General features: G+C 36.3%; 3 protein-coding genes and 1 long non-coding RNA gene across 8 annotated transcripts; 3 read left to right on the forward strand and 1 right to left on the reverse strand.

Moving 5' to 3' along the window:
• Positions 1–13,419: 13,419 nt before the first annotated feature.
• Positions 13,420–60,466, forward strand: LOC127786656 (uncharacterized). 5 transcript variants are annotated; one of them, XM_052314190.1, is made up of 13 exons: positions 13,420–13,551; positions 14,806–14,931; positions 15,032–15,158; positions 15,837–15,964; positions 16,045–16,114; positions 16,212–16,314; positions 17,311–17,428; positions 39,198–39,279; positions 54,220–54,281; positions 56,987–57,059; positions 57,143–57,223; positions 59,784–59,864; positions 60,118–60,466. In XM_052314190.1, exons 1-13 carry the CDS (start codon positions 13,430–13,432, stop codon positions 60,289–60,291), a joined length of 1,347 nt encoding a protein of 448 aa, XP_052170150.1. In that variant the 5' UTR covers positions 13,420–13,429; the 3' UTR covers positions 60,292–60,466. The 5 variants fall into 5 exon arrangements, with proteins under 5 accessions (XP_052170150.1, XP_052170152.1, XP_052170151.1 ...); XM_052314192.1 differs by having other exon boundaries at positions 13,448–13,551; positions 14,693–14,931; XM_052314191.1 differs by having other exon boundaries at positions 13,491–13,551; positions 14,676–14,931.
• A 12,297-nt stretch (positions 60,467–72,763) lies between these two features.
• Positions 72,764–73,354, forward strand: LOC127813952 (photosystem II 5 kDa protein, chloroplastic-like). The gene has a single exon (XM_052355109.1). The coding sequence runs from the start codon at positions 72,846–72,848 to the stop codon at positions 73,170–73,172; it is 327 nt and encodes a 108-aa protein (XP_052211069.1). The 5' UTR covers positions 72,764–72,845; the 3' UTR covers positions 73,173–73,354.
• A 19,963-nt stretch (positions 73,355–93,317) lies between these two features.
• LOC127787608 (uncharacterized) lies at positions 93,318–94,644 on the forward strand. The gene is made up of 2 exons (XM_052315671.1): positions 93,318–93,899; positions 94,084–94,644. Exons 1-2 carry the CDS (start codon positions 93,318–93,320, stop codon positions 94,642–94,644), a joined length of 1,143 nt encoding a protein of 380 aa, XP_052171631.1.
• A 22,059-nt stretch (positions 94,645–116,703) lies between these two features.
• LOC127787104 (uncharacterized) lies at positions 116,704–119,677 on the reverse strand. The gene is made up of 2 exons (XR_008020104.1): positions 117,799–119,677; positions 116,704–117,722 (listed from the first exon to the last, which is right to left on the reverse strand). It is a non-coding gene; the product is annotated as an uncharacterized LOC127787104 (long non-coding RNA).
• Positions 119,678–144,179: the final 24,502 nt, after the last annotated feature.

Raw genomic sequence — 144,179 nt, forward strand, 5'->3', positions numbered from 1 at the left:
AAATATCGTATGACTCAAAAAGACTCCCTACACAAGAGCTTGAGCCCCAAGTTCCACCAAAAGAACACTTTTCTCAAACTAGTAAACTCTTACACAAAGGAAATAGAAACTTGTGAATAAGATACAAATGTGTTCCCAAAAAAGCTCTATTTTATTGGCTCTTGTGACCTCCAAGATTTAAGCTTACATGTAACCCACCAAATAAATGTGAGATATAATGCTTGTAACTACCAATTTTTAATGAATGCCATATATAATTCATATATAGGAGTTATATGTGAAATTTAAATATTTACATAACTCTAGATGAATACATGAATAAGTTACAGACATTTAAAATTAAAATGCATAATTACCAAAAGTCTTCTATGATACTACAACCAATTATGAGGTCATCTTTTAATTGATGAAGTCTTCCATAATGTTATCACTAATTTATTGGTCATCTTTGATCAATTAATGTTTTGTTCTAATCAATTCGAAGTTCTCGAGTGTATTATTTCCTAATTTTTTCCATTATCTTCGCCCACTTAGTCACTTAATTTTAAACACTTCACTAAATAGCCTTAATATATATTATATAGCCAATATAATACTTGATTTTTAAAAAAAAAAAACGAGAGAGACAAAGACATGTATATATATTTATGCATATATTAGGATAAATTAAGAAGAAGAATCTTGTAAACAACGATGAGAATTGATGTTGGAATATATATATATATATATAATGTTGAAAAATATGTATATTTATGTATAAAATGTGCAATATATGTATATAATGTAAACTAATATAATATATTGAATATATGAATGAATAAGATTAAACCAATTAAAATTAAATTGAAAATTGAGAGATAAGGTTATAGCATATATTAATATATACATATGTATGAAATAATATAATAATAAACATAAGGTTGAGATTAATTGGTGAAATTGATTGGAAAATTAAGGGATAATATCTTGGATAACAATAATTTGATATGATAAGATAATGATTAAGGGACCTTAGTGTAATTATATATATTTGAAAATATATTGAGGAGTTGGGGAGAAATTTCAAAATTAAAAAATTAAAAAAATGAAATTTTTTAAGGGACAAAATTTAATTTTTATAACTAATGGGGGTACAAATGTAATAAACAAAGAGCATTCAGGCCTAAGTATAATAAAAATGGGGTCAAAGTGTAATTTTTCAAATTTTGACCATGTGAACGCTGCATCAACATACAACAACCTTCGGCTACCATGGCACGACTTAGGCAATTGGAACATAGGTTCAATAATGGTCTCTAGCTGCCATGGCTTTTGATGGGTGGATTAGAGCTTGATTTTGGCCATTAATAAATGGCTTTGGTTGATAGTTTTCTTCACAAAGTTTATTCTAATTTTTGCTCAATTTAAGGGGTTTGAAGGATTATTTTGAGGTTTCAATAAGGGGTTTTTTTGGGGTCAAGAGGGTTTAATTGGGAAAAAATGGAATGTTTTAGTGTTATTTTGAGAAAGGATTAGTAGTTTGTCAAAACATCATGTTTTGCAGGAATCGAGACTTTACTAATGAAATCAACAACCTGCTAGTTGTTCTTTTGGGAAATTGACAGTAAATAAGAAGAAGATGGAGAGATTAAGCCAAAAACCAAGTAGTTTGGTGTAATTTGTCAGTGGTTAGGAGCTTTGTTAAAAAAATCAATCCAATGAGGCATGAACCAGTGAGAACAGTGGTTGTTTTGGCTAGAGAGAAAAGGAAAGTAAAAGGAGAATAAATTAGGGAAAAAAAGAAAAATAATAAATGAAAAAAAAGAAGAAGACGTATGCAATAGGTGGTGAAAAGAAATGCCAGAGAAAATGACGAGAGAATAAGAAGCCATTGGGTGCATGAACAACATGCGATGCACGTGGACGTGCATGTGGACTACATGTGCTAGCAAGAAAAAGAAAAGAAAAAATATATATATATATATATATTTTAAAGCCTGAGGAGGCACGTGCAAGACCAAGATTGAGGCTTGAAAGTCAAATGAGCGAGCTACACAAAAATCAAGGTGAATGGCTTCCCTTAACCCTTAAAAGACTTATGCACAATTTATTATTTGGATTGCAAAATTCATGTTTCATTGTTGTGAATGCTACTTAAATTGCAATTTTATCATCTTACTTCTATAAATTGCTTTGTAATGGGTATTAACCACATAAACACATGCATGGCAGTCATATTTGTTGAGATTAATGGCATAATACATGCATGGTGGTCACCTTTTATATTTTTATAGCTTTGTGTGTAACTGCAAGTTAAAATTAATTGATCATGGATGCATTTTGCATTTTATATCTCAATCCTAGGGTGCAAGATCATATTCTTGATAAATGATTCGACGAATTTTTCCCTTATAACACATGGGGATGTCGGGTCATATGTAGCCTCATACTTGCATATTTTGCATTCCATATTCATGAAAATAATGTGAACCTTCACTTAAATGTTCATCTCTCTTTTTGGTAATATTCACATATGTCAGGTAATGGAACCAAAGAAAGATAAAGTAGTGGAGGTTGAGATGTTGTTTATTTTAATTTTTTGTTTAATTGGAAGAAAAATTTGTAATATTGGAACCTTTTTGATTGATTTAATTATTTATTTAGGTTATTGTACTATTCTAGAATTTGAGATTTCTATTACATCAAAATGGATATCTAGACCTTTGTTTTAGAGGTTTATACTATTTTGAAGAATGTATTTCAACTTAGGTTCCATATAGACCACATTCCATATTAAACCCTAATAACATCTCTTAAAGCGTTAAAGCATTATTGTTAAAAAAAATTCAAAAATTCTTGAAGGCATGACATGCTTGGAAAAAATGAGGTGTTACGACCAATCTTCTACTTATAAATTAATCGTGTGTAATAGGGGATATTACACTTGGCTTCTACCTACCCTTTTGCTTCGGTAATAATTCACGCTTACCCTCGTAAAGCAAAAACTAGATGCTTTGATAAACTTATTTTAGTAATTATAACAAAAACAAAAATGATTTTTGGATATTCAATTATGACACTTTTGATGACATTGGGGCATTGATGAGTTATAATTTGTCACATTAATATAAATGTACAATACATCAATACACAAGTATCATCAAAATTGTCATAATTGAGTCTTTAATTATGCTAGGTATCCATAATGTTTTGAAACTAGAAAATAGCAACCTCACTAGGTTCATTGAAACTCACTTGGTTCATTGAAACTCCACAATAAGTTCTAATCATTCTATTCAACAAGTAACCCAACAAATGTTGAATTCATCATAAACCTAGCCACTTGCTTAGTTCTCTTTCATTTCTTTTCTTCTTTAATCTCTAACTAGTGGTAAACTTGTGCGATATATACATGAGAGAGTTTAATTTAAAAATAAAAGATTAAATTTGATATTTTAAATAATTTTAACAAAATTGATAGTTACAATTTTTTTTAATACTCAATCTTTTATCAAAATTTAAATTTAATTAATTATTCGTTATTCAATATACTAATGAAAAACACTTTTAATCCAATATACCACCATTCAATATGCTAAACAATAATTAACACATTAAGTAGATCACTTGGCAAAATACTTATAATTTTTTTATTTATTATATTATATTTATTTATAAATAAATATTATAAAATTTATAATATATCCACTCAAAGACGTTCGTTATTTTTTATTTATTATATTATAAATATAAATTAAAACTCTTAAATGTGAGTAAGAACAAGTTTTTCAATAATAACAAAATTTTAAAAATATGAATTTTAATTTCTTCCATAGTCTTAAAAATGTGATACCTTAAATATTAATTAGTATTGAAAAATCCAAATATTTGACGATCTTAAATAATTTTTTATGAATTTGTTAAGATATCACATTTTCAACACTATAATATAATTATTAAAATAAATTAATAATTAATTAATCATTACATTTGATTTAACGCAAGGTTTTTAGAGAAAAAATTCACCATTGATTGACACTTGGCAAAATACTTTGCCTGACTATCCTATTTTAATGTTATATATATATATATATAGAATAAAGATATAAAGATAAAATTTTAAATAAATAGATAATTTTCTATGACTTAATTAATAGTTCAAGTTGTCTATTAATATTTCTCAAAAAACCCATGCAAATTTAATACAAATTTTAGAGGCAAAAAACAGCTTGACAGATTTTTGGAGAGGAAAAAAAATTGTAAACTATTCTACTTTAATATTAATATATACTAGGGATAACCCGTGCTTGAAGGTACGGTGCAACTTTAAAAAATCAAAAATTGAAATTGAATGCGAAATAATCAAGCACTAAACTCATATTTACACCCCTCCACAGCAAAGAGCACTGCCATCTGCCACTGCCCCCATCGCCCCACCACCACCGCTCCCAATTCGCACCCCTCTGGCTGGTCTCCCCCACCCGTCGACCCCCCGCCATTTGCACTACCTGTTGTCGCCCCCCACTGCAGCATCACCGGACCAGATCCGCCATCGCCCCTGTCTCTTCATCTTCTCTGCCATCCCCCATTCTCTCTCTCTCTCTCTCCCTCTCTCTCTCTCTGTCTAAAACAACCCACCGCCCAAAGAGCACCATTCGCCGATCGTTGCCCCCCTCGCTTTGCCACTACCGTGAGCATCGTCCGTCGTCACCCCCTCCGCCGCTGCGAGCACCATGTTGTTTTTTGTTTCCCAATGAGACCCAAGGCTATGACAAATAGTCGAGTTTATCTTCATAGGTTTCGGCTCGGGATTGAAGTACCGTCCAAATATACCACCCATTGGTAGCCCATTAAAAAGTCGGGCCATAAGCCCTTAATTAAGCCCTTGGAAGATAAATGAGCTGAGCCCATTTGCTCAAGACTTAAGGAAGCCCAAGCCCAAGTCTAAGCCAAATGACCCTTTAGCCGTGCCCTAGCACCGTCATATATAAGGCCTCTTTTCTGTTTTCTTCACCCTCATTTGACGGCCGAACTCTCTCTCTCCTTCGCTCTTTGCTCTCCCGATTGTTTTCTTTGATGGCCGATCTTCGTGAGTTGGCTCTTCCCTTTTTGTGCCAAATCTTCTTTTCATAGCAAGGGTCTTCCTTTCCTTTGGAAGTTCTTGGTCGATCAGTGAGTAGCCCCTATTTAGTTGGTTCAACAGATCCTTTTAAGGTAAGCTTTCTGGTACTGTTCTTCATCCCATATCTTTGTGATCGTTCTTGTTCCTTGGTGGATCTTGTTGTGAACGTAACCTGTGTGGTTTTGGGAGAAGTTTTGGTGTTCTGGCCGAGAGGGTTTAGGGCTCCGATTTGGGGGTTTCCGTGGCTTGTTTCTTAAGTGCTTCCGTGAGTCTTGGTGTCTCTATTTTTGGAGTTATCTGGGTGGTACAATCTGGACAAATCCAGATATGAGCCTTGGAAAGCTATTATACAGGGAGTTTCTTTTACTATTACTCTTTTGTGTTCTTGGCTGGTTTCGATATCTCTTTGGTTTTGCTTATATTTTGTACTAACCCTCTGTTTTGGTAAGTGTTCTTCCGCAACACACCAACTCGTCGCCCCTCTCTCTGTGCTCGCACCCTCCCCTTTCTAAGTTTCTCAGCCTATTGTTCCCCTTCCCTCTCTCTCTCTCACATTACTCTCTTCCTCTTGACTATTTCTCCCATCTCCTTCCTTGCTCTCACAAACATCCCCCTATTTATCTCATTGATGAAACATATATAATTAAGTTTGGGGGTAAAAACAAATGTTAAGTTTTCAGTTGGGAGTTAAAAAAAAATGTTAATGAAAACTTAAATTTTATTTTTTTCAAATATGTAATTTATTTGCTCTAAAATAATAGAGTAAAACATAGCATCAAATGAAGATTGATCTATTTTTCAAAATATCTTTGATTTGTTTTTTTACTGCTTTCTTTAACAAAAAAGAGACATCCTTTGTTTTTTGAATAAAAATGAAATTTTCACCCTAATTAAAATCAAAACTAATTATATTTGTATTAATATTATTAACAAATATAATGTCACTTTTTTGTTAAAAAAATGTAAAAAAATCACTATATTATACATTTTTCATTAGCAAATCATTATATTAATATTAAAATCACTATATATACTATATTAATATTAAAATCACTATATTTACACTAACATATTCCACCATCTTTTTAATCTTAAGGCCTCAAACTAAAGGAAATATATACAGGGACTATATACACACAATGGATATACATTTTGTGAGATAAGCCTAAAACTAAAGGAACTATATACAGGGACTATATACACACATAGAATGACTTATACACGGACATTGGATATGCATTGGAACTATATACAGGAACTAAAATATTTATTCCACCATCATTTTAATCTTAAGGCCTCAAACTAAAGGAATTATATACAGGGATTATACAGTATTACATACAATATATACATATGCACAATGAGGAGAGAGAGAGAAGGGATGAGAGATACATACACACACAGTGAATCTTATTTATTATCTTTGCTCTCATTGTCTCTCATCCCTTATATTAAACACGGTGAATCTTAAGCAAATGGATACATACACACACCGTGAATCTTTAAAGATTTTTTGTACATACTTTGAGCAGAATCTGAAACTACTCTGACCCTGCAGATCAAATCACACACCCACTTTTTATATACACACCCATATTCACACACCCATTTTTACCGTCACACAGAACACACACATATACATAATATAAGCACACACATGGTAGAGAAACACACGCGCACACACACAGTTAACACATGCACACACAGTTAAATAATCACACACACAGTTAAAAAATATTATTAATCCAACCATAAATCAGCTTATGGGTAATTTTTTTACATATTTCTTAATAATAATTGTTAAAAAAGAAAAAATTATTTCACAATAATCAAACCCCATGGGCAGGCAGAAAAGGTAAATAAAATAAAATAAAGCCTATGTAATCTGCTTCACGGTTGCCTCTCTCTACTCTCTTCTATTTATATAATTATGCATATAATATATATGCATATGTGCAGTAAGGTCGTTTCTGTCAGTGCTGAGAGGCCTCAAATTTGCTGTTAAGGGCGCTATTATTCTCTCATTACGCAGTTTCAAATAATGCACAGAAGCAGCAGAGGCGCATAAAACACTTAGAGAAAGAGATAAGAAACATACAATTCGCGGGGGGTGGTGGAGGGGCGCAGGTCTTGTCGGAGCGCTGGCGATGTCAGGGGTGGCTGAGTTCCTCCTGATCTTGGCATTCTTTGAAGAGCCCAGACGCACAACGAGCCACGGAAGAAGCTCTGTTAAATACATAATCCCTGCCTTAAAGTTTATTCCCCTTGAGAGGGGCTGGAGAGGGGGATGGGTGGGTGGGAAGGACTAGGAAAGAGAGAGAAAGACAAAGGGAGATGGAGAAAGACAATGAGATGGCTGTTGTGGGCGGGAAAATTTTTAATTCTAGCCATCAAATGTATTAGAAATAATCTCAACCATTGAAATATCTATCTTTTGAGACATTTTCAAAAACCATCCTGTCTTATTATATAGATTTACAAATACAACAAATACTTTTACAACTACAGGAATATATATACATACACACAGTCGCAACTTAGAGTTTCATACTCAACAACCTTAGAGCAAAACAAACAGAATAACAAAAAAGCAAAGAACATAGCATAATGGAATGCACATATAAACAAAAAATCTAAAGCCGTGATATGATGTGGAAAATGGAACTAAAACTAAAGGAACTATATACACACAGTGACTATATATGTGAGTGTATATATAAATACACAGATATCTACCGTGCCTATGAATGAACCTCTCTGAAAACAATCAAATGGTTGCCATATATACACTCACATATATAAATATAGTCGCAAGAGATACATACACACAGATATCTACCGTGCCTATGAATGGGCAATTGTATACATACGGGTGTGTTTGTTTGGGTGTGGGTGTTTTGCTTTGCTTTGCCCATTCATATTCCCAGCAAAAAGTTATGTTTAATACACACAGTGACTATATACATACCGTGCCTTTGAGCAGTGATTTAGAGCTTCATGCGCGGCGACAGACAAAAAGGGATGAGATAAGGGATGAGAGAGATACACGGTGAAGAGATACACACTATGAATAGAGCTTCATGCGCGGTGGACAGAGGGAAAAAAAGAGAGGGAGGTAGTGAGTAAGAGAAAGAGAAAGGAGTAAAACGGCGAGTAGGTGGGTGGCAATGACTGAAGAAGTGGGAGAGAGAGAGAAAGAGAGAGGCACTTACGCATTGAGCTGCCCACATGTCCATTAATCAACCAGCCATTGAGCCGTCGCAAATTAGAGAAGGATTGTTGGGCAAGAAATGGTTTAATCTCAACCATCAAATATATCAAAACTGATCCCAGACATTCAAATGTCTACATTTTTAAAAACGATCTGTTTTATTATGTAGATATTATATATTATTATATTATATAAAGATAATATTTTATTTAATATACAATTTTTTTGTGACTTAATTAATATTTTAAGTGTCTATTCATATTCTTCATAAATAGTATTTATTTTTTATTGATTGACGAATTAATTAAATATTTAATATTCACATAATAATATGCTGTAAAACTCATGATTAGCATTGAAAAACTTATGTATTTAAAATTCATTATTAATTTTATAGTAATTAGTACTTATTATTTTAAAGCAATTGAAAAATTTTAAATTATTAATGCAAATTACAAAATACAAATTATTAATACAATAAGTACTAAATGTAAATTATTAATGCAAGTTTTGGGAGAATTTTTTTTTTTTAGACTATTATACTTTTATATATATAAAGATTTCATAAATGCTCTAACTATTGTCCCTAAGCAATGGAAAAACAATATAAGTAACTTTTCTTTCTCTATTTCTCTCTCTCTCTAAAACATATTGGTTCAAGAGCTTTTATAATTGTTCTTTCTAAAAGTTGATCACTTGTAAAAGAAAGAGAGAAGGAGTCAAATGGTCATCCAAATGTAGATAGATCTGCATGGCACCATTGAATAAGTAGGGAAAGACATTCATTGCTATATATTGTTGTTAATTGTTGAGGATGATTTCACCATCCATGACTATTTGTGCCACCACACAAAAGACTATATACATGGCCCAACATTGCCACAAAGCTAAAGCAAAAAGTTAAAGAAGACCATAGCAACTTCCATGTCATTCATGTGCACCCACCTCCCTCCATCCTAATAAAGAAATTTGCAAAAGTAAACAAGTAAGAACATGAGAAAGAAATCAAAACAATACTAGTGGGGAAAAATAAAAATCTCTCAACAATTTCAAAAGGAAATTACATAAAAGATAAATACATTTAAGAAAATCTTAGGATGTCTTGCTATAACAAAGTGAATTTAATAGAACATCCATTTGTCCTCTAGATCTTTTTGGCATAACAATCATATATTAACTTTCTTGTATGTCCCATAAGTAGCATATAATGTTTTCCCTTCAAGTTTGTTGCTCCTCATAAGTTAATTGGTTTTTGTTGATTCATTAGGTGTGTTGATTTAATGACAAAGAAAAATAATAAATTTGGTTCAATAATGATGACTAAAATAATTGGAAAACTCTTATGTTTATAAAAAATTAATCGAGTAATATATTCAATTTAATCGAGAATGTGAAAAATCATCAAAAGCTTTCAAGTATAAATCAATCGAGTAAGTTAGGAGAGTAATCGAGTAATGGTCAAAGTATTTAAAAAATAATCAATTACATATGTAAGAATAATCGAGTAAACATAGAAAGTACTTAACTAACAAAACCCTTGTACTCAAGTGAGCGATACAATTTTCTATCATCTTAAAATTAATTAAAGTATTTTTGTAATCGAATAATTATTTTTTGTACTCAAGTGAAATATTATTTGTAATCGAGTTATGTTTTTTTTATACTCAAATAGATATATTTTGTAATCTAGTAAAAATCTTGATATATATATAAAAGTAGGATAGTCATTGCTAAGAGTTGATTTGTCTAATTTCCCGCCTAAACTATGCTGATTTATTTATTTTTTTCCCAAGCTATTACTCTGCTCATATTAATTATTCAACAAGTTTCAATGTAGCAAATTTATTCAATATAGCAGGTTTCAATGTACCAAAAAAAAATTATTTAATAATATTTTATTCAATTTATCAAATACAACAAGTTTCAATGCACTAAACCAAAAAATTAATTATTCAATTTATTAAATATAACTTATTTAAATACACTAAAAAATAAATTATTCAATAATATTTTATTCAACTTATTAAATACAACAAGTTTCAATGCACCAAAAATTGAATTATTCAATTTATTGAATATAGCAATTTCAATGCATTAAAAAATAATTTATTTAAACTTATTAAATACAACAAATTTTAATGTATCACAAAATAAATTATTAAATAAAAAAATATATCTTACACATTAAACAGCATATAAAATTACCCCTCCAAACGAGTGGAACGTCTTTGGAACATGTTTGTCAAACAAAAAAAAATTCAAACTCCTTATGGCATCTGAATACAGCATATAGTAATTAAATAAAATATATAATTATTTAATTATGATTTATTTAATTTATTAAATACAACAATTTCAATACATCAAAAAATAAATTATTTAATTTATTGAATACAACAGATAAATATTTAGAAATCCAACAGATAAATATTTTTTGGTGCAGGTTCCAATGCACAAAAAAATAAATTATTCAATAATAATTTATTCAACTTATTAAATACAACAAGTTTCAATGCATCAAAAAATGAACTATTCAGTTTATTGCATATAGCAGTTTTAATGCATTAAAAACTAAATTATTCAATTTATTGAATACAACAAATAAATATTTAGTAATTAAAAAATAAAAAAATATATCTTACATATTAAACAACAGATAAAATTACCCCTCCAAACGAGTGGAATGTCTTTGACACCTGTTTGTCAAACAAAAAAACTTTCAAGCTCCTTCTGACATCTAAATACAACATATAAATATTTAGGAATTAAAAAATAAAAAAATATATCTTACACATTAAACAACAAATAAATATGATTGATAATGATTTCAATATTAATTCAATATCTTACATTCAATTTATTGAATACAGGTATCAAAAAATAAATTATTCAATTATGATTTATTTAATTTATTGAATACAACAGTTTTAATGCATCAAAAAATAAATTATTCAATTTATTGAATACAACAGATAAATATTTTTTGGTGCAAATTCCAACGCACCAAAAAATAAAGTATTTAATTATAATATATTAAACTTATTAAATACAACAAGTTTCAATGCACCAAAAAATGAATTATTCAATTTATTGAATATAACAGTTCCAATGCATAAAAAAACAAGTTATTCAATTTATTAAATACAATAGATAAATATTTAAGAATTAAGAAATAAAAAAACACATCTTACACATTAAACAGTAGATAAAATTACCCTTCCAAACGAGTGAAACATCTTTGGAACCTGTTTGTCAAACAAAAAAAATTATTTGCTCCCTAAATGGCATCTAAATATAGCATATAAATATTTAGGAATATAGCAGATAAATATTCTTCATTCAATCGATTTCTTTACAAACTAAAACTGAGACACAGTATTTGCCATAACTCAAATATTGCATATGCTGAGATATGTTGACAACACTCTGGCAAATTGGGTGTTCAAGATACGAGTCATCCAAAAGTGAAAAGTTTACAGTTATCATAACCAGAACGAGGTTAATAATATTGCTTTAGTATTGTCTGACAAATATGTAAGTTCGAAAAACGCTATTTTTTGTACCATGCACTTTTGTTGTTTTTGCCAATATATAATATGTGTAATGTGTTATTTATCATGTTATGTAGGGGACACGAATGCATGCAATAATCGCGAAAAACTTGATGCGTTACTTTGTAGATAAAATTGAAGAGCACAAGTTGTACATAATGAAAAATTTCGAAGTTGATCATAATACTATGATGTTCAAGACTACCACACATATGTACGTGTTAAGTTTCATGAGGACCACTCAAGTGACTGAGGTTGAAGATCAATCATTTCCTAATAATATATATAGGATCAAGCCTTTTGTCGAAATTATGTCCAGTCCACAGTCCAAGAAAACTTATCTATTTAGTGTGTGTTCGGCCCCTTTTTTAAGTTAATCTTTTTCTACCTCTTTTTTCGGTCAATTTTTTACTACATTGTTTTGTCTCTTTTCTCAGTTAATTTAAATCAATTTTTTAGTTTATTTTTTTAAAATTATTCTTCATTGTTTGCTTGCATCTCTTTTTGGTGAGACGCACTATTCCACAATTATAATACATTTTCATTTTTGTTTTTTCCATGTTTATCTCAGATTTAAAGATATGATAGGCGAAGTCGTCCAGAAAGACAAAGTTAGAACTCAATCATCTTCCGGATCCACTACAAAGTATATTGATATTGTTCTTGAAGATTTGGAGTATGATCTTTTAATTTTGTTTATCTGTCTTTAATATTTTTTTTTTTATCTTTTTTTTGTTGTAGAATGTATCTTTATATAACCGGATCCACTACAAAGGACAAATGTTGTATACAAATAAATCTTCCAAAATTTACTTTAATCATAATGAAATAAAATTATTGTTTCTTTACTAATTCATGTAGTATATTAAATTTACTGTAATGTGCATTTTATATTTTAAACTATTATTTTATATATATATATATATTTGTTGAATATTGTATCCCGTATATCGCACGGGTCGAGAACTAGTAAATTAAAAGTTTGTTGAGTCCCTAGACTTAATATTTAATCAAGTAATAATATTTGTACTTGAGTAATGATCATAATTAATTGAGTAAACGTTATTTTATAATCGAGTAAACAATGCAGTTTTCTATTACTTAAAATTAATCGAGTAATGGAATTCTCATACTCGAGTAAGTTTAAAATATAATCGATTACATAACTAACCTCCTATCTTTCTCCTTTATATGATGGTTCTATTAGTGATAGGGTTTAACAATTTTTTTTTTAATTTTAGTTTGCAAATATAAAACATATTTTGAAAAATATTATCTATATTTAGTTTATATAAGAATTTTAGGGAAAACTTGACATATTTATGTAATTAATTTTTTTTATTTTGTAATAAGGTAATTATACATTTTATGATATTGTGAATATATTTTTGTTACTGAAAAATATATTTTTAATAATTAAAAAATATTTAATTAAAAATATATTTTGTGAAATGAAAAAAAGAGGGGAAAAAAGAAACGATTTTGAAATTTTTAACAATAAGAATGGTATCTAAAATTTTTAAAACATAAAAAATAATTTATACAATTTATTCCAATAAAATTTGAATGAATGGTGATAAGAACCCGAATCAGAGGGATTCTTCCGCATTCGCCTGTTCCCTCACGCAAGAGAACGGTCAGGCAGTTGCGCCGAGTTCGCCGGCCGGGCGGCGACACTTCTCGTCCAAGTAAAAACCCTAATCCTGTTCCCCCATTTTCACTTCCCCCCCCTCTCTCTCTCTCTCTATATATATATATATGTATATATACCCCTTTGTTCGTTTATACACGTATATATGCACATTTGTAATTTCTATTCAATTTGCAATCTTCTTCTTTGCATCAACTTCTGTGGTACGTGCATTCATTTATATCTTATCAGTTTTCGGATTAAATTCCGTCTCAAGTATTTTCTCTTGTGGATTTTGTGATCTAGAAATCTTGTTTGTCTACCCTTTTAAGATTTTTTAACTGTGTTGGAGATTCTGTCGAGATACATGACCCGTTTATGGGAATTATTGCGGCTGAACCACTGTGTTTTGAGACCCATATGTTGTTGACTTTCTTGCTTGTGTTGCTCAATAGTGGAAAAAGTTGCTTCAGAAATTTTGCCCAAGAGGTGAAGTATATTTCGGAGTTGAGTTCAGATGTCAGTAGTAAAGATGTGATAGTACGGTCGGTTTCTGGTGAAATTTAAGTTCCTTGAGCTCTCTTTTTTTTTATATTGTGATTTTACTAGTTTCCAGTACAGCTGCTAAACTTAAAGGAATGGTTTTATTTATATATAGCGTTTAGAGGAATGAGATGTTTGGGTGTGGTCTACAAAGCTTAGCTCTCATTGTTTCTGTTAAGATTTTATCCAAAATTAAAGCTTTTGTTATAACACATTTCAATCTTTTAGCCTGCCAATTAACTGCAGGTATATGTATAGGATTCTAAATTCTTCAGTTGTTTGCTGAAATCAAGCAGTGATGGGTTGTTTATGATTTAATTTATATAATAGCAGTTCTTTACGATTGATTTTCTGTAACTTTTCAATTTAACTTGAGCTAATTTTATCTGGTAATATAAAACATAAATTAATTTAATTGGTAAAGTGCCAGTATCTGCTGGCTATTAATTTCTGTTTAACTTCGTTAAGGCTAAACATTTTTTATATGCTGAAAGAAAGCTTTGCATCACTTTGAATCGTTGATGCTTTTGGCTAAGTGGTGATAAATTGCTTGCATTTCATTTTTTTTTTCCAGTTCTAGACATGACATTGATTAGCCGTGTATGTCATGGTCAGTAGTGTTTCTCACTTGTAATGTAGTTTTATTTAATGGATAGGTACACAAAAGAGCAGGTTACCATCTAGTTAGGGGGATGATGAAGTCTGCTGGACATACTTTGTTTGCTTCTTTTTCTCCTATTCATGCTGTTACCCTAAAAAATCATCGCAGATTTGCATCAAATTCTTGCATACAAAGTTCTACTAAAGCCCCAATATTGTTTGCTTACAATAAGAAGCATCAACTGGATAGAAAACCTGAAATGGTTGCTGCCCGGTATTTTCCTCCTTGGTTCAGGTGACTGACTGATTTTTTTTCTCGGTTTCGATTTAGCTTTGATTACAATTAGGTGTTTTATTAAATTGAAGCTGAACTTGTTGCCATTATGTGTCTTCAGTGTTGCTCCGATGATGGATTGGACAGATAATCATTATAGGACACTTGCTAGGCTTATTTCCAAACATGCATGGCTCTACACAGAAATGCTTGCTGCTGAAACAATTGTTTATCAGAAAGGAAATTTGGTAAGTATTGCAAAATTTAAATTTTCATGGTCTGATGAATAGGGGATGGCGAGGTTGAAAGTTCATTGACCACTCCTTGTGGATTGCAAATGAGGGAATGGTGACTCAGACTATTCCCATGCTTTTTATGGCAGGATTGCAAATGAGGGAATGGTGACTCAGACTATTCCCATGCTTTTTATGGCATTCTTTTTCTACTTTTATTTCTGTAAAACCCACTTATATTGAACTTCCTTGCTGAGTTAAATTATATGGAACAATATTATGTTAAACCTAGAAATGATAGTTGTCATGCCCCCTAGAATTTTTTATTTCAGTTGTTGTATCATTATTTAGTTGTTATTTATAGTTACGTTCTAGGAACAGTTAAGTAACAGATATAGAGTAGTGGGGAGGTAGTGGAAGTGATTTAGGAGCAGTTACTGATAGTGGAAGAGTGGTAACTACCTTGTAGAATCTGTGAATAGCTTATGGTTACTGAAATTATAGAAACCTCAATGTGAATGTTTACCATATTTGGTTGTTCATGTTATTCTCAGCAATAAATTTAGGTGTTGATATCTCATATCTTGATTCTTATTTGTGTTGCTTAATCAGATTAAATTGAATTTCAGGTGTCTCTGATATTTCAGTTTCTGAATACTTCTGATTCTGTATAATTTCGTTGATATTGCTCAGGACAGGTTCTTGGCATATACGCCAGAACAACATCCTATTGTGCTGCAAATTGGGGGAAGTAATTTGGAAAACCTGGCAAAAGCAACTGAACTAGCGAATGCCTATGGCTATGATGAGATTAATTTTAAGTTCGTTCTATTGTCTTTTCCATCTCTTAAATTTCCTTGTTCTTTTCCTTCCGTAAACTGAGATCTTGTTCATTGTCCAGCTGTGGATGTCCTAGCCCAAAGGTAGCTGGACATGGGTGTTTTGGTGTGCGCCTTATGCTTGATCCAAAGGTTTGAATTATTGCGTTGATACATTGTTTTGCTATCATAGATGGTGGTTTGTTTCTCAATGTTCATTGATACGGAAATTACCTTTTTACAAGGAAAGTTTGTTGCCGAGGCTATGTCGGTGATTGCTGCCAACTCAGATGTTCCGGTCAGTGTTAAATGCAGGATTGGTGTTGATGATCATGATTCATATAATGAACTCTGTAAGTTTCATTTATTTACTTTATCTCAAAAAACTTTGAGGCAGTGACTTGCACAACTATTTTATTAGCATATCTTCATGAAAACAATTTATACAGATTCTTGAGGATCCTAGGATGTGAATGTGAAGCCTTTCTTTTTATATATTCACGTCCTTTCTTTTTATATTTCAAAGTTTTATACTTTTGTTGTAAGAAAAGAAAAAAGGGAATACAGTATAATATTGAGAGAAAATAGGTTTTAAAGATGAAAATAGGAAATGATGTTGGGCTTAGTGGAATTTTTTAAAGCTTTTGAATGATACATTATAATTTGGTTGAGAATAACAAAACTTTTTATGAACTAAAATTGTGCCTAGCCTGGCGGTCTTGATGGTTACATATAAAAACTACATGCCTGTTTGGACAAGCTTTCTTTCTTTTTTTTTTAATTCTCATTTTCACTATTTGACAATGAAAATGAAGAATGACATTTGGTTACTTATTTTTGTTTTTAAAAATTCTGAAAAATTATGATAAGTTTTCAAAATTTTGAAAACAAGAAAAAGGTGCTTTTATTTTCTTCCCTCTCCCCCAGCCCTCATTGCTAGCGACCAGATGTAGTTGAAAAGTAGCCCAAGGGTCACCATAGATCTCCAATGTTGCCACTCTCTAGCTACTCCTAGACACCTTTTGGTAGTTGCACAACTCCCAAAAGGCCTCTGAGTCATGCCATTGACCTTTGACAATTTCCGGTTGCCAAGGTGGATGGGTGGGGAGAAAAATGCAAAAATAAAGAGTGAAATAAAGAACTTAAAGCTAAATAAAGTTGTCAAACAGCATCATCATCTTGGAGCTAAATTTGTGGCTCATATAACATAATCAAGAATTGCAAGACAACAGTTGAAATCCAAGACTAAAGTATTTTTTCTTATAAATAATTATAAGAATAAGACTTGTCAAATGAAGAACAAGAGGACTGATATCTAAAATTTTTTCCTTTTCCTTTTCTTTTTGTAGGTGATTTTATATACAAGGTTTCTTCTCAATCACCAACTAGGCATTTCATTATACATTCACGAAAGGCACTGCTCAATGGCATTAGCCCAGCTGATAATAGAAGAATCCCTCCCCTGAAGTAAGTATTGTTGATATCTTAGTTGTTAATTGAGCATGCATTTTTTTTGGTTGAGTAATTGAGCATGCATTTAATTAAAGGTTAATTATCTTAGAATCCTTGTGGTTTGGGTCATTTGCATGGAGACCCTATGTGATTAAAAATATCTTTGGAAGTCCCTATGATTTATGCTTTTGCCCAAACAACTTTTCCTTTAGTTTTTGGCAATAGTGATGTTAACTAAAACTATATATGTATATATTTTAATTCTGAATCTCAATTCTAATCTCTCTTTTGCTTTAATTAAAAATAAAAAATAAAAAAATAAAAAAGGAAGGGCAACTTGAGTGGTTGATGGCAGTAGAAGAGATGAGGGCTCTCGCCATCTCCCTCTTCTCTTTCCTCTATGCTTGTCGTTGCATTTGCTGTATTGTGGAGAACCATCGCCATTGGGGCTTTTACAACACTAGGGTTGCAAAAAACAGTGGCCACAACAGTGGCAAAAAAAATGGCTTGGGTGGTGGCAAAGGATCTATGGATGGAGCCTCTGAGCACTAGAACTTAAATAGAGAGGGTGACGCAGTATAGGAAGTGATGTTAACTAGATTCATGTTGAAACTGAGGACAAAACCGAATTTATTAGAAGAAGAAATTTGATATTATTCAAAAGCTGCTCTCTAATACTTAGAACAAGAATATTTATAGGCTAAACCTAAACCTTAATGTTGGAAACTACACGAGACACGAGATATGCTTGATTGATATTGCTTTGTATAGTTGTGTGATACATCTTCTAGAAGGTTATGTTTGTTTTTTGGTTATATTCTAAATTGTATATATTTCCAAATCTAGATTAGGAAACTGCCTAATCTAGATTTGGAAGCTTCCTATTGTGATAGACTATCTGGTATATATATTCATTGGAACCCTTAAAGGGGAATAAGATTGAATATCTTTTTAAGCCATTTTTGACATGGTATTAGAGCCTTACGACGTTGATCATTGGTCTTTGTGATTTCCAACTGTCGTGGCCTTCATCGATATTCAATCTTCTTACATAACTGTCAAAATCTCACAATACCATGGCGGATTCAACTGATTCCAATAGTACAATAGAGGTCTCATTTGCTGGAAGTAATGGTGTAATCTCAGGAGGAGAGCTACAAAACATTCAAGCGGCCTACAGGTTGAATGGAAGGAATTACTTGTAATGATCTCAATTGATTCGAACGTTTTTAAAGGGGAAAGGAAAGCTAAGTCATTGTCATGAACCTAGGGTTTACGATAGGTTTAAGAGGTAATTGGGAGGAATTGAGAGAATTAGATCTGAAGGAATGGGAGAAAAATTAGGGAAGAACAGAACAAAGAGGGAGATTAGGAAGAATCGAGAGAAAGGGAAATTGAGAGAGGGATTAGAGCGAAATTGGAGGGAGATTGAGAGGATTCAAGAGAGGGAAATGAGAGTATTCAATTATCAATTCAACATGATTACCCTCCTACAGCAGTGGCTTATTTATAGTCTCAGCCCATGCACTCATGTGCTTTACAACTGTAATCCTAACAACTATTATATCCTATTACAATATTGCCCCTCTATTGCTCCTAGGGACATGACAATTCCCCCCGCATTGAAACATTTCTTGTCCCCAAGAAATGCCAAACCTCCACAGCTTCCAATATACTTTTTCCTTCTCGTTAAAAGGCATTTGTCTTAGATTAGGGTTTGTAATGTAAGAGAGATGTCAAGGTTTATTTTCTGTTTAAGCTCTTTTAAAAGGATATGTTTCTAGAAGGCTGACTGAATTTGTTTTAACTACTTTTTTAGGGGCAGTCAGTCAGGTTGTTACTCTTGCCTTTATAACTTATAAATAGGGATCGGGAGGTTGGCTTTAGAGAGAGATTTTCATTCTATCTTGTGCGAGTATGTGTTGTGTGTGAAAGAGGGCATATCTTTCGGTTCCAACTCTGTATAGCTTTTAGGTTTATGGGCTGTGAGAGAGTGGGGCATTTAGGGCACACGTAATCGTATATCATCATTCAAAGATAGTGGAGAAAGTTGAGGACAAAACCAATCTCGACATAGGTCTCATTTGAGACTGAACCAAGATAAGTTCTCTTATGTTCTTTTTTGTTCTTGGTTAAATTCTTGTATGTTTTCTGTTTTACTTTTGTGTTGCGAGAGTAAGAGATTGTTCGGGTGTGTTTTGAGGGTTGAGCAATCTTATTAAGAGGTGAGATCTAGGCTAACACTTCTCATCCACAGCTTGGATGGAGAAGTTTTGAAAAAAGCTCTGTATGCATAACAAATTTGCAGTGGTTCTCATTTCCATCTTGATTGGAACATGGCCAAAATTGATCACTCTCCATTGGTCAAAGAGAGCAGATGAAATTTGCTGGTTGCTGTCCTTACCAACCTTACCCACCATAGTTTCTTCAATGTGGGCTGGTGCATGTCTAGAAGATGGGCTAACTGTGACCCCGACGTCCCTTAATATTTCATCACCCTTTGCAACAATATTTGCAAACGCCTTTAAATGCAACAATTTAGAAATGTTAGGTTTAGGAGTTGCTACAACATCAATTCCCGTCATCGCTTCATCCCGCTTTGCAGTTGGCAAAAATCCTAATTGGTCGATTGTAGCAATAATGCATAAAGCAGCAACAACTTTGTTCTCCATGGCCAAACTTTTGACAGCAACACGGTGACACCATTTAGGATCAGCAAAACTTCCTCTTGGTGCTGTCTGCACCTTATCGTTAGCTAAGGAATCCTTACCATTGTTCGAAACCATAGGCAATGGAACAGTATCCTTAGGAACTCCATAAATTTCATTTCTTATAGAATTTTGATTCGAAACACCATCCAATCCTTCAGTCCCTGCACTAGTCACCAAAAGTAACGAATTGGCCTTAGCTTCCTCGATCACTTCATCAAATGCTGCCCAGTTTCCTCTTTTAGCCTTTCAGTAGTTGCATCTTGAGGTAGTACTTCTACTTTTAACTTCTCAATTACTGCAACAAAATTCCTCTTCCCTTCTAGAAATTCCTTGTTGCCTCTTGTTATTCCTGCCAACTGATTGACTACATTAATCATCCCTTGTTTTGGACCTCTACCATTATCACTCGAAACATCCTCATCAAGAACTTCTTTTCCATAGGAATTAGATTGTTCCTTCGTACTTATTGTCCCAACCTCTGGATCATTATAGCTTCCCTCTAGGTAATGCTATTCATTGTCAAAATTATTCCCAATTTTGCAGTCATCCTTCTTGTCATTGTTGCCTAAATCCGAATACTTCGTCTTCTGCCCAAAATCTAGAGTAGGTAGTGACTTGGCCTTCCACAATCTTGACTTCTCCTTAAGCGGCTTCATTTTCAGAAACTCATGAGGAGAATAAGGATTACTCATAGGATCTAACAACTTCTCTATAATAATTGGATAAGAGTATTATCTGGAAAGCAAATAAGCCGGTAGTTTAACCTGATTTCGTCTGGCGAACATTATCATGCATTGATCCCTCATCCAATTCTTGAATTTATCAATAATTTCATGCTTGTGATTGATCTCCTCTTGCAGCAAATTGACAACATTGTCTAGCTTCCTATCCACTGCCGATTCTACAGATCCAACACGGATTTGCCTCTCCGTTATCATTGCTCTTACTTGCTACAATTTAGATCCTCTTGGTTTCACCCTGATGTCATTTGCCATTAGAATTCAAATCACTGGTGGGATCACCGGTCGAGGAACAACTTTGGATGATTCTACTGAGGATCGAATGGTTGCTATTAATCATCGAAATTGAGAAGCAATCGCTGCAAACGCTTATAAACTCACTTCCAAAACTTCCTCCATTGGAATCAGTGAAATTGAATTCGCCTAAATTCAATTTGCTCCACCTGCAATTGATCGACTTAGTTGTTCGATCGATCCTACAGCTGCTTCCTAAAACTCATTTTGCAACTTGATCAGCCTCTTCTGATCTACAATTGATGTTTTCTCTGATCTGCAATTGATCGCTTATCAGGACTAAAAGCAGCTGCAACTCACAATTTCCTAATCCAAGTTGATCTTTGGAAATTACTGCAGCCGGTTACTACAGATCAACTATCGCTCAAGATCCGCTTCACTATGGATCAACAATCTTCAATTCCCCAGCAAGGTGAACTGCTAGGCAATAGGTTTGACTCCACTTCCTGGGTCGCCTGCTGCAAAAGTCTCCTATTCTCTTCTCAAACGCGTTTCAATTCGGAAATTAGCAGTCTAGGATGTCGGAACTCACAAGCGAACGAAGTCGGAGGAATCTGTCTCTTTGAACGGAATTCGCTTACAGCTTCGAGCCGAAACTACTTTGCAGCGATGAAATGGAGAATCAACAGCCTAAGAATTGTTGTGTCAGGTCCCAAGGGTCTGACTTGGGATTTAGAGAATGGGAAAGGGAAATCAGAAAGAAATGAGAGAGAGAAAGAAAGAATTGAGGGGGAATTCAGTAGATGAGTGATAATATTTCTCAATGATTATCGAGAGGGGGAGAGAGTATCCATATATAGCTGGGATTCTCTCCTCACGTGCTGTAACCGATTACAGCTATAAGGAATGTACAAGTTGTCATAGCAGCAACAAATTCTGTACTACTCCCTCAGCTGTTAACTAACTCTGCCTATATTCTTTCTTATTTAGTCCTTCTATTACATTTAATTGCAAAACTACCTTTATCCCCACGGTACAGGACAATTACCCCGCCCTTCAAAACTTTTCTTGTCCACAAGAAATGTGGAGGAGGCTAGCCACGCGAGGGAACTGGTTTAAGATGTCCGGGAGATACTCCCATGTGTTACCTTCCAAGTGTTAATCAGACCATTTAATGAGAACTTGAGTAATTGGAGTGCCTTGCCTGTAGATCACTTTTTTGTCCAGTATAGCTATAGGTTCTCGGAGAGGGTCTTCAACCTGGGGAAGAGTTGGTAGGATGGAACTTGCTGGTTGTGCCCCCACTGCTTTCTTGAGGAGTAAAACATGAAAAATTGGATGTATGCTAGAACCCTTCGGTAATTTTAATCATTATGCCACGGTTCCTAGCCTTGCAATAATTGGAAAGGGCCCATAGAACCTTGGATGCAATTTAGAGCCGGGGTGGGGAAGTAGTGTCCTCAGGTGTCCTGGTTTCAACTTTAGATATACGATGTCACCAACTTGAAATTCTCTTTCACTCCTCTTGTTTGCAAATTGCTTCATTCGATTTTGAGAATTAGCCAGCTCCTCCTTAATCCCCTGCAAAGCTTGTTGCCTCTACTGTAGGTATGCATCAAGGGAGGCCACAGTTGAATTATCTGCCAGGGCTGGTAGGAGGGGTGGTTTGTAACCGTAAAGGGCTTCAAAAGGGGACATTTTTATGGCTGAATGGTGGTTGGAATTGTACCACCATTGAGCCATCAAAAGCCATTTGTGCCATGTCTTTGGTTGAAGGAAACAAGTACACCTGAGATACATTTCCAAACACTGATTAACCCTTTCGGTTTGCCTGTTTGATTCAAGGTGGTATGCACTGGACATCTTCAATTTCACCCCAGCAATCCCATCAATTCCTTCCACAGCCGACCAGTAAAGATTTTATCTCTGTCAGAGATTATAGCCTTAGGTGTTCCATGTAGTTTAACCACTTGGTCTAGGAATATTTTGGCCACCTCTTGGGCAGTGTATGGATGAATCATTCCCATAAAATGCCCATACTTGGTAAAACGGTCCACGACTACCATAATGCAGTCTCTACCTTCTGATTTGGGCAGCCCCTCTATAAAGTTCATTGAGATATCTTCCCATGGACCCCTAGGAATATTCAGAGGTTGGAGTAGCCCAGGTGTTGCCACATTCTCTGGTTTGCACTGCCTGCAAGTATCACGCCTGATCACAAACTCCATAACATCCTTCTTGAGTCCTAGCTACCGGAAGAGTTGTTCGACCCGATGATAGGTGTTTACAATACCTGAGTGTCCCCCGATGGGAGAGGCGTGTAATGCCTCTATAATTTTCTTTTTCAGTGCTTCCTCCTCCCCAATCACCAGCTTTCCTCGGTGTTTAATCATCCCATTACTTAAAGTGTAGCCTGGTTTAGATGAGGGATCAATTACCAATTGCTGTAGGAGCTCCCAGGTCTTTTCACTTGAGGAATAACTAGCAGCAATCTCTTGGCACCAATCTGGGACAATAGTTGAGATTGCAACTACACTTCCCTCTTCAAGACATTTGGATAGAGCGTTTGTTGCTAGGTTTTCTTTACCTTTCCTATATTGAATCACATAGTTCAAACCCATTAATTTAGTCATACATTTCTGTTGTAATTGTGTGTGCAGCTTCTGTTGCAGTAAAAATTTGAGGCTTTCATGGTCAGTCTTGATCACAAAACTTCCCCCTTGAGATAATGGCGCCACTTTTCTACTGTCATTAGCATTGCCAGGAGTTCTTTCTTATAGATGCTCAACCCGAGGTGTCTTGGTGCAAGGGCTTGACTGAGGAAGGCTATGGGTCTGCCTTCCTGAACCAAGACTGCTCCAATCCCATTGTTGCTTGCATCGGTTTTTAGGATGAATTGTTTGTTAAAATTAGGTAAGCCTAAAGTTGGCACTTCACTCATAGCCTGTTTAAGTTTGCAGAAAGCTTCCTCAGCCTCAGAATCCCACTTGAACCCATCTTTCTTTGATAGGTTAGTAAGGGGCCGACTGATTATGCCATACCCTTTAACGAATCGGTGATAGTATTCGGTTAATCCTAAGAATACTCTCAATCCTTTCACATTGTGCGGCTTGGGCCAGGGCACCATTGCCACTACCTTACTTGGGTCAGTGCTTACCCCTGAACTGGAGATGATATGCCCAAGGTATTCAACCTGTTGCTTAGCAAAAATACACTTTTACTCCTTAACATACAATTTATTGATTCTAAGGACCTCAAAGGTAATTTTTAGGTGGTTTAGGTGCTGTGTAAAGGTAGGGCTGTAAATTAAGATGTCATCAAAGAATACTAGGATGAATTTACGCAAGTATGGTTAGAAAATTTTGTTCATTAACGCCTGAAAGGTTGTGGGGGCATTAGTTAGGCCAAAGGGCATTACAAGAAACTCATAATGCCTTTGATGAGTTGTAAAAGCTGTCTTAGGGATATCTTTAGGTCGCATCCTGATTTGATGGTAGCCTGATCGGAGATCTAACTTGGTAAAGACAGAGGCATTTTTAAGTTCATCAAGGAGATCTTCCACAATTGGAATGGGAAACTTGTTTTTGATGGTCATGGCATTAAGTTGATGGTAGTCAACACAAAACCTTTGTGACCCATCCTTTTTCTTAACAAGCAATACGGGTGATGCAAAGGGGCTATGCCTGGGTTGAATAATGGACCTTTTTAGCATATCTTTGATGAGTTTTTCTATCTCTGTTTTCTGTTTGGGAGGGTATCGATAGTCTCTTAGGTTAACAGGCTCTGCATTAGGCTTAAGGTTGATAGCATGGTCATAGGGTCTCTTGGGTGGTAGGGAACTTGGCTCGGAGAAAGAGGTGTAATACCCCATGTTCGTATGAGTTGCCACGTAATTTCGATGAGTTTAGGATACCGAAAAATTGATTTTATAGTAATTTTAGGTATCGAATCAACTGCAGGAAATATCTCGGAGTGAAATTGTCTAAGGAAAATTATATGGTCTCGACGAGTGTATCGAGATAGGATTTATGGTATCGAAAGAAAGTAGATCAGGAACAGTTTTCGATACAGCTAAAATACAGCTGCCATTTAGGCTGTAAAACCGAATTGTTGTAGGAGGCTCCTGAAAAATCAACGAAACCCTAGGGGAGCTCCGGTTTTGCGTAATGAGCAACCCTTTAGTGGTTTTGGGATGAATCAACAGCCCGGTATGGACACTGGGGCGAAATCGTCATTTTCAACTAAGATTTGGATTATTAATTGTGGATTTTTAGTATTGTAATACAAATTAATTTGGGGTTTAGGACCGTAGTTGCAATTAGGGAATTGCACAAGTGTAATAGAGATGAAATTTAAGATTTAGTGTGTAATTTTCTTAAATTAAAGTGTAATATATAATTTATATATGCATATTTATATATATATAAACATGGGGCATGTGTGCGGCCATTTATGGCCATGTCCTGCATATTTTCAACCCCATGCCCTGCAACCCACGCCTCTGCAACCCGAACCCATGCCCCTGCAAATTGATGGTTGTCAGTAATTGTGATCTTCACGCCAAGAGGGATGGGCAAGATGGATCGCTGGCAGTGGAAGCGCCTATAAATAGAGATGAGAGTTGAGAAGCAAAGGCAAGCCATGGCCGAGTTGAAGAGAGCATTCGGCCGAGAGAGAGAAAGAGAGAGAGAGAGAGAGATTGTAGGTAATGAGGAGGGTCATTGGCTGGTGGCCATTGCAGCTACAAGCTCCAGGCGGCCATGGCCGCAAGATGGAGCAAGGCGCGGGCAGCCAGCAAGCGGAGGAAGGCCGAACAGCAAGTTCCAGCAACGGGTAGGGGAGTAGCAACGAGCAAAGAAGCTCGGAGAAGGCCAGGAGGCGGTCTGGAGAAGCTGGCGCGGCCATGGAAGCCATGGCCGCAACCAGTTACAGCAAGGCTGCAACCAGCCGCGGCCATCAGCGGCCGTGAATGGCTGCCAGCCACAGCGCAGTGGCTGCATCAACGGCCGGGGAGGTTGGCGGAGGCGATCGCGGTGGCCAGCGGGCAGCAAGGGAGGCGATCGCGCGGCCAGCGTGGGCGGCGGCAAGGCCGACAGCCGCGGTGCTCTGTTCGCGCAGAAAGAAGAAGCAGAGGAGGAAGAGAAGGAAGGGAAGAAGAAGAAGAAGAAGAATAGAAGGAAGAAGAAGAAGAGAAGAAGAAGAAAGAAAGAAAAGAAAGGAGAAAAAAAAAAAAAAAAAAGAGAAGAAGAGAAGATGGAGTTGCAGGCCGGAGGAGGAAGAAGATGGTGGAGAAATAAAAGAAAAAAAGAAAAAGAAAGAAAAAGAAAAGAAAAGGAAAAAAAAAAGGGAAAAATGTCAAAAAAATTCCAGAAAAATTTTAGAAAATAGGGAATTATATTTTGATAATATCCCAGAGATTTTGGCGAGAAAATGGCCTGGGCACGCATTTCGAGGAAATGGCATGCATATCGAGAAAATCGGAGATGCTAAGTTAAGGTGAGTAAAATTTCCTAGAAAATTTCAGAAATTCAAGAATATTATTTTATGAATTGTCGTAGAAGAATATTTGAGAAAATATTTTAGAAATATTTAGTTTGGATTTATTGAGGAAAATTAGGAAGAAATAGAAAGAAAATGATAGAAAATGTCAGAAATTATGGAAAAATAGGTTTTAATATTTATTTAAATACCTATGATGATTAGGATGCTTTGAGGTTTAAGTTGAAGTGACTGGTGCAAATTTTGAGGTTGGCACGCAAATCGAGGCAATGCACGAGGCAATGCACGGATATCGAGGTAGCCTGATAAGCTCTAGAAGGTAAGTGGTACTTCCTCGAAAACATTTTCATCATATTGACATGCCCTGATATGTATCCATCACGTAGACTGCATACATGACTATGAAATGCATAAATACACGTTAATATCATCGATCACACGCATATGAGGCCGTAGGGAGTACGAACTGGCACCGCTACCTTACCAAGGGTGCACCCATACACCCCGGCTTCGAAAGAGGTGGCCGCTAAAATGGTAGGTAGCATGAGGGGTGCAGTTGATACCTACGATGAAAGACATTGCATACACTCATAACATAGCATTATGTACCCTTACTTAGATGGTTCATCATCTAACTTGGGTTCGCCCCTGGAACATTCAACGTTCCAGTCGGGACTTGCAGAGATGATTCCGAGAATGGTGATATGTAGTGACGTGAGACGTCAAGAAGCGAGTAAATGTATCATGTTATGTTGTAATATGAGTAGTTTAAGAATTATGTACATTGTATCGTCAGACGCTTATGAATTAACTTTGTAATGAATGTCATGTCTAGTTATTATTATATGAGCAGGTTCGATTCAGCTTTTGCTTTGTATTTATTTTCTAGTGTAGATATCTCGCACTAGATAAGGTCTTAGGGAATTTCGGGATAATGTAAAGAAAAAAAAAAAGAAAAGACCAAATTTCCTAAGGCATAACACGCCCTAAAGAAGTGGGCTGTTACAAGAGGTCTTTAAATTCAATTAACAATATGTTATGTGAGTCAAATTTGTGTACCTGCCATGGACTATGAGAGTTACTGCCCAGTGTCCTTGCCAGCTGATGCTCGGCTTCTTGCTCCTTGAGGGTAACTTCTACGGTATAGATAGAAAATCTTGCTCTTGAGTATCCTTTGTAACCTTTTACTTGAGATGATTTTGCACACTCCTACCTTTGGATTGCCCGTTAGAACCTTCTTGCTGCCATCTTTTTCAAAGGTCACCTCTATTTTATTGAAATCAAAACTGATTGGACTAACTCCCTTCATCCAATCTACTCCCAACACAACATCACAGCCTCCCAACTTTAGCAATCTCAGATCAGTTGAGAAATTTTCTCCATTCATCTCCCAACAGAAATCCTTACAGGATGATTGACTCAACACCTTGCTGCCGTTGGCAACCATTACTGATAAGGGAAGGGAAGGACAGACTTCACACCCTAATTTTCTTGCCACAGCTTCATCCAAGAAGCTATGGGTACTCCCACTATCAATGAGAACCATGATCGGGTTACTGTTTACCCTTCCTTCTACCTTGATAACCTTACTATGGTTAACCCCTTTCAAAGCATATAATGAAATCTCCCCTTTGTCCTCCCTCTCATTTTCCAATAGTTCCTCTCCTTCCTCATTGTCCTCATCTTCCCCTTCCAACAACAGTAGTTGTCTCTTACACTTGTGGCCCACAAAATACTTGTCTCCACATTTGTAGCATAAACCTGCTATTCGCCTCTGCTCCATCAGTTTACCTCCGCGGTGGAAGCAGGGTTGGTGGAAGGTAGGGCTAGGACACCTCTACCTTTGGAACCCACCTTCTCTGGGTGGCAATCTATTCCCAGCTTGCCAGCCTCCTTGATCACTCCTTTCGCCTGATTCCTCTGTTTCTTGGCCATCGCATCAACGATCATCTCTTGTAACCTCGCGCTCTCCACAGCCTGTTTCACCATGTGAGGCTGGATCATCTTCACCATGGGTTTGATCTCATCCCCTAGACCACTAATGAAGCTCGAAACGTAATACTCCTTGGACAATTGAGGATTATGTACCATCATCAATGACCTCAGCTCCTCGAATTTTTGCTGATAGACCTGGACCGTCCCCTCTTGTTTGAGTTTGTTAAATTCTTCGATTATGTCCCTCTGCATTTATCTCCGAACCTTACACACAAATCTTCTACAAACACACCCTAAGGGCTTCCCTCCTTGACCGTGAGCCACCCTTGATACCAAGCATCTCCCATATCATTCAGGTAGGCAGAAGCCATGGTGACCTTCTGCTGTTTCAGAATTTGATATAAGGAGAATACTCGTTCACATCTTCTCGACCACCACCTCGGGTTCTCTCCTTCAAACAATGGAATCTCGAGCTTCAGCGTGGGGTAGTTCGGGTGGTGTTGATTAGCTGAAGCTCCCGGACTCCTTTCCCTTACATTCTCCCCCACTGTGTCCGTATCAAACTCGAACTCCGACGTTCCCCCCGGCCGGGGTTCTACCCCTACTCCCTGAAAAATGGGCTCCGTTCTGTCTCTTGGAGGAAACTCGGGAGAGAGCCTTAATGGTTGTTGCTGGGTGAACATTTGCACGATCATTTGCATTTGTTCCAACATTTGCTCCCGAAGGAGAGTTCTCTGCTCGCGACTCTCCAGCCTCGAACGTTCCATTGCCTGGTCAATTCTGGAATCGACTCCTGCTCTAATAGATAGTTCGAGCATTCCCACTTGATTCTGCACCTCCGCTATTGCTGTTGTCACTTGTTGTAGCTGAGATTCCATTTGCTTTATTCTTGTCCCGTTGACCATGGTTGTCACAAGACGCCCAAGAATGCGGCTCTGATACCAGATTGTCAGGTCCCGTGGGTCTGACTTAGGATTTAGAGAATGGGAGAGGGAAATCAGAAAGAAATGAGAGAGAGAAAGAAAGAATTGAGGGGGAATTCAGTAGATGAGTGATAATATTTCTCAATGATTATCAAGAGGGAGAGAGAGTATCCATATATAGTTAGGATTCTCTCCTCATGTGCTGTAACCGATTGCAACTATAGGGAATGTACAAGCTACCATAGCAGCAACAAATTTTGTACTACTCTACTCCCTCAGCAGTTAACTAACTTTGCCTATATTCTTTCTTATTTAGTCCCTCTACCCTTATCCCCATGGTACATGACATGTTGCAATTGCCGCCACCAATCAAGACTTACAATGGCTGCGACCCACACTCACTCACCGTCCAATGGCTGAAGGACCCTGGCTCGGCTTCGGAATTCAAGCGACTTTGCCTGGATCACACACTGTAGCAACCGCCAACAACCAATCCGCCGAGAATCAACTTCCTGTGATTCCCTCGGTCCTTCAAAGTTGCCTTCAACAACCTAACTCGCCTCCGCAATTGATTATAGGAGTGGCGAATTGCAAGCGCTATTCCTCTTCAAGCCGAACCTACTGCAACAATTTCCTCCTCGGGCTACGGAGTCAAATTTCGAGATTCAACTAGAAATCGCCTAGTTACTTCAATCTCGAACACCGAAATTCACTAGCGAATCTCGATTTCGATCAATCCTCGTTTCCTTTTGACTGAGATCTGAAACGCGGAAAGAAAAACACTGCTTGAACTCATTTGCTACTACTGGTTTCCGTAATCGCCTCTACCTCGTCTTCACGTCTAGAATCGATTGAAATTATAGTCGAAAAGCGACTACTCTGATGCCAATTGTCGTGAACCTAGGGCTCATGACAAGTTTACGAGGTAATTGGGAGGAATTGAGAGAATTAGATCTGAAGGAATGGGAGGAAAATTAGGGAAGAACAGAACATAGAGGGAGATTAGGAAGAACTGAGAGAAAGAGAGGGAAATTGAGGGAGAGATCATAGGGAAATTGGAGGGAGATTGAGAGGATTCAAGAGAGGGAAATGAGAGTATTCAATTATCAATTCAACATGATTACCCTCCTACAACAGTGGCTTATTTATAGCCTCAGCCCATGCACCTATGTCATGGGCTGTACAACTATAATCCTAACAACTATTATATCCTATTACAATATTGCCCCTCTATTGCTCCTAGGGACATGACACATTCCTACCCAAACCTTCGTGACCAATCAAGGGGGAGAACAAGTTCCTGGGACATGGCCAATCAAATTCGGAGTCTAGTGAATGACAATGTGGAAGAGGTATTCGCAAAAATTGATGATTTGGACATACTAATAGCTCTTCGAAAAGGGGTAAGATCATATGCTACATATCTTATTTATAATCACTTGATATATTCAAAATTATCTCTAGAATTCAGGGCATTCATTGCTAGCATTGATGAGATCAAGGTTCCTAGAGATATATATTGTGCTCTACAGGACTCAAGGTTGAAGGAAGCAATTATGGATGAAATGCAGGCACTAGTAAAAAATAACACATGGGATATTGTGAATTACTTGAGAGTAAGAAGATAGTTGGCGGTAAGTGGATGTTTACGGTTAAATACAAGTCAAATGGAAACATTGATAGAGACAAGGCTAAACTAATAGCCTAATGCTTCATATAGACTTATGGAATAGACTATAAGGAGACTTTTGCTTCAATTGCTAAGTTAAATTTAATACGAGTCTAATTTGGATTGGGAATTGCACCAACTGGATATTAAGAATGTTTTTTAAAACGGTGAACTAGAAGAGGAAATCTGTATGAGAATACCTCCTGATTTTGAGACAGAGGATAAGAAAGGGAAGGTATGCAACTTAAAGAAATCCTTATATGGCCTTAGACAGTCCCCAAGAGCATGGTTCGAGAGGTTTAGTATCACTTTGAACCGACTTGGCTACTAATAAGGGCAAGCTGATCATACATTATTTACAAAACATGTAGTAGATGGAAAGGAGACAATTTTGATTGTATATGTAGATGACATTATTATGACAAGAGATAATAGTTAAGAAATAGAGAATCTCAAGAGGCAGTTGAGGATTGATTTTGAAGTTAAAGACCTAGGAAAGTTGAGATATTTCCTAGGAATGAAGGTGGTTAGAAGCTAAAAGGGTTTATTTATTTCTCAAAGAAAGTACACTCTAGATCTTCTAAAGGAGACATGCAAACATGTCTGTAAACCTACCAACACTTCATTAGAACAAAATTGGAGGTGTAAAGAAAAGACATTAGTGAACATTAATTGGACAAAGGGAGATATCAACGTTTAGTAGGGAAACTAATCTACTTATCCCTCACTCATCTTGATATTGCATATGTTGTGAGTGTGGTAAGTCAATTTATGCATTCTCTTACTAAAAGACGTCTTGATGCTGCTTGTTACATTCTCAAGTATCTTAAGGGAATGCTAGGAAAAAGGCTGTTATTTAAAAAAAAGTGAGGATAAAAGAATTGTGGGATTTGCAGATGCAGATTGGGATGGTTCTATTGAAGACAACAAGTTTACCTTTGGCTATCGTTCAAAAGTATGGGATAACTAAGTTACATGGAGAAGCAAGAAACAAACTGTGGTAACCCGTAGTAGTGCAGAAGCAGAACATCGAGTTATTTCTCAAAGTATATGTGAGATAATTTGGCTTGAACTAATGAAGGACCTAAACATATCTATATCTACTCCAATAAGACTATATAGTGATTGTAGGTCAGCAATTAGTATTGTGAATAATCTGGTGCAAGATGACCAAATGAAACATGTAAGGATTGATTGGCATTTTATCAAACAAGAAATTGAAAATGGAGGTATTAATCTTTCCTATATTCCTACTAAGTCTCAGGAAGCAGATATCCTTACAAAAGCTATGTTAAGACAAGGATTTGAATCAATTAGAAGCAACTAGGTGTCAAGCCTCGAGTATGAGGCTTGGGCAATTTTGGAAGAACTGGGAATTTGAGAAAGAGAGGAGAGGGAGAATTTGAATTAAGAAGAGGGAGAGAATCAGAGAGAGAAATTAGGGAGGGAAAGATCCGAATGTATTCATTGATAGATCCCATCCTCACATACAATGCCCATTTATAGGCTCACCCAACTAGTTGTTATCACAACTGATTCCTGCAAGTGGCCTAGGCGGAACCGCCCGCACATGCAATCTGTTATAGCCATTCTGTTATTACTACTTATAGCTATGCATCTCTAGTTTATTACACATAAGCCACTAGGTTTGTGACAGTCCCGGCCCCTTAAAAGCTTCCTTGTCCCCAAGGAAGGTGAGTAGCTGAGTAGTGCGTGGAAATTGACTCAGCAGCTGGGGAAGGTATTCCCAAGTGGTATACTCCGGGTGACGGTTGGACCATTGAACCAAAACTTGGATGAGAGGTACGGGGCCCTGATGGACTACTCGCCGGTCGATGATGGCTAATGGTTCCCCGTCGCTATCGGCCTCTTCGGTTGCAGGAGGTGGTTCGGAGCTCACAGTAGCGTTAGGCTCGATGAACTTCTTCAATAGGGAGACATGAAATACTGGGTGACATTCCACGTGGGGAGGTAATTGCAATCTGTAGGCGACTTGACCGACCCGCTCCAAGATGAGAAATGCTCCAAAGTACTTAGGACTGATCTTGGTGGGGGTGACCTTAGAAAAAGAGGACTGTAGGAACTGTCGAACCTTTAAGAAGACTCGATCGCCTACTTCGAAGTTTCGGTCACTTCGTTTGCGGTCTACGACTTGTTTCATCCTGTTGTTAGCGGTGGCCAACTCTTGCTTGAGGAGTGAGATCATCTCCTGCCGGTCTTGCAAATACTCAGCTGCATTAGTTCGCACCCTATTGGTACTCGTCATGGTAGGTATTATAGGTGTCTGATATCCGAATAGAGCCTCAAAGGGAGTTTTCTTGATAGTGCTGTAGTAAGTTGTATTATACCACCACTGAGCTAAAGAAAGCCACTTACCCCAACTCTTAGGCCGAGCAAAACACATACATCGTAAATAGGATTCCAAGCACTGGTTGACCCTTTCGGTCTGCCCATCAGACTTCGGATGGTATGCTGATGACATGTGTAGACTCACCCCTAAGTTCTTGAACAACTCCTGCCAGAAGTGGCTGGTAAATATTTTGTCTCGATCTGAGACGATGGATTTAGGTAGGCCATGCAGTTTGGCCACTGTATCAATGAACACTCGAGCAATCTCCTGGGCTGTGAATGGGTGAGTGAGGCCAATGAAGTGAGCAAATTTGGTCAGCCGATCGACCACAACTAGAATCGCGTTTCGGCCTTTTGATTTGGGCAAGCCCTCGATGAAATCCATGGATATCTCCTCCCATGCCCTATTTGGTATAGCCAGTGGCTGTAAAAATCCTGGATAAGCCACTTGTTCATGCTTGCATCGTTGGCACGTCATGCAAGCTGCCACATACTCCATAACTTCTTTCTTGAGGCCAGGCCAAAAGAACATCTGTCGAACCCGATAATAAGTAGCTCGAACCCCCGAGTGTCCCCCTAGTGGAGAGCTATGTACTGCCTGTAAGATCTTAGCTCGTAGTTCCCTGTCATTGCCCACAACCAATCTGCCTTTGAACCTGATCAACCCGTCGGCCATAGAATATCCCTGCTCATTGGTGTGCTGCACGGCTAATTGGGTTTGGAGGGATTTGGTCCAATCAGACTTCTCATAGCTTCCAGTAATGTCTTTGACCCAGTCAGGCACCACAGTGGTGATTGCCTCACATGCCCCTGCTTCTGATCTCCGTGACAGAGCATCTGCCACAATGTTTTCCTTTCCCCGCTTATACTGTATCACGTAATTCAGGCCCAACAATTTGGAGATTCCCTTCCTTTGCAAATGCGTATGCAGTTTCTGTTGGAGGAGGTGTTTTAGGCTATCATGGTCAGTACGTATTATGAAGGGGGCTCCTTCCAAATAATGTCTCCACTTGTCAACAGCTATAATCATGGCTAACAGTTCTTTTTCATACACACTTAGCCCTCGGTGTCGAGCAGCCAGTGCTTGACTGATGTAAGCGAGGGGTTTCCCTTCTTGTGTCAGCACTGCACCTACCCCGATGTCGCATGCATCAGTTTCCACCACAAAAGCCTTAGAGAAATCCGGCAGTGCCAGAACTGGGGCTTGTGTCATTGCCTTTTTTAGGGTGTTGAAAGCTTGCTCAGCCTGGAAATTCCATCCGAAGTTGTCCTTCTTGAGTAATTCAGTTATTGGCTTACTAATCACTCCATAATTCTGTATGAACCTTCTATAATATCCTGTTAAGCCAAGAAATCCCCTCAGCTCCCTTATTGTCAAAGGCTTGGGCCACTCCAACATTGCTTTAATTTTACTGGGGTCGGTACTGACCCCTCGGCCAGAAATGATATGCCCTAAATAATCCACCTCATTCTTTGCAAAGGAACACTTAGAGAGTTTAACAAACAATTGATTAAATTTCAGGATTTCAAATGTGATTTGCAAGTGGGCTAGATGTTGTTCGAGGTTGGGACTGTAAACTAAAATGTCATCGAAGAAGACTAAAATAAATTTCCGTAAGTATGGGGCGAAGAGGTGGTTCATAAGGGCCTAAAAAGTGGCTGGGGCATTGGTGAGCCCAAATGGCATCACCCGAAATTCATAGAGGCCTTGGTGTGTGCGGAAGGCTGTTTTATGGATGTCGGCAGGGTTCATTCTAATTTGATGATACCCTGCCCTCAGGTCTAGTTTCGTGAATATGGCAGCACCATTTAGCTCGTCTAATAGGTCTTCAATTAAGGGAATGGGAAATTTATTTTTCACGGTAAGGTTGTTTAACTGCCTATAGTCTATGCAAAAGCGCTAAGTACCATCCTTCTTTTTGACGAGAAGAACGGGTGAGGCGAAAGGGCTTTGACTTGGTTGGATAATGGCCGTTTGGAGCATATTTTTGACCTGTTTTTCAATCTCAGCCTTCTGATAAGGGGGATAACGGTAGGCTTGAACGTTTACTGGCTCAGAATTGGGTTTCAGAGGTATAATATGATTAAACAGACGGTTTGGAGGTAGGGTGCATGGTTCCACAAATAGTTCCTGAAATTTTATAAGTAATGGACCTAATTCAGTAGGGAAGGTTACCTTTGCAAAGAGGTCGGAAGTGGAAGGGCTCTCCTGCTCATATTTTCCTATCGTTTGAATGGAAAATAGCTGGGATATCTGCCCTTCTCCTTTCATTAGCAACTTCTGTAATTTTTTTCCTGTGATCATCTTGCATTCCCCTGCCTCGAGACACCCTTTTAACGTCAGCTTCCGGCCTTTCAAATCCAGTGTGACTTCCAATTTATTGAAGTCGAAAGTCAGAGGACTTACTGTCCTCATCCAATCCACCCCAAGGACAATGTCACAGCCTCCTAGTTCCAGAATTCTTAGATCCGTAGAGAACTCTTCCCCTTGCATCAGCCATTTAAACCCTACACTCTTATGATTGCTGTACATTTTGTTGCCGTTAGCTACCGTTACTGATAAGGGAGAAGTATTTACCAAGGCACACCCTAGTTCCACGGCAGTTGCCTCATTGAGGAAGCTGTGGGTGCTACCGCTATCAATCAACACCATCATTCTTCTCTTGCCCACTCTTCCTTCAACCTTAATGATTTGCCCTGCATGCTCCCCTTTGAGTGCATGAAATGAAATTTCCCCTCCTTCACCGATAGGATCACCTTGAGGAACTTCCGCCTCTATTTCTTCAAGGTCTTCTTGCCCCTTCTCTAATATTTGCTCCTCTCCACCCTCCATGTTTAGTAGCTGCCTTCTACATTGGTGGCCAGGACTATAAGGATCTCCACATTTGAAACAGAGCCGCAACTGTCTTCTCTGTTCCATAGTGGGATTTCTAATCGCCACGGTTTGCTGACTTCCTTTGGGTGGACCTGTACCTCCTGCCGCTCCTATCTCCCGTGCATGACCACTAGGAGGTAGACTGATTAACGGTCCTGTCGAGAGGATGTCCTGTTCCTTTTGTAGATAGCTTCTAACGTCAATTCTTGTAATATGGCCTTTTCTGCTGCTTGTCTAACCGTGAGTGGCATCATCATCTTTACCATGGATCTCAACTCATCCTTGAGCCCACTGATAAAGCTGGATACAAAATATTACTCAGTCAGTGATGGTTGAGCGTTCCACATTAGAGCTCCTAACTCCTCGAATTTCTCTAAATACTCCGTTACCGTCCCTTCTTGCTGAAGTTTGTTGAATTCTTTTATCACATCCGCCAAATTCTTTTCTCCAAAACGCCTACACAATTCTTCGGCAAAATCGATCCATCTCACCCCAATCCCTTGGTACCTATACCATCCTTGAAATCAGGAGTCAACCGTATCATTAAGATAGGCTGTGGCCAATGTAATTCGCTGAGTCTCCGCCACATTATAATACTGGAAGAAACGTTCACACCGGCGCACCCACCATCTTGGCCTTGTCCCATCAAATAATGGTATCTCCAGCCTTGGCATTGGCGTGTGAGTACCAGGTTGTAATTGAAATTCCCTTACCTGAGGATTCGTGTCCACTCCTTGCTTCCTTTCCGACTCCGTTTCTCCTGTCGGTCTCGGGAGTATTCCAGATCCGTTCGAATTTGGACCAGCTCCAGATCGCGGGGGAAATTCCGTTGGCAAACGGAATTGTGGTAGGGATGATAGCATATTAAACATGCTATTGATCCTTTGACCAAACTGATCCATCGTTTCTCTATGCCTTTCCATCTCTCGGTGCATGTCCTCGCGAGAAGTTGCCAGTTCCTCTCGCATTCCTTCTCGCATTGCAACCACATCTTCCCTGCTTTGGGTGATAGCCTCGTGTGTCTGCGTCATTCCGAACTCCAGTGCTTCCATTCTTGTTTCCATTTGTTTGAGTCTCGTTCCTTCCGCCATCGTCTACTTTGCACTTTCTTGCAAAAACCACTGCCGAGGCCGCTAGCTCTGATACCAATTGTCAAGCCTCGAGTATGAGGCTTGGGCAATTTTGGAAGAATCGGGAATTTGAGAAAGAGGAGAGGGAGAATTTGAATTAAAAAGAGGGAGAGAATCAGAGAGAGAAATTAGGGAGGGAAAGATCCAAATGTATTCATTGATAGATCCCATCCTCACATACAATGCCCATTTATAGGCTCGCCCAACTAGTTGTTATCACAACTGATTCCTGCAAGTGGCCTAGGCGGAACCGCCCGCACATGCAATCTGTTATAGCCATTCTGTTATTACTACTTATAGCTATGCATCTCTAGTTTATTACACATAAGCCACTAGGCTTGTGACACTAGGAAATGATAGATATCTATTTACCAGCTTGAAGGGGAGTGTTGAAAAAGTTAAAAGATAAATCCAGATTATCTCTATCATGGCCAAATAATCTAGTAATAAGGTTGTTGGGTGGTTACAAGAAGAAGTGATGAGAGACATACAAACTGAAGTGATAAGAGATAAAGAGATAAAATTATTCTAGATAAGAGATAAGGCTGTTTCCAAAAAACAGGAAGGATCAGTTTAGCAAATTTAAAATTTCTCTGATCATCCTTATCATCTAAGTCTAGTTTAAATTTGTTTTCTGTATTTATTCCTTTATTTTATGAGATATTTTTAGGAAATGTCATGTATATATATATCCCATCTTGAGTTCAATACAAGATGAGAAAACATTTACAATTAATCGAGTAAGTTTTCCTTTCTACTCGACTAAATTCTCCAAGTACTCAATTAATCCTTCTATTTACTCAAGTATACCTTCCACCCCTCAAACTTGTTTCAATTTTGTTCAAAAAGCTGCTCTTTAATACTTGGAACAAAAATATTTATAGGCTAATCCTAAACCTTAATTCACTAGGAAAAGGAAATCCTAGTTGAATCAGGAAGAGAAAAACAAAAAGTCAAATCCTAATTGAAGTAGGAAACATAGAAAATCCTAAAACTGAAAGGGCTCATTGGGCTTCTTTTGGACTCTTTCGAACTGGTTTTTGCCTGTCTATTTGGTCCAAATAGGCACTTGCAAGGTGTTCCTCATCCACTGGCGGGGGGTGGGGGCGTGATGTGGTGAAAGACTCACCACCATGTCACAATCTTCAGGTAAGCTTCCCCTTCTGTCCTATACGGGCAGGCAACCCCCTCCTTGCTGTCACTCAAAACCTCAACACCTTCAGCAATAGTTTCCACGGTACAGTGAACACCAGTGGTGACTGGAAAGGAGAGGAGAGGGGACAGATACAGTGGCTGTGTTCATCTCTCTTACTGTCAATGATTGTTCAAGCTGTCTTTTTTATTATTTATTTTTTAATTTAAGAAAGGGAGATTTGAATTGAGATTAAGAATGAAGTTTACATAATTTAATTTCAATTGATATCGCTACTGTCAAAAACTAACAGTGGGGTGTCTGGGCAAAAAAGATAAACCACAAGGGTCTCTAGAGACATTTTTAAACCACAAGGGGCCTTTGTGCAAAATGGCCCAAACCACAAGAGGTCTGAGGACAATTGACCCTTTAATTAAACTGCATTTACTGATTATGCTTTTTCATTACTTGTATAAATGGATTCAAGGTTATCGCATCAATTGCTCACAGTAAAATTGCTCAAAGTTCATATTATGATGTGGCTCTCATTTTTTTTTGTTGTGCGGTTGACACTTTCATCTATGCAGGTACGAGTACTACTATGCTCTCTTGCGTGATTTTCCAGACTTAAGATTTACAATTAATGGAGGCATAAATGGCGTTGATGAGGTAACTTTTGTTTTTGTATGGCAAAAGAGAAAATAGAATAGTCTCATGCAGCTTGTTTATAAGACCAATTTACTCAAATTGTTCTTTTGTTTTCATATGGCAAAAGAGAAAATAGAATAGTCTCATGCAGCTTGTTTATAAACCCAATTTACTCAAATTGTTTACATATGTGTCAAGAGGTCTTCTGACACTTATTTTATTAAGAACCTCTAATAAACTTTGTCATCATTGCACCATAAGTCTTTCCATATGAATTCATTTACTTGAAATCATGTTATGTTGAAGTTTAGATTCAAAGATAACTTCAGAGAAATTTATATCACAGGTAATTTGTCCCAGAAGAACGCCCTTTCATAGTTTGCAGTAGGTACATAATGTTATCAGCTCCACTTCCTCATCTCCCACAATAATTGATTCCAATGTAGTTGACATTCCTGGTGGAGCAAAGTTAGGATAATATTCTTTATGTTGGTGTCATATTCTTTACCCAGCCACTTGCTCCAAAGGTTTAATTTGTTCTAGAACAGGTAAGTACATCAAGCTTTCACACCTGCCTACCATGCAACACCTTCTCACGGTTGGAGAGGTAAATGGATGAAATCAGAGAAGAAACATACAGATAGAGTTCAGTTAGTTCACAATTCTTTACAGAGAGATTTGAGGCAAAGGCCACCTATCAATTTTTTCTTTTGATGAAATTAGCATGTTTATACTTTTAGAAACCACAATAAAGTTGTGGAATCTTGTGATAGAAATGATATGGAACTAGGAGTTCAGTCTATCCAAAACTAGGAACCAAAAGGTTATCTATGAACTAGTTGTACATGGGAGGGCAAACAAATGAGATAGTTACCTTCAGTCACAACTAGGAGAAGATATAATGCGTCCAGTCAAACTAAAATGGACGGAGTCTTCAAAAGATCTCCTATATACACCAAAATAGAAAAAGGAAAAGTTTTGCCAAATTATACACCGGCTAACATGTGGCAACTCTGCTTCCATGTACACAAAAAGTTCCATCACTGAGGCTGACATTACTCACTGTACAGTGTAAAATATATAAACAAAGCTCTATAAATCCCTAGCCACAGAAAGATGGACAAAAAGATGGTCCAGTGACTCACCATTGCTTTTACACATGAAACACTAGTCAAGGATTACCTACCTATGCTTCCTCAGGTTGTTAAAAGTAAGCATAGCATCAAATGTAGTTCTCCACACAAAGAAGGTAAATTAGGGAAGCACTTGATCTCCAAATCACTTCCTGCAGAAAGTCAAACATGGATTTGTTCCAAGGAGAACCAGAGAAAGAGTGGATTGTGAAGGTCTTCCTGTGTGTCACAGCCTAAGGGCTGGTATGTAATTAGAATGGTATAGCAGGATATTAAGAGGTTGGCGTAACTGTAATCAGCAACTTGGCATGTGGCCGCTTACTTGGCACATGGCCACTTGGAGCTTCTAGAAAGGTAGTTAGAGAAGTCTCTAGTGTAACCAACTCCTATAAATAAGAAACTAATCATTAGGATGGGGATATGTGAAGATTAATACACAAGTCCTTTCCCTCCCAATTCAATCTCCAATCTCTTTCTCAATTCTCTCTCTTTCTCTATCTTCCTAATTCCCTTATTCCCGCCAAATTTCTTCCAAAACTCGGAAGAACTTCTAGTTGGACCCAGAGGTCTGACATTTGGTATCAGAGCACATCAACTTGTTAGGTGGAGAATGGCTGAAGGAACGCGAGCAAAGCAGACCGAATCACGCTAGAGGCCGAGTTGTGCCAGAACCAGACATAAGTAGAAGATCGCCTGGAGATTCTGGAATTAGACATCAGGAATACTCAGGAGGAGATAAGCAGGAGTCGAGCGGAACACTCGGCCAATTTGGAGAGGGTCGCAGGTGAAATTAGATCTGAGTTTGCGGGGTATGCGACTAACTTCGATCGGGCCGCCAGTGGACTCAGGGAGGAATTCGCGGGAATGAGCCAATAGTTAAGCTAGCAAGTGAGTGCTGCCTTGAGCATCTTTGCTAGGCAACCCCAGGCCAGTTTGTCGACTGACTTTCCTCCGAGGGCTTCATCGGCGCCCATCCTGTCTACGCCGAGGGCAAGGCATGGGCCTAATGATCCAGCGGAGGATAGGGGAGAAGCAGAGGACGACCTTACGACATGAGGAGGAGGATATAATCACTCCAATTTGCAGGGACCGCGAATGGACATTCCCCTGTTCGAGCAAGACCGACCTCGGTGGTGGGTAAGACGTTGTGAGAGGGTCTTCTATCAGTATAGAGTGGTGGAGAGAGATAAGGTGAATATGGCGGCGGCTTACCTGGATGATATAGCAGATGCTTAGTTCCAGAATTGGAGTAGGAATAGAGAAGAATTGAGTTGGCCACAGTTTGTGACTGACATTTGTAATCAGTTTGGGGAGAAGACAAGAACCAACATAATAGAAGAGTTCAATAAGCTCAAGCAGAAGGGATCAGTAGAGGAGTTGATGCGGTCACCAATCAAGACCTGGCCCAAAGCTGTCCCGACCACGCCGGAACAATATTTTAATACTTTTAAGTTTTAGAATTCTACTTGGTTTAGGATTCTACTTTATGTTATTTTAATACTTCTTAAGTTTTTAGAATTCTACTTGATTTAGGATTCAATTTCATGTCTCTACTTGATTTAAGATTCTACTTCATGTTGGATTAGGATTTATTTCTATTAGGATTCTAGTTGGATTTTGTTTTTCAAATACTAGATGGATTTGGATTAGCCAAATACTATAAATATGCCTAGGATCTAGAGTTTGTAATCAAGTTTTTCTTAATCAAATTTCAGCAACCTATTTGGGTTTTCTTAGTAAATCAGTCATGTTTTTGCGTTTTCTTGAAAGCCAAGCTTCGGCCATTGAAGTTTGCTCTCTCAAGATTTTATTTTGGTGTGTTTTCTTCACACTTGCGCTATACGTTGCGTCAGGTGGTATTAGAGCGGTTAATCAACCAATCAGATGGCCAATCTTGAAGGTAACGGTAGCAACCAGCCTCGTGACGATGATCAGGGGTTGTCCGCAGTTTGGAGAGCAATCGAAGAACAGCGGGAAGTAACTCGTACTATCCAGCAACAATTGGAGCAACAATTGGGCACCTTACTACGAGTTGATGATGACAGGAACCTGAATGATGGGGTGAATCAAGTCGGAGCGGGAAGACCACCCATTAATCATGTCCTTGTTAATCCTAGAAGACCAGTGATTGAAGATAGCGATGAAGAGGATGATTTTGGTCGAGCAATAGCTAACCCTGGTGGTAGAGGGGTTAGGAGGAATGCGCATCAGCACAACCACTGGGGCAACGATGAGTATAAACTAAAAGTTGATATTCCCACCTTTAGTGGAGATCTTGATATTGAGGGGTTGCTGGATTGGATCACTGAGGTTGACCGTTTTTTCGAATACATGGAGATCCCAGATGAACGACAAGTAAAGTTAGTGGCTTACAGGTTGAAGGGCGGTGCATCTGTTTGGTGGGAGCGATTAAGAGAAACGAGATTGAGGGAAGGCCGACAGCCAGTTCAGACATGGAGACGAATGAAGCAACTGTTAAGAGGTAGGTTTTTGCCCCCTGACTATGAACAATATATGTTTGAAGCTTATCAAAGATGTGCACAGGGAATGAAGAGTGTGAATGAATATACCTCTGAGTTTTTACGATTAGCGGAGAGAAACCAATTGTCAGAAAGTGACAATCAACAAGCAGCTCGTTACTTGAATGGATTGAAGCTTGCTATTCGTGATAAAATTGGGGTTCAAATGGTTCTGAGTGTGCAAGAAGCAAGGAACTTAGCTTTAAAGGCTGAGTTAATGTTGAGTGAGAGATCTCGTAATGACAACTATCGTCGGTATAGTGAGAATGAAAATAAACAACCAGCTTTTGATAAAGGCAAGTCGGTTCAAGGAGCGCAACCCTCCAATCCACCCCATACAGTCAACCCTAATAAGGCTACAACGGGGGAAAACATTTGAGGTACTACTTCTAATCTTCCAAAATCCCCTAATCCTTATGCAAAGCCTATTCTTTTAAAATGTTTCAAGTGAAATGAGGTTGGGCATTGATCTAGTGATTGTCCAAGGAGGAAAACAGTTAACATTGTAGAAAAGGAAGAGGAAGATGTTGCTGAAGAGGAAGTCTATTGCGGGCCTGATGGGGAGGATGACGAAGAAGATTATGGACATGGGCAATATACCTATGTAGTGAGGAAGTTAATGCTATCTCAAAAGAATGAAGATACTACTCAACGGCATAACCTTTTTCGCACGAGGTGTACGGTGAAAGGAAAAATCTTTGAGTTGATTATTGATAGTGGAAGTCAGGAGAACATCATAGGAAGAGACGTGGTGGCAAAGATGCAGTTAACTCTTGAAAAACATCCAAGCCCTTACATGATTGGATGGATCAAAGAAGTTGGTGGCATACATGTGGATGAATGTTGCAGGGTGCCTTTCTCTATTGGTAAGTACTCCGACGAAGTCTATTGTGATATTGTTGATATGGATGCTTGTCATATTTTATTTGGGAGGCCTTGGCAATTTGATGTGGATGCTAAGCACTCGGGTAGGAAGAACACATATCAGCTTGAGAAAAAAGGTGTGCGTTATGCTTTGTTACTCATAGTGGAAAAGAATCAAACCAAAGTTTCTAAAGTGGAGAGGCGAAATTTTCTTACCATTACACATAAACACACTGAGTTTGTGAGGGAGTGTAAGGATACTCGAGAGGTTCACTTATTGGTTATCAAGGGAGAGAGTGTGAGTGAGCTACTGAAGGTGAATCAAATTCCAGTGGAGGTGCAGAGATTGTTAGAGGAATTTCATGATGTGGTTCCTGAGGAGTTGCCTAATGAGCTACCTCCTATGAGAGATATTCAACACCACATTGACTTGGTTCCTGGTGATAGCTTGCCTAACCTACCACACTACAGGATGAGTCCTAGGGAGAATGAGATTTTGCGTGAGCAGGTAGAGGAATTGTGGAGAAAAGGGCACATTCAGACTAGCATGAGTCCATGTGCAGTGCCAGCATTATTGACACCAAAAAAAGATGGGAGTTGGAGGATGTGTGTTGACAGTAGAGCCATCAACAAAATTACTATTGGGTACAAATTTCCAATTCCTAGGCTCAACGACATGCTTGATCAACTTGATGGGGCTGTGATTTTTATCAAAATTGATCTTAGAAGTGGTTATCATCAAATCAGAATTCGACCTGGAGATGAGTGGAAGACAGCTTTCAAGACGAGAGATGGGTTGTTTGAGTGGTTAGTCATGCCCTTTGGACTAACCAATGCACCAAGCACTTTCATGAGACTAATGAACCAAGTATTACGCCCTTTCATTGGTAAATTCGTTGTGGTGTATTTTGATGATATTTTGATATACAGTAAGTCTATTAATGAGCATGAGGGGCATATTCGAGAGGTGTTGAGTGTGTTGAGGGAAAACAAACTTTATGCTAATTTGAAGAAGTGTACTTTTATGAGTGAGAGCTTGTTGTTCTTGGGCTTTGTTATAAGTAAAGAGGGTGTAAAGGTAGATGAGGAAAAAGTGCGAGCTATTAGAGAGTGGCCAACTCCTAAAAATGTCAGTGATGTGCGAAGTTTCCATGGGTTAGCAACTTTCTATAGGCGGTTTATCAAACACTTTAGTAGTATTGTGGCTCCAATTACTGAGTGTTTAAAGAGAGGAAAGTTCCATTGGGGTGAAGGACAAGAGCAAAGTTTCACCTTGATAAAAGATAAATTATGTACCGCTCTTGTCTTAGTTTTGCCAAGCTTTGACAAATTGTTTGAGGTTGAGTGTGATGCGAGTGGAGTGGGTATAGGTGCTGTGTTGTCCCAAGAGAAGAGACCAATTGCATTTTTCAGTGAGAAGTTGTGTGAAGCCAGAAGAAAGTGGTCTACTTATGATAAGGAGTTTTATGCAGTAGTGAGGGCTCTTAAGATATGGGAACATTACTTGATTGCCAAAGAATTTGTTCTTTACACGGATCACCAAGCTCTTAAGTACTTGAGTAGCCAAAGGCAATTGAGGAGTGATATGCATGCTAGATGGTCTGCTTTTATTGATAAATTTCCATATAAAATTGTACATAAGTCGGGACAGTATAATCGAGTGGCAGATGCTTTGAGTAGGCGTGTGGATTTGATCAAGACCCTTAGTGTTGAGATTGTTGGGTTTGAGTTCTTGAAAGAATTATATGCGACAGACGAGGATTTCAAACATGTGTGGGAACAATGCATGTCTTAGCAACCATCAGGAGATTTTTATGTGCATGATGGGTTTCTCATGAAGGGAAATCAGTTGTGCATCCCTTACACATCTCTTCGTGAGAAAATTATTCGGGATTTGCATGGTGGTGGCTTAGCAGGGCATCTTGGCAGAGACAAGACTATTAAAGCTGTTATGGGAAGGTATTATTGGCTAAGAGTAAGGAGAGATGTTTCTATTATTGTGGCGAGGTGTTATATATGTCAAACAGCTAAGGGGCACTCTTCTAACGTCGGTCTCTACATGCCATTGCCTGTTCCCAATGCTATTTGGGAAGATTTGTCTATGCACTTTGTGTTGGGTCTACCGTGAACCCAACGAGGTATGGATTCTGTTTTTCTAGTGGTTGACAGGTTTTCCAAGATGGCGCACTTTCTCCCATGCAAGAAGACGGCAGATGCAGTAGCTACAACCAAACTGTTTTTCAAGGAGATTGTTAGACTACATAGAGTCCCTAAAACTATTACTTCGGATCGTGATACAAGGTTTTTGAGTCACTTCTAGATTACCTTGTGGAGAATGTTCGATTCATCTTTGAACTTCAGTAGCACAGCACATCCCCAGATTGATGGACAGACAGAGGTGGTGAATCGTACCTTAGGAAATCTGATTCGCAGTGTTTGCAAAGACAAGCCAAGACAATGGGACCTAGTCATAGCTCAAGCGGAATTTGCCTACAACAATGCCATGCATAGCTCAACAGGAAGATCACCATTCTCTATCGTATACATGAAAGTTCCTAATCATGCATTGGATTTGGTAAAATTACCAAAGGTACCAGGTTTCAGTGTTGCAGCTAGTGACTTAGCCGAACACGTTCAAGCAGGTCAGGAAGATGTCAAGCAAAAGTTGCACGAGGCGAATAAGAAGTACAAGACAGCAGCTGACAAGCATAGGAAGCACAAGGTATTTGCGGTTGGAGATGAAGTCATGATATTCTTGAAGAAGAAACGGATTCCTACAGGACAACAGAACAAGCTCAAGCCAAAGAAGTATGGTCCTTACAAGATTACAAAAAAGATCAATGATAATGCTTATGTTGTGGATTTGCCAAATCATATGGGTATTTCCAAAACATTCAATGTTGCTGATATTTCTTTGTATTTGCCGGACGTTGAGTTATCATACCCAGATCATAATTCGAGGACAAATTCTTCTCAAGTGGAGGTGAATGATGCGGTCACCAATCAAGACCCGGCCCAAAGCCGACCCGACCACGCCGGAACAATATTTTAATACTTCTTAAGTTTTAGAATTCTACTTGGTTTAGGATTCTACTTTATGTTATTTTAATACTTCTTAAGTTTTTAGAATTCTACTTGATTTAGGATTCAATTTCATGTTTCTACTTGATTTAGGATTCTACTTCATGTTGGATTAGGATTTATTTCTATTAGGATTCTAGTTGGATTTTGTTTTCCAAATACTAGATGGATTTGGATTAGCCAAATACTATAAATATGCCTAGGATCTAGAGTTTGTAATCAAGTTTTTCTTAATCAAATTTCAGCAACCTATTTGGGTTTTCTTAGCAAAACAGTCTTGTTTTTGCGTCTTCTTGAAAGCCAAGTTTCGGCCATTGAAGTTTGCTCTTTCAAGGTTTTATTTTGGTGTGTTTTCTTCACACTCGTGCTATACGCTGCGTCAGGAATACTTAGCGAAATTTGAGGAGCTGAGATCGCAATTATCCTTAGCACATCCCACCTTAGATGAGGCTTATTTTGTAGCTAGCTTCATCAGCGGATTGGATGAACAGATTCGCCCCACAGTCAAGATGCTCTATCTCGTATTCGTGGCGCAAGCCGCTGAACAAGCTTACCTGCATGAGATGGCATTGGATGCCTTCGCCAAGAGACTCCAATTGTGGCCTAAAGGAGGTAAGGAGGAGAACTTGACAGTCTCGATGAATAAGGGAAGCCACTCCACATGGCAGAGGAATAGGGTTACAGGCAGACCCCATATCACGCCTAATCAAACTAAGGACCTCACCCTCAATCAGAAGCGACAACTGAGGCTCTGTTTTTGTTGTGGAGAGAAGTTTGGTCCGGGACACCAGTGCAAACGAATGCTACTTACCATGGAAGGCCACCAAAAGTACGAGAAGGAAAATGAAGAAGGGGAGGAACCCAAAGAAGGGACAGAAGAAGACGAAGGGGGCTAAATATCCATGCATGCATTACAAGGCCATGCATCGGGCAGAGTATTGAAGGTGAGGGGAACAACGGGCAAAAGGAATTTGGTGGTGCTCATTGATAGTGGAGGCACCCATAGTGTCCTTGATGAGCAAACAACCTCCGTCTTCCAGTGTGAAATGCAGGAGACGACTCCCTTATCGGTAATGATCGCAAATGGAAGTAAGATGGTCAGCCACTATAAGTGCAGTGAATTTAAATGGAAAATGGGAGGTCACGACTTTGCAGTGGACCTAAGGATCCTCAGGCTGGGTGGATGCCACATCATGCTGGGCATGGACTGGATTAGGATGATAAGCCCTCTCATGTTTGACTTCAACACACTAGAAGTCACCTTTGAGAAGGGAGGCCAGAAAATTACTCTGAAGGGTTGCTAGGAGATAGGGGACTGCAAGGTAGTAACAGGCAAGAGACTGCAAAAATTATTGGATCAAGGGGGACCAACAGTAAGGCAATTGCATTCCTTATATGCCCTGGAGATGATTGACTACCGAAGAATGGGTAATGCCTCTGTCAAGCTAAGAAAGGAGGACCAACACACGGTCCCTTCCCTTGAGCTCGGCCACACTTAGGTACACTCTCCGGACCCTATTCGCTTATTGTTGATGGAATTTGAGGATTTGTTTACCATTCCTACTAGCCTACCCCCACATCGATTTCTTGATCATTCCATTCACCTCGAACCAAATGTTGAGCCAGTTAACCTAAGAGCCTATAGATATTCACCCATTAAAAAGGCTGAAATCGAAAAACTGATCAAAGACATAATGGATAAATCCCTAATCCAACCTAGCCAAAGTCCCTTTGCCTCTCCAGTTCTCCTAGTTAAAAAAAAAGATGGAACATGTAGATTTTGTGTGGATTATAGGCAACTAAACACCCTAACCATCAAAAACAAATTTCCCATTCCGATCATTGAGGATCTCCTAGATGAACTAACAGGTGCAGCCATCTTTTCAAAGCTGGACCTTACCTCCGGATACCATTAGATTAGAATGAACCCAAATGACTGCCACAAAACCGCTTTCAGAACCCACCAAGGACACTATGAATTCTTGGTAATGCCCTTCGGCCTTACTAACGCCCTCGCCATCTTCCAAGCTCTCATGAACCACATTTTTGCTCCCTATCTTAGGAAATTCGTGTTGGTCTTTTTTGACGACATATTAATATACAGCCCCAGCCTCAACCAGCATATAACCCACCTCCGAAAGGTATTTGAAATCCTCAAGTGCCATCAACTATTTGTGAAGAAGTTTAAGTGCACTTTTGCCGAGCCAAGAGTGGAGTATTTATGCCATATAATCACTGGTTAGGGAGTAAGTACAGACCCTCAGAAGGTAGAAGCTATGAAGAATTGGCCTAAACCAAAGACACTGAAAGAGTTGAGGGGATTCCTAGGTCTCATTGGTTACTACTGACGGTTCATCAAAAGCTATGGAATATTGAGTAAGCCCTTGACAACTCTACTAAAGAAGGATAACTTCCATTGGGGCAGCGAGGCAGATAAGGCTTTTGCAGAATTAAAAGAAGCAATGACGCAAACTCCAGTGTTGGCCCTTCCAGATTTTTCGAAAGAATTTGTGCTCAAAATTGACGCTTGTGATGTGGGAGTTGGGGCTATACTAAGTCAAGAAGGTAGACCAGTATCCTATTTGAGCCAAACCCTTTCCTCTCGGCACTTAGGCCTCAGTATAAATGATAAAGAATTGTTGGCTGTGTTGGTGGCAGTGGATAAGTGGAGGTATCATCTAGAAGGCAGGAGATTCACTATAAGAACAGATCAGGAAAGTTTAAAGTTCTTATCTCAACAAAGGGCACACAACTAGTTACAGTGGAAAGGGATCACTAAGTTGATAGGATATGACTATCTAATCCAATACTGAAAGGGTAAAGAGAACCTAGTGCCAGACGTACTCTCAAGGAAGGGGGGATCGGCCGATTGCCACGCCATCTTAGACCTGGTACCAGATTGGGTGCAGGAGATCACTAACAGTTATGAGCACATGCCATGGATTCAAGAGAAAATAACAAGGATGATAGTACAACCCCAAGGAGAGGTAGGATATTCCTTCCAAGGAGGCTTGCTAAAATACCACGGCAGGGTGGTTATTGGGGAAGATGATTAACTAAGGGGTAGGATCTTGCAAGCTCTACATGATTCGACCATAGGCACTCGAGGCTGAATGTAACCTATCGTCAAGTAAGATAACTATTCTATTAGCCAGGCCTAAAGAAGGATATTGCCAAATATGTCTTGCAATGTACCATCTGCCAATGGTGCAAACACGAGCAGGTTCCCTACCTTGGTCTCCTACAGCCACTAGAGATTCCCTCCCAAGCATGGGAACAGATCTCTATGGATTTCATTGAAGCTCTACCGAAATTTGAAGGATTTGACACTATTCTGGTGGTAGTGGACAGACTAACCAAGTACAACCACTTCCTTCTCCTTGCCCACCCTTTTATAGCTCTTGAAGTGGCTAGGAAATTGATGGATGGCGTCTTTAAGATACATGGTGTACCAAAGGCCATGGTTTCAGATCGTGATAAAATTTTTACAAGCCAATTCTGGAAGCCCTTGTGTCAAGGATTAGGCATCGGGCTGCAAATGTTATCTGCCTATCATCCAAAAACCGATGGTCATACAGAGCGTGTCAACCAATGCCTGGAGACATACCTCCGATGCCTTTGTTTTACAAAACCCAGAAGCTGGAGTCGCTGGTTACCATTAACTCAATGGTGGTACAACACCAACTTCCATACAGCTCATAAACGGACACCATTTGAGGCTTTATTTGGCTATCCTCCCCCTATAATTCCGGCTGTGTTACATTACACTCCCACCGAAATATTGGCTGACCACTACCTGCATGCATGGTAGGACGCACTACAAATAATAAAGAGAGAACTCGCCCTGGCCCAACAGAAGATGAAGCAAAGGGCCGACAGCCATCGCACAGACCGCACATTTGAGGTGGGCGATGACGTCTACTTGAAGGTAATATGATTCCAACAACACTTATTTCACAAGAGCCCTATCTCTAAAATTAGCCCCAAATACTATGGGCCTTTCAAGATTCTGGCCAAGATTGGGACAGTCGCATACAAGCTGCAACTTCCTCCTAGGGTGGGTTTACACTCGGTCTTTCATGTGTCTCTCTTCAAGCTAGCCAGAGGGATCATGATAGATACTAGCTCGAAAATTCCTGACTTACATGAGGATACAGCACTGGACATCGAGCCCCAGCTAGTGCTCGATCGGCGTATCAGCTACAAGGATTCTCTGCCCATTGCTCAGGTCCTAGTCCAATGGACGCACCTACATTTGGATAACACCACCTGAGAATATCTTCCAGAACTCCTCCAATGCTATCCTAGGGTGTCTAGCCTTCTCTAATTTCTTGGGGACAAGAAATATTTCAAGGGGTGGGGAGTGTCACAGCCCAAGGGTTGGTATGTAATTAGAATGGAATAGCAGGATATTAAGGGGTTGGCGTAACTGTAATCAGCAACTTGGCACGTGGCTGCTTACTTGGCACATGGCCACTTGGAGCTTCTAGAAAGGTAGTTAGAGAAGTCTCTAGTGTAACCAACTCCTATAAATAAGAAGTTGATCATGAGGATGGGGATATGTGAAGATTAATACACAAGTCCGTTCCCTCCCAATTCAATCTCTAATCTCTTTCTCAATTCTCTCTCTTTCTCTATCTTCCTAATTCCCTTTTTCCCGTCAAATTTCTTCCAAAACTCGGAAGAACTTCTAGTCAGACCCAGAGGTCTAACACTGTGTATTCACCTATTCGGTACCATCCCCATGTCTTTCTTTTGACCAGTCAAGGGGTAGTCATCAAGTAAGTGAAGCCATAATGGAGTCAATTTCTCAATCCTGAGCATTGTATCTAAACTGTGAGGACCACACAACACTCTTAGGGAGAGGGGGGGGGGGGGGGGGCATACACACTGGAGGGAGGGAGGGACAGACACTCAGTAATGCCTCTTTATGGAAATCTAAGGACTTATTCTGCACCACTTATCTTCCAAAAACCTCACCCTTGGCCCATCAGCCACATGATAGATAGGGAGGGAGGGGAAATCACTCACTAACGGGTAGTGTTCTGAAAGGTGTTAGGCGCTAGTCGGACGGCAGACTGGGGCCTAGCGCCTAGAAAATTTAATATTTTTTATTTTTTTCTTAATATATTCTCTATCACTCCCCCTCGGGCAAATTTTAGCGCGCTCTCTCTCTCTCTCACTCCCCCACCCCACCTCCCGTCCCCCAAATTTCAGCACTCTCTCTCTCTCAAACCTGCCTCCTTCGATTACAGCGATGGTCACTTGCCTCTTTCGATCACATCGCTGCCCCCTGTTCGCTGTGTTACCACAGGTAAGCTCGAAGGCTATTCCCGTCCCTGTCAAGCGGTGGTAGAGGCGACGACGACAACGAGATCTGATAGAGGCGAGGGCGAGGACGACTCTGCAATAGACAGTCGGTGGCGATGCGCGCGAGAGAGAAGGGGAAATCGACAAGAGAGAAGGGGTAACGGGTAAGGGGAAACAAAAACCCTAATAAATTTATACTAAATCGATTTACGCGGCCCAGGCGATTCATGCGGCCAAGGCGGCTGATTAGGCCATAATCGGCCAGGCAGTTCATGCGGCTAGGCTTTCGCCTTGGCCGCCTAGGCGCCGCCCGGTACCGATTAGTCGGGCCGGTGCCTAAGGGGGCCGATTTGGCCACAATCGCGGCGGCAGCCTAGCGCCTCGGTGCCGCCTAGGCCCCGTTTTAGTTCATTGCTAACAGGTGGAACCAGAAAAAATTGAAAGGGGGCGGCGGCGGCTAATTTACACTCATAAAATTTTGGACAACAAAATAATTAATAAAATATAAATAATTATTTTAAAAATATTAAATTATTTTCTTTAAATATACTTTACAGTCTTTTTGATAAGTAAAATCAACCATTATTTTTTAAGTCCAGGAGGATGATTTTATTAATTTATAGTTGATACAATTTGAAGAATAATCTAAATACAGAGATATCAAAGCACTCATCAACACTTTCCCAACACCGAACTCAAGACTAAATAATCAAACACAATCAAACGGATGCACCTTGACCAATTCATGAAAAGGAAAGAACTCCAATTTCTAGTAGGAAAAATTTAATGAGGTGAGGATTGGAGAACACATGGCACCCATATAACATGTATAAGGGCTATATTCCAAAAGGTGTTTCAAGTCCATTGACTTTATTCTATTCTTTCCAAAGGTAAGAATAGCTTAACAATTAAGTATTAACAAAGTAATCGAACATTTAAGCTGATATTTTAATAACATATGTATGTATAAGTGTATGTGTAGAACTTGGCCCATCAGCCTCATGAGATTGAATGCAATAGATGAAATCCCCCTGAACTTTCATGGTATCCCTCTAAGGACTACCACATACAAGTTTGGTGATCCTACAGGTGTACAAGCCCGCTCTAGCACACCTATACATGCACACCACCACTCTTTTCCACAAACCACTTCCATCATCATGATCATTTTAATTCCCCTGATCCAGCACTTTTGGAGTCTTTCTCTATTGCCGTCAACTGAGGCTCTGAAAAAGAGTACTTTTCATATTCTAGGAAGCAGCTTTAAAAGGCCTGTTGAAGAGCAACCTCCTCTGCTGATTGAATTCATATCCCCTAATCTTGAGAGGAATTCACCTCTGTTTTGATGAGGAATGCCTTTTAGCACCATGGGATTTTAAAGAGGATAAAACTTGCCGTACAGAGGGCATGCACCTTTTTCTTAAATGGTAACCATATTCTACTAGTTTTAGAAAGGAATTACCTCATACTACGATGATTAATTTCCCTTTAATGCCAAAGGGTTTGCTTAAGAGAGCACTACCACAAAAACTGAGTTTAGTGTCCTATTCACAGGTAGCTTTAAGTAGTCCTGTAGTACCTGGGAAGAAATCCTTCTGGCCCTATAGAATAAGACATAAGGTTACCTTCAATTTCTTTCAAAATCAAATATCGAAGGGAAGCTAACTGCCAAACAGACATTCTATCTATCGGTCACCACCTGATTCAGGGGTTAACAAAGGTGATTATGAGTTGGGCTGGAGCTCACTGGTTTTTGGAATCTCAAATATGGGTGATGATGAATCTGTGATTTCTTTAGAAGTGGAAATGTGAATTCTTATATTAGCAAACGATTTTTGAATTCTTGCATTGAGCAAACATAGGGCTAATTTTTTGGCTAATCAAGTTTTTTTTTTTTCTATTCCCCGAGCATACTCAGTGATTGATGTTGCTGATTTTTGTCTTGTATTTCCTGATTTGCAGTTTTCAGGCCTGTAGTTCTCATTTGTTTTTTTTTTTTTTTCAATAATTCTTCCATGTTTTCCAGTTCTTGTTTTTTGATGACTTTAATTCAGGTGAATGCGGCCCAAAGAGAAGGAGCTCATGGGGTTATGGTTGGACGTGCTGCTTACAACACGTAAGTAGAACATCAAGATAGATCTGTGTTATCTAGTGATTTTGGCCAGAGAAATAATTATTTGACTTTGTTAATGTAACTTTTGAACTGTTAAACAACTGTAGCATGGAATTAGGAGCATTGTTATCAAATTTAATTGTTGAGTCTGGCTGTTACTGCCCTCTTTTTTTTTTATTTTTTTTCCCAATTGACGCCAAGTATCATGAATGTAGTCATCACTGATATATGTTGTTACATCATGCCATTCAAACAAAGAGCATCCTTAGGACGTGAGGCTCCGTACTTTGTGAGGATTGGGGTAAGGTTGTCATTGTACACAGCCTTCCCCTTGCTTTTTTGGATACCCTGGTCCATCTAGTTTCATCCCCTGCATCAAGGATCCTCACCAAGTTTTACTCCCTCTGTCAAGGACCCAGACACCCAGAAACCTTCCTTTGCCAATAGTAGAGAGGGAGGTCCTCTGGCATGTTAAAGCATTGCAAATCTCCCAAAATAACACTCTGCTGAGATGAAGCTTCTGACATTTTCCTACACTACCATTGACAAATACCCTTTTTCAACTCCTCACCTCCTTACTAGGCTTCCCCGTTTCTATGAAAGCATCTTCTGTAACACTCGTCTCTTCAATCAGATAAAAGATTTTCTGACGTATCTGGATGGCACTCTGCTGTTATCCTGTTGTTGATTTCTGATAATTAAAAAATCAACTGTAGTTATCCCCTCAATTGAATAGTCCAAAACGCAAGACACATGAACAATGGACTATTTGAAATTTGAGAACAAGTTTTCTAGGATTTATAACATTTGTAGTCATGGATGGTGATTATCAGTTGCAATAACCATAAAGCTGAGGTTGATTTTGTTTATTGATAGATTATTCTTGTTGGTTTTTATTGGAATCCCGACCTTATCAGAAAATATGGATTGTTGAGTTATTGAATTTGGTCCATTGATGGACCTGCTTCATGCTATCTGTATGACATTTCTCCAAGCCGTTTTTCCATGTTTCATCTGGGAAGCAAAATATGCTTCTAACAATATGCAAAATCTGCATCAAATACAGATATATGTTGGATATGTTACAAATGTATATTGTCAATTATCATAATAGTTTCTAGGATATGGTAAATTTTCGATACTGGGGCATCCCTAGTGCATGAGGCCCTCCCCACTTTGCAAGGGTCTGGAGAGGGTTGTACTTGCACACAACCTTCCTCTTGCCTTTTCAAAGAGGCTATTTCTACAACTAGAACTTGGGACCTTCTTGTCACAAAGGACAAAATGCTATATGGCAGAGACAAAAAAGCATACATGACAGCAGTAGCAACAACAATTAAGCCATAATCCTACTAGGTGGGGTTGTTACATGGATCCTAGTTTGTTAATCATCTTTGTCCATGATCATATTTTCTATCAAGCCATTACATCGCATGCCATGCCTAAGCGTTTCCCCCAAAGGTATTTTTTTTTCTCATCTTTTTGTCTTAGAAGATAAAGAGTATAGATAAAAAAGAATGCAAAGCTAGAATTCATGTAGCCACATAGTAGACTAAAGGCTTAGGATGGTGCTTTTTTCTTTTTGGCTTGGTGGTATGTTGTTTTCGTTTATTTTTCTCTACCTATTTTGATACAAGCTTCTTCCATTCTATCCACTCTTCAAACACAAGTTTGACGAAAATAAATAAGGGCCAACCATTAATGTCAAAACAAATGCTACCTCCTTTGGGTTTAATTTAGGAACTCCAAAGTCTAATTTCCATATTTTTAGTGATTAGAGTTTCCTATACAGATAATTAGACTTGAGTATTCATATTTTCCAAATATATAACATTGGAGAAGATTTATCACTATTTTGATAGATGATAACAAATGTAAGTATTAGTAACATGAAAAAAGAAACAATTTTTGTATATTAATTTGGTCAAATCCTCATCATGTTTTGAAGCCTGTGCTCCAAGTAGCAAACCATATCCAACTCCAATTTATATCTGAAATCTCCCTAAATGTGGCCCCTGATAAGATATTTCCTGATCCTTTTGATCATGATAGGGAGGCCAAGGGTAACATTTGCCTCTTGAAAAGCTTTTTCCATCCTTCAAGAGACTATTTTCTTTGGATCTTCTAGCTCCCCGGTCACTTCTTAAACCACTCTTTAATGAAGGTCATGTAGTAGCTGGCACATTTGACACCTCACCACAGGGAAGATTGCCCCTTATGTGTCAATCTTTGTACATAGTCCAACAAAACTGGCAAGACTGATTCTACCACATAGAAGTGACTTGATTACTTCTTGGAAGATCGTGCAGAAGATAGAAAGGATGTTGGAGTGAAACTGTATAGAAGAAGAGGCAATAGCCTACAAACTTTAGGGGCCACGTGCTGTGTAGCAAGGCTCTTACTAGATTTTATGAACTGAAGGAGCTCATTGCTTGGAAAGAGTAGTTATCTGGTTTGTGATGACTGATTGGTTTGTAGAAGAGTTTTGGGATTTTCAAAGTGATCAAAAGTACTGCATGCTAGAAGAAGAAGAATCATTATTCATATGCATATTCCTAGAACTCTATGATTCACAGATATTAACATGTAGTGACTAGCTCTTATTTCACCCCACCTTCGCGTGCAACAAGAAAAAAACCCTCCCGATCTCTCTTATACTACTTGCAGCATTGTTTTTTAATTTGGAATATTTTCTGTGTTTCTGGCAGCCCATGGTACATCTTGGGACATGTTGATACTGCTGTCTATGGTGCACCTCAAACTAATGTTACCCGGCGTCAGGTTTTGCAGCAGACATGTTTTTTATGTGGGATGCATCCATTTGATATAACTGACAACTAAGTCTATTTAAGCTTATTTTGCAGGTCCTTGAAAAGTACCAAGTGTATGGGGATTCTGTTTTGAGAAAATATGGGCATAAACCAACTGTTCGGGATGTTGTTAAGGTTGGGTATAGTGTTGTTCTGTTTATACAATCTTTGGTTTACCCGTGTGTATTCCGGAAATAGCTCTGTTATGTATGAAAGAATGATATTTTGTCTAATATGTGATCGTTTTATGCCACTAATTTCTCAAATGTAGATATTGTGATGTATGGAAAATAACTCTTTCAGCAGTTAAAATGTATTGTTTCCATCATCTGCCCAATATCAACAATTAGGATCGATTTTTTGTTGTTCTGCAACGGTTCATGTGTCATGAACCTAGTTTTGACCTAGGGTTTTAAAAGTAAATTGGAAGAAACTGAGGGAGAGAGAACAGAAATGGAGGTAGAAATTAGAAGAACTGAGGGGGAAATCAAACAGAATAGAGAGAACAGGGAGAAATCAGAGAAGAAATCGAGAGAGAATTGTAGAAAGAAGACTGGAATTCTGATTATCATTCATCCATTCTATTCTCTAACTAATCTAGCCTATTTATAGGCTGTTCTATCCTTTCAGTTACAATACAATTGAAAGGTACAAACAACTACAGTAGCAAAGTACAACCAAAAGAAATACAACTAATATATAATTACTAATATATCCTTAGGGTCGTGATAAGCCCCCCTCCTTGATAGATTTCTTGTCCCCAAGAAATTACAGCACTGAATCACTAGTTAGTTATCCAATTCTTGCTTTCACTATTTGATTTAGACCATTCCTTCGCCTTTTCTTTTTCCTTGCTCTCTTCCTTTTTCTTCTTGACCTTTTCCTTTTATTTGTAGCTCTATCAAGTATATTCTCAAATAAATTTTCTGGTGTAGAACTAGATGTATTCGGTGCAACAACTTGATAAGGTGCAGAATCCTTGACCTTATGTAATAATCACACCAATGAGTTTTAGTAGTAAGTATTCTGGCAGCAACAAGCTCTTCCACCATCTTTCGAGACTCATCACGTTTCTTCCGTTCATCCCATTTCAATTTTTTCTTTTGTATCCTCCTCTGCTCTAGATCATGAAAATACTCCACAAATGTTTCTTGATGGGAGCATCTTTCATCATCCTTTAACCAATTTTTAACTTTCCTCCATTGGATGTTCACTTTGATTGAGCCACAGGTTTCCTGAAATTGTCTGAACTTTAATCTATTCTGCCTATGCTCCTCTTGAGCTTTTTCCTGCTTTTTCTGAAGATCCACCAACTAACCTTTGAATAGCATCTTCACACTCTCCAGATTGCTCGTCATTGATGATTACTGGCATTGCCTGACTGGATTCAACATTTACAGATTCTAGCACTTTTAAAGCATATTTTTCTTCCTATTTACTGGCGTACACCAGAGGTTCTCTTTCAACAGATTTCTCCTCCTATGATGTACCATTGATGTTTCCAGCAATTGCAATTCCTTTCTTGTCATCCTGAATTTCTGGATCCATTGCAGGTAATTCATCAACTTCTTGCAGATCGGAGGTCTTAGGTAGGATTCCAGCTCTTGCTAGAATCAGTTCTATAGTGGATCTTGAATAAAGATCTACTAGTATACTAACCTGAAGATCAGAAACAACTGCTAGTAATTGCCTTTCACAACCGAGAATCAACTGGCTCTTATACCAAATGTCATGAACCTCGGTTTGACCTAGAGTTGTAAAAGTAAATTGGAAGAAACCAAGGGAGAGAACAAAAATGGAGGGAGAAATCAGAAGAACTGAGGGGGAAATCAGACAGAACAGAAAGAACAGGGAGAAATCAAAGAAGAAATTGAGAGAGAATTGTAGAAAGAATTGAATTCTGATTATCATTCATCCATGCTATTCTCTAACTAATCTAGCCTATTAATAGGCTGTTCTATCCTTACAGTTACAATACAACTGAAAGGTACAAACAACTACAGCAGCAAAGTACAACCAAAAGAAATACATCTAATATATAATTACTAGTATATCCTTGGGGTTGTGACATCATGTTCTGTATTATCTTGTAGCATGTTATATGGCTTTCATAATCTTCATAGCTTCTGTTGGCTCTTACCTGTCCATGCATGGGAAGTGCAGTCTCTCAAATTCTGAAGAAACTCTAGTCTGTACCATTTTGTTGCTGTTGTTTCTGACTGTAGGCTAGATCAACTACTGGTATTATTGGCCTTTCCTCTCCAGTTTGAAAGTTAGTTGTAATCAAGCTTTTTGTTCTGATGAGGAAAGTTCGAGGCTAATCTTATAGGATTATCCTTTGCAACCATACCAAGTGTAGTCCACATGAGCAGAACCATGGTTAGGATTATCCTTTGCAACCATATCAAGTGTAGTCCACATGAGCAGAACCATGGTTGATGGGAACAGTCATACCTCTTAAAGAACTCCTGGTATATTGATTTGTCTCAAAGGGCAATATGTATTAGAAGTAATCCAGTTTATTAGTTTCCATACAAGTTAAAGATATCTGTCTATTAGCGTCGCCCCCCCCCCCCCCCCCCTCTCAGTATGTGCATGTTACTTTCTAGTCTTTTGCTAACAGTTTGGAGCATTTAATATACTTGTCTCCCCCTGAAACAATTACTTATGCTCATATTCTCCCGCACTATTTCAGCCCCTACTTGGTCTTTTCCATTCGGAGCCTGGAAATGGCTTGTGGAAGCGCAAAGCTGACACTGCTTTACAACATTGCACGGTAGGTTAATTACTTAATGCTGCAGATTCGTTGTTTGAGGTTTCTATCTTTGATTTTAACTCTATAGAAATTACCTAAAGATTGGATCTGGAACAGTTTTCCCAAATCATGCTTTTCTCAATCAAATTGAGCTTCCTTTTTCTTCTTCTATTAACATTTTCATGATAAGTTGCCAACTTGTAAATCTAATGAATAATGTTCTGCGCGCTACATGAGACACTTTCTCTCTATTTGTGATCCTTTATTCATGCAGACAATAAAATCCTTTTTTGATGAAACACTCGATGCTATTCCTGACTCTGTTTTGGATTCAACGGTTGGCGAGGCACCATCGGGTCATGTAGATAAGTTTGCACAATCAAAAGGTTTGCTACCTCATCCTTATGCAGCAAGAGAAGATGAAGCTTTATATGCCTCTGTTGTATGATGTATTCTAGTTCTGCAGCTTACCAAATTGTACATCTAATTTAGGGTATGTTCCATTCGCCCAATTCTTTTGGGATGATAGTCCCATGTAACAACCTATACATCCAAATAGTTGTTGGGTGTTTAGTAAATTCAATTTCAACAAGAATGTAATGGCAAGTACTCATATTCTGATACTTCCAGTTTATGCCAATGAGCTGTGTATGAGGGGATACTATTTCTATCAGAAGTCAAAAAACTTTTTATGATGATTGTGATCTAAATTCTGTTTATGCTTAAAGAAAAGAATCTTACCAACATCTTAGGGGGAAAATAAAAGAAAGAGAAAGAGGGGGGGAGGGGGAGGAATATGCAAACTAGAAGAAGAATAACTAAATCATCCATAATGTATAAATACTCATGTTTCTTTCTGCTGGATATAATAATACTTTTATATTTGCATATGCGTTGTGTTTTTGCATTCATTTATCCATAATCATATACTGCTAATTCTAGAGATTATGGTTTAACCATTTTTTTGTTCTAAACCTCTAGAGAATTTTCATTTTGTCAATTTCTAAACAGATAAAATTGATAGAGGATTGGGAATTCAGTCTTTAGGTGGATAAAAAAACAGTATGTTCTAACTTGCATCTATCTGGTTTAACTCCAAAAAATAGGTCAGTTGTTTGAATGAGGATTAGCATCAAGTTCCTTATGTGAACCACTCCAATTGAAGTTTGATGATGCTATGAGACTGCAATCTTTTTGTCAATGTGTGTTTATCTGCCGCAGGTGTTGTTCAGTGAGTTTCCCTTCTTTAGTGTTATTAGGGGTGTTAAAAAAAATCGGTGCACCGCGGAAATCGGTCAAACCGAACCAAACCAAACCGATCTGATCGATTTTTTTTTTTGGCGGTCGAAAACAGTTTGGATTCTGTCCAAACCGCGCGGTTTGCGGTTTGGACAGTTTGCGGTTCGGTTTTAAACCGAACCGCCTAAGAAAATAATAAAAAAAATTATAAAAAAATTATTATTATAAAAATCTAATAATTGGCGGCCCATCCTATTTATTTTTTACACTATTTTGTCTTTATTTTTTGCTCCTATTTATTTATATTTAACTGTCTTTATTTACCAATATTTGTGTCTTTATTTACCATTTTTAAATATCTTTTTTAGTGATTTTAAATAGCATTTCAAACCGCGGTAAATCGCACCAAACTAGACCGCAAATGCACTCTGGTTTGGTGCGGTTTGACCGAACCTAAACTTTGGTTGAAAAACCACACTAGCGGTTTGGCGTGTTGAAAATGATTCAGACCGGCCAAACCGCACCGCGAACACCCCTAGGTGTTATACATATTGTTAAAGAATTTTATGATTAAATACTAGTGATTTGAGCTTGGGAAAAACTTACGACAACAATCACATACCTTAATCCCACCAGGTGGGGTTAGTTAAATGAATTTCTAGATTGTCAATCATCTTTATCTATCTTTATTTATGGTCATATCCTTTGTAAGGCCATTATATTCTATGTATCTTTGTGTTTTGCACCAAGTTCGCTCTTTCTTTACCTCTTTTGCTACAAACTTCTTCCATTTCATGTACTTGCCTTACAAGTTCATCTACCAATCGTCTTCTCACATGTTCAAATCATCCTAATTGCATCTTCCGCATCTTATACTTGTGCCAATTATATTAAGGAAAAAGTTTTTTATGCTTGCCATAGCTGGAGGGCTTTTAGCTTTACTTTCTTGATTTATTGGGGATCAAAGTTTTAGATGAGTGACTTGAGATAAGATCCATCTAATTTTGGCATATACATGGAGATGACAGCCATAGTTAATATGAGAGATGAGATTTAGTATGATTGTGGTTGGGCCATCATCACTCACGGAAGATATGATTTATTTTCACAGTCGTTTAAATTGTCTTAAAGAAAATAGTTCAAGACAAAGCTGCTGCTGCCACTGCCTGTACTTTTTTCCGGTAAAGTATTATCCTAAAAAATCTTAACTGATTGTGGCATTCTCTTGGTAGTGATTTGATATTGCATGAACCTTCTATTTACCTGTTGAGCCTCCCAGGCGCAAGAATTCTTACTGCAAGATGCAGGTTATCCATTTTTAGTGTTGAATTGTTAACCTTTATCTCATGTAAAAGTTTAAATTGTTAGATAGAGGATTAACTTTTTATTTTATATGATCTTTTTTAACTCTCAACAGTTAGCTTAAAGGTTTGTACAAAGTTGGCAATGAGAAATGTTAAACTTTTCTTAGGATGCTGTTTTGAATTCAAATGGTGGTTCTACAAGAATAAAGACCTGTTTTTTTAGTCAAAAGGCATGAATTTCTGCGTCCGATCGATTACTGTTTGGTTAACTTGCGGTGTGTTTTCTGGCTGGTTGACATTCTCCCAGAGTATGGCTCATGAATTTTACACTCTTTGGTTCTTATTATCACTAAAAGCTCAGGTTTGCTGGCAACTGTACTCTATGAATAAGTCAGATCTTATGGAAGTATAAATAGCAGCTTGTCGATTCCTTTTTTATGCTATTCTTCTGTGTTAGGATTAGGAGCTCTTAGAAATTCTATTCAATACTCTTAGTTTGCCAATCTCTCAACACTCCTCACCCGATAAACATCCACAACAGAAAATATAAATTGGAATTGAAAAGAATAAAAAAAAATCATAGTAAGAGACAACCAAACCAAACAGTAGACACAGATTTATCTTAGTTCGAACTGATCAATGATCAATTCTACATCCAGCTTTCAATCCGAGAGCAAATTCCACTAGAAATCAAAGAAACCGATTACAAGAAATCCTCAACTCTCTATCACACAAGTTCATTTCCCTTACACAAGAGATTACAAAGATAAACTTTTTCTCTAAGCCTTTTCTCCCTCTTGACAATCTCACTTGTATTCAGAGACATAATGAATGATAGATTTGTTATGTCTGACTGCCTAGCCCTTGCCTCTAATTTATAAACCATAGAGACATTAATTACAAAACCTATCATTTAGCCTATACATTGACTAAAATATCTCTTATAATATAACACCTAAGTTATCTCTCTCAAACTTAGAAAAAATCCAGTCGCACTCATTCTTCTAACAGGTTCTACTCTTCATCTTCTAGACATAAATCTCCATGCAAAAAACCCAACAAATCTCCACCATTTTTGCATGATTATCTTTTAAAATTCGGCTCCATCATTTGTTCTTTTCTTGGATCTGTAAAACAAACTAATCATTCACAAATATAAATGTGTATTAGCCTCAAACAATGATGCAGTTTTAACATTGGTACTGCTTTAGTAAACATATATGTAGCATTATCTTCTCCTGCTACCTTTATCAAATCTATTTCCTTCATATCAAGGACTTCTATGATAAAGTGATACCTACTATCAATGTGCTTAGTTCTTTCATGATGTGCTTGATTTTTAGCCAAGCGAATAGTACTTTGGCTATCACAATTTAAGATTGCCTTAACCTTTCTCCCTAGGAGTTCACTTACTAAACCTCTTAACCATAGGCTCTCCTTCATAGCTTTTGTAACTGCTATGTACTCAGCCTCTGTGGTTGAGAGAGCCACTACCAATTATAAATTTGTTTTCCAGCTTATGGTAGCATTCCATAGCTTAAATACATAATCGGTAGACGACCTCCTTCTATCTAGGTCTGCTGCATAGTCAACATCAGTGAATCATAGTATATTAGGCTCATCTTTTTCACAAGCTCCACAATAAACTAATGCCATGCTTATTAATCCTTTAAGGTACCTAAATATCTATTTAATTGCAACCCAATGTTCCTTACCCGGATTAGCCACAAACTTGCTAGCAACACTCATAGCATGGGCTAAGTCTGGCCCAGTACACACCATACAATATATGAGGCTACCTACAACACTAGAGTAGGGTATCTTGCTCATTTCTCTTATGCTCTCCTTATCACTAGGTGATTGGTTGTGGGGTAGCTTAAAGTGTTGTGCAAAAGAAACATTTACCTCATTTGCATCATGCATTTGAAATCTCTTAATCAATTTCTTGTCATGTCCCTAGGAGGATTAGAAGGATAATATTGGATAGGGATATAATAAAAGGGGTAATATTGTAATAGGCTTATATTAGTTTGTTAGGAGATATTTGGTTATTTATTAGGAGCACATGGGTGCTGTTAGAAATTAGTCAAGAAGCTATCTATGCCTATAAAAATGCCCATTGTAGGAGGAGATAAATAGGCTTGAATGGAATGAATGAAAATCTAATTCTCTCTACAATTCTCCATCTCATTTTCTCTCTACTTCTTTTCCTCATTTCTCTCTATATCCTTCCCCCATTTCTGTTCAAATACCCTCTAAACTTTATGTTCTTAATCCTAAGCCTCTTGGATCCCTCCGAATGCCAATTTCAACCATTATGAACCCTAGGTTCATGACAAATGGTATCAGAGCCAAACGTTCATTGGTTGTAATTCCTGCAATTGGTAGCAGTTGATTCTGACGACTCTCGGCGGAATCGATAGAGCAAAGACTTCGGGTGGTTCCAACGAACTCTTGAGGAGCTGTAATAGAATTGATCGAACTCATAGGGAGCTCCAACATAGTCGATAGAATCCTCAGAGACGGCAACAGAGCTCGTCCTAAGATTTTGATTAGTTCGACTACAACTGAGCGGCAGTCCTCATCTGTTGAATTGGATCTGGACGATTCCGGAAGGTGGTTTCCAAAGTGAATGCAGGCAACTTCTCAAGCCATATCAGAGTCGCTAAAGTAGAGTTAGCGAATTCAGGCCGAGGCGAAGATGAGTGAATTCCGGAACCAATGACGGTGATTGGGTGAGTAGGAATATGCGATTCTCTGTGAAATCGATCGAGTAGAGGTTTAAGGTGAAGTTTGACAGTGATTGGGCGAGTAGGAAGATGAGACTCTGTGAAATCGACAGAGCAATGTTCGGTGAGTCCAACAAATTAAATAGTGCAAGGAATTGATTGCAGGGTGAAGAACGATTCAACCGAGAGAAAGAGCAAGGCGACTTGGCTCGGAACTGAAGGCGAATTAGACAGTGAGTGCGATTCCATAAGGCGATTCAGGTAACCTTCGGTGCAAACTTGGAAACGATGAGGAAGAGTGACTCTTGGTTGTGAATTTACTGAGTGTTGGTCAGGAATTCCAAACGAGCAGGCCAGGCGATTCCGAATTGAAAGGCGGCTTGGCCAGGCAGATCCGTTTGAGATTTCGACAAATCTTAACAGTTGGGCTCGTGTTCGGAAAGTGCAATTGAGAGGTTCGATTAGGCGAGTATTGGAGGAACAAGCGGAGTTGATCTAAGTTAGGCCACTGTAATCTAGTAACCCATACTTCCTAGTTGTGAATTCAACAACTTCCAACAACTAATTCCAACGAGTTCGATTGGTCTCAGCTGTTGAAATCGAGACCGATCGTAACCGAAAAGGAGTAGTAATTCTCGGCTAAGAAGCCCAGCAATTTTAGTATTTGATTCCAGTAAAGATCGGAGCAGCTGGGAGTGGATTTTTGAAGGCAAATTTGGATGGGTGATTATTGGCTGTGAATTTCGGCGCTCTTTTGTGGTAATTTCGATCCGACTTCATTAAGGTAGATCATAGTGGAGCAGTAATTTCAGGCGGTGGATTCCAATCGAAATTCTAGACTGAGCAAAGGGAAACAAAGGTTAATTTTGGTTAACTTGTTTGAAGGAGAGCGGTATGTATTGGTCTTCCAAGTGGCATGTCCGTGAGATATCGACCATGGGGAGCAGGGCACACATGAAACAAATGGAGTCTCAATTGCAACCGAAGGATGCTGCGTTTTCAGTGGGATGGCCTGCTCATGAAGCCTTGGGAAGCAGTGCGCACATGAGCCAATCGGAGCCTCAATTACAACAGAAGATTGCTTCATTTTCAGTTGAAATTGAGCCTTAATGGCAGCCAAAGAAGGCTGCATTTGCAGTTGGTAGCAACAGGGACAAAGGAACAAGCAATGGGATACAAGATACGAGTAAGGAATTTGGCCTTATGATACACGAGAAGCTGCAAGAGTTTGTGATGATACTTATTAAGAAGTATCGTTACAATTTTTCAGTGGAATATTTTGATGATTATCACAGAAGTTTTAACAAGGAGGAATTCTTTGGAGTGGAACAGTCGAAAGAGGAAAATAGGGAAGCATTTGATGAAGTAACCGAGGAAGCCAAGGCTAATTCGTTACTTCTATTGACTAGTGCAGGGACTGAAGGATTGGAGGGTGTCCAAGATCAGAATTCTATAAGAAAGGGAATGGGTGGTGGAGTTCCTAATGATAAGGTTCCATTGCCTATGATGTTGGATAATGCTGAGGATTCCTTAGCTAATGATAAGGCGAAGACAACACCAACATGAGGAAGTCTTGCTGATCCTAAATGGTGTCACCATGTTGTTGTCGAGAGTTTGGCTGGAAAGAACAAGTCTCATTCCATTATGTTCGTTGTTGCTACAGCTGGCCGATTAGAATTTTTGTCACCCTTGTTGAAGGAAGGATTGAAGACCAGAATTGATGTTGTAACCTAGGAGGTTGTAAGTAGTGCCATGCAAGGAATTAATGGTACAATGTTTGCTTATGGTGTTACTAGCACTGGGAAGACTCATACCATGCATGGAAAGCAAAAGTCACCTGAGATCCTTCCATTGGCAATGAAAGATATCTTCAAAATTTCTCCATCTAAGCTGTGGAAGAAAAGGAAAAAGGGAGCATAATGGAAGTTGTGAAGGTTTGGCATGTCTTGGGGACAAGACATGTTTCAAGGCGGGGAAATTGTCATGTCCCTAGAAGGATTAGAAAGATAATATTGGATAGGGATATAATAAAAGGGGTAATATTGTAATAAGCTTATATTAGTTTGTTAGGAGATATTTGGTTGTTTGTTAGGAGCACATGGATGTTGTTACAAATTAGTTAATGAGCTACCTATGCCTATAAAAAGGCCCATTGTAAGAGGAGATGAATAGGCTTGAATGGAATGGATGAAAATCTGATTCTTTCTACAATTCTCCCTCTCATTTTCTCTCTACTTCTTTTCCTCATTTCTCTCTATATCCTTCCCCCATTTCTGTTCAAATATCCCTCTAAACTTTATGTTCTTAATCTTAAGTCTCTCGGATCCCTCCGAATGCCAATTTCAGCCATTATGAACCCTAGGTTCATGATATTTCTCTAGGTATACTTTTTGAGATAACTTGATTAACCTTTTTTGTCTATTTCTTTCTATTTCAATCCCTAAAATCTTTCTTGCTTCCCCTAGCTCCTTCATCTCAAAGGCTGAATTTAATTGCAACTTTAACAAATGAATTTTCTCATCTGATTGACTAGCAATCAGCATGTCATCCACATAAAGAAGGAGATATATAGCAATTTTAGATGAAATATGCTTGAAATAGACACAATAATCAAAGGCACTTCTCTTGAAACCTTGGTTGATCATGAATGTATCAAATTTTCGATACCATTGTCTAGGAAATTGCTTAAGTCCATATAATGACTTCTTTAGCAAGCATACTTGCTCCTTCTTACCCCTAACCTCAAATCCCTTGGGCTGATCCATTAGAATGTCCTCTTCTAACTCACCATGAAAGAATGCAGTGGTCACATCTATTTGCTCTAAATTTAAGTTCAAATGGGCAGTCATTGCAAGTAAGATTCTAATAAGCATGTTTCACTACCGGTGAGAAAACCTCATTAAAATCCACCCTAGCCACTTGGGTGAATCCTCTTATTACTAACCTAGGTTTTTGCTCCTTAGTTGCCTATTCTTTAATCTTAAAGAGCCACTTACAGCCTATCACCCTTTTATTTAAGGGTCTATCAACCAAAACCCAAGTTTTATTCTTATTTAGAGAATCCATTTCCGATCTCATTACATCTAACCATAACTTGGAATCCTTTGATCTCATGTTCATACCAGCTGTCTCTTCTGCACTTAATAATGCATATGAGACTAAATCGGAGTATCCATACCTTATAGGAGGTCTAACCTCCCTCATTTGCCTATCCCTTGTAACATTGTACCTACCTACACTAGGGGAACTATCCGAACTTGAAGGTCCAGCACTACTAGAGGGTTGGAACCTCTCAGAACTTAAGGGATCATCACTGCCACTTTGCTGAAAGCTCTCTAAGGTAGGGGAATCAAGATCAGCATCATGCTGGTCCATTTGCATAGGATAATCAGCACTGCCAATGTGCTAATCAGCTACCAAATCCATGGGATTTTCCATGATAACTTCCTGGACTTGCTGTTCCATCTCAACAACCTTCCATTTCCTTATCCTATCCTTTTGAATACCTACCTTATCATCTTTTAAGAAAGAATCCTCATTGAAAGTCACATCCCTACTAACTAAAGTCCGTGGCAATCCTTCTTCTAAGGCCCATAACTTATATCCCTTTACCCCATTCGGATAACCTATGAACAGACACCTCTTGGCTCTAGACTCCAATTTCCCTTGCTTAACATGTGTATAAGCAATGCAACCAAATACTCTTAGATGCTCTAAGCTTGGCTTATGGCCATGCCACATTTCATAGGGTGTTTTAAACCTTATTGCAGCTGAAGATGACCTATTAATTACATAGGCAATTGTAATAGCTTCTCCCCAAAATGATTTGGACAACCTGGCATGGTTAACATGCATCTCTCTCTTTCTAAAAGTGTCCTGTTCATTCTCTCAGCTAAGCCATTTTGCTTGGGATTTTCGGGAACTATTAGGTGTTTAACAATGCCACTTTCTTTACACATTTAGGTAAATTCTTTGTTACAAAACTCAAGATCATTATCTGTTCTAATAACCTTGATTTTCATATCTTTTTGATTCTCTATTAAGGTTTTACAGGCTTTAAATGCTTCAAAAGTTCCATCTTTTGATTTAATTACATATACTCAAACCATCCCAGAGAAGTCATCTATGATAGACAAAAAATACCTTACCCTACCATGTGTTAAAGATTGACTAGGGCCCCATAAATTAGAATGAATATATTCTAAAGGGACTTTAGTAGTGTTCCAAAACGCGCTAGGCACTAGTCGGGCGTCAGGTGGGGGTTTGGTGCCTAGGGCGCCTAGGTGGGCTTAGAAAAACTGTTGATTTTTTTTTTTTTTCAATTTTGTGATGTAATTTGATGTAATTTGATGTTATATATATATCTAATATATATATATATATTAGATATATATCTAACATATAAATAGAAAAGAAAAAATAAATATCTAATATGTTTAACATAAAAATAAAATATATATATCTAACATATAAATAAAAAAATTAAATAACATAATAAACCCTAATACTAACACCTAACAGCGTGCGCGAGAAAGACTAAGAGGGGGGTCGGAAGTGGAAGCAAAAGCAGAGATGGAGCTTGACAGCGGCGGCGGCGTCATTGACGCAACGAGGACGCGACAACAAGGATTGAGCTTGACGGTGTAGAGGCGATGAGGAGGTCGCTATGGAGCTCGAGGCAGCGAGGAGGTACCAGCGACGATGTTGGGCTAAGAGGAGTATGACACGGCGACGACTGAGAGGAGTAAAAGAGGCTTCAAAATCGACGAAAGGTAAAATTTAAACACAAAAATTAGGCGTCCCAAGCAGCTAGGCGTCGCTTGGGCCGCCTAGGCCCGCCACCACCCTATTAATCGAGTCGGCGCCTAGAGCGGCCGCCTAGGCCATATTCACGGTGGCTACGGGCTGCCTAACACCTTACCGGTGCCTAGGCAGTCGCTTAGGCCAATTTTTAGAACACTAGGTTTTAAAGATGTGGTTTGCTTTCTTAGGGAATTTTACCTTGGAAGACTTACAAAAAATACATGTTTCACATTGGTCTAAATCTATTAAATTTTTAGCCCTTAGGATATCTTGTTTGGATAATTCTTTAAGTCCCTGCTCATTAATGTGAGCCATCCTATAGTGTCACAATTTAGTTTGATCATAGGTTTTATTTTCACCTATAATTGTCTCACCACTTAAAATGGTTGCTTACAACACATATATACCATTGTGAAGGACAACTTTCATGCATATAAGGGATCCCTTTGATATCCTTAAAACTCCACCATGCCCTTTATAGGAATAACCACTTTTATCCAATTCTCATAGGGATATTAAGTTTCTTTTTATATCTAGAACATATCTAACAAATTTTAAAAACCATTCTCTATGGGATGTCATGTGAAAAGAACAACCTAAGTCTAAAACCCAAAAATCTTTATCTTCTAGGCAAGATGCAACCAATGCATTTGCACTATCATAATCATACTCACATAGGGAGGATGAAATTTCAGAATTCGATTTCTCTTTAAATTCTTTCTTTCTTTCTTTTAGGGCAGAATTTCTTAATATGTCCTTCATGGCAATAATAACATTTTAACTATTTCTTTCCATTCTTAGAGTTGGACCTAGACTAACTCTCTCTTTTCAGTCCTACTTCTTGCAGTTAGGACATCTCTAGCAGTCTTTCCCTCTATTTTTTATTGTAACTCCTTAGAATTCAATGCTCCTATAACATCTTCTAAGGTCAGTGTATCCCTACCATGCTTAAGATATCCACAAAAGTTTCATATGACTTAGGTAAGGAGTATAATAACACGAGGGCTTTATCTTTATTATCATTGTTCACATCTATATTTTTTAGGTCAAGATACAACTTATTAAACTCATCTATGTGACTATGCAATTTTTGCCCTTCTAGCATCTTAAAGGTAAAAAATTTTCCTTGAACAACAACCTACTAGATAGGGATTTTGTCATATACAAACTCTCTAGCCTAAGCCATAACTCTGATACAATTTCCATTTTCAAAACTTCTCTAAGTACTTTGTCTCCTAAACTTAGAATTAGGGTATTGTATGCCTTTTTAATGATTTCTTTCTTCTTTTCTTTAGAATAATCATCCGACATCTTTGACTCTCCATCGAGAGCCTCTTCTAATCCTAAATTACCCAACAAAACTCTCATTTTCATTCTCCAAAGTCCGAAATCATTTGACCCATTAAACTTCTCAATGTCATAATGGGCAGCAAAGGCCGCAAAGCTATTTCAAGTAAGAATCCTATTGATTTATAGGGTTCTTGGCAATTCTTGAAAGAGTTGTTGGCTCTGATACCAATATGTTAGGATTATGAGCTCTTAGAAACTCAATTCAATACTCTTAGTTTGCCAATCTCTCAACACTCTTCACTCGAGAAACATCCATAATAGAAAATATAAACTGGAAATAAAAAGAATAGAAAAGAAATCAAAGTAAGAGACAACCAAACCAAGTAATAGGTGAAAATTTATCCTGGTTCGAACTGATCAATGATTAGTTTTACATTCGGCCTTCAATTTGAGAGCAAATTCCACTAGAAACCAGAGAAACAGATTACAAGAAACCCTCAACTCTCTATCACACAAGTTCACTGCCTCACACGAGATTACAAAGACAAACTTTCTCTCTAAGCTTTTTCTCCCTCTCGACAGTCTCACTTGTATTCAGAGACACAATGAATGATAGATTTGTTATATCCGACTGCCTAGCCCTCACCTCCTATTTATAAACCTTAGGGACATTAATTGCAAAGCCTATCATTTAGCCTATACAAAGACTACAATATCTTTTATAATATAACACCTAAGTTATCTCTAACTTAGAAAAAATCTAGTCGTACTTATTCTTCTAACAGGTTCTACTCTTCATCTTCTAGACAGAAATCTCGATGCAAAAAACCCAACATTATGTATTGATAATTTCATTGACATTGCTGTGATTTTCCTTGAATTCAAACTTAGATAATCCAATCCAAAGTATGGTAGAGATATGACTTCCCTACCCAATTTAAACCAAAGTGAGCTTAGGATTTTTTATATTTCTATTGTTCTCTATAAATAGCCTCTCAAATTTGATAATTCAGCGTGCAATTTAGAGTGTTAAAAGTTTAGTGAGATTCTTAGATTGGGTGTATTAAGATTCTAGGGGTTAAGAGTGAGATACTTTCTCTTTTATAACAAATTATTTACTTAAGAGAAATTTTGTTCCTTTTCTGTTGGTGTATGTAAGCAGATTACTGCGCTATGTTAAATTTGTTCTAATTGTTTAATTTATTTTTAGATTTTTGTTCTTTTTGCTGAGATTATATTTGAGTATGTTAATCAAACCCGCTAGACATGTGAATGGCCATTCATTGTGTGCCATATTTATTTCCACAAAGTTATTATCAGTAGCCAAGAAAGAGTGAAGGACAAAAGCCAAAGGCTCAAATCTTCATGGACTTGTCCTCAATTTCTGACCTAAGAATCCACGGGAAAGGTTTGGAAACCACTGATTCAACAAGGATATTGCAATGACACGTGGCTGCAACCCATTCCTTAGAACAATTGTTGTGATAAGATAATGAATCAGTGGCCCCATCACAACCTTACCTTTCATTACTTGAATCCCTGCCATATACTCGATCAACAAATACTATAGCCGACATAGAGAAAACCCATCAAGGGAAGGAGAAACAGTTGAGAGGATTTCAGTAGTGAGTGCAGAAATGGCCTCAGTCACCATGGCAGCCTCATTCATCGCCGGAGCCGCCCTCTCCGGTGGGACCCCGGCAGCAGCTCAGAGACGGCTTGTGATCACAAACAATGCCAAGGCCACCGGCAGCGGCGGAGAGAAAATGAAGGTGAGTCAGGAGAGCAAGAGTGAGGCCAACAGTGGGAGGAGGGACTTGGTGTTTGCGGCTGCCGCAGCCGCCGTCTGCTCTGTTGCCGGCGTGGCCATGGCCGGAGAACCAAAACCCGGAACCCCGGAAGCTAGGAAAATCTATGCTCCGATTTGTGTCACCATGCCCACAGCGAAGATCTGTCACAAGTGAGGATCCAGTGATTGAACAAATGGGGATTTGGAGAGACACTGTTGTTGGTGTTTCTCCCCAATTTGTACTGTAATTTAGCACCATCTTCTCATCTTAAACCTTCTCCTTCCCTTCTCTTCTAATGTCGAATTTGTTATGGCATTGTTTTTATTGGCTGAAACAATGATGATCTACTTTCTTAACTTCTCTTGCTAGCTATAAAATAGCTAGAATCTCACTCCTAGCATCCATATATCCATTGGGTAATATATTTGATTTGCCATCCTCGTTAAGAAATAGGTATTCATTGAATGCCTGTACATTTAATTTAAATTTAAAATTTAAAATTTAAAAAATAATTTATTGATTTATCATCCCAAATTCTCTATTGAAACTTGGGATTAGCATCGACTGAGTGTTAATTTTTTTGTTTGGCTATGCTAAATCTTAGATCCGACTTAATAGATAAGAATAGATGTGTGTTCAAGTAATATTCAACCACCAGATTTTAGGTAGATTATTTGGGTCTAGCCTTATATGCATATTAGCCGTTTTCCATAGCTTTTCATCTCTTCCAAATTATTCTTTCTTTCCGTTGTCATAAGAACATTCTTTGATTTAACAATCCACAGAAGCTCTGAAATCACAACAGCCACATCAATGGACAACCAAAAATTACAGAAAACCGACTAGAGATAACCAAAGGTGCAAACAATATTGTTAAGAGGCCTCTAGGAAGAAATGCCAGTCCAGTGTAACTAGAATTCAACTAAGACTCCAGAAATTTAGTTGGGGTACCCGATTCAGAAAAAACAGAGGCAACAGGCAGCAGGCAGCCTTTCTCTTGCGATTGCTAAAACACCTGTATATTACTTGGAACACAAAAAGGGACCCAATAGTTGGGGCCTAGGTTTCATGGAAACAAAAAAAAAAAAGAAAAAAAGAAAAAGATAAAATACAAAATAAAAATAGAGAATCATTTTTTAAAAAAATAAAAAGCAAAAGTGTGAAAAAATGGATCAATAAAAATAATAAAGGGTTTTTTTTATAAATATATTTTTTAATATAATTTTTTTAAAAATATTTATTCAATCTAAAAATAAATATAAATTCTATAATGCATTTAAATAAATTTTAAAAATAAATTAAAAATTAAAAATAAAAAATAAAAAATAAAAAAAAAAAGTATCTCTATCTACGGATGAAAACGCATTTTCAAATTATAAAACGTGAAAAGTTTATAAAATTACAAAAGTCACTCATAAAAATTTTAGAAACACCGAAACAATGCCCTTAAAATGTTTTCATGTAGGGTTTCGTGAAAACAGGTATAATAAACTCAATACAGATAAAAAAAAAACAAAAGATCTAATCAATTATGGAAACAGAGAAGAATGGATTGCCCAAAACAACCCCTAATTGCAGACAAATTATGTTCCTTAAAAAAACTCAATAAAGTAGCCAACAAGTAGGTCATCCCCAATTTCTGTACAAGAATCTGAAGAGAATCATGACAAATCCTTGAACTGATCAACCATCACTTTCTAGCATATCCACTTCCTTTTCTCAGTGATTCACATGAATTGATCAAGCTGTTTCAGCAATTTTGGCCTTCAACTGCTTGGAGAAAGCTTCATATGCACTGAATGATTTAGCATGGTCACTCCAAGAATGACCCAAGTGTGTGCTCCTCAGGGGCGGATCCAAACAAGTGAATTAAATTTGGGTTGAATTATTATTAAAAAATAAAAAAAATTATCTTATAAATTTAAATTTTATTGTGAGTTGTCCTGAGTTTCAACCTAAGGCAGTTCACTAATAAATCCGCCCCTAAGTTTTCTTCAACTATGCAACCATAATAAAAGAAAATAAATATATACCTTTACACTGACAATTCTTGATATCAATAGGGCCAGACCGTCCGTTAAGCGAGACAGGCGGCCGCCTAAGGCCCCTCACAGTAAGGGCCCAAAATCAAAAAATTATAAATTATATATGTATATTTTATTTTTTTAATAATAAATATTTTATTAAAGAATTAAAATACAATATATAATTATAATTTAAACTTTGGTCCAACTCCCCATTCTTGATTTTAGACGTTGCCAGTCAAATCAATAAGCTTTTTCTCCTCTGCTCTTCACTTCTTGTTCATCTCCTTCCCTTTCCCTCTCTCTCTCGCGCGCAGAGCTCGCTTCAGCTTCAATCTTTATCACTGTTTGCTTTATTTCAGTTTTCAGCAATACCATCTGTTGTGTTAATTAGAGTTACACTCTTAGTTTGTTGTTTGTTATTGCTGTGCTATGTATTGAGTCTATTTAGAGTATTGACTGTACTGTTCAACATTCGCGTTCGCCATTTGATCGACATCGACGGTCATTTTTCGGTGAATCAATGTTGCTGGGTGAGTTTTAACCCCCTCATCTCTCTCTTTCGCGCGCGCAGAGCTCGCTTCAGCTTCAATCTTCATCATTGTTTGCTTTATTTCTGTTTTCAGCAATAGCATCTGTTGTGTTAATTAGAGTTATACTCTTAGTTTGTTGTTTGTTATTGTTGTGCTATGTATTGAGTCTATTTAGAGTATTGACTGTACTGTTCAACGTTCGCGTTCCCCATTTGATTGACATCGACGGTCATTTTTCGATGAATCAATGTTGCTGGGTGAGTTTTAACCCCCCTCTCTCTCTGACTCTCTCTCTCGCGCGCGCGCAAAGCTCGTTTCAACTTCAATCTTCATCACTGTTTGCTTTATTTCAGTTTTCAGCAATAGCATCTGTTGTGTTAATTAGAGTTACACTCTTAGTTTGTTGTTTGTTATTGTTGTGCTATGTATTGAGTCTATTTAGAGTATTGATTGTACTGTTCAACGTTCGCGTTCGTCATTTGATCGACATCGACGGTCATTTTTCGGTGAATCAATGTTGCTAGGTGAGTTCTAACCCCCCCTTCTCTCTCTCTGACTCTCTCTCTCTCGCGCGCGCAGAGCTCGCTTCAGCTTCAATCTTCATCACTGTTTGCTTTATTTCAGTTTTCAGCAATAGCATTTGTTGTGTTAATTAGAGTTACACTCTTAGTTTGTTGTTTGTTATTGCTGTGCTATGTATTGAGTTTATTTAGAGTATTGACTATACTGTTCAACGTTCGCGTTCGCCATTTGATCGACATCGATGGTCATTTTTCGGTGAATCAATGTTGCTGGGTGAGTTCTAACCCCCCCCTCTCTCTCTCTCTCTTTCTCTTTGTCGCAAGTCAACCAGACTCGCACTCAGCCTGCCTGCCTCGCTTTCAGCCTTTAGATTTCAGCAACAACAATCGCCTCTTTGAAATCGGTAAGCACTTTGATTTCTTTTTAGTTTTAACTTTTATTTTTGGGTGTTGTTTTTTGGCTTTTTAGGTGCCGTGGTATCACTGGTATTGGTGTTTCTTTATTAAAATACATATTTTTGGGTGTTCTTTTATTTCTGGTTGTGTTCTTTTATTTTTTTGGCTTTAATTTGTTTGAAATTGAGTCCAATCCACGATTTAAGTTTAATTTCACAAAGATTATGTCTATTGTGGTTTAAAACTAAGATTTGATATTTGTCCAATTTGTATTTATATTCTTATGTGAAATTGAATGCTAATATCCAATTGATTTTCATTCAACTAACACTCAAAAATTTATTTTGATTCATGTTAGGATTCAATTGATTTGATCATCATTGAGGAAAATCACTTGAAGAGTCTAATTTGAATTTTGGAAAAATTTGGAATTGCTATATACTTGGAGCTTACAAGACTTTCCAGGTGATACCTTTCTTTTTACTCAATTATTTAATTTTTATTGCCAAGTTAATATGTCTAATAGAAAATATCCATCAGGGTCTGAAAAACTTAAGAAAAAGAAGAGAATAGATAGTTTGATTCAATCTCAAAAAGGTGCCCTTGAAAAATTTATCACGAGTAATAAAAGAGATCAAAATAATCAAAATAATGAAACAACTAAACACACAACTTTAAATGAAACAAGAGATAATAAGATGATGGTAGATCAAACTATAGAAAATTATAATAATGAAAATTGTGATAATAATATGGTTGGTGAAGAATGTCAAGAAAATACAGAAGAAGAGGAAATTAATGTGAAAACTAAGGATATTGACAATAACCCGAGTAATGTTTCTATTAATATTTATGATCCGGGAAGATGGGAAAATATTAATATTAAGTTAAGAGACTTGTTAGTCGAAAAAGGTTTAATTAGAAAAAGTGATTTAGATTTTCCAAAGGATGAAACTTCTAGACATTTCTCCACTTTTTATTATACGAGGAGGCTATCAAATGGGGAAACTTGTGATAGGAGATGGTTGGTATATTCAAAGGATTTTGACAAAGTTTATTGTTTTTTGTTGCAAATTGTTTGGTACAAGATCTAGTGGAAGCCAATTTGGCAATGAAGGAACAAAAGATTGAAAAAATCTCAGTATTAAGTTGAGAAGTCATGAAACAAGTAAAGAACACTTACTTAAGATTAAATGCTTGGTTTGATTTAGAATTGAGATTTTCTAAGAGTAAAGAAATTGATAGGGATGTGCAAGTAAGAATTAGTAAAGAAAAAGAACATTGGAGAAATGTTTTAAAAAGAATTATTGCTGTGGTAAAAACTCTAGCTAAAAATAATTTAGCATTTCGTGGAACTAATGAAAAAATCTATCATGTGAATAATGGAAATTTTTTAAGTCTTATTGAGATGATAGCTGAATTTGATCTAGTATTACAAGAACATGTCCGACGTATTCAAAATGGTGAAATTCATAATCATTACTTAGGACATAAAATTCAAAATGAATTAATACAGATGTTAGCACATGAAGTCAAGAGTATGATTTTGAAGAAAATTAAAGAAGCAAAATTTTTTTCCATTATACTTGATTGTACTCTAGATTTAAGTCACCAAGAACAAATGTCTCTTATATTAAGGTGTGTAGATATTTCAACTGGTCCAATAATAATTGAAGAATACTTTGTAGGATTTTTAAAAGTGGATGACACTTCTGGAAAAGGTCTCTTTAGTGAACTTATAAAAGAAATTGAAAATTTGAATCTTGATATCAATGATATAAGAGGGCAAGGATATGATAATGGGTCTAACATGAAGGGAAAGCAACAAGGTGTGCAAAAAAGACTATTAGAGATAAATTCTAGAGCATTATATACACCATGTGGTTGTCATAGTCTTAATTTAGTAATTTCTGATGTTGCTTCATCTTGTGTTAGAGCTGTATCATTTTTCGGAGTTCTGCAATGCATATATTCATTATTCTCTTCTTCACCTAAGAGATGGAAAATATTAAAGAATAACATATCTAATTTAACTGTTAAATCATTGTCACAAACTCATTGGGAAAGTCGTATTGAAAGTGTCAAGGCAATTAGATTTCAAGCTTCAAAAATACGTGATGCTTTGTTTAAATTAGCAGAAAGTAGTGATGATCCTAAAATAAAAAGTGAATCTAGATGTCTTGCAATGTATGAATTAGAGAATTTTAAATTTTTGTTGGGCATGAGTATTTGGTATGATATTTTGTATGCGGTTAATTCAGTTAGTAAGAACTTTCAAAATGAAGATATGCATATTGATGTTGCTATAGATCAATTAAAAGGTCTTATTTCTTTTTTTGAAACTTATAGGGAAAATGGATTTGAATTTGCTATAATTTCTGCCAAAGAACTTGCAAATGAAATAGAAGTAGAATCCATATTTCATGAAAAACGTGTGATTCGTAGGAAAAAATAATTTGATGAAAATATCGATGATGATAAAACACAATCTGCTAAAGAATCCTTTAGAGTTGATTATTTTATATACATAATTGATCAAGTCATTTCTTCACTTAGAAATAGGTTTGAGCAATTTGGAATATATGAAAATTTTTTTGGATTTCTATACAATTTCAAGAAACTAAAATCAATTGATGAAAATATTTTAAAGGAGTATTGTTTGAATCTTGAAAACGTTCTTAAATTTGATGAACTTTCTGATATAGATGATTTAGATTTATTTTTAGAATTAAGAGTGTTAAGTGAAACTTTTCAAGAGGAAAAAAATAGTCCAATAGAAATTCTTCATTATATCAAAAGAGTCAATTCTTTTCCAAATGCATATATTGCTTACAGAATATTAGTTACAATTCCAGTTTCAGTCGCTTCTGCAGAAAGAAGTTTTTCAAAATTAAAGTTGATAAAATCATATTTGAGGTCAACTATGTCTCAAGAATGATTGAATAGATTAGCTATATTATCTATTGAACATGATTTATTAGATAAACTTGATTATGAAAATTTAATCAGTAATTTTGCGTCACAAAAGGCAAGAAAAAATGATTTTACATAAAATTAAATATAGTTCAACACATATTTGTGGAATGAAAAGTTGCTCATTATTGGTGAATTTTATCTTTTTAATGTTATCAGTTTAATATTTTGTTTTGTTTCTGATGTGAATCAGGTTGCTAAAGCCTCACAAGATCTATTGAGCATTAATGGAGGCCCAAGATCTGTTGAGCATTCATGGAGGCCCAAGCATTAATGGAGGCCCAATATCTGTTGAGCATTTATGGAGGCCCAATAACAAGATATGGGATTGATAGATTTGATTGATTGAGAAGATTTGCAAGGTTGCAAGATTTGGGGTTGATTGATTGATTAGTTGATTGATTGACAAGATTGCAAGATTTGGGATTGATTAATTGATTGGTTGATTGATTGACAAGATGTGGGGATGATTGATTGATAAGATCCAAGCTTCCCTTATTTCCTCCTTTGTTTTAAATCTTTTCTATTTTAGATAATTCTTGTTTCTTTATCAGATTATGTTATTTCCTTCTTGTAATCAATTCCTATTATGCCTAGGATTTGGTTTATTTCCTTCTAATTTAGAATTTGAGTTCGGCTATATAAGCCAATGTAACCCAAGAGGAATGTAGTTTTTGATCAATATTATTTTGTGAGAGTTTTCTCTTTGGTTCTTCAACGAACTATTTTGAACTTATCAAGATTTTATCTTGTGGCGTTCATCCTTGACTTATCACTCACAAATCTTCTCATCTATCTTGAGTGTGGCGTCAACCCTACCTTCTTATACCTTTGGTTCTTATCTCTTTATAGATAACGGGTCAAGGTCCTTTGTTTTCTTTATTATGAATCTGTTTTAGAACGATCCTTGGCAAAGGAACCATTTTTTATCGTCGGGTCTCACCTTCCTTCGTGGGGTTCACATCATTTGGTATCAGAGCTTTGACTCTAAATCAGGTTTGAACTATCCTTATTTTTGCTTTCATTGACTATTGTTTCTCTTTATTCCCGCACCATTGTTTGTTCTTCAAGTTTGCAACTTTGCCTATTTTTCATCTTGATTTCTTCAAGTTTTGTTATTTATCATTATATATATATAAAAAAAAAAAGTGAGAAGTTGGGAATTCCAAAAAAAAAAAGGAAAGTTGGAAATTCAAAAAAAAAAAAAAAAAGCAAAGAGTGGAAAGTTGGAAGTTCGCAAAGAAAAAGAAAGTGCGAAATTGAAAATTCAAAAAAAAAAAAGTAAAGTAAATTCAGAAATCAATTGAATCTGAATTAGTTGAAGTGTTGCTTATCATTCAAGTTTTGATAGCATAAAGTATGTATTCTGTCTATTCAGAATAGTTTGACCCTAGTTGCATCAAAATTCGTATCTCCTTTTCCTCTTGTCTTTTCTTATCCATTGTTTCATTATAACTTTATCCTTTCGGCTTCTTAAATTCTGCCTATTTTTTTCGTCCTTTGCAAATTAATCCATTCTCATTCTTAGTGATCTGATTGGTTGAGTTTGGATTGTTGCAAGAAAAATTTTGATTAAATTCATTTGAGTTCAATCAAAAACTAAAAGAGGAGACTAAAGAGTGGAAAAAGGCAAGAGAGTGTGAGCTCATAAGAGGGTAAAAGCCAAGTTTGAGAATACACGAGTGTGAGTAGGAGTGTTTGTGAGGTTTCCTAACTTTGTTTTGCAGGGTATTAAACATGTCTCAAGAGAATGAAGCTCAGGAAAAGATAGATTTCAAACTCTTCTTTCAGTCCTTGGAGCAAAAATTTGAACGAATGGAGATGAGGTTTGATGAGATAAATGAGAAAATAGATAAAGTTGAATCTAGTTCACAAAGGGGGCAGCCACCTAGAGCTCCTACCATGCAACGAAGAGAGAGGCATCCACCTAGGTATGATTATGAAGATGACTATGGGGATGACCTAGAAGATGATGATCGTGCCTCTAATGTAAGTGTAGGCCGAATTAGACATGGAGAAAGGATTGATAATAACTTGGACAACATTAAGATGCAGATTCCATCTTTCCAAGGCAAAAACGATCCAGAAGTTTATTTGGAGTGGGAGACGAAGGTTGAAATGGTGTTTGCTTGTCACAAGTACTCTGAATTGAAAAAGGTAAAATTGGCCACCATCGAATTTACTGATTATGCTATTATTTGGTGGGATCAACTTATTTTGAGCAGGAGACGGAATCATGAAAGGCCCATTGAGACATGGGAAGAAATGAAGGCTATTATGAGGAGGCGATTCATTCCAAGTCACTACTATAGAGACTTATTTCAGAAGTTGCAACGCCTTACTCAAGGTTCCAAAAGTGTTGAGGACTACCACAAGGAGATGGAAATAGCCATGATTCGAGCCAATGTGGAGGAGGACCGAGAAACTACCATGGCCAGGTTCCTAGTTGGATTGAACCGTGATATTGCAGATGTGGTCGAATTACAACATTACATTGAGTTAGATGACATGGTGCACATGGCCATTAAAGTGGAGCGACAATTGAAGAGAAAGGGGTCCACACGAATTGGGCAAAATTCAAGTTCTTCTTCAACATGGGAATCGAATTGTAGTGGAAAGGATGAAAGGCCTAATGTTGAAACCTTCAAAACTAACAAAGATGGATGAGCACCAAATAAGGTAAAATCTGATACTCTACCTCCTAGAAATAGAGATATCAAATGCTTTAAGTGTTTGGGAACAGGCCATATTGCATCTCAATGCCCAAACAAGAGTGTGATGATTTTGAAAGATGATGGTGATATTGAGACCGAAGATGAGATTGATAATAAGTCTGATAATGAGTCCATGCCACCTTTAGAGGATGCAAGTGGCATTGAGTACCCGGTTGATGGGGAGCTCTTGGTGGCAATGAGAGCTCTTAGTGTGCAAGTCAAAGCGGATGCGAAAGAGCAACGTGAGAACATTTTTCATACTAGATGCCATGTCAACGATAAGGTATGTAGCATGATTATTGATGGTGGGAGCTGTACTAATGTGGCTAGTACTAGCTTGGTTGAAAAATTAAATTTGATGACTTTGAAGCATCCTAGGCCGTATAACCTACAATGGTTGAATGATTGTGGAGAATTTAAAGTAACTAAACAAGGGTTTGTTTCATTCTCCATTGGAAACTATACAGATGAAGTTTTGTGTGATGTGGTGCCAATGCATGCCGGCCATATTCTTTTGGGGCGACCATGACAGTTTGATAGGTGTGCAATTCACGAAGGTTATACCAATAGATTCTCCTTTGTACTTAATGAAAAACCAATTACTCTTGTACCCCTATCCCCAAGACAAGTGTATGAAGATCAAGTGAGGTTAAAAAAAAAGAGTGATAAGAAAAATGAGAGTAAGAGTTCAAGAGTAAGAGAAACTGAGATGATCAAAAAAGAGAGTGAGAGTTCAAAAGTAAGAGAAATTGAGACCAAACAGAAAGCAAAGGAGAGCAAAAAAGGAAAAGGAGTTTTTGTTAGTGAGGAAAGAAAAGAGAGAAAACAAGTGAACTATTATGTAAGAGAGAGTGAATTCAAAAAGGCTTTATTTCTAAATCAGCCTATGATTGTACTTTCGTACAAACAGGTTTGTTTTAGTACTACTGACCTTCACCCCTCTTTGCCTAGTGTTGTTATTTCTTTTTTGCAGAAATTTGATGATGTGTTCCCGGAAAAGATACCTAATGGTTTCAAGAAAGTTGTATTTGATCCTGGTGATTGGGTTTGGTGGAACATAAGGAAGGAACGATTTCCCGTTCAAAGGCGTTCAAAACAACTTTCAAGGGGAGACGATCCATTTCAAGTGCTTGAAAGGATCTACAAGTTTGACCTTCCGGGTGAGTATACTGCAAGTGCAACCTTTAATGTTGCTGATTTCTCTCCTTTTCATGTAGGTGATGATTTGAGGACAAATCTTTCTCAAGAGAGGGGGAATGATGTGAATCAGGTTGCTAAAGCCTCACAAGATCTGTTGAGCATTAATAGAGGCCCAAGATCTGTTGAGCATTCATGGAGGCCCAATTTGAGCATTAATGGAGGCCCAATATCTGTTGAGCATTTATGGAGGCCCAATAACAAGATATGGGATTGATAGATTTGATTGATTGAGAAGATTTGCAAGGTTGCAAGATTTGGGGTTGATTGATTGATTAGTTGATTGATTGACAAGATTGTAAGATTTGGGATTGATTAATTGATTGGTTGATTGATTGACAAGATGTGGGGATGATTGATTGATAAGATCCAAGCTTCCCTTATTTCCTCCTTTGTTTTAAATCTTTTCTATTTTAGATAATTCTTGTTTCTTTATCAGATTATGTTATTTCCTTCTTGTAATCAATTCCTATTATGCCTAGGATTTGGTTTATTTCCTTCTAATTTAGAATTTGAGTTCGGCTATATAAGCCAATGTAACCCAAGAGGAATGTAGTTTTTGATCAATATTATTTTGTGAGAGTTTTCTCTTTGGTTCTTCAACGAACTATTTTGAACTTATCAAGATTTTATCTTGTGACGTTCATCATTGACTTATCACTCACAAATCTTCTCATCTATCTTGAGTGTGGCGTCAACCCTACCTTCTTATACCTTTGGTTCTTATCTCTTTATAGATAACGGGTCAAGGTCCTTTGTTTTCTTTATTATGAATCTGTTTTAGAACGATCCTTGGCAAAGGAACCATTTTTTATCGTCGGGTCTCACCTTCCTTTGTGGGGTTCACATCAGTTTCCTTCTATAAGAGAATTAGGAATGTATAGTTTTTTGCTTGATTTGTATCGATCTTGTTAGAGTTTAAATAAAGATTAGTTTTGCTTTTCTTTGTTTATTATAGTAGATTGTTTAGTTTTTTTTTTTTTTTTGAGATATTATATTTTAGTTAAAAATTTATTATCATTAAGAGATTATTGTATTTTGTTGTTGATTGAACTTCATTTTTTTTTAATTTAGTAAAATGATGAATTTTTTTAGAAAAATGTGTATTATTTTTTTTATATATAAATAAATTAATACTTTAATAAGGCCTCGACAATTTTTTCCGCCTAAGGCCTCTAAACTCGTTGGGCCGGCTCTAACAACAAATCAGTGTTACATATTGACTCAATGGGAAAAACTATCTAAAATGGTCACAACTAATTAAGTCCATTTTAAATGAAAAAGACAAACTCAACCACATCATTGAAACTAGACCTAAGGAAAGAGACAACAATTTTGTCTCCTGAGATGAGTAGGATTCGATGATTATGGCTTGGCTCCAGAGTTCTATGTCACTAGAGATTAGTGACACATGCATGTTCCTACCAATTGCAAGGGAAGTCTTAGAGACAATTCAACAAACCTATTCCAAAGTCAAAGATACAGTCCAAATCTATAAGTTGCAGATCAAAACTATGTCGACAAAACAAAGAGATAAAATTGTCACAGATTATGTAAACTTGCTAAAAGGGCTATGGCAGGAAATGAATCAATATCGAGTAATAAAGATGGAGGAAAGTAAAGATGCTGCATTGCTAAAGGCATTCATTGAGAAAGACTATACATATGATTTTCTGGCAAGACTAAATGTAGAATTTGATCATGTGAGAATCTACATCTTAGATAAGGATGATTTACACTCTTAATGAAGTAGTCTCAATTATTTTAGTAGAAGATGAGTGATGTTGGAGACGAAATCACTGGAAGCCTCAGCCATGCTGACCAAAATTCCAAATTGTGGTTCGAATGAAAATTGGAAGGCTGAATTCAAGACAACAAATGGCAAAGATAATGACTCTCTATGGTAAACCTATTGTAACAAATCGAGGCACACTCAGGAGAAGTGTTGGAAACTGAATGAAATTCCACCCAACAAAGAGTAGGGAACCAAATAAGGACAGAATAAGCAACACAAAGGGTAGGCAAAGAGAGGAGAAAGGCCCAGAATCAACAGATCTCAATAAAGAAGAGGTTGAGAAGTTAGAGGAATTTTTTGGCAACTCTTGAGAAACCATCATGTACTCGTTCATTGGTACATTTAGGTAAGTTTCCAATCTCTCGTGGTTTAACTTCTTCAAAAAAGTCGTTTAGAAATTCATGGATTATTGATTCAAGAGCCACAAATCATATGACCCATGCTCCTCATGATTTTAGCACTTATACTCCTTATCCTAGTAATAGAAAAATAGTCACTGCAAATAGGTCACCAACCACAGTAACTAGAATAGGAGATTTAAGAATCAATCCAAAATTCACCCCTTAAAAATGTCCTTCATATTCCTAAATTGTCTACAAACTTGGTATCTATCACTAAGATTTCTCAAGACCTAAATTGCAAAGTTATATTTTCCCAACTCATTGTTTATTTCGAGACTAGGGTTCTGGAATGATGATTGGACATGTTGAGGAAGGGGACATATTGTACTATCTTGATGTTCTTGAGACACCAGACATCAACAAGCAAAATCATTCTATAATTCTCTTATCTAGACACCATCAATCCACTGCTAAAAACCTGATCTAGTTTAATTGTTATAGACCGGGTCATCCCTCTTTTAAAATTTTTGCAGTTATCTTTCTTTTTTATTTTCAAAGGATTAGAAAATAAACATTTTGTTTGTGAGGTATGTGAGTTAGCCAAACACAAATGTTCAACCTTTCTTATTATCAATAAAAGGAGTTCAGTTTCCTTTGAGTTGATTCATAGCAAAATATGGGGTCATTTCCAATTCCTATTATTTCTAGAGCTTGCTGGTGTATGACATTCTTTGATGATTGTACTTGAGTTAATTGGAATTTTTTGCTTAAATCCAAAAATGAAGTTAGTAATATACTGCCAAACTTTATTTCCATGGTAAAAAAACCAATTTGGTGTCTAAGTTAAACGACTTCGTTCAAATGATGCCAAGGATTACTTTAATCAAACTTTGTCAACTTATTTCTAGGGAGAAGGGATTGTTAAGCTCAATGGTAGATAAATAAGATTTTGATGATAAAAAAATTAATATAAATTATTTAGGTTAATTAAATTCTTGCAATGAAATTCTTTATTCATCAAATATATACATCTTCAGTCAACTGATAATTTATCTAAGTCGACTGAAGTGAGGTAATATGCTCGTCTTTTGAAAATATGTCATTTAGGTCAACTGAAGTTATTCTTTGATTGACTGAAATTATTCCTTTGGTTGACCGAAGTCTAATGGTCGTTCTTGAATGTCATGTTTTCTGCATATTTTTCTATTACATGCGAAGTGTATAATTTTTAAAATATAATTTCATCTTGTTCCTCAAAGTCATAGATTGATTCTCTCTTGCTAATTATATAATCTAATGTCAGACAAAATGTTTCTTCAACCCTCACAAATTGACTTTGCATTCAAATTTCTCAACTATTTTAAGTTGTTAACAAATGCTAGTTGGAGATGAAGAATCTGAAGATTTTCTTAAAATTCAAAGGCTACTTCGTCCTTTCTATGTAACATCCATTTTCTCTAATATTATGTATAAATAGAAGGTGAGTATGAAGTAGATAATATGACAGAGAAATATAGGGAACAAATTTGACAAAAAACATTCAAACAAGGGTGAAAAGGTTCAAGTGTTGCAGGTTTGTTGGCTGGTGAAATTCTCAAATTGTTGGTAACTTGTTTGAGTTTGGTTTTGCTGTATTACTCACCTGTTATGAGGAGATTTGATGTGAATGGTGAAGATGCAAAGACAAAGGCTGTCCAAGAGCATGCAATTCTAAGTTTTGCGTTAATTACTCGTTCAAGGGCTAAACGATCCCAAAAGGAACTTGACTTGTTTATTGGGAAGACTCTAGCCCATTTGGAAAAGTTAGTGTTCAAAGTGAAGGAGTTAAAGTTCAAGCCTAAATCAATCACATTGCTCACTTGCTTGGAAAGTTATTCACGAAATTGATCAAAAGGGTAATTTTGGAACTCCATAACTTTTGAATGGCTTGGAATTATGAGGCGTGACATATGTAATTAGAAAACTCAAGATCTCAACTACAACGTCCAATATTCATAGGCTTCATTTCGACTTTCTAGTTGTATTTTATGACTGTTTCAAGTTTTGTGGTCAATACTCATTAGGTGGAGTGGGAATTACGGATTTAGGGCACTTTTGCAGATTTTTGGGCTTCTTTTAAATATTTGTCTTTTTTTTATTATTATGTCTTCCACATTTGAATTTTCTTTCGCTTTAATTATTATATCACCCATGCTTGGTGGGATGCTCATCTTTAAATATTTGTCTTTTCTTTTGAGTATTATGTTTTTCACATTTGAATTATCTTTTGCTTTAATTATCATGTCACTCATGCTTGAAGGGATGTTCCAAGACTAGTATTTATATGTATCTTTTGCTTTAATTATTATGTCACCCATGCTTGGAATGATATTCCAAGACTAGTATTTATATGTGTCATTTTGTAATGTTTTGGCCTAAATATTTTTATGAAAAAAATGCAGAAAGCATTTTTATCATAATTCTTATTTAAGCAATTCATTTATTTAGTGGCGAATTTACTTGATTTTTATCACTCTTCTTCTATCTTAGAGTATAGCGAATTAAAACTGGTATTTTCTTGTTTGTGGTGAATTTTCTTATCAAATAAGAGGTGTTAGTATTTCTTTTGTATTTTGCGCATATCATATTGGTATTAGAGCATAGGTTCTGATCATGGTCGAAGAAGACGCACCAAGAGGGTTTTCATTGGAACAAACTCAAATCATGGGTCTCCAACGAAGGCAAGAAGAGATGATGGAGCAACTTGCTCGTTTGATTCAAGCGTTTAAGAGGATGGGAGTTTAACAACACCACAATAGCAATGCATTCCTCAAGCACCAATAAGGGCCATCCATGAATATGAGGGTGAACAAGATGAAACCGAAGACGAAGCCAACGTGGTTGACCAACCATGGCAGATGAGGCAACAAAGAGATCTGGGAAATAACATCAAGATGAAAATTCCACCATTTAAGGGAACTAGCTCACTGAAAGAGTACTTGGAGTGGGTGCAGCGAGTGGAGAAAGTATTCGAATATCAAGAGTATTCCAAGGTAAGAAAATGCAAACTTGCAACTCTTGAATTTACAGATTATGCTAATCTATGGTGCGAGAACTTAAAAACACAATGTAGGAGAGATGGAGAAGAGGATATTAGGAGTTGGAGGGTTATGAAATGTCTAATGAAAAAATATTTTGTTACAACCTTTTGGAGTTACAACCTTTTAGAGAAATTGCCAACACGATGGAGTTACAACCTTTTGTGTTCTTGGGGAATATAATTAAATTTGCCATTAAGGTGGAGAGATAGCTGAAACACAATCCAACTAAGCAAAGGGTGTCTTGACAAGTTGGTAATAAAATGACCAACTCATTATTTACACCACCAGGAGTGGTTTCAAATTGGAGTGCAAAACGAGTGGAAAGAGGGAACTCTAGCAAACAACTAGCAAGTATGAGTAAAGAGAAGGAGAAAATGGGTGATCCTAATCCTCCAAAGAGGAGCCGAGACATCAAGTGTTTTAAATAAAAGAGTAAGGTTCTTCAATGATCACAAAGGGAGGTAGAGATTAAAGATGAGGAAACAATGGATGAAGAAGATGAGTGTGTGGATGAAGATAGTTTACATGCTAATAAGGGGGAATTACTTGTGATTCAACGCTCATTAAACCTACAAACAAAGATAGATGATGAGCAACGTGAAAACATCTTCCATACCAGGTGTACGGTTAATGGAAAGGTGTGTGGAGTGATTATAGATGGAGAGAACTGCACTAATGTTGCTTCCACTACTTTGGTGAAAAATTTAAATTTGGCAATAACAAAACATTCCCACCCATACAAGCTGTAATAGCTTTTGAACCACCCCCTCTTGGGACTATTGAACCCTATGTTATTATTGTATCAACTGACATACTAACCTTACAACTCATTTAGAATGAATAAACTTGAAATTTAGAATTCATTTGCAAATGAATTTTAAATTTAAAATATAATACAATTAAATTTCACGAGGAGGCTTCACTTGGCTGTGGTGTGAGGTTGTGTTACATGATATATTTAGCAGGGGCGATTACAACACCTTGGCGCCACTTCCACTTAGAGTATGCATTTTTGCATTTTAACGCACAAAACTAATTCCTGAATCCTCACTTGGATGTTGTTATCTAATTTTTGAGTGTTTCATACCCCTAAATCATTCAACGTTCCATGTATAACAGACACAATAGGTAATTCAGGGTCGAGCTCAAGAGGAGGACTGGTTATAAATAATATATGTATTTAAGGTGAACCGTGGCCTTGAGGAATCAATGGAAAAATGCCAAATTTATTATCCTTGTGAATGAAAGGAATAATTGAGAGTTCGTGGAACTTATTGGGTTTAAATGTAAGTTGGAAAATGGGCATTTATTTAGTTTTGGATGGATTTCAAACCTCATTTCAATATAGTCTTGGATTTCAAATTTCATTTCAATTTAGTTTTGGATTGTTTTGGATTTCAAATCTCAATCCAATTTAGTTTTGGATTTCAAATCTCATTCCAATCTAGTTTTGGATGAGATTTCAAGTTCGTGGCTATATTTATATACTTTCATTCCTTCCATATTTTCCTTCATTTTTTTTTCTTCTATTTGGATTGGAGTTGCAAGTTGGGGTAGATTTTTCAGCATTTGGGCAAACTTTTCTATTTAGTTGTTATTCATAAAGGCAAGTTCTCTTTCCTCCTTACTTTATTTTCGAGGTAAGTCTCTAACCCTATTTGCAAGTGCTTTCTTTCATGCAAGTTCTTCTTCTCTCATTCTCCCCCTAAACATTTGGACTTTGAGCTATTAGATGTGTGACTCTAAAAAATTAGATTTTCCTAAAGGCTTGGTTTTGGTTGATGCTTATGTCAAAATGATTGTAAAATTTCCCTAGCCTCTTGTTTAATCTTGTTGGTCTCATTTGAGTTTTGAAATAGAGTTCGTTTCACCCTATAAACCTTTGGTATAATATGAGGAAATTTGGCCATATTTAGATCTAGTAAATACCTATTTAAATAGTTGCCTAAACTCTAAAATGTTGTTTTCTTGAATTCCGTTGTGTTGTTTTAAAGTTAGACATCATATGATCACATATGGGTTACATGTGCATGATTTACTTACAATTGCATTGGTGTGACATAGCCATGGCTTGAAGGGTGCGTGTGGTTTATGGGGTGGTTAAAGGTTGTGTATATATTTTCATTTATGCCCATATTATTTTGTGTAGAAAGGAAAGAGTTGTGCCAAGGAAATCGGGGAGGAAGAAATTAAGAATTTCTAAGAGAAATACAACAATTATGATCGCACCAAAATGAGGCAAGCTCGCGGCAATGTGCTGTGCCGCGAGGGCCTTATGGCCAGCCCAAAGGGCCTTGCGGCACCTTACGCATGCTGTCCTTGTGGCGCCGTAAGCCTTGCAACAGGAAGTGTCTTCTGGGCAAGGCCAAAACTCCATTCAGCAGATGCCACGTGTCAGCACCAGGCACCCTTGAAAATCACGCCCTATAAATACCCAGCTACAAGATAATGAAAAGGACTTCCGATTTCGGTAAAATCTTTGACACTTTGACTATATTTTTCATTGTTTTTGTGAATAGTTATCTAGATTTGGTATTGACTTAGGCATTGGAGGGTCATTGCGGGCGAGGATTCTTGCAAGCCTTCTAATCCATTTTTGAGTATCAACGGGACCAAAACCTTGCGGCGAGACCTAGCGGCGAAGCCAAGACCTTGTGGTGAGACCTAGCGGGGAAGCCAAGACGTTGTGGCGAGACCTAGCAGCGAAATCAAAACCTTACGGCGAGACCTAGCGGCGAAGTCAAAACCTTGCAGTGAGATCTTGTGGCAAGGGTAAATCCTCGCAACAAGCATCCTCGTGGCAACCTCCCTTGAGGCAACTTCTCTTCACTAGACACCAAGCTCACGTGGACCCACATCATAAATTTTAATTGTTATATTTTTTGCAACAAAAATTTAGCACCATCTGTGGGAATTTGAAACAAAAAGTCAATCTTAACACAAGATGTCGAGAGGGATAAGATCAACTGGTTTGGCAAAGCAGCCAAACCCTACCCGAAGGAGCGCTCGCACCAGGACAAAAGACCCCAGTCAGGTGCACCCTATGGTACTTGGACTTTTGGAAGATCACATAGACAACGAGGTGCGCTCGGGAAATATCCCAATGCTTGAAGGCTATCAGACTACCGGATTGGGGGGTATGGAGCATTCGGAACAAGGGGAGGTACACGCCGTCGGGTTTGGGAGGCAAATGGCAAGGCAAGGAAGGAAAACCCCTTCCACAATACCAATGAATCAGGAACAACACTCCCTAGGGCAGTCCTCAATTCCAATAAGGAACCCCGCGGAGAATTCAGTGTTTCCAAGGCCCTCTGGGATAGCTTCACTCACGGTCCCATTATCAGATTATGAACAGTTACAGAAGAATTTTGAATAGTTAAAGCACTAGAATGATGAGCTCAAAACAAACAACGAAGAAAGCATGAGAAAACTGTAAGGGATTACTGCTCTTTTACATGAACTGATGTCGGACATCCACATTCCCCACTTGGGACAACCGAGTGCAGGAGGAGGGCATTAGAGATCCCAAGACAACCCTCCGAGGGCCCCACGACAAGGGATAAGTATTGGGACTCCCAGGGTTAATGACCAAGTCCTGGAAATGGCCAACCTAGGAGGGGATTATGACAGGAGGCCGGAGAAAGCCCCTATGTGTGAAGAGATGGCAGAGATCACCCATTCAAGAGCTCTTTACGTCCCATCTCCCTACAAGAACAAAGCGGAGAAAGAAACGCTCAAGGCGTTTGACATCAAACGCCTCATAGAGGTAGTGTTAGAGCAGAAGCAAGTTGTGATGACGCTAAGAGAAACACCCACGAAAGGATTTCCACTATCATAAGAGTTACAAAGACAGCCAGTGCAATCAAGGTTCAAGATGCCACAGCTCTCAGTGTACCTAGGGAAGGAGGACCCAGAGAGACACCTACAACACTTCATCCCAATGGTTGTACTACATGGATGGAGCAAGGTCACTAGTTGTAGGGCTTTCCCACTCTCCCTAGCAGGACGGGCACAATAATGGTTCACTGAGTTACCAACCGGACATATCTGGTCATTCGAACAGCTGAAGAGAGAATTTCTAAAAGCCTTCTTTGCCTATGTCCCGAAGAAGAAGAGTGCCATGTATTTGATGAGCTTGCAGCAAAAAGGCCGAATAAATCCCTAAAGCAGTACATCGAGCGGTTTAGAGCTACCACGCAAGAGGTAAGGGACCTCCTGATTGGTTTAGCAACATCAGCCTTGCTTAATGAAACCACGTATGCCCCGCTCAGAAGATCCCTAGCATTTGCCAAGCTGGACTCAATGATCGAACTATTTGCACGAGCGGACCAATTTTTTGTCCAAATGAAAATTCTGGAAGCATGGGAAGGAAAAAGAAAGTGAAGGCAAAATGACGTTGTGTCAGACAGAGCAATGAAGGTACAAAGGAGATATGAGCCCCCAAATATGCAATTTTAGAGTTTCACCCCCCTCACTGAGCCAAGAGTTGCTATCCTTTCATCCATTGCCCACACAGGAATCATTAACTTTCCTCCACATTCCAACCAACCTATGGGAAAGAACATGGATGCTTTCTGAGTGAAAACAAATCTAGGAGAGATAATCAGAGGAGGCCCCCTCATCCTAAGAACAATGCCACAAATAGAAGGGAAAACCAAGATCCCAGACAAAAGGAAAGGGGGAGAAATAATCAGGGGGGGGAAAAAACAGGGCCAAGTGTAGGAGAAAACAACAATGAACCCATTATGGAAAGGATACACGTGATCTCAGGAGGAGAAAATTTAGTAGGCGATTCCTTTTTTACCAGAAAAGCGTATGCGCGACAGGCGCTGTGCGTAGACTCAGTGGCGAAGGTTCAAGAAGACAAAGACCCCATTATTTTCACACCTAAGGACCAAGGGGATGTGCTGCTCCCTCACAATGATCCCTTGGTTATCTCTGTCGTTATTGCTAAGCACCCCATTGAAAGAATACTGGTGGATAGCGAAAGGTCTGCTAATCTGTTATATTGGAACTGCTTCGAGAAGATGCATATTGCCCATGACCGACTAAAGATAGTCACTTCACCTCTGTATAGCTTCACAGGAGAAGTGGTGCCAGTGGTCGAATCGGTCCAACTGCCCATTACACTCGGGGATTACCCTCAAGTGATCACTCGACAAGTTAATTTCATGATAGTCAAGACATTTTCTCCTGCCTACAACGTGATCCTGGGACGTTCCCTCATTAATGCTATGAGAGCCACCATTTCCCCTGGATATTTGCTGATGAAATTCCCCACGCCATTGGGGGTAGGCCAGGTAAAAGGAAATCAAAAACAAGCCAAGGTATGCTACGTGAGTACTATAAAAGGTGCTAAAGGAAAGGAAAAAACAATGACCAAAGAGACTTTAATGATCAGTGAACAGACTCTTGAAGCTAACAAGCCTCTACCAATAGAAACTCTTGAAGCCATCCCTCTAAGCCCCGATGATAGTAATAGGCAAGTACGTGTGGGGAGCCAATTGGAAGGTTCGGAGAAAGAAGAGGTCATCAGATGCCTACGATCCTATGCGGACATATTCGCTTGGATACCCGCCAACATGCCTGGGATATGGAATTAATCCAGAGATCATATCCCATAAACTGAATGTCCGTTCGGAAGCTCAGCCGATCATGCAGAAGAAAATACACATCGCCCCCGAGAGGTTGAGGTACTTGGAAGAAGAAGTAGATAAATTCCTTGAGGCGGGATTCATTAGAGATGTCCAATACCCCGAGTGGCTAGCGAATGTCATCATGGTTCCTAAGACCAATGAGAAATGGCGAGTATGCATCGATTTTACCAACTTGAACAAGGCTTGCCCAAATGACTCCTACCCAGTCCCTCGGATAGACAGGCTGGTTGATGATACTTACGGATATGCGGTTTTGAGCTTCTTGGATGCCTTATCAGGTTATCACCATATCAATATGTATCCACTTGACGCTGAGAAAACGACCTTCATCACACAAAAAGAAGATGTACTGTTGCCAAGTGATGCCTTTTGGCTTAAAGAATGCAAGGGCCACATATCAACGAATGGTCAATAAGGTATTCAAAGACCTACTTGAAGAGGTAATGGAAACTTATGTGGACGACATGATAGTGAAAAGCAAACAGGGCGAGTCGCACGCCAAACAACTTGAAAAAGTTTTTGATGTATTTAAAAAGAATAATATGCGCTTGAATCTGGATAAGTGCGCGTTCGGGGTGAAGTCAGGAAAATTCTTAGGATACATGATTACTCACAAAGGGATAGAGGCTAACCCTGAAAAGGTGCAAGCAATAATCGACATGCAATCTGCCTCCTCAATAAAGAAGGTTCAGATGTTGATAAGTCGTTTGACGACATTGGGCAGATTTCTCTCAAAATACGCTGAACACAGCCTTCCCTTCTTCAAGGCTTTAAAGGGGGGCAGAAATTTTCAGTGGACTACTGAATGCGAGAAGGCCTTCCAAGAATTGAAAGAATACCTCAATGAGATTCCCTTATTGACTTGACCAGAAATTGAAGAAAAACTATGTCTATATTTGGGAATCAACCATCACGCTATGAGTGCAGTCCTTGTCAGGCAAAGGGAGCAGGCCGATAGGCCGATTTACTATGTGAGTAAAGTGTTGTAGGGGGCAGAGTCACGATATCCCTATGTTGAAAAGGTAGCTCTGGCCTTGGTGACAACAGCGACGAAGTTAAGACCCTATTGTCAATCACACTCCGAAACAATATTAACAAACCAACCATTGAGACAGGTTATGCAGAAGCTCGAATGCTCGGGGATGCTAACCAAATAGGCTATTGAACTCAGCAAGTATGATATCAGTTTCGAACCTATAAGGGCAATAAATGGACAGGCATTGGCCGACTTCATATTAGAATGTACTCACCCACCACTAGTAGAAGAGGTCTAGGGCTAAAAGTGGATGTTGTTTATCAATAGAGCGTCAAATGCCAAAGGATGTGGAGCAAGGATAGTGTTAATTTCCCAAAAAAAGGAGATATTGAAATACTCCCTACGCTTCACCTTCCCTAGCTCAAACAACACAACGGAATATGAAGCTTTGTTGGCCGGAATGAGATTAGTAGAGAAATTGGAAGTGAAGAACCTGATAGCCCACAACGATTCTCAATTGGTGGTGCAACAGTTCCAAGGGACTTATGAAGTGAGAGAGCCAGTGTTAGCCCACTATCTGTAGAAGGTGAAAGAACTTGCCCACAAGTTTGGGCATTTTGAACTAATTCAGATTAACAAGTCCATCAATCAGCGTGCGAACGCGCTATCAAAACTGGATTCTGCCCGAGACACTCCTAGACGCCTAATCCACATGGAAGTCTTCCAACAGCCCAGCGTATGAGAGGAAGACGTCGTGGTGCACTGCGTTATGGAGACCGAAGATTGGAGAAGCCCGATACTGAAATATCTGCTTAGCCAAGAACTACCAAAAACCCCCATAGAAGCAAGGAGATTGAAAACCAATGCGACTCATTTCACAGTGATCGATCAAAAACTATACAAAAGAGGGTACGCCATACTGCTGCTGAAATGTTTAGGGCCCCGGGAAGCACAGCAAGCCTTGGAAGAAATGCATGAGGGAGACTATGGTGAACACCTCGGGGGAACAACATTAGCTGGGAAGATTTTGCGAGTCAGTTTCTTTTGGCCCACACTACGGCAAGATGCCGCCAGAAAGGTTCGAACCTGTGACAAGTGCTAGAAACACGCTCCCCTGACAGTAAAACCTCCTGCCCCCATCTAACCGATATTCCAACCTCTATCGTTCGACAATGGGGTCTAGACATACTAGGGCCATTCCAAATGGCATTTGCTCAACGAAAATTCTTGCTGATGGTTACGGATTATTTCAAGAAGTGGGTGGAAGCTAAACCTTTAGCAGCCATCACTGAAAAGAAAGTGGAAGAAATGGTATGAAAAAACATTATTTGTCATTTCGGTGTGCCTCGCATGCTCAATACAAATCATGGAACATAGTTCGACTCGGACGTGTTCAGAGCTTTTTGTCATCGATGGGGGATTAGTCTAACGATGGCATCTATGGCATACCCACAAGCGAACAGACAAGCTAAAGCAAGCAACAAGACCATACTGCACGGCCTAAAGACCCGATTGGAGAAGGAAAAAGGTGGATGGGCCGATGAGCTCCCCATCATCTTGTGGGCATATTGCACAATCAGTCGGGTACTCACCAGGGAAACACCTTTTAGCTTGGCATATGGGATTAACGCACTCATCCCTGTAGAAGTATATCTTGGCTTGCCCCTAGTCATGGCCTTCAGGGAAGAGGATAATTCAGATCGTTTACGGGAGAATTTGGACCTGTTGGACGAATTGAGTGAAAAAGCAGCGATACAGTTGGCAGGTTATCAGATGAGAGTCTCCAACTAGTACAATGAGAGGGTTCGCCCTCGTAAACGTGAAGAAGGAGATTTTTGTACTTAAAAAGATGGTCATCACCAATGCTCTCAGAGAAGAAGGGAAACTCAGGCCTAATTGGGAAGGACCCTACATAATCCAGAAAATGCTGGGACCTAACATGTGCATACTACAGACGCTACAAGGCGAGGCAATGGGCAAAACTTGGAACCCCAAGCACCTCAAGAGGTGCTTCCCAGCCTTACCGGTCATGAACTCCAATGGAAAGGACAAGGCGCGAGATGTAGGACCAAGCCTACCACCGGAAGCGTTGCCCAATCTAGCTGAGGGTCGGGATTCTCTCTAATTTTTCATTGTAATAATATCCCCCAATGAATAAAAGAATATACACCTTGCATTCTCATGGAGTAGGCAAAATTATAAGCCAAACCACGTAAAATCTCTCTGTTCCTGACTGTTTGTATATGTCATGGAATGTAATGCAGATACAATGACTCAAGCGCCACCCGCTCCTGAAGGTCAAGTCGCCTAGTAGTAATCTGGTGTCGATGACCAGGAGCTGGCCCAAGATCACCAGAAAATCCGATGCCTATGCCCGTAGACTCACCTAGATCCCTCATTTGAGTTCGGTGCTATGCCTTTTTGGTTAGAGTTAACTCCTTGGTTGATTTGGCGCCTAGGTCTCTCGGCAAACTCGGACGTCTGGTAGGAATCCTACCCTCACTTAGACGTTGTTGTCTAATTTTTAGGTGTTTCATACCCCTTGACCATTCAACGTTCTAGGTATAACAAACATGGCAGGTAATCCAGTGTCGAGCTCAAGAGAAGAATGATCGGTTGCGCAAGTTTAGCTAGTGATTGTAACATTTTATTCGTGGTTGTAATAACTTATACAAGTGATGTATTTTAATTTCAATTCGTTGCTATCACGTGATAGAAGGAGGAAAATAAGGAAAGAAGGGCATATTTTTGTGATATCAGAAAGCTAAACAAGATAGATATGTGTATAGTTATACATTTGGTTTGGAAGTCCCTATATGTGCTTAGGTTACAATCATACTTGTATTTTACGGGATTTTCATAATGCCCATGTAAGATTTATGTTTATTTCGTACCTTATGTCTTGGTTCGAGATGGACGTTACAGTTGTTAGTTGGTAATAACAACTGTAATGCTCCACTTTTTAAATATACAATGATTCTAAATACAAACTAATATCCCACACAGGTGTTATAGAAATCTTTATCAATGAAAGCGAATGATCGAACCTGAAAGCTAGCTAAAGCTAGATAATAAAGATTTCTGCTATATAGCTGTGAAAAATAAATTCCTCAAAATTACAAAAAATAAACCTCTAGTATTAACACAACTCCCTTATACAACATCCATAGTGCATCATTCGAGGTATATACATACTGATACAAGTACAATCGTGGTACACAACCTCAAAGAAATGAAAACCCATAATAGTAGCCTCTTTACATAACATCTAATTTAGAAATAAATAGAAAAATCCAAAGGTTACAATGGCTTTTCTTTATACAAGGATTCGTAGTACAAGAACAATTGAAAATCAAATTAAATTTCAGCTACCGCTTTGTCTTTCCTCTTACTTGTCTTCGGGGTACCTGTCACGTTTGATATACTTGAGATGTTGAATATCCCAAGAGTATGAAACACCAAAATTAGATAGTTATATCTAAGTGAGATGATTCAAAAAAGAAAATATATGCGTGTGTATGCAAGTATGTCAAATGTCATGAAATTCTTCCCCTCAGTGAAAATCATGCCAGAATGTTATCATATCCAAACCCTTCAACCCCTTTACACAGGCACAAGGTAGCCCCCTTACACAAGCCTACGTGATAGTTTACACATGACAACCCACCAGCTAGCCACAAAAGCCAAAATACATAACAAATAAAGATACAATGCAATTTCAAAAAAGCACATGTTATGCAAGCCACATACTACACACAAATGAAACAATAGATGTCCGGGATGTCACCAAACATGCAAGAACCACTCACATTACTGTCTTACCCTTTACAGTACTGTTCACGCCTTACCAGGTTTGGTTTTCTACAAAAAACACGAGTTTTCATAAACCAAATTTCAAATATTTTTACATAATTTTTTCTAACCTTTCTATATTATTTTTCTGTGAAATTGCAGGTAAAAAAGAGGTCCCATGCGCCCCAAGAAGGATGGCCATGCGCTGCAAGCGCAACCCTTTTTGGCGCGTGTTTTGCACGCACTACTGTTTTCTCCGGTGACAACAAACGACCCCTCTAATTTTTTTGCCATATCTCTCTCGTTTTAACTCTTATTCGATCTTCGTTTAAACCTACGACTCCCTCTCTTCTCCCTCTATAGGAATATAATAAGAAACCAAACTTATCTTGCAGTTTTTCAGACTATTTGGCATGAACTTCGATGAAAACCCAAAAACTCTGGTGAGGCGCATTTTCCCTCGTTTCTCTACCATTTTTTCTCTTTCTTTTTGCAAAATTTTCGCATCTCTCTCAAGAACAAGATCCTCCCCTTTGATTCCCTCAATTTGGCATCAATTTGCCTCAAAATCACTTGAAATGCTTTGGGTCATGACAATTGGTATTTTCCATTTTGAGGCTTGAAAATTTTCGATGATCAACAATATTTTTTTTTCTAATATTTTTTTCCCATCTCAAGGAGAAAATATTTAGTAATCTGAATTGTCTTATGAAACTTGTGAAAGTTGGTGCTCCTTTTTCCTAGCATATTATTGTAAGGTTGAGGAACCACGGTTTCATGTCAAGTTGATACTAGGCCTTCTTAGGGATATGTCACTTACCTTATTAACCCTAGTTGAATTGCCAATTTATTTTTTAGAATTGTTGATCGATCCTTTTGTCTTATGCTTCAAATGTATATTGGGTAATGATAAGGGATATTTTTGACCCTACCACATGTATTGGATGAAACATTTACCAAGGTTGGACAATTGATGGGGTATCAGTCTAAGATGTGACAGCTAGTGGTAAATTCTCATGTTAATATGATTGGCTTAAGGCTTCGTTTGGAATGAATAAATTCCATAAAATTTTCTGGAATGAATGAAGAATTCCAATTTTGTGTTTGGAATATAAAAAAATTGAAATTCAATGCCTACCATAGATTTCAACTCAACTAAAACCCAATTGCAAAGAATAGGTGAAATTTGTAAATGAATTCCAAGTTTTGTAGACAAAAACTGGCCCTTAACAATCAATTGTTTTCCCAATTTTGTCCACCTGCCTTAAGCAACTTCTTTTTTATTCATTTGACAGAACCCTCTCTTCCAACAAGGTATGTGTTCTTAAACTTTGGAAATAATGTTTGATCTATGGTACATTTTTTGTTGTGTAAATGCTTCTGATTTTTCTTCTTCAGGTCTTGAATTCATGGTGTTCATTTTGATTATTTAGTTGCACTGTTTGCAATTGCCACTATCTATTTTGCCTCTCCTCTTTTGATTTTATGAAGTTAATATCTTGTCAGTTGATGGCTTTCTTTCAGCTTGATGTAGGGTTGTTTATGGTGCCTTTCACTTTTCCAATTAATATTGAAGATATTGGAAATAGGCATTTTGAAACCTTCCAGTTTGTAGTTAGTTTGTTGATGGAAAGCAGTTAACCATAAGAGCTTTCTGAGTTGCCACATAACTTGAGGTTCACTTGTGTTGGATGTCACTCAAGCATGAGAGTATGAGCTGATTAATTGTTTCAATGCAGGAAAAGATAAAGGCTGTGTTATTTTTTATTTTTAATTTTGATAATTTATTTTAAAAAAATTAAAAATACACTCTTTTTTATTTTAAAAAATTATTTTTTAGAACATAAAACTAAAAAACACGTCTTTTTTTAATTTTAAAAATATTTTTTTAATGATATTTTATAAAATAAATTTAATTATTCAAAAAATTATAACTATTTAATTTTAAATAAATAAATAAATAAATTTAAAAAAAATAAGTGTGATCATGATTATAAATAAGAAGCATTAAAATAAAAATTAAAGACGTGAACTAATATTACAAAATATGATTATAAATGATAAGATTGTATCAATAAAAAAACGTTTATTTTAAAAAAAAATTAAAAATATATATTATATAATATTTTATTTAATAAATTTAATTCTTTTTAATAAAATTTTATTATTAAAATAAAATAATAAATTTAATTAATAAATTACTGAAATTTGAATGATAATTTATATTAAATATTATTATACATAATATATGTATTATATTTAATAATATATTATATATTATTTTATATTTTTAATTATAATATAAATATATTATATTTTTTAATTTTTAAATAAATATATAATTTTATCTTTAAAATTTAAGAATAAATTATTTTTCTTCCTTCTTTTCTTTTTTTTCCTTTTCTTTTTAGAGTCAAAACATGAAAAATAAATTATATTTTTCATATTTTGGATTTAGAGATTGTTTTAGTTAAAAACTTGAGTTTCCTTTATAAAAATTTTTCTTATTTTCAAAAATGATAAAATAAACGTATTTTTATTATTTTAAAAATTAAATTAAAAATAATTTGAAAACAACCCAAAAAAAAAGCGCAACCTAAGTTTTGGATATTTTAGTTTGAGCCCTTTATGAATTGATGTTCTCATCCCTATTGAACCCCAATTCCAATTCTGAAAAATGTCTGATTTTCCCTTTTTTCCTTTTCAAAACTTCAGTCTTATTTCCCAACAATTAGGCATTAGAGAGTTCCATTTCTCTCTGTTTAGAAGCTATGATCTTTGTATTTTATTAATTAAATTTTTGGTACATTGGTATGTCTAAAGGGTTTAATATTTAATAATTAATTACAGTGATTATTCAAATCTTTTGACTAGTTTTGTTATTCATGGTTCAGCTAAAGAAAAAGAAAAGAGAATTGGGCTTATAAATATGGATAGAGTTCTTATAACTAAAAGCATTTTGCCTTAAACTTAAACTTGAAGTCTAGTTTTAGCCACTCATTTAATTTCATCTCAAGCAATGTAAGTTGTTGTCAAATGGTGGGATTTCAAGTATTATCAGTTTGGCATCACTTTTTTTTTTTTTTTAATTTCCCTTGGTAATTTTTTCAATTGATTTTATTTTTTGTCTTACTAAATTATGAACTTAATTTATAAAAAGTTTAATACATATGGTGCACTTTTTAATCACTAAAAAATGTGACTAAAATGTTAAAATTTAATATTTTAATTTTTAAAATTTTATTGTGACAGAAAATGCATGTATGAACACATTTATTTGTGAATAATAAATTATAAAAAATCAATTTGGCAGTATTTTAAATAATTGGTTTGATGTATTTTTTAATAATTAAAAAATATAATATTTAATTTTTAATATATAAAAAATATTAAATTTTTATATTTTAATTATTAAAAATTATTATTTTTAAATCTTTGAGTAAACAAAGATATTATTTATACTATGTAAAATATATATATAAAAAATAAATGAGGTATGCCATTAAAAAAATTAAAAATTATGTAAAGGGACATTAGATTAAAACTCATCTTTGATTGAAAAAAGATTAAATTAGTTTAATTTTTTTTTAAATCCCAAGCATTTAAGTATCTAAATCACTAATTAAAAAATGAAACTGTCTTCTATTATTAAACACAAAGTATAATTGAATTCAATTCGCTTTTTTTCTTCCATGAATTTGGTTCCATTCTTTTCTTATTCAGTTGTTTATATCTTCTTTTATCTCTTAAGCTATGAACCTAAAATAATATTTTTTAATAATTAAAATAAAATTTTAACATTTTACACATTAAACACTAAGCATTAACCCTCTATTTTTGTTTGTCATGTGGTGGGAACCGGTTGATCCACGTGCCGTTTATTAGTTAGGAGATTAAAAATCGCGTTTGAAATACAGTTAACGTGAACTTTGTGCATTTACTACAATAGTCATCTTGTGAAAAAAGTGCGTACCTGGGAGAACAAAATAAGGTTTATTGGGAAGCGCAAGCAAGATCCACGCATTCAGAGAAAGAGGGTGGGGGCTTGTATTTTGTGGGACCCACTCATGAGTTAAAATAGGCTTAACTAAAAAACGTAACTTTTAAACCAGAATTCAAATTCAAAATTCGAACAAAGAGTCACATGTCCAAAAGGTAGTACATGTACTAGAAATACTTAACACTAATTACAAAGGATACTTGATCCCAAGCATGTACTGACATATGATGATCTCAAATTTAAAATTGTAACTAACCCCTAATGCCTCTCTCGTCCCTACTATTCCAATGCACTATGTGTCAACCCATGTAATTAATATTCAAATATAGAACCCACAAATCTTAAAAGGGGATGAAATTAGTGTCAGTTTTATTTCTTCTACAATAACTGTCAGGTACGAGTTCATGGCATGCGCCTGGTCATTGTATTAGCCTGGTACTTAAATTTTCAAAAGTTTGGCTTGAAAAAATGCCACAAATATCGAAAGATGGAAAGTTCAGACAAGGGACAGTTATGGCGTCTAATGAAAAAGTACAGATTCGATACTATTTTAAAGAAGTGAACCATGTGATCCATCAAGCAGTCTGGTTCGGGTTTCATCGAGTGGTTTAATGGGCTGGGCCTTAAGAAATTTGTGTGGTGTGCCACGAGCCCCAAACCAATTCTGGATAAATTCCAAAAACATTTCCCTTACCTACCCCCAATGCTCGCTCTCAAAAGAAGATTGCCTCCAACAAGTTGTTAACCTTCAATACCTGATAAAGCTCGTATACATACGAGTATGCGAGAAGGCTCACGAAGATGACAACTCGCACCTACACTGTCTTATTCAATTCAAAGGAAAAATTCATATGCAAAACAAGAAGTTCTTCGACCTCGTTTCCCCGTCTAGATTTGTCCATTTTCATCCAAACATACAAGTGACCAATTCATGTTCCGCAATTCAAGTTTACATTGCCAAATAGGGCAATTACACTGACTAAAGGACTTTTTGGCTAGACCGCCAAAATAAGAGTTTCGACAACAATATATCGAACGTCTACACAGCTGCACTTGCCACTGGGATAAAGGGAAGGCGTTTGAGATTATCAAGACAATCCAAAAGGTTATTGTCTTAATTTAAATAAACTCAGTCATAATTTCAATAAGCATTTTAAAAAACCTGCCCAAGTATATCAACCTAAATTTTATATTTTTTCACACATTCCAGTAGACATGCTTGAGTGGGTTGCCGACAATATCAAGCCCGAAAGAAGCAAGCCTAGCAAGCCCAAGGGCCTTATATTGAAAGACCCATTAAAGACGGGTAAAATTTTGTAGGCAAGGAATCTCGAGTCACATAATTATTAACACAACGATGATGCGTGATACCTCATAGACAATGTGGACCCGCAGTTCCTAAAGGGGTGAGTGAGTTTCTATTTTCGAACCAAAAAAAAAATTAGTAAAGAATGACTAAATGTTTTCAAATATAGTCGTCCACAACTTAATGCATCATCATCATTAAAAAGCATAATAATGATTTTGGCCCTGGCAAAGACACGAGAAGATTCCCGTCTCTTTCTTAATTAATAAAAATAATATAATTTAAAATTATGATAGTTGACAAAATAATTTAAATTATTACATTTCAAATTAATATATATTTAAAATTTTAATTATATTATTAATTATTTAATTAATAAAATAATAATATAAAATAAGATAACAAAATAATAATTTATCAATTAGTATCATTTTGTTTTATTGTTTTATCAATCAACTATAATCCTCCATAATAAATAAATAAAAATAAAATAAAATTAAAGAAAATGAGAACAACTTGGAAAAAGCCATCAACCCAATTCTTATTATTGTAATTTAATAAATCATACAAAAAGTCAAAAAAAATTAATTCTCCTTCAGTAGCTTTGAATTTAACCAATGATCAATATTGATGATAATTGCTGAACACGACGGATCTAAGTTCATCGACGTTTTTTTTTTAGATAACTAGGTTTTCAGAACCCCATATGAGGTTTGGATCATGTTGAAAATTAGCTTCCTAAAACTAGAAAATGAAACATTTTCTTCTAGGATATGTCCAAAATTACCTGTAAAAATCGGATCGAGTTTTAGAAAAGAGTTTGAATTGATTTCTGGGTTAAACTAATTTTGAACATTTTGAAGATTTGCACAAGAGTTTGCAAACTCCTTCAAAAAAGCTAGATAAACTTATAGATTATTAACCTAAAAATCACACATAATTAGCAAACTTGCAGATTTTGTGATTGATTTCATAGTGTCTCTCTCCATGTCGAGTTGGGTCTAATTATATAATCGAATCCCGTCCATCTTGCTCAAGGTTAGACGAAAATCAAAAAGCCCATTTCGTTTTTCCAATATTCCTTATGTCCAAAAACAAAGAGCAAATACAATTATTGTCTTCCTTCTGCTAGTTGTCATGGCCATCGACACTACTGCTGCCGATGCTACTCTGATCATAACTCGAGCATCAGGTTCTCAATGCGGTGCCTGCAAAATCTTGAGAATAAGATGTATCCAAGGATGTGTCTTTGTCCCTTACTTCAACCATGAACAAAGACCTACTTCTGTTGCAGCTATCCACACGATTTTCGACACCAAAAATGCCTCTAAGCTCCTAGTCAGGCTTCCAATAAGTGATCGTTATGCAGCTTCAATTACACTATCATATGAAGCTCAAGCTAGGCTTCAAAATCTAATTTATGGCTATGTATTCGAAATTTTTGCCCTCCAACAATAGGTATGACGAACCACGATAAATCCTTGTATTCTTTGTTTATTTATCTTCTTCATGCATATCTATATTCCTCACTTGATTCATATATTCAACCATTCATCGAAAAAGATTTCATATTTTTCAATCATGTGTTCTCCATTGTTAAGACGAGATGTCTTTATACGATTGATACATTATCGTGCCATTTCAAGATTTTGAAGTTTAACGAAATCGTGGTATTCATAAACATCTCATTTTCATTAAAAAAATTTATCCTTAATCTTTTTGAGTTTCCAGACTTAGTTTTCTAATTATGTGTGATTTCACCCAGAAACCAATTCAAACTATTTTTCAAAACTCAATCCGAGCTTCACAAGTAATTTTGGACAATACTAGAAGAAAATGTTTCGTTTTCTAATTTTTAAGAAGCTAATTTTCAACATGATCCAATCTCTACTTGAGGTTCTGAAAAGCCAGACATCCCCCAAAAAAAATCGATGAACTTGGATCCGTCGTACTCAACAATTATCAACACTGACCATTGGCGAAATCCAAAACTAATGTAAGAGAATTAGATTTTTTTTTTTTTTGACTTTTTTTATGATTTATTAAGCTATAATAATGAAAACTAGTGGATCACCCATGCGATGCATGGATATTGAAAAAAATAAATAAATCGTTAAAGCGAAAGTTGTATAATTTAGTACTTACAATAAATGAAAATCACAATAAAGAAGTAAAAAATAAACAAAATAATTATGTTACAATCATAAGAATACAACAAAAGGATTACAAATTTTGAAAGATTTCCTTATATACATTCAAGGGCAGACGAACAATAAAAAACACATAACTTTATCCCGAAACCATATAAAAAATAAACCTAAATTAATATATAATACAATAAGCAATGCGTAAAAAAATACAAAAATTACATGATAACAGGAGAAAAGAATAAATGATAACCAACATCTTTATTCTAAAATATGCATTCAATGGTAGACGTTTTTTTTTTTTTAATTTTCACGTGTATTTGTCTCATATGTGCGTACCACATGAATCCTCAAGGCCTAATTTTTCCTAGTTGCATTCATATCACTTACTTGACAGAATAGTGGTGTTATGTTACACCAAAAGACCAAATTGGATAAAAAAATACGGTTAAAATTTATTAAATAAAAGTAAAGAAGAATTGAGAAAGGAGAAGAGAGCAAATGGAAGTATTGAACGGGAATGAAGAGGAAGAAGAGAGAGAGATATTTGTTTTCTTTTATTATTTTTTCTTCCTTCAAATTCTCTTATTTCTCTCAATTTATCAAATCACATGTCACCATTAAGTTTTCCTTTTTGTCCCACACTTTGCCACACAATCCAAATCTTACTTAACATAATTTTCAAAACACAAATTTAATTTGTATTTAATTTTCCAAAGTCCAACATATAGCACATCTTCGAAGTAGACCAATGGGAAAAAAGAGAATTAAATAAATGACAATAATCAATTAAGTTGAAAAATAAAATTATGACATTTAAAATTATAAAAAAAAATAAATTAATTAAATTATATGTAAAATAAATATAATTTAAATAATCAATTAATTATAGAAATAATAATAATCAAATTTTCAAAATTGATTATCCATATATGATTTTATATATTTCTCCTAATAATTCACTATCACATTTAAGATAGGTCAAATTTTTAAAAAAGTAAAAAAATAAAAGTTGAAAAATAAAATTATAACATTTAAGTTATATTTAAAATAAAGATAATTTAAATAATCAATTAATTATAAATGATAATAATCAAAATAAAGTTAAAAAGTAAAATTATAATATTTAAATTATATATATAATTATAATATTTAAAAATATAAAAACTAAATTTAAATTAATTAAACTATTTTATATGAATAATTTAAATAATTAATTAATTATATAAATGATAATAATCAAATTTTTAAAATTAATTATCCATATATGACTTTATATATTTCTCGTGACAATCAATTAACACATTTAGGACAAATCAAATTTTTAAGAAAGTCAAAAAAAAAAAGTTAAAAAATAAAATTATAATATTTAATTTATATATAAAATTATAACATTTAAAATTATAAAAAAATAAATTTAAATTAATTAAACTACATAAAATAAAGATAATTTAAATAATTAATTAATTATATAAATGATAATAATCAAATTTTCAAAATTAATTATACATACATGACTTTACATATTTCTTCTAACAATTAATTACTACATTTAAGACATGTCACATTTTTAAGAAAACAACAAATAAAAATAGAGTTAAAAAATAAAATTATAACATTTAAGCTATATATAAAATTATAATATTTAAAAATATAAAAAAATAAATTTAAAATAATTAAACTATATATAAAATAAAGATAATTTAAATAATCAATTAATTATATAAATGATAATAATCAAATTTTAAAAATTGATTATCCATGTATGACTTTACATATTTCTCCTGACAATCAATTACTACATTTAAGATAGATCAAATTTTTAAAAAAGCAACAAAAAAATAAAATTAAAAAATAAAATTATAATATTTAAGTTATATATAAAATTATAACATTTAAAATTATAAAAAAATAAATTTAAATTAATTAAACTACATAAAATAAAAATAATTTAAATAATTAATTAATTATACATACATGACTTTACATATTTCTCCTAACAATCAATTACCACATTTAAGACATGTCACATTTTTAAGAAAACAACAAATAAAAATAAAATTATAACATTTAAGTTACATATAAAATTATAACATTTAAAATTATAAAAAAATAAATTTAAAATAATTAAACTATATATAAAATAAAGATAATTTAAATAATCAATTAATTATATAAATAATAATAATCAAAATTTTAAAATTGATTATTCATACATAATTTTACATATTCCCTCTAGTGATCAATTATCACATTTAAGATATGTCACATTTTTAAGAAAGCAATAAAAGAATAAAGTTAAAAAATAAAATTATAACATTTAAGTTATATATAAAATTATAACATTTAAAATTATAAAAAAATAAATTTAAATTAATTAAACTATATATAAAATAAAAAATTTATTTAACAATCCGACAATATTACCTGATATCTCAAAATTTTTCCCGATTTAAAAAAGTCTCATTTTTCTATAATTTATTTCAATTAAAATTTTATGTTAATATTTAAAAATTAATAATATAGATTATATCTTGTATCTTCATATACCAGTATATTTACACATTCTCCAAATACTATTCAACCATAAAAAAAACCATTTACGTGTTTCAAGAACTACACATTTTTCACAAATCTAGACTTAATTAATGACCTATAAAATTCTATTTTGGATAAGTAAAAAAAATTAAAAAAATATAATAAAATATCAAAATAATAATTAAAAATGGGCAGAAAAAATTTTGACGGTTATTTTGTTATAATATATATATAGATTAGATTGAAAGTCTTTTTCACGTTCTCATTTTTTTTAATTTTATTTTTATTCTTATTTTTTTATTATTTTATTATCATATTTTAGATTATTATTTTATTAGTTATCATAATCATAAATTATTGTATTTTTATCAATTAAATAATTAATAATATAATTAAATTTTTAAATAAATATTAATTTAAAATGTAATAATTTAAATTATTTTATCAATTATCATAATTTTAAATTATATTATTTTTATAAATTATATATTTTTTATTTAATAATTAAATAAAAAAATAAGAAAAATACAAAAATCTCTCCGCCTCTTTGCCATGACCAAAATCATCATTATGGTTTTTAATGATGATAATGCATTAAGTTCTGAACTACCACAATTGAAAACATCTAACCATTCTTTACTAACTTTTCTTTTGTCTGAAAATTGAACAAACCTATAACTTTTATTAAGGCACACAAAGACCGACAGTCCAACTGCAAATACGCCAAACTCAAATAGATAAAGGAAAGGATTCTCTGCATCATTTTATGCAACGAGGGCCCTAGAAGCAACTATAAAGAGTTCGTGGACAAGCTAGAGAATTCATCTCCAAAGAAGCGGACACTGAAGAATGTAGAGTTCTTCATCTCCAACCCCTTCTTCTCAGGCTTCTTCTCAGGCATACCAAACTGCTCGATGGACCACATGATACACTTCCTTAAAATAATATTTAATACGTACTTTCTCATCAAACACCATAACTGTCCCCTGTCTGAATTCTCCATCCTTTGACATACATGGCATTTTTTCAAGCCAAATACCCAGAATTTAAGAACCATGCTAATACAATGACCGGGCGCATGCCACGAACCTATACCTGGCACTTATTGTAGAAAAAACAAAACTGACACTAATTTCATCACCCTATTAAGATTTTTGAATTTTATATTTGAATATTAATTACATGGAATGACACGTGGTGTATTGGGACAGTGGGATGAAGGGGGCATTAGGGGGTAATTACAACTTTAAATTTGAGATGACCACGTGTCAACACGTCATCAAGTACCCCTAGCAATTAGTGTTAACTATCTCTTGGTACATGTACACTACCTCCTGGACATGTCTGTCTTTGGAGTTCAAATTTTGAATTTTAAATCTGGGTTAAATGCTATGCTTCCCACTCAAGGCTATTTTAACTCATAAGTGGGTCCCATAAAGTACAAGTCCACCCTCTTTTTTAGGATACGTGGACCCCGCTTGCGCTTACCAACAAACCCTGTTTTTCTTCCTCGGGTACGCACATTTTTCACAAGGTGTCTACTGTAGTAAATGCGCAAAGTTCGCGTCAACTATACTCCAAACGCGACTTTTAAGTCGCCCAACCAATAAGCGACACATGAACCAATTGACTCCTTCCACATAACAAACAAAAATAGAGGATAAATGCCCTTGTAATATTAAAGGGTCTCCACAAAAATGGCACTATAAAAGCGACACTAATTACCCCAATTATAGGGACATTTGGAGAAAGAACCAACCGGTGTCACCTACTATTTATAGAAATGCCACAAAGCTCCAAACCAATTCTCGATAAATTTCAAAAACATTTTCCTTACCTACCCCCAATGCTCACTCTCCAAAGAAGATTGCCTCCAACAGGTTGTTAATCTTCAATACCCCATAAAGCCTGTATACATACGAGTATGCAAAAAGGCTCACGAAAATGGCAGCTCGCACGTGCATTGTCTTATTCAATTCAAATATATATTTAATATATAAATCATCTTAAAATGATCAATCAACTTCTTATGAGACAGTGGCGATAGAGTTTTTAAAAGATTGCGAATGTATCGATCCAGTACCACCTTGAGAGGGCAAGTGTTGTGGTTGATGCATTGGAGAGCTTGCTCAAATGGCCAATCTGATTGCTCAGGGATAGGGACTGGTGGAGGCTTTTAACCAATTGTTAGTATATGAATCCTAAAAGAACATCTATTTACATCGCTAACCTAACAATTCACTCTCATCTGATAAAACAGATCCGACAAGCTACTCTAAGAAGACTCGAGATTGAGGTCATGGGTTAACAGCCGAGGGCAAGTCAAAGACCTTGACTTTAGTTCTCAAATAAAATATTTCAATTTCTAAATCAAATTTATATGCCTAAAGTGAAAGAATTAGGACAAACTTTACTAAATGAGGCACATCAAGCCGAGTATGTTATCCACCCTAATATTACCCCCAATATATGGGGTTTTGAGAAATAAGAAGAAATCTCTTATTATGGAGTCATCATGATTATGAAGAAATTACTTGGGGAAGTAAGAAAGAAATATGCAAGAAATACCCAAAATTTTTAAAATTATGTTGCATTATCCCCGCATTATCATGTCCAAACTCCTTTAACCCCTCATGCATGGGCACATGATCACAGATGATAACCCATTAGCTAACCACAAACACCACAATGATGCATGAAAACAACAAAACATAATGTGTGGGAGACACAAGGCACATGTTGTGCATGCATCAAAGCCACACAAATGAACTATAAATGTCTAGGATGACATAAAAGTATGGAAGAACCACTCACCTTGCTATTTTACCCTTTAGATGTATTGTTCACAATAAGCAAGGATAGATTTTCTGCAGAAAATACAAATTTTTGAAAACCAAACATTAAATATTTTTACATAATCTTGTTTTAAATAATTTAATTTATTTTCTAAAAATTTGCAAGGGAAGAAGACTTGCAACACATCTTCAGGCGCCATAGGAAGATCACCCACGCACTTGCACGTGCGGCCACCTCTGGCGAGTGTTCGGCACGTGTCGCCTTCTTCCCCTACGACAATTTTGCTGCAACTCAATTTTTGGCCTTTTCTCCCTCATTTTAGCTTCGATTCGACCCCCGTTTGAATCTACGACTGTCCATCTTTCCCCTTTACTCGATTATAGGACAAGATCGCCGATTTCTAGCCATTTTCCAACAATTTCTACCCAGACTTCAGTGGAGTTATAAATTTTCCGACGAGACCCATTTCTTCCCCTTTTCTAGAATTTCCCCCACTCTCATGAACATATTCCTCATCTCCAAATCCCCTCAAACCCTCCTAATTTTGGCCCGAAACTCACTTGGAAAGGATTTACATTCAATTATAGACCAATTAATAAACATTTTTTGCCAATCACTCACGAGATCCTTAATGAGATTTCATGACTTCAAATGGCCAATAGTTTTCTGCCACACCCCCCAACACTAGCCAATTCGTTTCTCTAGCAAACCCGTTACAAGTTTTCAACAATAATATCTTGACCCAAAACTTTTTCATTTGATACTTTGGCCGGAGCCCGTGTTATCTCTTTGACCAAAATCTTTCGAGATTGTACTATTGCTCTAGACTTTTCAAAAACTACATTTTTACCCTAGAACTTCCATTATCCCTAAAGTCATATTCTTTTTTAAAGTATATCATATATTGGGGTAATACAAAAACTTAAACATTTTTTTATATATTAAAGATCAGATATCATATTTTTTAATTATTAAAAAACACACCAAACCAATCAACTTATTCAAAATACTACCAAATTGATCTTTCACGATTTGTTATTTCACAAAAATAAATGTGTACATACACGTACTAATATTCTATGAAAATAAAATTTTAAAAATAATCATTTTAATAATTAAAATATTAAATTTTAACGTTTTACACATCAAAAACTTAAACGTCACATTTTTTAATTGTTAAAAAAATCACCCATATGAATTAAATCTTTTGCAAATTAAGTCCATAATTTAACAAGATAGAAAATAAAATCAATGGTCAGAATTACCAAAGGAAACTAAAAAAAAAAAAAAAGTGAAGTCAAACTAAATAATACTTCAAATTCCACCATTTGACAACAATTTACATTGTTTGAGACGAAATTAAATGCGCGGCTAAAACTAGGCTTCAAGTTTAAGTTCAAGGCAAAATGTTTTTAGTTATAGGAACCCCACCCATATTTATAAGCCCAACTCTCTCTTTTTCCTTAACTAAACCATGAATAACAAAACCAATAGAAGATTTGATGAATCACTGCAATTATTAAATATGAAATCCTTTAAACATACCAATGTACCAAAAATTTAATTAGTAAAACACAGATTATAGCTTCGGAACAGAGAGAAATGGAACCCTCTAATGCCTAATTGTTGGGAAATAAGACTGAAGTTTTGAAAATGAAAAAGGGGAAAATCAAACATTTGTGAGGGTTGGAATTGGTGTTCAATAGGATAGGGATGAGAACGCCAATTCAAAAAGGGCCCAAAGTAAAATATCCCAAACTTTTATCTTTTCCTGCATTGAAACAATTAAGCAGCTAATACTCTCATGCTTGAGTGACATCCAACACGAGTGAACCTCAAATTATTTGGTCAGTTATGTGACAACTCAGAAAGCTCTTATGGTTAACTACCTTCCATCAACAAACTAACTACAAACTGGAAGGTTCCAAAATGCCCACTTCCAATATCCTTAATATTAATTGAGGACCCATAAAATGGAAAAGTGAAACGTACCATAAACAACCCTACATTAAGCAGAAAGCCATCAACTGACAAGATATTAACTTCATAAAATCAAAAGAGGAGAGGCAAAATAGATAGTGGCAATTGCAAACAGTGCAACTAATTAATCAGAATGAACACCATGAATTCAAGACCTGAAGAAGAAAAATCAGAAGCATATACACAACAAAAAATGTACCATAGATCAAAAATTATTTCCAAAGTTTAAGAACACATACCTTGTCGGAAGAGATGGTTTTGTCAAATGAGTAAAAAAGAAGTTGCTTAAGGTCGGTGGACAAAATTGGATTGTTAAGGGCCAGTTTTGTCTACAAAACTTGGAACCCATTTACAAATTTCACCTATTCTTTGCAATTGGGTTTTAGTTGAGTTGAAATCTATGGTAGGCATTGAATTTCAATTTTTTTATATTCCAAACACAAAATTGAAATTCTTCATTCATTCCAGAAAATTTTATGGAATTTATTCATTCCAAACGAAGCCTTAAGCCAATCATATTAACATGAGAATTTACCGCTAGCTGTCACATTTTAGAATGAAACCCCATCAACTGTCCAACCTTGGTAAAGGTTTCATCCCATATATGTGGTAGGATCAAAAATATCCCTTTATCATTACCCAATATACATTTGAAGTATAAGACAAAAGTATCGATCAACAATTCCAAAAAATAAATTGACAATCCAATTAAGGTTAATAAGGTAAGTGACATATCCCTCAGAATGCCTAGTATCAACCTGACATGAAACCGTGGTTCCTCAACCTTCCACTAATATGCTAGGAAAAGGGAGCACCAACTTTCACAAGTTTCATAAGCAAATTCAGATTACTAAATATTTCCTCCCCGGGATTAGAAAAAAAATAATAGAAACAAAAACATTGTTTCCTCAAAATGGAAAATGAAAAATGCCAATTGTCGGGACCCAAATTTTGGTGGGTTTGTGACTGGTGGTAATCCCAAGGTAGGTGAGCCCCACCTTACAATTAGTAAGCCACAATTACAAATAATAAACAAGACGCATTCACATCTGAGGGATGCATAATAAAAAATAAATTTGTATAATCTCTATTAACAAAAATAGAGTGGGAAGCCCATCGACCACCATACAAAGACTCAAAATTAATAACAAAATTTGAATTATAGAGTAACAATATAAAAATTACATCCTAATAAAGGTACAGATCAAAACACATACAGATAGAACAATCTTTGTATGTCCTAATAGAGTATGCCTAAAAACTAGCTATACTAATAGCACCACATCCTGAAAAATGTTAAATAACATAGGTGAGTCTGGCGGACTTGCAAATATAAGGCACGGTGCGCCTATGAGTCCGGTTAACTATTTTTCTACACTAAACCCTGTTTTTAAGCAGTTGCAATCCAATTGTGCAGTAATCAAGTTAGGTGCATTAGTAAAACAGATAAAAGACATGTAAATGCAACAAAGTGTGGGATAAACCAACAGATCTAAGCAAAGATATAATACTAATAGTATGGCAACATATAATGCCCAAAGAAACAGAGAAAGTCATTCAAAGCACTACCAACATATACAAAGGTCTTGTGGCATGCCAAGGTTCCATGTCATGTCATACTAAATCTACTGCTGACGCCGGTGTTCCATTCAACTTATCCTACAATTTCAGAGGCATAAATCCATCAATGAGCATGCATCGAATCTTGTTAGAGGATGGGGGCAGGGAATTTAGGATATGTTTTGTTTGCATTTGTACGTGTTTAAAATTTTTTTTTTTCAGGATGTCTAGAATGTTTCCCGAATGATGTTCAAGGATTCCTATGCTATAAACTTAGATTGATTAGAGGTGAGAATGTCATAACATGATTGAACAAATAACTTGCATACTTGGGCTAGAATTGACTTAGAGTTTGATTTTGAAGAGTATAAACTTGTGTTGGTAGACCATTATTATAAGACATTAGGGGTAAAGTTTTAGTAATCCATGTTTAAAAGTCAAAAAAATCCAGCATTTTTAGTAATGACAAAAAATTTAGCTTTTGGCAGGTTTTTGTCATGGAAGCAATTCTAGGATGAAAAAATGATCTTCAAAATACTTGAAGTAGGCATTCTAAGCTTTCCAAAATGGTATAATCCAACTTCGTTTGGGTTTTCAAACGTTACATTCAAGTCAATGCAATAAATCAAAACCAAATAGTAGGATTCATGTTCGACCTCTGGAGCCTAAAAAGTGCGTATCTAAGGCTTCTGATATCTAATTGAGGTGATTCAAAAGCCCAAGTTCATCTACACATCTTAAGCTACAATTATTATGAAGAGATCAAAGTTAAGAAAAATCATTTTCCTACCCAAAAATGGTCTAGAACCTAGGTTGGAATTCAAGAGTACTAAATTGAATTATTTATGCATGGCCTACATAAAGACTTGTTCCAACTTCTAGAATGAGTCAATTATTAACGAAAGCAGAAAACGTGTGCTCAGCTAGAACTCTATTTTCTTATAGGACGTTTGTTAATCAAGATATGGGATGGAAAAACCAAAATATGGAATGCATCCCGAACTTCTATCATTTCCAACATGTTTGTTAAACTTATCTAACCATTATTAGGAAAACCATCTTGTGACCTCTTATCTTGATTTTTCAAGATATGCACAGCTCTCATCTCCCTCAAGATAAGCATATCTTGGCCCCTGCATATAAGAAAAAAATGGCGCATATGTCCTCTAATGTATTCCAAAAAATTCAACAAACAGTTTGATAAAAATCTTGGAATGTTTCCCAACCTTATCTTGACCATTCCATATCTTGATCCAAAAATTATTCCGAACTTATTTTGATACTCCTTTTATCTTACTTATTTTAACAAATGCTACCTTAGTCAAGGGAAGACTTTGAAAGAGAAGGAGTCTACTGAAGACCTTCGCCAGACATGATGGAACGAAATGCACAAAAATCTAAAACTATCTTTTTTTTTTTTTTTTTTCACCTCATGACATAAGAGTTATAAATATAGGCCAAAAAGGAACGTGCAAGAGCTACCCACTATCAACTCCTATAATTTAGGCAAGCAACTACACCCACTTAGGAAAACAACCAACACACGCCTCCCTCTCTTTCAAAGTCTTCCCTTAACTAAAAAAATAGAATTCCAGTTGGGCACATGTTTTCAGCTGCCTTCCAAGTCAATAATCGACTCCTTCTAACAGTTGGAACAAGTCTTTATGTAAGCCATGCAGAAATAATTCAATTTAGTGCTCCTAAATTCCAACCTAGATCCAGACCATTTTTGGGTAGGAAAATTATCTTTCTTGACTTTGATCTCTTCATAATAATTGTAGCTTAAGATGTGTAGATAAATTTGGGATTTTGAATCACCTCAATTGGATATCAGAAGCCTTAGATACGCACTTTTTAGGCTCCAGAGGTTGAACATGAATCCTATTATTTGGTTTTGATTTATTGAACTGACTTGAATGTAACGTTTGAAAACCCGAACGAAGTTGGATTTTGGTCCGTAATACCATTTTGGAAAGCTTAGAATGTCTACTTCAAGTATTCTAAAGATCACTTTTTCATCCTAGAATTGCTTCCATGACAAAAACATGCCAAAAGCTAAAAATTTTTGTCATTATTAAAAATGCTGGAATTTTCTGAATTTTAGACATAGATTACTAAAACTTTGCCCCTTAAAAACTTTGCCCCTAATGTCTTATACATAAAAGATCATCAAAAATGAGCACCATAAGACATAAAACATGTTAAATAGACTAAATGTAAGAAAAATAAAAATATAAAATTATGAGTTTATCAAAAGACTAGCACTCCTTAGCCCCATGGGCAGATTGGTCCGAGCGTTGAGATTGCACATCCCATCCCTCATTTGCATTGAGATCTGATCTTCCATAAAATGATGGTGGGCACAACTACATGCATTAGCCACCAAGTGTTGCACACACTAAACAAAGAGAAAAATAAAAGGTGAAAAAGGGAGGAGAAATAATAAAGTAAGAAAGATGAATGAAAATACTTACACTGATAAGCTCATGCTCTGTCCAAAAAGTCCAAGAAATTTCCACTGAACATGTCCCCCTCTCGTCTCACGAAAGGATGGTAGAGTAAATGAAATGAACGCCTATCTCAAACGCTTTCAACGAATCAAAATCGACCACAGCAAGCCTCACTTGGAAGTGACTACCTCTCAAGCGACAACCATCCTCCATTCAAATAGGCGACTGTAATGGTTGAACTTTTGAAAAGACAAGTGGACGAGAGCAACTGTCCCAAACTCGGCACAATCCTTGCGAAAAGGTGAGGGACCTATTACACCAGGCATGAGTCTTGTAAGGACGCTAACAAAATGAACTAGAAGGATCGGCCTCAAGTAACTGCAGCATCTTGAGAGTGTTGGCAACTAGGTTGGCAATGAAGTTTAGCAATAGAAGGCATTAGGAAGCCCAAGGCCCCCTTGCCTAAGCTGCTGAAGGAGTATGTGGTAAGTCAAACATCAAGAGAGAAGAGATCAAGGGTCGAATCTCTTGAGAGAGCACCTCAAAAACAGACATTGTAGCATCCACCTCTCGTGAGGGTTGGGGTCTCTTACTAAGACCCTCACCTCCAACTCGAAGAGGCCTGCTCAAGCCATCAAGCACCATCTTCTTCCTCTTAGTGGCATTTGTGAATCAACCCATGTTACAAAAAATACACAAGAACTAGCCAGAAAACAAAAACAAAGAAACTACAACACAAGCAAAGAACTAAAAAATACTCTCTTGAGAGAAACTAGCTACCTATGGGGGGCGGATGAGTGTGACTAAGACCCCTCCCTCAACTCATCCTCTAAAAGATGGCACCAACATCATGGGGAGACCTAACCATAGATACATCATGAGAAATCCCAGAAGGGCTGGCTAAATTGCTCAACAAGACACCCCAACCCACAAAGGCAATATTCTCTTCCAGCATGACATCTCAAAGGTAGACAGGACCTAAAGACGCTGAATTTCGGACTCGAAATCAGACCGAAGAGCCGTGGAACAACAGTATTTGATAGCATGTTTCTTACGGTCAAAATCCCAATGCCATTGACAAGGGTCACAAAATCGTAAGAAGGCATTAGCACAAACCACCTTTCTGTTGGTTTTACCATCTGGGGGAGAGGGGGGGGATGGCTCCTCAACGTAGGTTTTCGGGCACGGGAGACCAACCTCGCAATCGCATGGATCTCTGGGTGGCGAGGATGGCTTTCGCAGGAGACATTTGCAGTCTCCGGCGGCCGTCCTCCATGGAAGATAGAGGTCTTCCGCGGCCAATAGTCTGATCGACCCGACTTTCCGGGTTGGCCCGGTTTTTATTTTTTTAATAATTTTTTTGGTATTTTTCACTGTGACATATCAACATCAAAAACAAATCTTGAACAATCACATTACAAACGAAATGCACAAATTTATCGAGTTCAAAGCAACAAGCAGAAATCAAACAATCGCAGCACGAATATGCATCAAAAGCTACAAACACAACTAGAAGAGCTAAAGAAGAAGAGCAGAAACTCACCGACTAAGAAGACAGGCCCGAAGTACATTCAGCTCTCTAGAGAGAGAGAGATAGTTCGGCGTTCACAGATCAGTAGAGAGAGAAAGAAAAAGGGCCAGTTTATGGAGTTGTAGTGAGATAAATCCGAGGAGATCGCGACGAAAATCGGAAGCAAAGGCCCAACCCCATTCTCCAAATTCACTCGACAACGATGGATACGGACGAGGAGAGCGGCCGAGGTGAGAGAGAGATGGCGTATAGATATACAGCGAGAGAGAGAGAGAGTAACGTCTCGGAATTGAAATTGACATGCATGTGAAATGATTTTGGTTCGGGGAGCAGGGGGGGAGCGTGGAGGGGGAGAGATGAAAATGAAATGGAAATGGCGTTCAAATTCGTGCGAAATGCAGTGTAAATGAGGGTAGGATTTTTGAAATGCGGGGACGGGGGCGGTGGGACCGGCTTGGCCGGTGAGATTACTGGCTGGGTAGGTAAAAAGTCAAGGAACGTGATGACCGGCTGAGACGGTGACGTGCGCCAGTGACGGATTCAACTGGATTGAAATCGGGCGCTTGGCGTCCGCCAATCAGAGGCCAGGCCAGTCCCTGACTAGCACCCTCTAGTCAGCTGTGGAAGAGCCAGCTTCCACTAATGGCTAAAAATATCTTTTTTCAAAAAATTAAGGATTTTAATTAAAAATAATTTTATATATATAAAAAAATAAATAATTTAAACAAAAATATATATACTTTTTTTGTAAAAATTATTTGTTTACCCTTTACATTGTCTAATACTTATATATCAATAAAAATATATATCTAAATACTTTTTACATTTTATTACATAATGCTACACAATTATGTATTTTTATGTCAAGTATATAAATAAAATGCTTATACCCTTCCATTGATTATTTTCAAAGAAAAATTAAGAAAATCATTATGTAAGTATCAACTTACAGCTCCTTGTTTGTGACCACCATGTGCCCAAAAAATATTTTCTTGAGCCTTTAATTCTTTTAGAACACTTGATATTCTTTTAAATATTTTTTTCTATTTTTCTATAATTTTACTTATTTCTAAATTTTTTCATATTTTCTCCACTTTTTCTTTCTTCCTTCTTCTCTTTTTTTGTTTTTTCCAACATTAGTGCTTGCCTACTTGTGCTCGCTACCACCCTCTCCACGTGCACCTCACCGTAGCATGCATGTTAAGTTCATATATTATTGACATTTTAATGATATTATTGATGATAAAATATTAAGACAAAATTTTAATTAATTATGTATTAAATAATTGAGTGAACCCTTATACATGATTCAAGTAATTTTAGCTCTACTCAAATAGAAACTTTATAAAACATCATGAGTTAGACGAGATCATTTTCTATGCTTTCAATCTCAAACGAAGAACTAGCATTTTTTTATATTAGAGATCTATTTCAAGATTGAAAAGTTCAAGTTTGGAGATCTGTTGTTGGTTTTTGTGTGGATTATCATTAGAGGTTAGGCATTTGTGCAACTTGATTTGGAGAGATTTGGGATCTATGAAAGCTACGAATGAGGTAACTTTATTATTTACGTTTTTAATTGTTTTAATTGCGTAATAAATATAACAATTGAAGATCTAGTGAATGAGAACAATTATTTAAAAAAAAAAATTGGCTATTTTTATGCATGTCGAGGCATGGCTATTCCCAACATCTTATTCACCAATCAATTGGAGATAATATGCTAAAATATCAAGTTTTTTATACTTATATCTCAAATCAATTTAAAACTTCATCAAATGAAGTGTTAAACTAGCTACAAGATATAAAGTTTTTGAATTAAAACAACAGTCGAGTAGGTTAGGTTCCTAGTTAAATACTCTAAAAAGAACAGAAAGTAGGATTTTGCATCTCTTTTCCAAATTGTTTGTTAGGAATTTTATACTCAATTAATAACATGACCAATCAAATATCGAACATTACTCAATCGAGTGTTCTTTCTAAAGTCCATCCACAAATCGATTGTGAGTTATCTGGTGTTCGAGTAGTGTTATTCATCCAATCAACTATGTGATATAACTAGCAGAGTGAATTAGATTAGATAGAGAGTTGGTCTTTGTAGTTTAAAAAGTAATCAACTAAGTATTTTATGCAATTGAGTAAAGCTTGTGCTCAATTGATTGTCATTTAGTCCAATCGAATATGTGTCAAATCCAATTGATTATCTTTATTTTTCACTCGAGTATCTATGTGACAAAATTGAAAAATATAGCCATAACACAGAGAGACCTGAATACAGCATGAGTAATGTATTTAAAAGTCCTAACAATAATATCATTAATGATATCTACTGGTTGGCTACTTGGGTACAAAGCTAATACAATCTCTTTTCTTCTATATGCATATGAAACGGAACACATTAATCAATCAAATGTCATATTTAGGTAGTTTGATTCCCAAATGTTACTCATTAATTCTTTATCATGTGGCGTCAATGTAGTAAACAAAAATTGATATTTTGATTCATGAGTCCATAATCCCCATAACCAACAAATATGAATGATATTCTCACATATACTTTGTCCATTCATCATCCGTCTTTCAACTGTCTCTTTATGGCCATTTTTCTAAAAATGAATTAAACGAAAAATTGGGTGGTTAAGAATTTGAATCAAATTCTTTAAATTATTTTGTAAAATGTAAATATGTAAATTATGGACTCATTAACTGATAATTTTAAAATTATGTCACAATAAAATCACTATTGTTAAATAATAAAATCTCTTTAGACCAAATAGGCCTTTAGGCCAAATAGATCTCTATCAAAACGAGAAACCCTTTTTCAAATCAAAACCCTAGCCAAATTGCTTTAACCCCATTTTTGTGAAACCCTCTTGTAGTGTTTGCCACCATTGTTGGTCACTACTTTTTCTTTGGTCATTTCCTTCACCTCTGTTCGCCATTACTATCCTCAGCCTTCTTTTAGTTATCACCAAAAGATGAACAATCGTAGCCATCACCATAACTGTCATCCTTAATCACAATTACAGCCCCAACCGTTGCCAGGTGACCTACCGTAGTCACGAAGTTACATCAAGGAGGGGAAAAGGTCTCAGCATGAATATTTATGAAGAAGATGAAAGGCTGTAGTACAGACTCGCACACCATTATTGGAAATGATAGATCCAGGAAGTTGTCTAATCAAAGAATAAGAATGATCGAGGGAGGTTAGAAAAGGCGAATCTGTCGGAGAAAGTGATTGGTCGCAAGTGGTTGTCCTCACCGAAAAAGACGACCGATGTTGGAGACAACACCACCAACTTCTCCCTCCAGCCCTTCATCACCGACAACCAGTAGAGAGTCTTCGGTATTTCTCTAAAGGATTCATTTTTTGTACCTTTTAATTTCTTTTCCACACATACATACATACATATAACAAAATATTATATGAAAATACATATTTTCCTTTCATATACATACATATTTAATCTTTCATGTACATATACATATTTTTATACCTACCATGCATTTATACTTCCATACAATATGAACAAAGTAATGTATGTATACCGATACAACACATACATACACACTGTATAACCAAAAAACAACTCTTATGCTCTGATACCAATGTTGGATAAATTGAACATAAATGGTATATAAAAATCATAAACAAATGCAATAAAACTTACCTAACTCTTTGTAAAAGAAATAAATTGGATCTTCAGGTAGGGTTGAATCACTGGTTTGAAAACGAAATCACTGAAGCAGAAATCGTTTTTAATCCATAACCTAAAGGCTTAATTTCATACAGAAATCGTTTTTAATCCATTTTCACAGTATATATATACTGGCAGGCTCATGAGCATATTTCTTGATTCATTTGCCCACTTTCTCCAGAATTTGAGGAAATAGCTTCAACTGCATCTTATAGTTACCTTCGTCCAACTGCATATAGCAAATCTGGATCTGGATATGGATCAGAGCTCTTTGTGTGAATGACCCTAGTCCTTGACTCGAATCCGAGTCCATATTTATTACACCAGGTCATTCCAAATCTCATCTAGAAGGAAATGATCCCAAATAGGTAAATTCAAGATCTTCAAACCCATCAAGGTTCATCTCAATGACGTAAAATTTGTTGATGATGGTTGTGTGTATTAGTTTTTTTTTTTTTTTAGTTTTTAAGTGTTTATTTATCATTTAGTTTTAATTTAACTTAATTAGTTTTTAATTAACTCAAGTTATGCATTAGTAATGGAGGGAGTGTGTAAGCAAAAAATATAAACAATAAGAGTCTCCAAAATTATTTTTAAACTACATGGAATATCTATACAAATGATTCAAACTATAAATAATGCATGTGTAATTTACCCATATATAAATGATAGAAAAGACATGTATATATGTATTTATTATATGTATAAAAAAGATAGGTCAATCCCAACCACTTAAATATTATGTATGTGTGTGTATATGTAGGATAAATTATTAAAAGAATAGTCACCTTTATATGTATTTGCAATTTTAAAGTACCCAGTTTCATTATTTGAGTAGGTGTAACATGAGCATTGACTAGTTGGCCTTAGAATTCTTTTATACCTTATTGTGGAAAAAAATGTAAAATAAATAATCAAAATTTAATGCAATTAGTTAAAGCTGTGTAAAATTTTGGTTTAACCAAAATAACTAAACCAATTTGATCAAAATTGTCGATTCGATTAGGTTTTTGCTAAGAGTCGGTTTGATTTAGTTTTAAAATTTGGCAATTTTGGTTCTTTCAATTCAATTTGGTTCTATTTTCATGTTGAAAAAAACCAAAATAACTAAACCAACTAAGATTGTTAAACGATGTCATTTTTTACCCGAATTGAAGAAGAAAAGAAGAACAAAAGAACTGAAGAACTGAATCGATCCTCTCACCTTTTTATTCTCCTTTAACCCTTTGCAACTATAAGACTGTAATCCCCATCCCTAATCTGTGTCTCTCATCGCCATCTCTGACTAATCCCACCATTTCCTCGCTTTCTCCAACACTAATGGCAGCCACCCCTATCCCCCATTGCTACCAACATCTCTCTCTCCTTCTGACTGTTTCCTCCCACCATGATCCACTAGTTCCATCGCACCATCGTGCTCGACCATCGACGCCACCTTTGCAACTACCATTACCTTAAACATCGCCTCTATTTCCATCAACGATTAACGACATCTGGGCTTCGACCCCTTCGGTAAGGTTTTTGGCAACCTTCTCAATTTTCTATTATACACACACGAATATAATGAATATTTTCGACATTAAAACCTATATCTACTGGAATTTGACTATTAGATCCTTTTAATTTTTGAGTATGTAGATCGTTGAGCTAATGATAATCTAATGGTTAATTCCGATTATCTGAATCCGTCGTTGACAGTGGCCGATGATGTTTTTCCAGAAATGCAAGTTTTGAATAGAAAACTAATTTTAGATTTATAAAAAATTAATTGTTGGATCAAACTCATTTTTTGATATATGAACCACTACGATAAGGGAATGTGTTGGTTAATTCTGATCATTGGAATCATGGGCTGGCTTGATGGCCAGTGGCAACAATAAGGCCAAAAACTATTTGTTTTTTTTTTTTTGTTTTTTTAGTTTTGTTGATTTTTTTAGTTTTTTGGTTTGTTTGGCTTTTTGATTTTTTGGTTGATTCAACTTTTTCGTATTTGTTCAATTTTTTGATTTTTGGTTTGTTTTTTTAGTTTGTTTAGTCAATTCGATTAAGTTTTTTAAGATATTTTAATAGAAATTTGAAAAGTGAGAAGTTAATATGGTGAGGGAAGAAACAAAGTAATTTTTATAGATAATTTTTAAAAATCTTATAAAAAATTTTAAAATAAACAAAATAGTTTATTTTCAAACATTATACTTACTTTTAAAATTAATCAATGCCATCATTAACTATATCTTATTCTAACCAAGTTAAAGATAAGTAGCATGGATATTATAATGGTAATTGATTTTTAAAACCCATATTGATAATATAAATCTATATAACATAGTTTTATGGTAAAAGTTTACATTGGGTATCTTTTTTTATTCAATTCTCTAAGAAAAAGGGAGGGATGAAGGTTTGCTCGACAAAATTAAAGTAACTAAATTATGAGGGTGTTTAGCAAGGCTTAAAAGTTGATCAACACCACTTTTAAAATTATGAATCAACTTTTTTGGATGAGTAATCTTATTTCGACTACCAAAACACTGCATAACTTAAAAGTTATGCAATGAACATTTTTGAAAAGTTATAGGGGGCTAGCTTTTCAATTTTGAAACTTAAAACCTAAAGAAACAAAACTGAATTTGACAAGTAAAAGACTATTATAATCTCAAACAAATTAAAATTTTCCAACTATGTTCACATATATCCCTAACCTTCAAATCTCTTTCATCTCATCTCCCTTATCCTTCTTCTCGTTGTTCATTTTTGACAACATTGTCTTAATCTCTAGTGTCTCTGCCTTCATCTCCAATGTCACTACTATTTGTCACTTGTGAGGACCCCAGCCCGGAGATCTCGAAAGCCCATGAGCCCTAGACATGAGTCTCAAAAGAGAGAAAAGATGCCAAAAATCTCTTGCAAGCGACATACAAAAGTGGTAACACACTAGCACAGCAGAAACATAGTACATATTTCTGTACAAACGAGAAGGTATGGGGATGGAAAACACAAGGCGTGCCCCCTAACAAAAACTTGGGTACAGGGACCATGACACCAAAAATATAACTAGCAACCTCTTGTACCTCTAAACCTCATCAAACCTCCCCCAGGACCGGTGGCTAGGATTGCCCTATATGACTGACTACCCATCTACTCAAGCCCTGCTACCCTCACCATCAACCTACGCTTTCCCTTTACCTGGAATGATGTAAAGTAAGGATGAGTCACAAGATTCAGTAAGCGAGCAAAAGAATAACAATAAGGCTAGTTATAGAACTCTCACACTGATTAACACTCACAACATGTCGTGCAATAAATTATAATGTCACACCATACCATGCACCAAGGTATTCAATTCTCAACATAAATATACCAATGCACACAACGGTTCTTGGGACCCACATAAGAAATGCATAACCTGACACCCAAGTCTCGGCCTACAAACCTGTTGCAGCCATGAACTGGCTAGCATAATCCACATGAGCCCGAAGCCCTCATAACATAATCCACATGAGCCCGAGGCTCTCATAACATAAACCATATGCTAGAGTTCTTGAGTCACAACTATCCAGAGTCGAGCTCCACTCATAACTATCAAAGGGTCAACTCCATACCACATCATACTGTAACCATACAATGCAACAAATAATAAATGCAATGGCATAGTAAGCATCAACGTGATACATTGGCTCCCATAAGCCAGGCATCAAGCCATGCTTTGCCCACATAGGAATACACATCCAATGCAATGCTTGTGCACCTAGTCATTTTAAAATGTTCATGTCCAAGCATTCATAGCTTATGTTTCCCCCAATGATACAAGTCCAGTCCCATGCACTACAATGCCATACAGTATGTCACATAATGGTAGAGTCGGTCGACAGTGACCAAGTACCGGTCAACAATCCATGAATAAAACCAACCGGATCACAATCATCCTCAGGTCAATCGACAATTCACTCTAGCATCACTAAACAATTAACACCTTACCTCACTAGTCAATAGCTCATGCACTCCATTACAACGGCTTACAGTTGTGAGAATCCATAACCACAACCAAACCCCTCCAATCCTTTAGGAATCTAATCCCAAATTGGTTCGACTTCATTCCCAAAGGAATAAGGGCAATACAATACCACGTAAGCATTTAGAAATAAAAATCCCAAGACATCCCATGTTTAGCTCAGATCCACAACCAAAGGAATAAACCACAAAGATTTATAAAAGAAGGACAAAGCGCACCCACAACAATAAAATTCCGAACCCAATCAGGGGAAAAGAGGAAGTAAAACGCATAAAGTGAAGAGATCTTACCTTTTTTAGGAGATTCCAATTTGTTTCTGCTCACACCCTAGCTACTTTAAACTTTAGTTGTGTAAATTTTCTCCAATTTTCCCTTGATTTTCTCCCTTTATCTCGTTGTTGTTCGTGCATTCTTCTTTAATTTTTCTCCCTTCTCTATTACTGCCCCTAATTGCACACGATTTACAACAAAAATTGTGGCTTTAAAGTGAAAAAAATGGGTGGCTGAGAGCTAGCCATGCGACAGCTTGAGGTGCCACTGCTTTAGTCTAAAATGACGTCGTTTCGGGCTGGCTTTGGTTGAAAAATCAAGTCTTTTTCTTCCATCCCTCGTGCGCAGCTCGAACCCGTGACCTCTACCTCAGCCTTGCGTGCGCGCGCCACTCGACCTACAACCATCCTCAATAATAATATGCACACCATTAATTTTAAAGTGCCTCTCAACCAATTTTCAAAAATTACACCTAAACCCCACAATTTTTGGAAATTAACACTCGTACCCCACATTAAGAATACCACTTATACCTAGATTTTTTCTTACCAAATACTCACCCATTTTTAATACAAAATAAAATAATATTTCCTCTTAAATCCATAAAATATTCAATAAATCACTATTCACCTCAAATACTGAAATTAATAATTATTATTTATTTTCAAAATATCGGGATGCTACATCGCTAGTCACTGATCATCAAAAGAAAAAGAAGATACAATAGCAATGCAAAGGAGGAAGATGAAGCGATAACAACAAAAACAAAAAGAAGAAGATGATGTCGTAGTCAGTTATTTGTCGTTCTTGGATTTCTTTCTCTTTCTATCTATTTGTCTTTCTCTATCTTTCAATTTCAAATTTTTAGACTGATTATAAACCCATTACGCCAAAGGGTTCCAATTGGAACCTTTACTTCCACTAGTAAAATAAGCTTCATCGGCCACTAGATCAACTCACCAGTGGGTTTAATCAGTCTTTTTCCCTTTCTCTATGTGTCTGTGTACCCCTAAATTAGTCGCTACCGACCATTATCGATGTTATAGCTAGTTATTGGCAATGGGGTTATAAATATGGTTATATATGTATACATATTTAAAAATATAAAGTTTATGAATACAAAATATTATATAATTTATGATAGATAAATTTGTTCATTGTTGTAGCTCGAAACCTACGACAATAGAATTTGTAGAGAGAGAAAGCTGGAGCCAAGAACGGCCATGGTTGCGGAGAAATCGCCGAGAGAATGAGAGGGAGACTGCCATCACTAAAAGTTGCCGAGGGAACTGTAGCCATTTCCGAGAGAGGTCATCCCATTTTGCAAAGAGGTGGCCATCGCCACCTTGTCGAGAGGAAAACCTCTCTCAGAGAGAAATTACAGAGAGCTTCGAGGAGCTGCCTCTCGCTGCTTGTCGAGAGGAAGAAATCCTTTCCGAGAGAGAATGGCAGAGAGCCAATTTCCAGCTGCTTACCCAAGGAAGAAGAAGCCCTTTTTGCTTATTTTGACTTTCCTTTTATAGGGGAGACCCCCGGCTTTTGCTTTATGCCACTTTTGCCCCTTAAATCCTATATTATTCATTTGGTCTCCTATTTAAATAATTTCTTCGCTGTTTGATCATGATTTTTTCTTAAGAAACGTGTTCTGGCCCGGGACCACTTTTGGGATTCACCCGCCTAGGCCTAATGACCAAAATGCCCCTAGGCGCCTAATGACCGAAATATCCGTAGGTGGACACTTGAAAATTCTATGGCCCAACATTCATTAAACATATATTTAAACATAATATATGTTATACTTTTTCATTATAACTATTTTTTAATGAATTTATTTACACAAATACTAATATGTCTTTTTTGGTCATTTTATAATTTTTCACAACTTATAAGCTTTTCTTTTACTAAACACATAACTTTGTAGCTAAAACCTTAAAGCAAATTTTATCCAAACATTTTATTAGCTTAAAGTACTATATAACTTAAAAGGTTTGAAAGACTTTAAACTAAAATAATTTAAAACTCTATTATAAAAAAACCTAGCCATATGGCCTCTATATGTGAACTTGCTAATAATTTAAGGAAAGAAAAAATTACTTATCCCTCTATGCATTTGAGTTATGTAAATGTCCATAAGGTAACTCATAATCTTTTTTTGCATGTAAACAAGAAGATAAGGTTATCAAACATTCGAATCGCTTTACTTTTACTATTATTCTCTGCTAAGTAGTTTTCATATTAATACAGTATACATTCTATCATTAATTTGCAATTATACTTCTCTATATATTCTCATGTTGAACCCCAATATTAGAAATTAGATAATCTTCTAGATATTATTGACAATTTTTTGTTATTCTGTATCTTTATATTATACTAATTGCTTCATGACTATTGGTTGATGCAAAAACCAAAACAAAAACCTGAGAGTATTCTTTGTCGGATACCTTTAGGAGTGTGCACGCAAGAGGGGGTGAATTTGATGTTTTTAAGAGTTTGTTGATTTTACGATCTATGCATAAAATCTGATTTTGAATAATTTTTTTTTTTCAAACAAGAATTGTGTCAAGAATAAAGATTGTCAATGAATGGAATTAGTGATTACAAAATTCATATTTCATGAGAAAACATTTATGCTTGAAGATGAAAAAAAAAAAAGGTTTAAGTCACATTGTCAAAATATTTAGCAAGTGAAAATCAAATGCAAAGGAAAACAAAAAGCAAACTCAAGACACAACGTGTATAATGGTTCAACCAAAAGGCCTACATCTACTATCTAGATTTCTCATCAAAGATTTTAAATATTTCACTAAAAAAAATATCTTTTTGAGAGATCAACTACAACTCATTCACAACTTTTACAGCTTAGTTGAAATCTTAGTTTTTACAGGCTAAATTAAAACCTCAACTTTTAAAAGTTAGGTTGGAACCTCAACTTTTCAAGGCTAAGTTAGAACGTCCATTTTTTAAAGGTTCAATAGTAACCTCTGCTTTTATGGAGAAAGTAACAACGTTACATACCTTTTCATGGGATCAGGTAGAACTCTTACAATTACATGTTGAAAAGAGAATAAAAATATAGCTTACAACAAGAATATCCCTTGAAGAATAAGAGTTACAGCTCATGAGGGTATGTAGAGTGTAAAAGATATGGATACAAGAACTCCACTTTCTTGATGTTTGCTGGTTTTGAAAGAATTAACATGTAGCATAACTAGACAAGACTTGAGCTATGGCAAAGAATATAGACTTTTGAAAGCATTGCTTAAGTGGCCATAGCATCATAATTCGGTTAGGATTCAGTCACATGATCTCATGTAGCTCATGGCATTATATAGAAGCTTTGAGTTCCAGAAGTAGAATCCTTGTTACATGTACATTTCAATAGCTTCTTTGATTTGACTGATAACAATAAAAATTGTCATAAAAAATATGCATATATTTAAAGAGAAAACATTTTGCCCAACATATAAGCATATCCTTCTTTCTGTTAAGAGAGAAAGCAATTAGACTACATAAAATAGAGAAAGAAATATCAAACGGTCGAAACTATCCTCTCTGATTACTATGTATAACGGCTAGTGAATGGCTTACTTTCAATTTTGTCACACAAATACTCGAGTGAAAAATAATGATACTTGATTGAATTCGACACATACTCGAGTGGACTAAATAGACAATCAATTGAGCATAAGCTTCACTTGATTGCATAAATACTCAATCAATTACTTTTTTAGATTATAGAGACTAACTTTCTGTCTAAGCTAATTCACTCGACTAGATCATACTATAAACCCAATTATGTAATAACACCTACTCGAATACTAAATAGTACAATCGATTATCATATCTGCTTTATAGAAAATATTTGATTGAACAATTTTGGTGCTTAATATATTCATGCTATTACTCGAGTATTAGATTCATGATAGTCGATTGGAAAGATAAGACATAAAGACTTGCTTTCTGTTCTTTTCAAAGTATTCGACTAAAGTATTAAGCCTACTTGAATGAATAAATCAAGATACTCGATTTAGCATACACCCTATAGCCAATCTAATACTTGATTGGAGAAACCTTTTAATCGATTTAAGATGTAAGCATAAAGGCTTGATATTTTAGTACATTGTCTCTATTTGATTTGTTAAATGATTCACTCAATTGATGACTTAGATATTTGAAAACATTTTTTCATCACTCGATTGAAGAGTATCAGATAGATATTTGAAGTCAACAAGTAAATACTCAAATGAGTCATTCCATGCTTGATTGGATATTAGATTACAATAAGCCTAACTATTTGACTACTCGATAACTAACACAAATTCACTCAAGTAATGGTTTGAATGATGGTTAAAAGTATCTTTCGCATTGAATTCACTTGAATACTTAGAAAGCTCATATTCAGGTAGATTAGAATTATCATTGATTTATTCACAAAGGGCTCACTAAGTGTTCACTCGATTATATGATATATTATTAAATAAAGTTTTGCGTTAACATATTATCATCAACATCATGATCAAAATATCGTTAATATATTAACTCAACAATCTTGATTAGTCAAACTAAATTCTCAATATTCAAATTCAATAATCAAAGTCTGATTTACAATACATCATTAAAGGGTTTATATAGACTATAGTCCCTAGCTAAATAGGAAACATATCAAATATCATATCCTAACTAAAATGGAATTATAATCTCCTTAAAACTATTTAGGAAATTAATAAGAAAGACTGATATAGAATGTACTCAAACAAATATCATGTCTTTATTTTCGTTATTTGTTCCTAGAATAATATTTCCTATTAAATCTTACACGTCCCTCATCATTTCCCCTTAATTGAAAAGAACTCAACTTCGACGAATTAGATTGCAAGTACCACTCCATAGGTCAAGATTCAAAACTCAAATAATATCCTTAGTAATCCACGTATTATTTGTTAAGTGCTACATTAGTCACATTTGTTGAGTAATCTATTAAACTATTGAAGTTTTGATTTGACGAGGAAATAGGAAATTTTTGGTAAATGATGATGACCAAAATAGTGTGTTAAGATTAAAATGATTGTAAAACAATCAAGTAAGATATATAAAAATCAAGTAAGTTAGGTTTTCAATTGAGTACTATTCTATGTTAATCGAGTAATGAAGTAATATATCTAAATCAAGTCAGATTATTGGTTCTTATAATCGAATAATAAGTTTCATGTAATCGAGTAATTCTATGATCTAATGTTTCTATTCTAGTAAAAGTCTTGTATACTCGAATAATTTTCTTGTCAAGAAAAGCCTTAAGATAAATTCAAAGTAAGCATGTTATTGTAATCGAGTGTATTATGTTTGTAATTGAATAAGCATAAGCTGTATAATAGGTAATCAATTGCAAATCTTATTATATTAATTGAGTAGAGATCAAATGTACTTGACTAAACAATCCTTTGTATTTGAGTAAATAATACAAGTTTCTGGTGATACAAAATTAATTGAATATTTAGTTTTTGTAATCAAGTAATGATTCATTTGTCCTCGAGTAAATAGCTTTTGTAATCGAGTATATATCCTTAAAAATTTTGTCAGTCTTTGCATCATCTTCATAATCGAGTACTTGAATTATTAATAATTGAGTAATGAATCACGTGTATTGGAGTAAATAATCTTTGTAATTGAGTAAATATTTTTCAGAAATATGCTAAGTCTTTGGACCATTAATTTAATCGAGCACTAAAATTATTAATCGAGTAAATATCTTAGTATACTAGAGTAAATATAGTTTTCTAATCGAGTATGTATTAAAGTTTTTTGTCTCAAAATTTTAATTGAGTAAAAGACAGTTTGTATTCGAGTAAGGCATAATAATAGTTGACTAAAAAACATATATACTTGAGTAAAGATCAAACTTAGTCAATTAAACACCACTTTGTACTTGAGTAACATTCGTCAAAATTTGAAAAATATAGTCGTTACATAGCATTAAATGCGATCTGTCTTTAATTTTCAGAACATTAAAAGCTTTTCAAACAAGTTGTACTTAGATTTTGATGTTTATAACTAAATTTTGAGATGTTATAGAGACAAAAAGTGACAGTTAAGATACAAAGAACATTCTGTCACCTTGATGGATAGCTTAGCCGAAGCATTAAGTGACAACACTATATAAAGGGGCTAAAGCCTAAAAAATAAGAAGAATGTTGAATCTCTGAAATCTCGAGTATTCAAAAAATCTTCAACAAGTTCTCTACTATTTACATCCAAAAGAAAAAAGAGAGATCACATGCTCTACTGTTTACATCTTTTTATCTCTTTGTAAAAACCAAGACAAGTGTCTATAGTTTCAATATCACCTTATTCCTTCTATTGTATACTTTTTTCACATTCATATTATGATCTTGTAAAGGTTAAGCCTGATCCTGTAAAAGATATTGGTCGTGGCTAATCCTATTTAAAAAGCCATTGTTTGTAAAGGTTTGTAGTCGAGCCTGTTTTAAAAGCTATCCAAGTAAGTTTGGTTGGACAAAATCTTTAGTGAAATAGCCAAGGTAGTGGACTACCACTATACATCTTGTGTGTTACATTCTTTCATTTACTTTTTACTTACTACTTTAAGTCACTTATTTTTAAAAAGGTAAAAAAGTTTAATTCACCCTCTTTTAATTTAACAAAACTTTACAAGTGGTATTAGAGCATGTCTCATTCACAGGTATAACAAGCCTAGAGAAAATATCAAAATGGCCAACACATCAAGCAGTTTATTCCATAAGACACAGTCCTGCAACAAGCCTCTCTATTTTGATGGAAACAACTACGCTTACTAAAAGAACATAATGAAAACATTCATTCCATCAAGATATGTTAAAGCCTGGAGAGTGATAGTAAGTGGCTTCTAGATGCCAACAGTTACAGTAGGAAACACTATCATTCCAGAGCCAGAAGAAGATTGGAATGATCAAGATACGAGGATGATCAAACTCAATGCTACAACCAAAAACATGTTGGAATGTGCACTCGGTCTAGAAGAGTACAACTAGTCAGCATGTGAGACAACCAAAGAGATATAGGACAAACTTGAGGTAACTCATGAAGGAACCTCTTAGGTAAAGAAGTAAAAAATTAGAATGCTTAAGCATGATTATGAATTATTTTTAATGCAACTAGGAGAAACCATAAAGTATATGTATACTAGGTTAAACAATATAGTATCTAATCTAAAGAACTTAGGAAAACCAATTTTAAGTGAAGACATAGTTGAAAAGTTTTTGCAATGTTTACCACATAAATGGCGTCCTAAAGTCATTGCTATTCAGGAAGCTCAAGATCTGGAAAAAAAAATGCCACTAAATGAATTATTAGGATCACTAATGACTATATCTGTTACTCTAGTAAGTTTTTTTGAGACTTTCTATTTCTCAAAGAATTAATCGAGTAACAAACTTATTAATCAAGTAAGATTGACTTTAGCAAAAATACATTCAATTCTTTTAGTTATTACTCGAGCAATACAATTTTTTCCTCTTAGAAATGACACAAATCTCCCTTGACTTTGATAGACTTTAAGAGTTGATCATTTTGCCCATGTATTTAAATTACTTTTTATCTCTTTCTCTCTCCTCTCCACTTTCATTTATCTCCCCCCCTCCCCTCTCTCTCTCTCTCACACACACAAACATGTTATGGTCAATGTTTCCTTATCTTTGGTGGTTCAATAATCATCACTGATGGTCCAATCTCTCTCATATCTTTCCTTCTTTTCTCTCCTTCCTAATCAGGTTCAATTAAACCCAAATTTCTAGTCGAAGAATCTACTAAGAGAAGATAGAGAAATCTAGTAGTGAATTGTGAATTTGAGGGTTTGAGATGTTGTTGGTGAGGTCAACTGGGTTGAAGTCAGATGGGTGGTCTCTAGGGACTTCATGACAAGATGTTCAGAAGGGTCTTTAGGGAGTCGATGATGAGTGGCCCTGATGGGTCTTTGGGAAGTAGGGCTTCTGGTCTTCGAGAGAGTAGGGCTTGAACTTAGCCTGTAAGCAAATGAGCAATTAGAAAGACACATGGGAGACTCCCCCATGTTGGCTTTCTGATGCCTAAGTCAAACAATAGTCCGAGAGAAATATCCAAAGTATGTGTATGAATGTCCAATGTAAGATGTATGTGGCATGTAGATATTATGTGTCCCGAATGAAGAGGTGTGTAATTTCTTGGATGGGTTGTAAAGAGAGATAATGTGATGGCCGAATGGCTCTAGAGAGTCAAGAGAGGAATCAGTCGACCAAAAGATCCATTTGCCTCTGAAAAGGTGCATATTTATTGGCGAGCTTAGTGGGACCGATGAACGATTCTTTCGGGGAATGCATAAAGGAGGCCAGAAGGCTTGGAGACGTCTTCGGGGTGAAGCACCCCGATGCCCATGAGGCTATCGTCCTAGAGATTCTATGGGAAATGAATCATCAGGTGACTTCTCAAGACTTAGGAAATTTTTAGGGCACCCCACAAAAATAGTTCCCCACTCTTGCCTTGGGCTAAAAGGTGAAGGAAAGAGTAAAATAAATGTGGGTGCCCAATGGCTCAACGGGGAGAGTCTCTAAGGGACTCACGATGCTTCCTCTACCAATGGCCATGGCTATAAATTGGAGATGGTCCCAGATGGGCCACACTTCCTTCCTTGAAGAGCCAGAGTCATTGGGAGCTTCCCTGTAACACCCCGTCTCGCCAAGCGTGTCACTATAAGGGTATTCTCGGGATTTCTTTTTTTTTTTCCTCTTTAAGTTCAACACGCGCGGTATTTCAAGAACAATCTTCACATGCAGAAACAAAACCCCGCGAACCCCAGTCTTGCCCGTTTAACTATCAAGATCAACAATCTTAAACTAAACGAGTCTTAATACAACGCAGCGGATACACTAATACCAAAACACCATAATTCTTACATTGTGTTTCCATAGCAAAATATGTAATACATATCAAATGATAAAATTGCTATTATACAACTGTTCATTTACAACCTGAAATGCATGTTAAATCCTCCAAACGTTACAACGACTTAACAAACTAAGCACCATTGGCCCTCAACCGGCCACATCCTTGCCTCCGCAGCAGTTCCTGGCTGGAACATTAAACGTTCCAGGGGCATAGCCCAAGTTAGATGATAAACATCTAAGTGACGGCATAAAACAGTTCATACAATGCATGAGAGACACATGAGCATGGCATACTCAGATAAACGTAAATATGCAAGACATGTCTAACTCGAGATATCACCTTGACATACTTAATCCCTCGAATGCCCCACTGTGGCACACGTTCACCTGGTCCAACGTTAATCCCTCGGGTGCACCGTCGTGACACCCGTTCACCTGGTTTAACATTATTCCCTCGAGTGCCCCCAGTGTGACACCCGTTCACCTGGATTAACATTGTCCCAATCTCAAGCAGACCCCATCCCGCCCCATACGGACCCAACGATGCAATTAAACTTGACCCCAAATGATATGAAGATTTACACGCCATGCACCAACATTTTAAAATAAACAGTTAATGCAATGTAGCAAATATCGACACAATGATCATAAGCAAAGCCTTGTAAAACAATTTATGTCCAGGAGGGTATAACCGCTCACTAGAACTCACCACAAGCACCTAAGAACACTTCCAAAACAAGGAAAAGTTGGAATCAAACCACTCACCTCGAATGTATTCAGATCGCCTCGATCCTCGTGCAACGCCTCGGTTTGCGTGCTAAATCCCAAATGCTTGAACTTATACTCAACCTCGAGCCACAGTACTTCCTAAACACCATATTTAATTAAGGAAGCATTAAAATCCATTTTCCTCAATTTTCCATAATTTTCTCTATTTTCTCCCAATTTTCTCCTCGTTAATTCCAAAATAATTATTTCTTCAACTATTTTCCGAAATATTTCAACACAATAATTCCTAGAATAATTAAATAAAAATATTGGAATTAAAATTACCAAAATAGCCCTTCGCACGCGCTCTCACGCGCCCTGCGCGTGGCTGCGCGTGGAGGCTGGCGCGTGCAGCCACGCGCGTCGTCTTCTTCCTCAAGACCCGCCGGCGACGACCCCTCCGATGACCGATCTGAGCACACCCCCTTCAAGCCCTCGGTGAGTCGATCCCAACGGCACCATTTTTAGGCCGAAAGCTCGCCGGAAAATGGCCCAAACGGCCAGTTGCAGGTCCGGCGAGGCGGACCGCCTCGCTTCTTCGAACAGCCTCCAAACCTTGACGAAAATGCTCCAAATGCTCCAGAATCCTTCTAATCGATGTAAGGAGCAAAAGCCCCTTAACCACTCCCTTCGATTTGCTCCCCATCGCGAGAAATTTGAATGTTAATTTTCGGCCAAAACCTAGGTTTTTATAGCGAACCTCCGGCCCATTTCCGGCCAATCAGCGATCGAGGCTTGGCTTACAAGCTTCCTAGCGCCGGATACTACCTCCCCCGAACCACCCTCGGCCGTCCCATCGCCTGAAACGACCTCCACGTGCGGCGGAAGGCGGCGGCCGAAATCCTTCTTGCGTTCACACTGTGCAGCTTTTGTTAATTTGCATTTTAGCCCCCCTGATTTCATCAATTCTCAATTTGGCCCCTTCCTTAACACTCCTAATAAATCCAATTATATCACCATGTCCCGCAAGTTTAGTACATCTCATTAGACCCTCGAAACTCCTGAAAAATTACCGTTTTGACCTCCCTCGGGTAAAATTAGAAAATTGCACTTAGGCCCGTTTGGTCAAATTGACCTTAAATCCATTTGATTCAACCCGAAATCGCTTAAGGGTTGTTCTACACATTAAATACTAGTCCTTGACGCGCTTCGTTGATCTTCTGGACGTTTCCTACGTCGATTCGGTTTTCTCAGCCCGATCGACAGCTGTACCGAAAACTGTTCCCGATCCCACTTCTTTCATCACTAAAAATCATAATTCGAATCACTTGTCGATACTGTACAATTTTATTTAGCTATCTAAGGTCCGGGTTACTCCCTCCGACTGATTTGATCGTCTAAAACTGCGTTAATGTGCCACATAGCCTTATTCTTTTGCTAATTCCAGTTATACCCTTCCTTAAAAATCATTTATACTCTTAATAACTTCCTGGGTATTACATTCCCAAAGACTCATATCAATCCAGAGACCTTTTGTTGCTCTTAACCCTAGAGATTCTAATCCTCTGAAAGATTCTTTGCTAAGAAAAGTCTAACTTTTTGAGTTAAAATAGATTTTAAACAACCTCCTACTGATATTATCATTTCCCTGCGAATGAGATTCTCAATTTTAAGAGGCAAGACTGACAAAGATTTTGCATGATCCTATTGTATCCCAAATTCATGGAAGCTAAGAGGTCCTAAAGGGTATGAACTTACAGCCATTGTTAGGGGAGGATTGATAGCAATTTATTTAGATAGCCTACAAGCGGGCCTTAGATTACCATTGCACCCTTTTAGGATGCAGTTTTTAGGAGAGGAAATACTGACGTGGGTCCAGTTGCATTCGAATGGATGGGCCATGCTAGTGGGGTTTTTTGTCTTGTGTAATAAGCGAGGGGTGGAACCCACGACATCCTTATTATGCTGCTTCTATCGCGCTCGCACCATAAGAGAGGAAAAGGAATTTGTGTCCTTCTAGAGGACGCACATCAAGGTAAAATTATTTAGGGGTGGACTTTAGAAAATAGATGATTTTGAGACTAGATGGTCGGTGGTCACACCACCTGTAGGGGTTAGGGGTCCTCGCGATATTAGTGCACTGAGAGAATAAAGGCGATTGTTCGGATATTGATTTATTAGTGAAGGACCACTAGGATGAAATTAATAAACTGGCTTAAGAGGGCTCAGTATTTTTATCAGATTTAATAAATGATACATGTCTTATTGAGACGAGATTGGTCATTCAAAAACTATCAATTCTCAAGTGGTCACATCCCCGTTATCCTTTTCATTAGATGATGATGAGAGAGAGAATGGAGGAATGTCGGGGAGATGACAAAGATGTGGATATTACAGGGAACTCAGATGTGATTGGAGAGGAAGAAGAAGGGCTTGAAGGGAAGTCAAACCCTAGAGGTACTCACCCTAACCCTTATCTTTTTACTTGGCACTTTAAAGCTTTTTTAATATTGATATTCAACAATTACACCGATGATTAGATTGAATTTGCAGAGATGATGTGGCTTTAAAGAGCGGCACGAGCCAAGTAGTAGGAATCAGAACAACGGGCACAAGAGGCCCTTTAGAGAACACAACTGCAGGCTGCCCAAGCCCCTCATTTGCCAAAAAAAGTTGATGGCGGAGAGGCTTTGCAAGACTGTTAGACACATACACTATTTTTGAGTTGGATGTTGTGGTAAGGCTCGTGTATACCACGATAATGTCGTGGGACGAGATGAGGTACGCGGGGAGCATGCTAAGCCAGCTTCATATTACAGAGCAACATTTGGCAGAGGTATGGAAGATTTTGAATTTCTCTTTAGTGCTTCCCCTTATGTTTATTGTGGCTTTTGATGTTTGGGCTTTTACTTAATAAGGAATGCAGTGCCAAGCAATGGCCATGGTGAAGGCTGTAGCGGATCTAATTAAAGCTGAGAAAGACAAATGCTGGTGGTCCGCCATGCCATTGGTCAGAGAGACGATGTAAGACGCTTGGAGCAAGAGGTTTGAGACCTTAACGAGTACAAGAAGTAGGCTTCTCGACTCGAACGTGAGGCTAAAGAGGTGAAAAAAAAAAGAGAAACTCCTTGAAGGGGGATGCTGATATGCTTAGGGAGACTAAGGTGTTGCTGTCAAGGGTTAACTCCACCCTATTAGCTGAACTCAAGCAAGCCCTACAAGAAAGAGACAATGTTGTCTTACTTTTGTGTATTAGTTTTGATGATGAAAAACATCTATTGACTTAATCCCTAAGTCATGAGTCAAGGTTGTAGTTTTCAACATATATCAATTTCAATATCAAGTATTACTTTGTGAAAATGAAAACCAAATGAATTACAAGTATCGAGATTTGCAAAATCCTATTTTTCTAAATCTGGAAGGTTAGCGCATTATAAGGAGACATATAAGAAAATATTTTCTTTTTGGAAAACTATCTCTCGGTATTTTGATAGCTAACATTTATTGGTGCTAAAATGATTTTTAATAAATTTTTCAAGAAATAGAAAGTATATATTTTGGAGGTGGTAAAATCATAAAATGTCGAGTTTGTACTAAAACCAAAATTTTACTTTCTTATTGTTATAGATTTTGATTTTCTAGATATTTTTATTGAATCCAAATAGGGGTACTTTCTTATTTACATTTATGTATTAAAATAAATGGAAGGTAAAATATAAATAAAAGAAAATGTGGACATTTACTTGTGCTTTCAAGTAAATATGTTGTAATGTATACATGCTATGGATTGTGCTTTCAAGTAAGTCCTTCTAAAAATTTGTTATGTTTCTGTGCATGTTTTGAAACCCCTTCTGAAAGGGTTTTCAATGCTTTCTAAGTATATATGCTATTTTGAAACATCTATGTAATGCATTTGTTTTCAAATCGGGTTTTAGACTATGTTTCGAAACCTATATGTCATGTTTCGAAACCTCTGACATTTCTATCAGCAGAGATTTAAAAGATCTGAGATGCTTTTGTTTTGCATTTTAGTATTTATCTAAAAGCTTCTCAATCATTTGTTTAATGTTTTCTCCATGCTTTGTAAATTCAAATTCAAATTTGAAGTAAAGATCATTATTATATGTTAGTGGAGAATAGATTATATCTCCCACCTGTTGCTATCTCTAAGTGTAAGTCCAGCTGGAAAGGCTGTATGTTTTGAAACATGAAAAGTATGTTTCGAAACCTTAGTGTAAATTTGTCATGTTTCGAAACCTGCATGTTATGTTTTGAAACATTTTTTTGTCTTGTCTCTAACGGCTATAAACGACCAGATTTTTATCTCTTGATATAAATAACAAGTATTTGAAGACAAGAAGAGACACAACAAGAGAACACACACACTAAAGACACATACACAAGCACAAGTGGTGATCAAAAAGTTTGATTGAGCTTCCAAATAAGATACATACATTTATGGTGCTATGAATGTATAAAGAAGGAGAAAATCGAAAACAAGAAGTATCATCTCGTTAGCTCTCCCCACCTCAATCTTAGAGGTTTGTCCAGCCATTAGTAAGACATTTTATTGGGCTGTAAAGATAAGTTTTATTTATCTTGTTGATTGTTGTAAGATTTGAGTTGAGCCTAAAACTCATTATGTCAAAGGTTTGATTTGAGCCTAAAACTCATTTGGCGCAAGGTTTGAGTTGAGCCTGTAAAAACTCATTGTATAAAATTTTGGGGGTGAACCACGGTAAAACCTTTGTTGTGGTTGATCATTAGTAAAGGTGATTGGGATTGAAAAATCCTTCAAGTGGGAAGACTTAAAGATAGTGGACTAGACGGGGTGCCAAACCACTATATATCTTGTGTGCAGTTAATCTTTTGCTTTTTCTTATCCATTATTGCTTGAGATTTCAAAAATTGTTTTCAAAAACTAAAACATATTTTCTCTTGAGCATAAGCCTATACTCATTCATATAAACATAAGTACCTATCTTTAATTTCAAACACATTTGATATACTCTTACTTATGTAAATCATCTTTGCCAAAGATCATTATTTTGAAATACAAGATAAAAGATTTTGAATCAAGCAAAACAGAAAAGTATATTTCGAAACACACATTCTATATTTTGAAATAAGTTATAACAGTAAGATATACTTCGAAACATATATAGTAGGTTTTGAAACTTGCAAAACATAAAGGTTTATTTTGAAATATATACCTTATATTTCGAAACATACACTACAAAAAAATTAGCTTTTAATTGTGGTTTTATTTGTATTTAGCGGCGGTTAAACCGCCGCTAAGTCAGCCATCGTGGAACATTTAGCGGTGATTTTCAGCAACCGCTGGAATAACCGTCGCTAATAATATTTTTTGTGACGGTTTAAAAAACTGCGGCAAAATAAGTGATTTAGCGGTAGTTTTTATAATATTTAGCGGCAATTTTGAAACTGCCGTAAAAAATTTAAAAAAATTAAATTTTTAATTTTAACGACAGTTTCAAAACCACCGCTAAAATTAATAAAAAAAATTAAATTTTTAATTTTAGCGGCAGTTTCAAAACTGCCGCAAAAATTAAAATTTTAATTTTTTAATTGCCAGGCCCGCACCAAGCATGGCCCACCTGGCCGCCCGGGCCTAGCCCATGCACGTTGGCTCGCACGCGCGCCACATGGTGATACTGAAAATTAAATCCCACGCCTTCCTCTCCGCAAGTTTCGAACCTAGGATCTCAAGTACGCGCGCGATCCGACTGATCTGCGAAGCCCCCTGACATATATGCACATATATATATTATATACTAATCTAAGAACTAATTTTCAAAATTATATTTTATATTTTTTAATATATATTAAAAACATTTATTAATTGATTTTTTTTAAAAGAATAATGGAATAAATAAAAATAAATTAATTGAGTTGAATTAAATAAATTAATTGATTAAAAATAAAAAGAAGATTTTATATATTTTTTAAAAATTATTAAAATTTTGTTAAATTTATTTTTATTTTTTTAAATTAAATTTTTAATGAATTTTTCTATTAATTTAAATTAACAATTCAATTATTTTGTTCTCATTCATTCCTCATGCATTTATATAGATCATATGCACAGTGGACTCTTGTTTGGTTACCCAAATACCAAACCAATTCCAAAAAAATGCTCATTGTATTTGTATCTGTTTAACCTTTCAAAATACAAAAAGAATAATGAGCCCAAAAAGGAAAAATAGGGTAAGGGGGTATAACATCTTGAAATTTGGAAAATAATAAATTATATTATGAGTAATTAATTATTTCATTCGGAAATATTTATGAAAATAATGAAATAATAGAATAAATTAAATTAATGAATTTTTGGAAATTTTAGGGTGTAAGTGAAATAAGGAAAATGAGGTGTGGGTGTGTGTGTGAATTTTGGAAGATTGGGGGCTGTGGTAGGATTTTTGAAAATGGCACAGGATCACCTTAAGTATATTAGTGCGCAATACATAACTGAGGATGGTGGCTAGTACGGGCGGTCGCGCATGCGCATGTGCTGGGTGGGGTCGCGGGTTCAATCCGAGGAGAAGGCTTACGCGCTAGGAGAAAAAGGCTAATTTTTAATCAACCAATGCCAGGCGGCGCCCATGCATGCCAGCCGCGCACTCTAGGTTGTGCCACGTGGCATGGCCGTGTCCCTCACTGCCACTCTCTCCCTTTCTTCTGCTGCCTCTAGGATCTCCCTTGGCCTCAATTTACCGTGCGGGCACCCTTTCCTCTACCAATAAATAGCAAAGTTTCACCACCTAGTAACGCTATGAATTTGAAAGTATTGAAACTCTGCCTGTGTGTATACACGAGGTATAAAAGTATTTTAAACTTATTTAACAATGTTAATTAAAATTAATTACGTGTTTAGTTATATTATTTCATAGTGTAATAATGATTATTAAAATTAATAGTGTGCCTAACAATATTATTTTATTTTATAATTATATAGAAAATTGGGACGCGGAACTAGCGCAAAGCGAGCAACTAATACGCGGTAAGGTTTAATATGGTTTGCGTGTAAATTTATTTTGGCATGGCTTGTATTAGGTGATGGGGGGAATTTCCTAGGCATGAGGCTGTAGATTTGGGCTATGTGAGTCTCGAGATGGGGTCCTATATGAAATTGGTGGGGCCACCAAAATCCTGACCAGGGTGCGGTGGACAAGCCTGCATGCATAATACACTTCACATCTTTCTATAATTGTCATGCATTTTAATTTATCGCATCTCATATTACCCTTATTGAGTCC

This window comes from Diospyros lotus, chromosome 12, assembly GCF_014633365.1.
Source record: "Diospyros lotus cultivar Yz01 chromosome 12, ASM1463336v1, whole genome shotgun sequence".
Classification (NCBI taxonomy): Eukaryota; Viridiplantae; Streptophyta; class Magnoliopsida; order Ericales; family Ebenaceae; genus Diospyros; species Diospyros lotus.

What these genes read in the sequence shown, in the direction of transcription:
- LOC127786656 (XM_052314190.1), top strand. Translation starts at nt 13,430, where the DNA reads ATGAATGGTGATAAGAACCCGAATCAGAGGGATTCTTCCGCATTCGCC. An exon ending in TATTTTCCTCCTTGGTTCAG is followed by an intron (nt 14,932 to 15,031) that starts GTGACTGACTGA and finishes ATGTGTCTTCAG; the next exon opens with TGTTGCTCCGATGATGGATT. An exon ending in CTGCTTTACAACATTGCACG is followed by an intron (nt 59,865 to 60,117) that starts GTAGGTTAATTA and finishes TTATTCATGCAG; the next exon opens with ACAATAAAATCCTTTTTTGA.
- LOC127813952 (XM_052355109.1), top strand. Translation starts at nt 72,846, where the DNA reads ATGGCCTCAGTCACCATGGCAGCCTCATTCATCGCCGGAGCCGCCCTC.
- LOC127787608 (XM_052315671.1), top strand. Translation starts at nt 93,318, where the DNA reads ATGGAAAGGATACACGTGATCTCAGGAGGAGAAAATTTAGTAGGCGAT. An exon ending in GAAATCAAAAACAAGCCAAG is followed by an intron (nt 93,900 to 94,083) that starts GTATGCTACGTG and finishes GCCAATTGGAAG; the next exon opens with GTTCGGAGAAAGAAGAGGTC.